Source organism: Elgaria multicarinata, chromosome 3, assembly GCF_023053635.1.
Source record: "Elgaria multicarinata webbii isolate HBS135686 ecotype San Diego chromosome 3, rElgMul1.1.pri, whole genome shotgun sequence".
Lineage (NCBI taxonomy): Eukaryota > Metazoa > Chordata > Lepidosauria > Squamata > Anguidae > Elgaria > Elgaria multicarinata.
In genome coordinates, this window is record NC_086173.1 from 80,661,736 (window position 1) to 80,805,914 (window position 144,179).

General features: G+C 42.5%; 1 protein-coding gene across 4 annotated transcripts; it reads left to right on the forward strand.

The window, feature by feature from the left end:
• Positions 1-18,766: 18,766 nt before the first annotated feature.
• ACSL6 (acyl-CoA synthetase long chain family member 6) lies at positions 18,767-109,469 on the forward strand. Of its 4 annotated transcripts, none has more exons than XM_063120709.1 (21): positions 18,767-18,885; positions 64,574-64,794; positions 69,038-69,152; positions 71,275-71,339; positions 72,207-72,308; positions 72,431-72,530; positions 73,687-73,865; positions 74,657-74,689; positions 76,846-76,897; positions 81,484-81,557; positions 83,792-83,869; positions 85,658-85,792; positions 87,817-87,951; positions 90,988-91,083; positions 92,224-92,296; positions 93,869-93,957; positions 96,496-96,612; positions 98,489-98,632; positions 100,603-100,704; positions 102,766-102,837; positions 107,571-109,469. In XM_063120709.1, exons 1-21 carry the CDS (start codon positions 18,813-18,815, stop codon positions 107,709-107,711), a joined length of 2,196 nt encoding a protein of 731 aa, XP_062976779.1. In that variant the 5' UTR covers positions 18,767-18,812; the 3' UTR covers positions 107,712-109,469. The 4 variants fall into 4 exon arrangements, with proteins under 4 accessions (XP_062976779.1, XP_062976778.1, XP_062976782.1 ...); XM_063120708.1 differs by lacking the exon at positions 83,792-83,869 and adding an exon at positions 83,935-84,012; XM_063120712.1 differs by lacking the exons at positions 18,767-18,885; positions 83,792-83,869 and adding exons at positions 49,449-49,540; positions 83,935-84,012.
• The last annotated feature ends 34,710 nt before the right edge of the window (positions 109,470-144,179 follow it).

The window sequence follows — 144,179 nt, forward strand, 5'->3', positions numbered from 1 at the left end:
CGTAGCCCTGGAAGTGGTGGTGAAGCTGGCTTTCTGGCACTGCAACCTGTTAGGCCTGCGGTTTCATAGCCTGCAAACACCATGTTGGGGACCCCTTCCCAGGCGCCATTGGAGGTGCCATGGTGCCCATGGGTGCCACAGTAGGGACCCCTGTTCTAGGGAGTGTTCACTGTTGTTGCCAAGATTAAGGAAATCATTCTTGGATGTGTCATGTGAAGTTGTCGATCTTATGATATATGATACCATATTCATAAGATAGCTGTCCCCTCTTGTTCCTAGGTGAGGTTTTTTTAAAACATTCCTCACTCCAAATAATTTTGTTGGGAATTCATGATGCTTCTTGAATATAACCCTCTTCTCCATTAGTGCTGCTCAATGCCCAGGATCTTCTCCTACTCTGTGTTGGCTAATCAGAGCAGGGGGGAGGGGGAGACAGGTTCCTATAAATTATAAAACCACTCCCCCTGTGTGCTAATTGCCCACTGCAAATTGCATCCTCAGCAGCAGTGTTGTATTAAAAAACAAAAACGTCTCCAAAAAATAAAAAAAAAGTTCTGAAAGCTACGTAGGATTTCATACAAAACTTCAGAGCAAAAAATAAAAGATTGGCCAGGAACTTGGTCACAGCTTCAGAAACAGTCTATGCTAGGCCAGGAGTCCCAATGTGGCTGGAAGTGTAGAAAGAGAGCAAAGGGGAAAGGTCTTTGTGGACAGAAGATGTTTGAGCAGGCCAGGAAGCAATCTTTCCATATCTCCCTCTCTCACAGCCTCTAGAATCATAGAATAGCAGAGTTGGAAGGGGCCTACAAGGCCATCGAGTCCAACCCCCTGCTCAATGCAGGAATCCACCCTAAAGCATCCCTGACAGATGGTTGTCCAGCTGCCCCTTGAATGCCTCTAGTGTGGGAGAGCCCACAACCTCCCTAGGTAACTGATTCCATTGTCATACTGCTCTAACAGTCAGGAAGTTTTTCTTGATGTCCAGCTGGGATCTGGCTTCCTTTAACTTGAGCCTGTTATTCCGTGTCCTGCACTCTGGGAAAATAGCCTTGCTATTTCCCACACACACACACACACACACACACATTCCACTTCCACTGCCACACGTGCACCTGCTGACCAATCAGGCCCCCATGGCACCATTATGTGAGTAGCCACATCCTCTAGCCATTTTGTGACAGTGTTCACAATACTTTCTCCAATTCCCAAATATGTCTATGGGCCCAAAAGGTTTGGAGACTCCTGCTCGAGGCACTAAAATTGTGTTCGATACCAGGATAGAGCATTTCATGAAAGCCATGCCAGAGGGGACAAGTCAGGGCAAACTTGCGCAATGGAAAAATCAACTCATATAAGACGTGCTCAAAAATGGAGCAGGGGAGAGAGATGACTAGGCTGTTTTACTGTTTATCATCTTATATTCTATTTCTGATTCAGTTCTCCGAATGCCGTTGCCTATATATCCAAAACAGCAATAGTCACGCACAAAAGGGAGATATCAGCAGACATGACGTAAATCACGGATGGTTTAATTGGTTTTCCTGCACATTAGAGAGAAGATTGGACTAGATGTTCCTTGTGGTCCCTTCCAACTCAACAATTCTATGAACTCTAAGATTTGTAAAAGTACCAAAAAAGTAAAAGAAAAAGAAAAAACACTTAGGAAGAAAGAGCACAATGTGAACTGGGCATACCCAGTCCTTATAGAAAGTTGATGGACAGTTGAGTGGTGGGGGTGGCGGGTGGCAGAATGAAAACTGGGTGGGAGGAATAATCTGCTGGAATGGCTAGAAAAGGAAGATAGAGGAAGAGACACACAGATATACCCTCACTCTGTGGCCTAATCTATACCAAGCAGGATATTTCCCTATGAAAGTGGTATGAAAGCAGTATATAAAAGGCAGGAGCCACACCAAACAGGATATAGCACTATGAAAGTGGTATATGGTATGGGTCCATGGTCCCCAACAGTTGCCAGTGCACTTCAGTACCACTATGAAACAGTAGTGTGGCTCCTGCCTCTTATATACTGCTTTCACAGTGAAATATCCTTCTTGGTGTAGATTAGACCTCTCTCACCAGCCGGTGGTTCCCACTCATTCCCCCTTGCTCTCTTGTGGGCTTGCCTCAGTCAGCCTACTGCCTGGGAAGGAAACACACATGTAGAGATGTCACTCGGCATATAAAAGATTCTGAGCCCAGGCTCATAGGATGTAAATCTACCTAACATTTGCATAGGCGATCTCTACATCTGTATGTGCAATTTTTAAAAAAATCACTAGGGTTCGTTTAAATTCCACAGAAGACAAAGCCAGCCCATTAATTTTAGGGCTGTGCATGGACCCCCGCAACCCGCCTTGGCAGCCGATTTGGAGCTTCTAAATGGGGCCCAACTAGCTTTGGCCCAGTTAAGACCCAGTCTAACCCACTTCAGACTCCAGATCCAAAGTGGGATTCGGACATCCAAATCAGCCCCCCCCCAAGCCGAGTCTCCCAAGCTGTCCCTCCCCCTGCCTGCGTGCCCCACCACCAACCTGCCCAGCTGTGCGATCCCCTGCTTCTTACCTGGAGTCTTGGACCTGTCAGAGTCTTCAAGGAAGTCACCATTTACTTTTAATATGGTGAGTCCTCTTCTTCTGGAAATTCAACACTGTGTAAATGGTGGCTTTAAGGCTGCATGAGCATCTCCGATAGATCCATGTCTCCGGGTAAAGAGCAGAGGGGCTCATGCAACTGTCTGGATCAGTCCAAAGAATTTTGGATCAATTCAATATGCTTTGGGCCTATCTGGACTCACTCTGGATCTGGCCCATTTTGGTCTGAATTAGCCCATTTCAGCTCGGAATGCAAATCCGGAGCTGATGCAGTGCACAGCCCTAATAAATTTCTCATACACATAATCTAAAAAAAAAAAAATGCATTCTTCATTTAATTTGCCCCTGCTCTAGATCATTCTGAATCAGTGGTACCTCCTCTTCAATTACAATCAGTTTGCAAATTGTTGCTGCCCCTTGTCCCAGTTTTCTCTCTTTTTCTGCTCTGCCCCCTCCTTTCCACATCTCCTTTCCTCCTGGAGAAAAACTGGCCCTACCTCCTTGCAATTTAGCTTAAGGAATGCTTCCCTTGATGCCAAATGGAAGGATTTTTTCTAAGCTTCATGATCAAGTGATGAGGGAGATTGAGGGGGGCACATCATGCAGGAAAGGGGGGTTAACCATTCCCAACTAGGATCACCCCTGGAAATCTGCCTTACATGCCAAATTAAGCTCCGGATTGTGGGAGGGGGGAATCCCATTTAGTACCAATGGAAGGATTGGGGGAGGGGGAATCCCATTTAGTACCAATGGAAGATTTTTATTTTGAGCTTAATTGGCATGCAGAGGGCAAGGTTTAGGGGGTGTTCCAGCATGCAGGGAGGTGAGGGTTAACCTTGCCCCCTGCCAGGTGCAATCCCCTAAAAATCGCCTCCCTGCATGTCAATTAAGCTAAGAAAGAAATCTTCCATTAACATCAAAGGACAATTAGGCTCCGGGGAACACTTCAGGACCCTAGAAAATAGAGTTGAGGCTGGGGCCCCAGGACACAAGCCTAGCAGGGGGCCCCACACAAAACATTTTGTTGTTGGCTCCCAGTTGTACACGCTAATTGTGATCTTGGTTCTCTGGGTGCCAGTCCGTAAGCAACCAAACCATCAGCAACCGCATGCAAATTAGTGGTCTCGAGGAAACCCCAAGGTGTGCAGAAGTACAAAACACCTTCTACAAAGACAGACACACAGGGAGGGAAGGGAAAGCCCCCAAAGATCCCAAGGAGGGCTGAGCATACACAGGATGCTAACAAACTGGTACTGGTGAGAGACAGAAAATGGGGGCTGGCGGGAATGGAATAAACACTTGTTGGCAAAACAGCATTAGAACGAAACTACAAATCTAGCCAACAATGTTTAAAATATTTTGCAAGGTAGTAAGCACCAGGGCTGATTACTCTTGTGCCTCCAAATACCATCAAGTCCATTAAACAAACAAGACCCTGCAAAACATGTTCCACTACAGGCCATAGAGAGACAGAAAAAAATAGGCAAAAATAGCCTTCAAATCCCTGGAAAAAGATTTTCTGAACACCTGCACATAGCCAAAGAGTGCCCTCTGGAGGCAACTATGTGCCAAGTAAAAGAAAGCTGAGGAGGAAGCTGTCTGTTGGAAACTTTTCACAATTCTTTTCCCAGTGAATGTCCAAAATGATGTGTCACTCAAATCTTTGGGAATCAGCACACGTTTTTATCTGGACCAGATTGGCCAACCAGGCAGCTGGATCTTTAAGGCTGTGATCCTATGCACATTTAGTCTGTTTTTCTAACGTGCATAGGATTGTACCCCCGAAAGCTGTATCAGTCACATATTTTTTGAATGTATAATTAATCTATGGTTATTTGACCTGTGCTACCAATAATAATAATAATAATAATAATAATAATAATAATAATAATAGTCAAAACTCTTCCATCAGAAGAAAAAAGGAATATAAATGTTTACTGAAAATGAAGAAATGCTATTTGTTTGTTTGTTATGAAGACTTCAGTAAATTATAAGGCGGTGTGGAATTTTGCTGTTAAAATCAGAACATCTCTTCACACCCAGACATCACTGTTTATATATGATTCAGGCAGTTTTATGTTCAGTGGTGCAGCTAGGTAATTTTAGACCCTGGATGTGACGGTCTTGGGGGTGGGGTGGGTGGGGGGTGGGAGGGGGCTTTAGATGGCCTTGTGTATATCTTCAGCTGTGAAGTCCACATGAACATTTCTCTTCTCTCTCCTTTTCCAGTGCTATTCCATGCATCACAACCAGTTCTTCATTCCTCATACTACAGCAAAAACAAAGATGTAAAACTGTTTGCCAAACCTGACTAAAAATAATAATAATGATAATAATAATAATAATACCCTGCGCATGCACAGTTTTCCATTTCAAACTCACTTAAATCATAGCACCATTATGATGCAGGAATAAAATGGAATTTGCTTCTGCTGCCCTGATTTATCTCACTCATTTACCTCACTCATTTACCTCATTCTAAGTGCCTTTTTATTAATACAGAAAAGGATAATATACTTTAAAAGTAAAAATTAATAAAATGAGCCTTTGTGGCTGTATACTTGCCCAGCTGCCTGACCCCTGACTAGAAGATGCTTTTCAAACTAAGAAGTAAGAATGCTGTGGCAGCCAGGATCAGTCTTGGTGGGCCCCATGACAGCCCAGGTGCTGAAGCCAGGCCTGTTTGGCACTGCTCAAATCACCTGTCATTCTCCTGGGAGTCATTTGGGCCTGTCCTGGTCTTTGAAGCTCTGGGATCATCCCTGAGGTGCAGCCGTAGCTGCATCATGGTCAATGTTTAAACCTGGTCTGCTCCAGTTCTACCGTCATGGTCTACTCCAATGGGTGCTTCCAGGCTGGGCTTTTATTGTACAATTGCTCTCCCACGAAGACCAATTTTGCTAGGGATCCAAGCAATGACTTCCTCCATTTGTGACCTTCCCATTTCTTCCCCTTCTGGGAGCTGGAAGACCTTTTTTCTATCTGAACATGCATAAGTTTGTGCTTTTAAAGAGGGAAAGGCAAATGGCTGCTAGGAGCTGTCCATCTGGAAGTACCCAGAGACTCCCACACACTTTAGTTGCACTTCTGGTTTCAAACAGTAGGTGTCGCCTTCCTCAAATGTGTGCATTGGAACAAGAACCAAGGAAGAATCCCTGCAAATGAAGCACCATCGAACTATTTTGTCAAATTCCAATGTAATCCTTTTGGGTTTCACTCTCTGAAGCTTGATAGCATGACAAGGGTTCAGATAAACCAGAGTTCCTAAATAAGTGCCTTTTGTCCCACAATAGGGATGATGAGCATAGTTGTGCTTATTGCTGCTATTGTGCAGGAATGCAGAAAAAAAGGCAGAATGTGGTACTGGTTGCAAAATCCTTTAGGTTCTTGGTTTTCATTTAAACGCATGCAGATGCGCACACACAAGGTTCTAGCCATTGGATATTGGTTCCAGAGGCAGCTGAACAAAATGTCCGTGGCTGGTTGTGCGGTGTTGCTTCTGTGCATGATCTAGCTCCATCCGTATCACCACTGAAGTCTAGTAAAACCAGAACAAATCATGAAAATTAGTAAAAGATTGCAGAAGGAATCACTTTGGTGCAAATTTGCTCAATTTGCATAATTTTGATGTCTCTGCTCTTGATGGAGCAGAATTTAGATTGCCTTGGCATTCTGTTTGTTTGTTTTGAGTATACAGTCGAAGATGTGTAGGGTTTTTTTTGCAAGATTAGCTGGGCCAGAATCTGTTGGTGCCATTTCACTGTAAAAAAAAAGAGAGAGAGAGAGAGAAAAGACTGTCAGCTTCATAGGAGCAGCACTAACAGAGCAGCAGATCTAGGCATTGCATAAAAACAGCACAGGCCTATAGCACAGGTTTGCAATCATGGATAAAGAGAAGATACATTAGGGAGGGAGGGAAGAGAAAGTAAAAGGGGAAGGGTGTCAATTGGGATAAGTCAGGATGAAGAAATGTGTTTTAAGGAGACACTAGATTGTAAAAACAGATGAAAGAGTCAAATGATTGGTTTGGGGACAGTTCATTAATTGGGAGATATATGGTAAAGGGACCCAAACAAGCAATATAGGGAGCAATCGAATATTGCTACCTGTGTAGAGCAAAGTCCTGAGAGAAATGTACATGTCTTTGATTTAGCTGGTTGAAGGGTGAGAGAAGGTGATTTTTGCTGATTCCCCTTTTTGTACATACCCACCTGCCCCCCCCCTCACACCCCCATTTGCTCTAGAGGGTTGGGGAAACAGTATGAGAGGTTTTGTGGCAGGTGCTGAAGAAGGATAAATTTGTGAAAATCGCTTCCCTCCCCCTTCTTTTCATGGAAGCCTCTGCTGGATTGAAGAACCTCCCATGAGAACCTCCCAAGCTACAGATATGGAGAAAGAAAAGTAGATATAGAGGAACATTTGAAAAATTTGAAAGACATTTGAAAGTCAGTTCAAGAAGCTTCAAGTGAAGAGGAAAAGTCAGAGGAAGCAAAACTAATTTGATTGAAATAGCATTTGTAGAACACATGCTCAGAGATCAGCAAAAAGGAAAAAGTGGCGACAATACTGTATAATTTTGTATCTCTCACTGAGAGGAGAGGAAAGTCAAAAGAGGCTGATTGAAATTGCAAGCCGGCATTATGGGTAGGTGATTCAACTTGCACCTTTTAAACAGGGGTGAGGAACCTCTTTCAGCCAAGAAGGCCAGATTCAATTTCAGAGACGTTCTTGGGGGCTGCATCTCAGCAGTGGGCGAGTCCAAAGGCAAAAGAGGTGGGACTAAAAATACAAAACATGCCAGCATATTTTAGTGACGTTCTTACTGTCAGTAAACAAGCCTTAGGAGAAGCATTTCAAACTTTTAGAAACACAAGTGCCCCTACTTGTGAGTAAATTCACCGGTAGAAATGCATGCCACTTTCCGTTTTATGCAACAACATTGAAGGCTGAGCTTCTTAATAATATATTGGCTATCCTAGAATGGATGTGGATCCCTAATCTGGGATACCACTAGGATGAAGTACAGATTCTATTGGCTGCTGCTATTCTGTTTTGCCACATATTTTTGGGGAAAAGGAGTTAGTCGATAAAACCCAAATCTGAACATGCTATTACCAGTAAAAGGGGAATTATTATTGTTCAAACCAAAGTCCCATGCATGATGACAGTATTTTTCAAACATTTTACGTGGAGAAATATTTTCAGTAGATGGTGGCCCTGATTTGGGTGTGGGTACCATTTCCTTACCCTGAGAGTTAAGTCCTTCCCTCAGTCCTTTTGCTGCCACTTTTAGCAGTTTGGTGACTATTTGTTCTGGTGGCTCTTTATCTGTCAGGGAGGAATGGGTTTGTAAGGAAAACTCACTATGTGTATTCTTGGCTTTTCTAAGACTACAGTAGCTAATTCCTAAAACCACCCATTTGTCATAAAATGCTCCCTTTATTTCAAATCATCTCCGACTGCATTTCTTAGTGAATCAATATTGTTTCAGCACAAACAGCTGAGAATCCATCTAGTCAAAATGATGCTAAAAATATATTTGAAAAGAGAAAATTCCCAAGTCATCCAATTCCTTATTGGCATTTGTGAAAGATGAGGTTTATCTGAATGTAGCACACAGAATTTAAATTTGCTATAGTGCTTATAGTTCTAATGCTGTACTATAAAATTATTAATCACAAAACATGCAGGTATCTGACATTCTTCTAGGATATCGTATTCACATATGTCACAATGGACTTCATAAATACAAGAAGTATAATTTGTGCCTACAGAGAGTAGTCCAATGCCTCTCTTGTGCAAAAGAGAGAGGGGAGATATTTTTTTTAAAAAGCCAGTTTTTGCTAAATGACAAGTTGCGTCATAATGGTGTCATGTGGCTAACGGTATTTAATAGTGGAATTCTGGGACATGCACCCCATTCTATGAAAAATGGCACATTTGTTGAATTCCAGCTATTTTCAATTTTGCCTTTTCCTTCCCTCAGTAATACAAATTTCTATGAAAAAATGAAAAAATAGAGTATTTGTTGAATCTCAGCTATTCTCTGCCTTTTCTTTCTGTACATAATACAGCTTTATCAACATAAGCAAGTATTTGAAAAACGTTTGCCCCTACCCAAGTCTGGATGAAATCAAGTTGGGTGGCTTAAGATAAAGCCCTTCAAACTCCAAAGTTCATATTAATGATACGGAGTGAAGGATTCATCCTGGGAAATGCTGAGTAGGCATGGGCCTTGCTTTTTGTTAAGAGTACATGCTTAATATATATAAGCTCAAAGTTCAATTCCTTGTGTCCCAAATAAAAAAGAATAAAAGACAGTGGCGATTCAAAAGGCTTCTGCTTGAGAGCTTGGTGTTTTCTGCCACCAGCCAGAGAAGGAAATATTGGGCCAGATGGATCAACGGTATTGCCTCAGCATAAGTGAAACTCCTGGATCAGCCCCTGCAAATGGAGAAATTTCACTCTAATGAAAGTATTGTGAGCCACCGCACTGGACAAACATCTTTGGATCTGATTAGCAAGCCACTTCCTGCAAGAGACAGTGGTTTGTTTAGCTATACAAAAAACAAGTTTAGAGTGAAAGGACAACAAACACAGAGGCTCTTCCCCCCGTAAATGTAAACGGGTTCTTTTCTTTTTACCCAATTTTCCTCCATGGGTGTAAATGAGATCCTAACCAAGGATATAGTTCGCCAAGAGCTAATTTGGAATGAAATAAATAAATAAATCTAAGTTTGACCTCTAAGCCATGGAAGATTATACAGACTTTCCTTTGCCTTAAATGACTGCACAGGATCTATATGAAATGTTACTGGATTAGACAGCTATTCTGTCCTGCTTTGATCTCTCATCTTAATTTGTTTTAAGAACTGCTTGAGAGGGCTACTTATTTCTCCCCCTACTTAATTCAGCCAAGAAGGGGAAAGGGAAGAATCTGATTCCTTCAGTCCAGTGGTATCAAAAAGTTAAAAGTTCCCATCCAATGTCTTGTCTTGCCTTGCCCCAAAATCCGAGCCAGCTAGTTAAGCAGAGTCTAAATACAGAAAACCTTAAACCTAGTGGCTTTTGGCCGCATGTTACCCTGCCCTGCAGGTCTCGGGGGGCACTACAGAAATTGCAATAGTTGTTTTCATTTTGTACTAAGCAGTGATAGATTAGCTAGAAGGCCCAGGCCAAACTGGAGACCCCTGGAGTAAGTGGACTGAGTGCTACAGTATAGCGAGGGAGTTCTCTCCTGCTGGGCCCTGAGCATCTGGGATGGGATAGATTGGGCCTGACTTAGTGATTCAAACCTTAAATGATGGTGTGAAGAGAGTGCTCCCAGTAATTAGGGTCCCTCTTCTCCCCGCATGCTGTGACCCATCCAAAATCCCCTCATATGGCTTTTTTGGTTTGTTTTTTTCCTAAACCTAATTCCCATTCAGGGGGTGGGGGAGGGGGAAGGTGAGTGATTTTCAGAGGGGTCACAGCTGGGGAAAAAAGGATTAAACCCCTCACTATACACTGTAACCCACCTGAAAATGCTCACCTCCACTACTGCACGTGGCAATTGCGCTTTTTTAAAAAAGCTTCCATTGTTTCAGACAGAACAGCGGGGGGAATGGGGTGGCAGAGAGTGAAAGAGAACAAGAAGGGGTTGTCAGAAAAAAAGAGGAGGGGATTACTTTACCCACCACTGCCTCTGGCCCTGCCCACTTTTGGCTTCAAGCCACCCCAGCACACCCACCCCAGGTATAAAGCACCCCCTTCAAAGGTGGAAAATCTCTTTTCAACTCGCTCAGGTCACTAAATCAGCTAGAGTTCAGCTACATGGCTGGAGGATATCTCAGAAGGCTGAAGCTCCTGGCGTGTCTGCATTACTAAGGCCTTGGTAAGATTTGCAGCTGCTTAGGTACGCATCAACATGCATTTGGTACCAAGAGGGGCCATTCAACTGGTTCCTGCTTGACTCTGTTATGTACATCCTGGGAACTTCAAAGTTACAGCACCAACCATGAGCTCTTTAATTCTTGTCACAAGAACTCATCTAACATGAAAGCATATCATTTGTATGATGAGGGAAATTGCATATCCGTACTATTGTAGATATAATGTTTTTGGCATGTTAACAATCGTTAAACTTGCCTTTGATTCTCCTCAGAGATTACCCACAAGGGAATGCACCCCTCAACATGAAAAAAGATGCCCATCCCTGCCATAAATAATCAAAACTATTACACACAAATATGCAATAATCATAGAATCATAGAATCATAGAATAGCAGAGTTGGAAGGGGCCTACAAGGCCATCGAGTCCAACCCCCTGCTCAATGCAGGAATCCACCCTAAAGCATCCCTGACAGATGGTTGTCCAGCTGCCTCTTGAATGCCTCTAGTGTGGGAGAGCCCACAACCTCCCTAGGTAGCTGATTCCACTGTCGCACTGCTCTAACAGTCAGGAAGTTTTTCCTGATGTCCAGCTGGAATCTGGCTTCCTTTAACTTGAGCCCGTTATTCCGTGTCCTGCACTCTGGGAGGATCGAGAAGAGATCCTGGCCCTCCTCTGTGTGACAACCTTTTAAGTATTTGAAGAGTGCTATCATGTCTCCCCTCAATCTTCTCTTCTCCAGGCTAAACATGCCCAGTTCTTTCAGTCTCTCTTCATAGGGCTTTGTTTCTAGACCTCTGATCATCCTCGTTGCCCTCTTCTGAACACGCTCCAGCTTGTCTGCGTCCTTCTTGAATTGTGGAGCCCAGAACTGGACGCAATACTCTAGATGAGGCCTAACCAGGGCCGAATAGAGAGGAACCAGTACCTCACGTGATTTGGAAGCTATACTTCTATTAATGCAGCCCAAAATAGCATTTGCCTTTCTTGCAGCCATATCGCACTGTTGGCTCATATTCAGCTTGTGATCTACAACAATTCCAAGATCTTTCTCATTTGTAGTATTGCTGAGCCAAGTGTCCCCCATCTTGTAACTGTGCATTTGGTTTCTATTCCCTAAATGTAGAACTTGGCATTTATCCCTATTAAATTTCATTCTGTTGTTTTCAGCCCAGCACTCCAGCCTATCAAGATCACTTTGAAGTTTGTTTCTGTCTTCCAGGGTATTAGCTATCCCACCCAATTTGGTGTCATCTGCAAATTTGATCAGCGTTCCCTGCACCTCCTCGTCCAAATCATTAATAAAAATGTTGAAGAGCACTCATCATCATCATCATCTTTTATTTTGCATGAAGGAACCACAGTCCACTCTCACACCACTCAAATTCCTTTGTGTGTGTGTGTGGTTGCAATTAAGAAAAGTGAGCTCCCCTAATGAGGGTCCCTCTAGGGAAGGAAGTAGAAATTCTTCTCAATTAATTCATCTCCTCCACTCCTGTTTTTCTTTGGAATATCTTCTTTTTCCTGCCTAGATCTGATAATGAATATGAGAAAATTGACTCTCTCACAAGTAACTGAGGTAAGGTATATGAAGTCTTTCTAGAAAGCCAATATATAAATGTTAATTGCTCTCCAAAGCCAATATATGAATGCTAAGTGTTGTTATTATTTGAGAGCATTAGCAAACTGAGCTTGAGTGTCTGTTCCAATGTCTCTTCCAGCACCAAGGACAGAGATTCCAGCATTGCTGGATGACGCAAATCCTAGTTCTTCAATATACTTTTGGGATGTGTCATGACCAGGTTAACAATGTACAACTGGATGGTAGTGAACCCCCTAAAAAACACTGAATTAAGACACATTTCTAAAAGTAAGCCTGTCATCCGATTAAACAATTTTAGTTGATCAATTGTTTGCTTTTTTATTTTTGATTAACCGATTACATGTAAATACATTTGCATATTAGCTCGAAAGACATGTGATGTGGAGAGTAATCATATTGTATAGTATTTATATAAAACATTTGTACATCACCGTTCATTTCATAGATTCCAGGGTGGTGAACAGCAAATATCTTATAAAACACTATCATGTTTTTAATTTTTATAGAGATTGATATAATACCATTTTAGTGGCTGTGCATCACACAGAGCAGCTCATAACAACTTAAAACCACAATACAAAAATAAAATCATATGTTTAGTTAAAAAAAAGTGTAATACGGATACTGAGAAAGATGTCATCATGGACTTGCAGCCGCACTGTGATTTCCCCCAGTTTTGTCTGTATTTTTTCACAAGGAAAATCTGGTTCAACAGTGTTTCACAAAGAACCACTGTGATCTCTGTTCTATCACTGAGCTATGGCCTTACCCTGATGTGGATAGGTAGAAGCAGGCCACCATTTCCCTGCTATATAGCAAGTTTGCACAGCACTCTTCTCTGCCTTTTAGAAAGGTTGTCACTTGAGAGGTTTGAGATGGGGGGGGGAGAAAAGAAATCCCCAGCATATGTAGTACAATTCGTAGACCAGTAGGAATTTTGAATATAAGTTGGTGCCTCCCAATGGGAGCAAATTGCTTCCACAAATTGTTTCCTTTTTGGCTTCAGAGTCCTACTGAGAATGCATTAATTTTCATCAACCTGAGTTCTGCCAATCTCATGTTAATAACTCCCTCAAAGTGACTTGTTCCACTAATAATTTCCTAGGGGTCTCTTTCGGCATCTTTCTCATAATCTTATGAAAGACATGCTTAGCAGGTAGAAAACTGGCTGTATCCAGCACCGCAGCCACTTATTTTTCTTCATATTTTTGAAACAAAAGAGTAATGCGGAGAACCTTTTAGACGTTTGTGTGTTTCCAGCGAAGGCAGGCTCGGCCAAGCCAGAAACAGAGCACAATTCAACATGTCTTGGCTCCTTGTTGACAATTAAATTACACTTTAGTCAAACTGTATGAGCCTTCCAAAACGATTTATAGCTATATGTTGGAAGCTTCAAGATTTTCCTTGATGTAAGTAAAGCTAATTCATGACATTATTAATTTCATTTATTACTTTATTGTTATTCACACTGCAATCCTCTACACCAGCCTGCCCGAACTGGTGTCCTTCAGATGTTTTGGACTACAACTCCCAGCATCCTCCAGCCAGACATATGGATAACATTAGGTTGGGGAAGGCTCCTATTCACACTTGCTAGGGAGTAAGAAATAAATGGGACTTCCTTCTGTGTAAATATATATATAGGATTGCAGTGTTAAAATATTAGCCTCTGGACTTGGTAAGAAATCCCACACCATCCTAGCTTTAATTGATTTCCAAAATTTGCTCAAACATCAGGCGCTTTTAAGCAATAATAAGCAATCTAATGGGGAGTATGCACTATTCTCATTAGAGCAGGGGTGCGCTGCTCTAATTACGTTCTTGCCATATATGGTTCACCTTTTGGCAATGACAATTATAGACACACCTCTCCCCCCCCCCAAACTAGATCAGGAAAAGGGGGAGGTTAAAGTGATGAAGCCTCCCTGTTCTCCACACTTGGGTCCTAATCCAGATCACATCTTCTGCACTTACTTTAGAGTAAAAAAGCATGAAAGATGTAGCTGCTAGCTACATCTTCAAAGTAATGTGTACTTTGGCCCTTAGAGAAACATATTCAGAAATATGTTCCCAAAACTGTACCACTTCAGAATGCAGGCAGGAAAGTTCCTCGATGTTAAAAATAACCCCAACCACTTAGAAATTGTGCATTTCGGATAGCTGGGTTAAATACACACATGCACACACACATTGTTGTAATCATATGCCATTTATCTTCTGTGATGGAATTCAAGTCAGTATACATAGAATTCCTATAGTCCCCCATCCACACATTGACCAGAACCAAATCTGCTTAGTTCCAGCAAGATGTCTGTATCACGTACCTTCAAGCTAGTCTTTTGTTGACATGAGTTTTATAAATGCTGTTTTTTAAAAATAATAATAATATGGGGAAGCATTCAAAGATACAGCTTTTCATGTGTTTTGAAGTACTACAGTATGAAAAAGCAGTGATATCTCTGAAGATGGAGTTTGGCTCTAACTCCTCATGTTTTTTAATGGCCCCCCAGAACTGTTGTTTTTAAATGGATACTGTTGTTTTTATACTGTTTTTATGTTTTTAAATTTTGTATACTTTTAATGTTTACTGATTTAACTTTTGTAAACCGCCCAGAGAGCTTCAGCTATGGGGTGGTATATAAATGTAATAAATAAATAAATATGTGCATGATATCTGTTTAACCTTCATAGCACAGAGACCTGTGATACTCTGGCTTGAATAATAATAATGTTGTTCCCCATCCCTAGAGGGTAAGAGCATCTTTTTCCATTCATGACACTAACAATGCCTTTGAGCCTCTCTTGCGCTATTTATGGACACGTATGGGTTTTTTTTTTAAAAAAAAAGCAGGATCAGAAAGCAGAAAAGTTAAATACACATTCTAACCACTATGGATTTTACATATGCATAAAAGATATGAAATAAAAGCAATTTTAGCATCATATGTTACAATATTTATTTATTACACTTGTATCCCACCTTGCCTCCCATGAGCTCAAGGTGGTGTCCGTGGTTCTCCCCCAATTATTATTATTATTTATATAGCGCCATCAATGTACATGGTGCTGTACAGAGTAAAACAATAAAATAGCAAGACCCTGCCGCATAGGCTTACATTCTAATAAAATCATAATAAAACAATAAGGAGGGGAAGAGAATGCAAACAGGCACAGGGTAGGGTAAACAGGCACTGGGTAGGGTAAAACTAACAGTATAAAGTCAGAACAAAATCAAGTTTTAAAAGCTTTAGGAAAAAGAAAAGTTTTTAGCTGAGCTTTAAAAGCTGCGGTTGAACTTGTAGTTCTCAAATGTTCTGGAAGAGCGTTCCAGGCATAAGGGGCAGCAGAAGAAAATGGACGAAGCCGAGCAAGGGAAGTAGAGACCCTTGGGCAGGCAAGAAACATGGCATCAGAGGAGCGAAGAGCACGAGCGGGGCGATAGTGTGAGATGAGAGAGGAGAGATTTTATCTTCACAGCATCCCTGCATGTTAGGTAGAGAGATGGTGGGTAATCCAGTGAGTTTCTGGCTGGCTGGGGATTTTGAACCCAGGTCTCCCTAGTCCTAGTCCTACACACTAGCCAATACATGCATTTATACAAGGAATACATGCATTTATTTTGGAACATGCATATAATGTGGAATTTTACAAATCAGAATTGCAGAACTCCCAGGGATAAAAGAGAACCAGGGGCTACGACAACACCACAGGGATAGTTTCACGACAGGAACATCCCACACGGCAGTTGTCTTCTTTGGTTGCTAGTGCAATCTTGCAATGGCAGGCAACTGTCTTCTCCAGGTGACATCAGTTACACCACTCCTTGTAAGCTTCATTGTGCCTATTCTCTGCAGCTTTCGTTGTGTGCAGTCAAACCTTGAGAAATTAAACCCTAGGAAGTCTTTCACGATTACTAAATATTAATAACCAATAACCCAAGTTTGCTTTCTCCAAATGTGGCCCAAAGAAGAACACAAACAATAAGCTGGATTCCTTTCTCCCTCAACTCCCTTGGTACAATAAATGGGCACATTCCCAGGTTTAGGGCTGCTGACAGGATCTTCTGGACTCGGATGCTAGGGGAATCCCAGATTATGATTCCCGGGCATCCGGAAGCCCTTCTGAGTTGAAGTCCCCATACAATGGGCTCACTTGTAGCCTTGCCCAGGTTGAATCCATGGGTGTAATTAGATAGAAATATCTGGGAATATTCACACTAGCAAAGGATTCTTTCAGCAGGGGTTCAGAACAATAATAGTAATAATGCCTGTGAACATTTGGCAAGTGCTTTCCCATCACCACTTTGGAAGCACAACAAGACCTGACATACATCTGGAGAAGAATGCAAATAAGAAAGGGAAGGAAGCGTACAAACTAGCTCATGCACATACCACTAAACTATGGTTTAACATCATTTGCAAGCCAGACTAGTGACTCTTTGGACCTCACTGAACTTTCATGGCTGAGGGGGGATTTGAACTTGATCTCCAAAGTCCTAGTCTGACATTCTGAGTAATGTGCCACATTGCCTCTCTGAAACATGAAGTTAAATCCTGCTTAGTATGCAGCTATTAAAGCACAGAAGACATGCCAGCAAAAAGGGACAATCCTACATGTGCCAATGGGTACTTTTCAGTTTACAAATTAGACAAAATGGCTAGCATGCAGGTCCTGGATATAAAAACCCAGGTGCGAGGCTGGCCCTCTCATTAAGCAGAGAGAGATGGCTGCCTCAGGCAGCAGGTCCTGGGGGCAGGGAGCAGTGCTGAGATGCTGAAGGACCAAGCTGTGTGCCCTACATCACTTACCGTGCACCCCTAAGCTAGCCTGTTGGTGTCAGTTATGGTTGCGGACGATGTCCTGCCTCCAGTGCTGAAGTAAGATAGAACTGCCAGTCCAGTAGCATGTATATGAAATGGAGGGAGTGGGAAGAAGCCATCTTGTCCTTCACATCGGGCAGCCAAAAGTTTTGAACTGGCCCTGCCCAGGTGTATTCCCCTCCTGGCTACCGCTGCCAAGGTCTGTTGGTTTCCAACTCACCATCTCTTTACAAATAATTTTGGAGGAGCATTCTACCCCTGTGGCTTCAGAACCTGGCCATTCCTCTGTACTATGCTTAGTTTCTCTTGACAGTTCTCATTGAATTGTTATTGCATTTGGTTTGAATTTGAATATTTGAGGTAAGCTGCAGTTTGCTTTATGCAAATGTTTTTTATTACGGGAATAATTTTTGTTTTAAGTGTACACATAAACATGTAAAGTGTGTATGTGACAAATAAATATATCACACGGGTATGTTTGCCAAGGGGACAGGTTTAGCTGACCGTGGCAACAAACCTGGCTTTCAGTGGAGGCTGGTGGCTCACAGTGGGACTGTGAATCCGCTCTGGGTTGCAGTCTGAACTCTAAAGGAACTATCCAAGGTGCTGAACCCAATCCCCAAACTGGTTCCAGCACCTTGGATAGTTCCTTTAGCATTTTGACTGAAGCCCAGAGAGGATTCACAGTCTCAATGAAATTGGTGCCACCAGTCTCCACTGCTGGCTTTATACTCAGGTATTTACAGTTGCAGAAATTATGAACGTTAGAAGAGCTGTGCTAGAATAGACCAAAGGCCACTCCAGCATTCTGTTCCTACAGATGCCAACCAGATGCCCCAATAGGAAGCCCACGAGCAGGACAAGAGGGCAGTAGTACCCTATGTGCCCTGGTAAACTGGTATACAGATCCGATACTGAAAGTGTTCTGACTAATAGCCATTGCTAGCTTTATCTTGCATGAATTTGTCTAATCCCCTTTTAAAGTCGTCCAAGTTGGTAGACATCACTACATCTTTTAGTAGCAATTTCCGTATCTTCACCATGGGTTGTGTGAAGAAGCACTTCCTTGTCAGTCTTGAAACTCCTACCACTGAGCTTCATGAACCCTGGGTTCTAGTATTATGAGAGAGGGAGGGAAATGTTCCTTAGCCAATCTCGGTACACCATGCATAACTTTTATAGACCATATCTAAATTTCATGCAACTATATTTTATACACCCATCTTTTGCTCGCCTTTTTTCTAAGCGAAAATGTCCCAAATGTTGGAAACTCTCCTCATAGGAGAGTCGCACCATTCCCTTGATCCTTTCCCCAGCTCTGCAATATCCTTTTGGAGGTGCAGACCCGTACGCTTAGGCCAGGCATTTGACCCCTGTAAGCTTATACCGAGCTGGGCGCGCCGGCCTACCCTGCTGCGTAGGATCGGGCTGGAAAGCGGCGTCTTCGCTCCGAACGCAGCGGCGGCTCGCCAGGCTGCCCTCTGCGCAACTTGCTCTTGCAGCTGCTCGGCCGCCACGCGTGCCCCGTCCGCCTGCGCCGCGGCCGGCCTTCCGAGAGGCGCGTGTGTCTGCGTTTGTGTGTGTGTGCGCGCGGCGCGGGGGTCGGTGGGTGGGGCCGGGAGTCCTGTTATGTCTGCATGTACGCATGCACAGGGGCGGCACGCGCGCGCCTGGCATCCCCTTCGCCCCGGCCGCAGGCTCGACGCTTCGCCTCCTTTCAGAGGAGCCGGTGCGGCAGCGGTGGGCGGCTAAAAATAGCCGCCTCTGCTGCGGGAGCTACTCGAGTGGCGTCCTTGCGCCTTGGAGCAGGGAGCGCCAGCCAGCCAGTCCGCGCCGCCGAGATGCTGCTGCCGCTGCTACCTCAGTCACTGCAGTGACTTTGCTGCAGTCCCCCCCTCAAGCTGCACTCTCGCTTCAGGCCGCCCATGCTGCAGCCGGCTCCAGCAGGCATGCTCACCTTTTTCCTCGTGTCTGGTGGCTCCATCTGGCTCTTCTTGGGTAAGTCGCCTGCTTCCCTCCCTCCCCGCCCCAAGATGCTGCTCCCCTTCTGTTTCCTGCAAGCCCCCTTTCACGGACCGCGCTTTCCATACCCTTGCTGCATTTCGAGTCTTTTTCTTCCTTCCTTTGTAAATAAAAGCCTTTTAAGAGGTATTATTAATACATGCAAGGGGCTCTTTTCGACATGACCTCAATGCAACCGTCACCCCACTGCCGCCATTTCTGCTCCCTCAGCTTCGCTTGGATCCCCCCCTTTTTTTCTTTTCTTTTCCTGGAATTAGCAAAGGTCGTTTCAGCTACCTTTCAAGAAGAAGCAGGACAGACAGAAAAGAAAGGAAAAGCCAAAGCCAGGGGCTGGGATGTTTTTAAAAGGAGACAGGCATTGTTGATGTGATCTCTCTGCAGTGTTGGGCCGTTTGTAGAGGAATTTTCAAAGCTCTGCACTGCTTTGCGAGGATGTAATAATGCTTTTTAAAATACGGAGAGGCAGACCCTGAAATGAAAAGATTACATAATTTCTCTCCAGCGATTCTGCTGACTTATTCATTTGGACTGTATGCTCCTGATGCTTTGTTCAGCCAAGATACCCTCTCCTTTGATATTAAACTAGGAATGTATATGGTATATATGTGGATGTCGGTGAGGAGGGGGGGGTCTGCTCTGTATTGCTACTGCATGCCATAATGATGGCCAATGATTTAAAGATGATGGGATCAGACAGAGAGGATTACTGGGGCCCTGGAATAGCTGCTGTCCTCTTTGGCGCTTGACAGGTTCGGTTTTAAATGGTGTAATCTGCTGCAACGATTTGAAATGGAACACTTTAGAGGTGGGGGAAGGAAAGGGAAAGGCCCTTATGAAGCTATAAGTACTGCCATTCATTTGTAGGTTTAGAACAACTTTTGGGCAAGGCAGGTAAAGATCTCGGTGAAAAATGTACAAGATGTGTGCTGTGTTAATGAATGGAGAAGCACTTATCATTCACAGGGACTGGGTTCATTTTCTTGCGCTGAAATTAATATTTGACTGCTAATACTAGACTCATGCTCCCTTTGAGACATGTAGGAGGCAACTCCCCACTGGGGACACCCGCTCTCTCGGATGCATGCAAAGCTAGAGAAAGGCTCTGGGTGTGCCGATATACTCTGTGTTGGGTGGTCTTGTCAGAGGTGTGAACCATAGCTATCAAATGCCCTTCATCATGGCAGTCATCCAGTGGCACTACAAAAATATCAAAATAAGTAGGGTGGGGGCAAAAAAGGGTAAAAATAAGGTTTAGAACCACACTTCCTTTAAAAAGAGAGAGAGAGAGAGAGAAAATTGGGGGCTCGTCCATTCCTGTAGCCCTGCCATCTGTCCCGGACATTTTGTTCTTTAATCCTAAGTGTGTGTGTGTGTTGGGGGGGGGGGCTTGCTGTGAGTCCCCCTTATGTTTTAAGCACTTTTCAGGCCACCAGAGACCTATTTACTTTACACATTCCTGTTGTAGTAAAAACAGATTCTATGACTGAACCCTGACAATTGGGCCCTCTTGTGGAGTGGGTGGGGAGCGGACTCCGTTTCAAATGGATGAACTGTTGAAGTGGGAGAAACAGCTGTAAATCCAGTCCAAACAGTCTTACCCTACCCCCTTCACCATCTGTGCAGCGTTCTTTCACTTGGCCTACCTGCATTGGTCACGTCAGGTGGCAGAAGGAGCAGGAGGGCCTAAAGCCATGTGGTAAGGCAGGACAGCTTTAAGAAGAGGATTATTACTGAAAAGAAGTTTTCAGAAGCGCATTATTGCTGTTGTTTCATACAGTATTTCTCAGGAAATAAAATATTTGTTATCATTCCATTTACTATCATAAGGTCATCAGGGATATCCCTCCCAATGCAGGACACTTGAGCTACAAGTTTGAGAACTTGAACCCTACTTCATGACTATGTAATGAGGCAACGGCACCAGCAAGGATGAAATAAAATACAGCCTCCGGATCGAATCATTATTACTTCAAGGGATGGGGCAGATAAGGGTTGCTTATTTATCTAGAGAACTGAGTCTATGATATCAGTATCCCAATGTATTCTGGTTTTATGCATGTGCAGGCACACATCCAGAGATCTAAAACTATCCGATTCTCCTAAAGTAAATGTTTGCTCAGTCATACTAGGCCATTCACAGCCTAGGGCATGTCTAGATGATGCCTTATCCTGAGGATTGCCCCGGGATCATCCCTGTGCATCCACATAATGCACAGGGGATCCTGGGGGCAGGAAGGGATGATCCCTCCATTACCCCGGGATTACCGGGATGGCTTTTAGCCCGATTTTTCCTGTGGTCTCGGGATCATCCTGAGACCGCGGGAGGTATGGGCTGCCATCCTGGTTTCGTCCCAGCTCCTCGCGAGTAAACGCAAAGAGCTGGGAACCAGGCATGGAGTATGGAGCTCTTCAGGAGCACCATGCCCATCGGGGGTGTGGAGGGGAGCAGGGTCGGGGGTTTTAAAATTATTTTTACCTAGTAATTTTTACTGGAGTGCTCGTGCGCTCCAGCTCTTCTGTCGGAAAAAGATGGCCACCGCGACAGGCCCATTTCCTGGGATGTTGCGCGGCCCATGTGGACTGAGGGGGAGGATCTCACTTAGTCAGGCTCTCTTAAGCCCTGCAGGCAGAGTATCAATAATTGATCATCTGTAGTTAAGCAGAGAGCAGTTCTTGGAATCTTTCTTTCTTTTTACATACTTGCATGGACATTTCCCCCTTTTTCTATTTCATGGGTGGCCAACTTGTAGTATAACTGAGCTTGAACTATTTCTGTTTGTATTTTATCTTTTATTTTGTAATTGTTGCTATAGTTTTAAAGATAGGTTTAGATGTATTTTATTTTTTAAGAGCTTGTAAGTCACCTTGAGTCATTTGTTTTAAAATGGAAAGGCAGGACAAAAACAATATTCTTAATAAATAATAGAAGCCATGAATACAAAAGTAGAAGATCCTGTCACCATGGAATAATGTTAGTATTAATCTTGTCTGCCTCCATTTCCAGCACTGGTGTACTGCTTACAGGCTTGCATAATGTATGATTCTCACCCCAACAAAAAACCCGACCTTATTCTGTAGCCTAGCCTTCCCCAATATGGTGCCCTCCAGATGGGGTTGCAGTCCATCACATTTGGAGGCCAAACGTTGGGAACGGCTGCTATAGTCTGTCAAGTGCTTGGCAACCCCTGCCGCCATTTTTCCAGTTCCAAAAAAGGCCACAAAACTTGGTGTTTACACAGCCCGATGAGTGTTCAAGTTGGTGGACCACACATTGTACAGGCCTGAATGAGGTCAAAACTACCTTGAAGCACAGGGCACTACATATATACTGTAGTGTGCACTATTTTTTTAATTTACTTTTTAAATCTATACTACCCTTCGTGCACAAAAATAGGCTTGAAAGTGATATAAAATGTTAAGAGGATTCAACAATATAATACATTAAAATGTCAATGATAAAAATGAGAGGGATAATACAACTCTTCTTCAACCAGCAAAAAACATACCACAGATTAAAATATATAAATAAATAAATAAAAGGGCCAGGGAAATAAAAATGTTCTCACCTGGTGCCTAAAATAATACAACATTGTTTCCAGATGAATATCTCTGCTGTCAGATGTGCTTTAAGGTGGATTCCTGCATTGGGTAGGGGGTTGGACTTGATGGCCTTATAGGTCCCTTCCAACTCTACTATTCTATGATCCCTCAGGAGAGCATTCCAGAGCAGAGTGCCACCACAGAAAAAGCCTCCTCCTTCATAATGCATTTCTCTTACTAAAGGGCTTGTGGGCTTGAGTTGTAGCACACATAACAAAAAGTATAGTCACAGGCCATAGCTAGACCTAAGGTTTATCCCTGGATCGTCCAGGGGTCAAACCTGTTCATCTAGGTGGCACACAGGAGATCCAGTGCTCAGGCAGGGGCGAACCCTGGATGATCCCACAATAAACCTTAGGTCTAGCTGTGGCCACAGTCTGTCCAAAGCAGCTTTGTGCTTAGCAGTGTTTTAAGTTCTAGAACTCTGGTTCTTATAAGCTTTCCTGAACATGAGGGTAAGCCCAAGACATTTTGCTGTCTGAGGCAAAGAGCAAGATAGCACCCATTCCCATTCCATGTCAGCCAGACTGGTTGTTGAATCTTCTTTCATCACTGGTAATGGGACAGTGTCCTCCACTGCACCTAAAGGCAACAGGCTAGCTTAGGAAGTGAAGGGCAAGCTACTTGGCAAACAGCTCCCTTCTCCCTTGTTGCCACCTCCCAGCATCTGCCACCTGAAGCAGCTCCCTCAGGCTGCCTAATGGTAGAGCTGCCCCAGTTAAACATCATGCTATTTGAGCTAGAAGGCCTTTGTCCTAAATCATAGAATCATAGAATAGTAGAGTTGGAAGGGGCCTACAAGGCCATCGAGTCCAACCCCCTGTTCATTGCAGAAATGTTGCACAATACATAGGGCTGCCACCCAAAGAGGCAGTTCTGTCTTCCATTCCCCCCTTCTCCATTAATTCTAGTGCCTTGTATTCTGATGCCATTACATTGTATCTTTCCAGACCCACACCAGGAGTAGCTATATTAAAGGCAGAGAAACACCTAGTCTAATGACATCAGAAGCTAGAGTAGCATTATGTTATGGATGGACAGCCCAGTGTTTCTTACCAAGCCTAGTTCTGCCCACAGATGTGATGAAGCTGGTTATAAATTCCTCTGCGGTAAAAGGAAAGCACTGCACAGATCATCATCTTTATTATTTCGTATACTAGAGCTCTGGAAAATAGATTGTTTTGTGGACTGGCCCTGGCTCAAATTAAGCCCTGGAGTTTAGCTAGAGTGCTGATAACTGGGTCTTTTTTTATGATATCTGAAACTAGCCCCAGAGAGGGGGAAATAAAGCAGTGTTAAGGAGACTACATCTATTAAATATTCCTGTCCCACCTCTTTTCTCCATTTCACTGTTCGTTCTATTGAAGATTTTGTTCTAAAGCTGAAGAACTGAGTGCCCTTGAAAAAGGATAATACAATTTCAGTGGTCCTTTACAGATGTTATAATGAAAGTGAAACAAGAACTGGACATTTGTACTATTCATGTCATGCACATTGACAAAGGGATATCTATTGAGTCTTTACTGGGTTGCAATCCTGTCACTACTTACCTGAGAGTAAGTCAGTGGGACTTACTTCTGGGTAGAGTTGTATTAGGATTGCCCTGTGAAAGGATTGCCGCTAGGTCTACAATCCTAGGTTGTTACCAATACACACAGGTAGATTTTATATACTGCAGTGGATTTTATTTAATTTAAGAGATTTTATAATAATAATAATAATAATAATAATAATAATAATAATAATAATAATAAAAAAAAAAATTATTTCTTACCCGCCTCTCCCTTTGGATCGAGGCGGGGAACAACATTAGAACAGGAATCAATACATCTTAAAAAATCATGATTTAACATTGATCTGGATAGGCCTGCCGGAAAAGGCTAGTCTTTAAAGCTGCCTTAAAATCACACATAGTGTTAATTTTACAAATCTCCTCCGGCAGGCCATTCCACAATCTGGGGGCGACAGAAGAAAAGGTCCTCTGGGAAACTGATGTCAGCCTAGTTTTAGCTGACTGAAGTAAATTCACCCCAGAGGACCTGAGTGTGCGGGGCGGACTATATGGGAGAAGGCGATCCCGCAGGTAACCTGGACCCAAACCATTTAGGGCTTTAAAGGTGATGACCAACACTTTGTACTTTGCCCGGAAACTAATTGGCAGCCAGTGGAATGATTTTAATGTTGGTGTAATGTGGTCACCCCTAGGTGTACCGGTGACCAACCTGGCTGCCATATTTTGAACTAGTTGAAGTTTCCAAACTAGGTACAATGGTAGCCCTATGTAGAGCGCATTGCAGAAGTCAAGCCTTGAGGTTACCAGCGCGTGCACTACTGTCTTTAGGTCTTCTGACTCTAAGAAGGTGCGTAGCTGGCGTATCAGCCGAAGCTGATAGTAGGCACTCCTGGCCGTCGCATCTATCTGGGCTGTCATTTGGAGCGACAGATCCAGGAGCACCCCCAAACTGCAAACACAGTCTTTCGGGGGAGTGTAGCCCCATCCAGAACTGGCTGACACACCTCCAAACCTAGGTCAGAGCCCTTGACAGCAAGCACCTCTGTTTTGTCTGGATTCAGCTTCAGTTTGTTTTTCCTCATCCAGCCCATTACTGCCTCCAAGCATTCATTCAGAGGAGACACACTATCCTTAGCTGACACTGTCGTTGAAGGCATAGAGAAATATATTTGGGTGTCATCAGCATACTGATAGCACCCCGCCACATACCTCCGGATGATCTCTCCCAGCGGTTTCATGTAGATGTTAAACAGCATTGGGGATAGGATGGCACCTTGTGGTACACCATACAACAGCTCCTTTTTTGAGGAGCAACTATCCCCAAGCATCACCATCTGGAATCTACCTGAGAGGTAGGACCGGAACCACTGGAGCACAGTGCCCCGGATTCCCAAACCCCTCAGGCATTCCAGAAGGATACCATGGTCGATGGTATCGAAAGCCGCTGAAAGGTCCAAAAGTACCAGCAGGGACACACTCCCCCTGTCAATGCTCATGCAGAGATCATCCACTAAGGCGACCATAGCTGTCTCAACTCCGTATCCTGCCCTAAAGCCAGTTTGAAATGGGTCTAGAAAATCTGTATCATCCAAGACTGCTTGGAGTTGGAAGGCAACTGCCCTCTCAATCACCTTGCCCAAAAATGGAAGATTTGATACTGGTCTATAATTATTAAGGTCCAGGGGATCCAGGGAGGGCTTTTTGAGAAGCGGCCGTACCACTGCTTCTTTTAAACATGGTGGAAAACTCCCCTCCCTGAGAGATGCATTAACAATATGTTGTAGTTGTAGTCTAACTGCATCTCCTCCCTGGGCGACCACCCAAGAAGGACAGGGATCGAGAGGACACGTTGTCTTCCTTACTCGTCCAAGCAGCTTGTCCACATCATCATCAACTGAAACTGATCCAGTGTAATCCTACTCACGGAGTTGCTGGACACTTCAGCTTCAGCTTCTGTTATAACGACGGCATCTAAATTGGCTCTTATCCGAGAGATTTTATCTGTGAAATGATCATTAAATGCATCACAGCGAACTACCGAAGGCTCTAAAACTGGGTTCAGGGGAGGAGGTGCCTGAGTTAGACCCCTCACCACCCTAAACAGTTCTGCTGGACGTGAATTCGCAGACGCAATGTGGTCAGAGAAGAAAGCTTTCTTCACTGCACGTATTGCCACCCCATAGGAACGAAGAAGTTCTCTATGACGTGCCTTGTCGGATATGAGACGAGTTTTCCTCCATCGGCGCTCCAGTCGTCGACCTTCCCGCTTCAACTTCCTGAGATCTTCTGTGTACCAAGGTGCCCGATTGGAAGCAGGTCGGAGAGGACGTTTGGGGGCAATCGTGTTGATAGCCCTAGTTAGGTCTTGATTCCATCTATTGACCAGGGCTTCAACAGGATCGTCGACAATACCAGCCATAGCACCCTTTCCATTATACATTATACATCTACAATAACTTCACAATAGCAAATTAACAACAATACACAATTAACAGGGGAAATTAACAGTTAATTAGCTCAATTTGATCGGGGGGGGGAGAATTGAATGGCTGCTGCCAGGTGACTGTTGCTGGAAGGGAGCAGGAGGGATGGCTGAGCAGGTGTCTCCTCAGCAGAGCTCCCCCTCTCTGTCTCCTGCAGCCTGGTGGAATGGCTGCTGCCAGGTGACCGTTGCTGGAAGGGGGCAGGAGGGATGGCTGAGCAGGTGTCTCCTCAGCAGAGCTCCCCTTCTCTGTCTCCTGCAGCCTGGTGGAATGGCTGCTGCCAGGTGACCGTTGCTGGAAGGGAGCAGGAGGGATGGCTGAGCAGGTGTCTCCTCAGCAGAGCTCCCCTTCTCTGTCTCCTGCAGCCTGGTGGAATGGCTGCTGCCAGGTGACCATTGCTGGAAGGGAGCAGGAGGGATGGCTGAGCAGGTGTCTCCTCAGCAGAGCTCCCCTTTTCTTATACCACCTTTCAATATACATTCCCACAGCAGTGTATGATGTAAAACTAAAACAATTAAAAACCAAAAGACATGAGAAAAGCAGAGCCAATAAAAATAAAAGCAGAGGATTTAAAATAATAATGTTAGCAGTCTCAGGCCATAGCTAGACCTAAGGTTTATCCCGGGATTGTCCTGGGGTCAACCCTGTTCATGTAAGTGCAACACAGGGCATCCAGGGATCAGGCAGGGATGAATCCGGGATGATCCTGGGATAAACCTTAGGTCTAGCTACGGCCTCAGCTTCCAAAAGCACTTCAGGAGAAGGCCTTAACCTGCTTCTGGAAGGATGATTGATACAGAGCCATATGGACCTTAGGAACATAGGAAGCTGCCTTATATGGAATCAGGTCCATGGTCCATCCAGCCCAGTATTGTCGACACTGACTGGCAGCAGTGGCTCTCCAGGGTTTGAGGCAAGATTCTTTCCTGGTCCTACGTAGAGATGCCAGGGATTGAAATTGGGACCTTCTGCATACAAAGCACTCTACAAGAGGCTGTTACAAAGGTCTGTGGCAACAATAGAAAAATCCCAGCACCTCATGTAGGCCAGTCTGGCCACCACTTAAAAACAATTGAACCATCATAGTGTGTGAACTTAAAAAAAACCCCAAAACAAACCAAAACAAATGTAGCCATCTTGACTATAAGAAAACTTCCAAAAACCATGTTAGTGTAATACCTTTATTAGGGTCAACCAGAAGATAATTAAAATATATAACAGGCACTGTTGACTATTTCCTTGCACACCATTGGTTATTTTTGGTGATTACAGAGTCCCCTGGCAAGAGCGGCCAAAGTGGCAGCTACCACTGTAGTCTAGCTGGCAGGATAGGTTTTTGGCAGCAATGGATGATGGGATACTAGCAGGAGGACTGAGGGGGGAGAAAAAGTGGGGGATATGACAATCAAACACACCAAATCAACAGTGGCCTTAATCTACAGCACGGTTGATTATAACCATGTTGTGTGGAGAGTACCACCTAGATAACTAACAATCATGTTGACTGTTAACACACCATTGAGTATTGTGTTGTCTGAACCTGCTCAGTGTCTGCATGGTCAGAGTCCTAAGATGAAGTGGGGGAGGAGGGATCTGGATCCCTCAGGTTGTTGGGATCAAGAAAGGTAGATATGCTGGAACTTTCATTTTGGAAATATGAAATCAAACTATTGCTCAGATGTGTTTCCATCCTGGGCTAAGCACCCAGGCTGAAATGACATCATGAGTGATGGTTCTGAAATCTGCTGAGAGGTCCAGGGGCACACATCCCCATCTCTCTTCCAATGTAAGTCATCCACCAGGGAAACCAAGGCAGTTTCAGTCCCCAAACCTGGTTGCAAACCAGACTTGAATAGATCAGACTGAAATTTTCCTGTGTCAAAAGGGCAGGCTTGGTGGTTATGTCGATTGTTTTAAAAATGCATGAAGATACATAGAAGTTTCCATTCCAGCCAGAAACATGTATGATGTTTTCCATCAAACATCTAGTTGTTCACAATAATTGTCTTCATTTGGCTAAGTCAGATCTGTTTATTGTTGTACGCTCCTTGACATGAAATGTGCTGTTTACAGGATTGTGTGTGAACTTAAATTTAAAGTTATTAATACAGCATAATACTGTTCTAACTCTGTATTTTAATCTTATATCAATTTTGCTGCGTGGTTTTATCCTGGTTGTGCTTTTTATACTGTATTTTGTATTTGTGCTTTTAACATGTTGGTTGTTTTATTATGGTTTTAATTTTTGTGAACCGCCCAGAGAGCTTCGACTGTTGGGCGGTATAAAAATGTAATAAATAAATAAGAAGTGATACGAGTAAGACTGTGAAGTTCTGGTTTTGCTATAATTAGTCCACATTTTTGAGTATCTTAAAAGCTTGTTGATAGCAGTGGCCCCTTCCTCATTTACAGATGAATTATAGGAATTTAGCATATTTCTGAAAATGGCTTAACATTGAACCTTGATTAATGTTTGTTTCCACTAGAGGGAACTGCTTTCTGTAAATTGGTGCAAGCCTGGACTTCTTTTCTCTCAGCTTTAGTAGACTTTACCTAAAGTGCCTTCTCATTTCCCTGAATGCTGGTTTATTGCCCCAGTGCAATTAAGCTGATATGGTACATATTACAGGGATTCATTGTAGGATAGTTTTTTGTAGGAACGTATTCCCTTGCTGTGAGTCTTAAAATAGTAAAAATAACCGTTATGCTTCCCTGTTACACTTTTTTCTCATTATCGGCTCCTTATCTGCTCTGAAGTTTTCAAGGAATACTGAGACAACAACATTAATAACAGTAATTAAAATAGTAATAGTAATGTAAATACCATAGTAGTAACTCCAACCACTCCTTGTCATGGGTAGAGTAGCACCTTTATTCTCTATCAGAATCACATACATCCAGTTTGAATTACGTCTTCCAAATACCCACATTCCTCTAGAAAGTATGTTATCTGGAAGCCATGAACTTGACCTTGTTACCTGCTTTTTAACTGCAAAGCTTAGAAGGTATTTCCCTCAAAACATATGATTGTTTCTGAAGGTCATTAATACTGCAAGAACAAAATTAATGTTCCATTTATTACCTAAATTCCCACACCTTGCATCTCTAGATGTTCTTGGAAACTGAGCCAGTGTCATGATTAGGCAAAGTGAGTTAGCTGCCATAGGAGGGGGACATTGAGGGGGGGGTAGGGGGCAGCCCCCTCCTGCTGTTTGTTAATTGTTAGTTTAATCCTGCTTTATTAGATTGTAAGCCTATGCAGCAGGGTCTTGCTATTTACTGTGTTATCTGTACAGCACCATGTACATTGATGGTGCTATATAAATAAATAATAATAATAATAATAATAATAATAATAATAATAATAATAATTTTCCACTAAAAATGGCGCTCCAGGTTAGCTCTAAGCTAACCTGCTGACCTCAGGTGTGGTGGATGATCGTGTTGTGTCATCAGTAGTGAAGTTAGATTTCAGAGAAGTTTTCCTGTCATTATTGGTGTTCTCATTGAAAGCCCCTGACAAACTTCTAGGGAGCCCAAAGGTTACCCAGAGAACACAGTTTTAATACCATGTTTAAAGAAACACCTTCGTGCTGGGGGCTAATTTGCGCTTTTCCTTTTCTGGGAACCATTTTCTTTTCTTTGTTTTAACCTTGCAAGCTTTAAGACATTTGCTTCCCTGTTTGCTTGGCTTTCGTAAAGAGCTTCATGTGCGTGGAATTCATGTCAATATGTTTGCTAATCTGCACACTTGCTGTCCCCCACCAACCCTTCTATCATTACTACAGCCAGGCTTGAATAATGAAAATAGAGACACAGCTTAGGAGACAGATGGCAAAACCGAATTAACTGAATATCCACAGAAAGAGTAGCATTGATTTGTACTTATGCCAAAGACAAGGTATTCAGTAGGATCAGTTTTAGCGATTTTATTATTCCTTTCCCCTCAAAACATGCTGAACTCCTAGGGGGGAAATCCTTCTCCACCCCATGCAAATGGCTCCCCGTGCAAATTCCTGAGCAACTACATGAATGTGAAGGAATTTAATTGAAATTGAAAAATAATGTCATTTAAAGCTACACAATAGAAGCCTAAGTGTCTGATTTTTTTAATGCATACTATTTTACTATTTTCATTGATTTACATTCATTTGAGTTGGAAAAGGCTACAGTGGAGCTTTAAATGCTTAGGTAGAAATCCAATGTGGCTAAAATGTTGATGATCTTTGGGACAGTGTGAAAGTGTGTAAATGAGTTCTCTCCCTCAGTCCCCAATTTCCCTGTGTTCGGGGAAAGTACACTTCACTAGGGTAAGGATCCAACCACTTGGTGATTGTGCCTCATTAGGTGAGAGGCGAGGCTGCCAGAGAGCAGTTTGTTTAGATGCACATTAAAGGGGTGTGTTCAGATGATCAAATATTTTAGCCACTTTGGATTTCTACCTAAGCATGTAAAGCTCCCCTTCTGCCTCCCACATGGATTTGCAGCCTTCCAGATTTGTCCATTACTGAAGGCCGAGAGCTGCTCCTCTTAAAAAAAACAAAAATATTTTGTAGACCAGGGGTCCCCATAGTGCCTGTGGACATCTTCAATTGTGCTCATGAATGGCCCCCGAACATGGTAGCCATGGGCTCCCGATTTTTTCCCATTTCATTTATTTAAATATAGGTACATAGATTTGTATGAAATACATTCAACTTTCTAGCAATTATACATAGGCTTCAACAAAAATGGACCAAATATTCAAATAATTATCCATTTGAAAGTGGCATTTGTATGCCACCCATTCACATATTGAAAACCGTGTAAGGTCCTCAATCCATTGCATAATAGGAGGTGAGTGTTTATCCTTCCAATGTTGTAATATTAGATTTTTAGCTGTTGAAGGAGCAGAGAGCATCCATTTACACTGACCATTTGTTAACTTCCATGAAGCAGGTAGATCATTTAAAAGAGTGTGTACATCAGTGAATATTAAAGATTGTTCCAGTACAAAATTTGTCTGTGTAATAACTTCCCTCCACCAAAAGAAGCAACTGCTGGACCTTGCCAAAACATATGTTTAAAAGAAGCATTAGTTGTATTGCACCATCAGCAATTTGCTGAATTAGACAATCCCTTATTAAAGAGATGCTATTGCTGCAGCATCCAATAGACATGAAATAAACAGTTTTGCAGAATAAGATGCAGCCTAAGATCCATAAATGCGACAGGTAGATGCCAAAGCCATGACGTACTGATTAGGCATTTTGTGATGGTGCTCACAGCAGTTTCTCAAATTCCAAAATGTGTCCACAGGTCCAAAAAGGTTGGAGTCCCCTGTTGTAGACCAATAAATTCTGCTTGGCACCGTTTCATGCACTGCATTCTTTCACAGGGAACACAGGGTAAGGCACGCGGAAATAGTTCTTGACACTTTACTTGTATAAGAGTTGGTCTAGAGGCTCTGTATTTTCCATGTCTGTATCATTAACTGGCCGCCATCCTTCAGAGCTTCACAGAGCTGACCACGTGAATCAAACCCATCATATAGTCAGTTTCCTTGCCCCCTGTTCCACATCATTGGTGGCTGCCAGCAGGACAGGCAAATTCATGTAATAGGAGTCACATGTGGACTTCTACCAACATTGCAATCCAGTGCAATGGATTGCAATGCATGTCTACCCAGAAGTAAATCCCATTGAGTTCTAAGAGACAGGTAAGTGGGTATAGGATTCCAGCCTAAAGGAGGCAGGTGGTTGTTTTCTTAGCATGGACTATGGATTACAATCCCAGCTATGGTAAAGTCCATTATCTAAGCCAGCTCTAAAAAGTTATAATTATTAATTTACCAAGAGCGCCATTCTAGCTATGATTTTTTTTTTAACATCCTGCCTGGAAAACTTCAGTGCATTGGAAGTATTTTAGGAATAATCGTAAGAAAGAGTTAGACTGAGGCCACAGCTAGACCTAAGGTTTATCCCTGGATCATCCAGGGGTCAAACCTGTTCATCTAGGTGACGCACAGGGGATCCAGTGTTCAGGTGGGGGCAAACCCTGGATGATCCCAGGATAAACCTTAGGTCTAGCTGTGGCCTGAAACTTTGGCCTGAATTATGTAGGAATTCCATCAGGTACAGTATTGTGAAGCCCAACTAAGGTATCCTCAATAATGCAATGGGTACAATTGGAGCGGGATAGGGATTAATTCCATGTAACATCTCAAAGCCGTTACTGTTGTCATCAGAGACTTATGGCAATATTTGTTGTTCATATTTAGTGATAGGTTAGAATAAAATTGCTTGGAACACAACATAGCTGGACCATGTTGCTCATGTTTGATTGCAAATCTCAGATAGGAAGGCTAAAAATGAACTGAGTTCATTCATGGCTATTTTTGGAATAGTTGTTTTTCACAAGGGGTAGTAACCATAGCAACATAGGAAACTATGGGTAAAATCCAACATAAATCCTACTTAGATTAAATCCATTGAAATGAATGGGACTTTAAATGTATGTGTATATTATATGTTTTTGTGGGTTTTAATTTTTGTATATTGTTTTTAAGTGTCTTAATATTATGTAAATCACCCAGAGAGCTTTGGCTATGGGGTGGTATACAAATAATAATAATAATAATAATAATAATAATAATAATAATAATAATAATAATATAGTTAGTCATGATTGCTTTAAGTCTCATTCATTATAACGGAACTACTGTAACTAGGACTTATGTTGGATTTTACCCTATGGATACTACCTTGTACAAAATCAGCCCATTGGTACATCTAGTCCAATATTGTCAAGACTGAGTGGTGGTGGCTCTCCAGGACTTCCGACAGGATTTTTTCCAGCCCTACTTGGAGATGCCAGGGATTGAACCTGGGACCTTCTGTATGCAAACCATGTGTTCTACCACTGAGTTGCATTTCCTGTGCCCCACCATTAGTGCTACCGACACTGCGTCATTGTAACCAATAGTTGGACAATAAGAAAAGGCAGCAATATGACACTGAAATTTGGTGCCAAGACCAAATTTTGGTGGCAAATCAGTGCTTTGTCTCATTGCCCTAGCAGACGCTAATTATGTTGCATAAGCCTTGCTTTACGCCAGAGCAACAACATTAGCGCTAGTGCTGGGGCACAATTAGATACTACCCAAAGGTTAGTGGGTTCAATATAGTTCCTCCACCAGTATTCTATGGGTGCTCCATGATACCCCCTTAGTGGATGCATAGTACATTTTTTAAACTGAAATGGAAAACTGGTCTTCAAAAACTTATAAGACCTTTAAAACAACATTTACAAATATTGTAAATATTTCTTTACCAATCTAGTTTTTGTTTATGAGATTTTCAGTAATCTAGTAAAAGAGATATCTTTGTGTATACTTTGTGTTATGTCTTTTTAAAATTCTTCTAGGGAATTTTAGGTAAGCTAAGTTTTTTAATTGTACATTGTGGAGTAGAAGATGTAAACTATTCGTTGCATTTCCATAGGCATTAAAGTGTGGAGTTTCATAATTGGCCTTCCTTGTTTGTTTGCTGGTGGGGAAAATAGCTAAAGAAGATCCTGGAACATCCTTGAAGTTAAAACACACACAGCTGAAAACCATGAAGCTCCTGACTGACTGAACGAAAATAACCTCTTCGCTGCACTTGAGTGTAATGCTTAAGTCCTAATTTTATTTTGTTCTGAAAGGATTTTTTGTTGTTCATTGACAGCGGCTTTATTCTGGCAGGATTTTTCAGACAACTATCTGAATAATAATAATAATGTTTAAAAAGATCCTTTCAGTTCACAGGCTGCTGAGGGTGGTGTGATACTGTGATCTGCCAACACCGATTCAGGCTTGTGTTTCATTCAAGGAAGCTATTTGCATATTCTCTGTTCACCCTATTTGCTCAAACACGTCTGAAAAGGCAAAGTTCTCAGCCATTGAGGTTGAAGAACGAGCTGTCTGGTAACTTAGTTGAGCTTTAATGCTTCCCATACTTGTTGCTTGCTTTGAGTGGAGTTCTGAGGTAGCAGGAAAAGTCATCCCATCTCTGAAGAAATTATTTTGAGGGAGAAAGAATGATAAAAAAGGAAAAGAAAGAGCAACATTCAACAGCTGGGAAAAAATAAGACATTTCACTTCTGTTAAATTTAAAGGCCTGTTGATTGGCAATCCATTCAGAGAAACTAAAACTTTGTAGAAAATAAATTTGGCCCCATATTAGAATAGTTTGTGAAGTGCTATTGATTGACAGTAGTAGGTTCAAGATCAATCAAAGGAGATGCTTCTTCACACAATGTAAATTAATGTATAGAATTCACTCAGATGTAATGATGGGCACTAGCTGGTTTTAGACAAATTCATAGTTAGGGCTTGACATTGTTATAACCATAAGCTAAAGAGAACTTCTGTGTACAGAGTTAGCATACCCCTGATTTAGAGATGAGTCATTGTTATTCTATTAACATTTTAGGCACAAGCAGGGACTTTAAGGAGGGCCAAAAAGTTTCCTCAGAGACCCTCCGATACTTTTCTTTTCCACCCCAGCCCACTCCAAAAACCACACCCCATTGACTCATATTGCTGCACTGATTCAGGATCCTGCATTGGCTTGTAAAATCACAGGCAGAAGTCCATTAATCTAGTTCTGCACCATTATTTGCCAGTGCGGCTCATAACAGAATAAGGCTGTGTTGAGAATCCCTGCAATTTGGCCTCCCACTCCCCTGCATCTGCTGTGCTGTAGCCAAGCAAATGTGTCTGACATCCTGAGGGCAAATCGAGCTGTTAGTCTTGGACTAGACAAATAGGTTATCTGAGTTAGCAATCCTGTACCCACTTTCCTGGGAGTAGAGTTCAAACCCCTGCTCAGTGACAGATGGCTGTTGAGTCTCAGATTGAATGCCTCCAGCGACGGAAAGCCCACCATCTCCCTAGACATTTGGCTCCTTTGTCTGACTACACTGACCATTAGGAAGTTTTTTTTCCTGTTTTCAGCCAAGATCTGCCTTCTTGTAACTTAAGTGTTATTTCTTGGATGATAAAGAACAGGTTGCAGCCCTCTTCTCTGTGACAGCGCTTTAGATTCTTGAAGAGTGTTGTCATATCCCTTCTCAGCCTTCTCGAGGCTAAAGAAAACCATTTCCGTTCATCTTTCATTGTAGGACTTGATTTTTAGTCCCCTGATCATCTTTGTAGCTCTTCTCTGAACCTATTCCATTTTATCTGAATCCTTCTTGAAGTTTGGTGTCCAGAACTGGACACAGTATTCAAGCTGAAATCTGACCAGAGTTGAGTGGAACTATCATTTATTATGATTTAGAAATTACACTTCCATTGATGCAACCTAAAATTGCATTTGCCCTTTTTTGCAGCCACATCACATGGTTGAATCATATGCAGCTTGTGGTCATCTCCAACTCCAAGATACTTTTCACAAATGCTATTTTTAAGCCAGGTATCCCCCATCTTATACATGTGCATTTGATTTCTCTTTCATAAATGAAGAACATTTCACTTGTCTCTGTTAAATTTCATTTTGTTGTTTTCTGTCTAGTTTTCTCACCTACCATGATCATTTTGAATTTTGCTTCTGTTTTCAAAGGTATTACCTATCACACCCAATTTTGCACAGATTTGCTTAGCATTCTCACCAAATCATTAATAAAAATATTAAAGTGTACAAAGCTCAGGATTGAACCCTACTTCTCTCCAGTTTGTTGAGAAACCATTGACAAGCCCTCTTTAGGTACAGTTGTCTAGCCAACTCCAGAGTAAGCTCCATTGAGCTCAGTGGGACTCATTTCTGAGTAAACATGTATAAGATTGTACTGTAAGGGCCTTGCTAGACGAGGCCTTGGCGCTCTTTGAGACCCGGTTTCCCTACTGTGCGTCCAGATGATGCACAGGGGAATCCGGGCCCAGGCCGCACTGAGGCCTCCTCTAACGCGCCATAAGCGAAGTCGCTTATGGTGCGCCTTTTTCGCAGCCCTGGCCTGAGGCCGGGGCTGCGGAACATCTAGGAAGGTCCATGGCTTTTTGCGGCTACTCGCTCGCGAGTAGCCGCGAAAAGCCACGGACTTGGCACAGCGCTCATATGAGCGCTGTGCCCATCGCGCCAGGGGGGGTTTGATCCCGGGGGGGGGAAGATGGGGGAGGGAAGGCCGGACCGGCAGGAGAGGGGGATGGCGGAGGGCGACACACGGGAGACGGCGAGGGGATGGCGGAGGGTGACGAGGGGGGCGGAGGGTGACACACGGGAGACAGCGAGGGGATGGCGGAGGGGGACGGCGAGGGAGGGCGAATGGGGGGGCTTAAGTAAAAAAAAAACGTATCTTCTCCGGCGGCTTCGGGCCCCTGCGCGTCGGCCATCTAGGAGGCTGGGCGGCGCACGTTAAAGTTAGCGTGCCGTAGCCCCGCCTCCAGGCCGGCTGAGCCGGCCTGGTCTAGCAAGGCCCTAAGTCATTCAGGAGTGTGAAGTCAACTGATTCCTAATCAAGGTCAGTGCTTCCTGCAGAAGAAAACATTTTAGTCCCTTTTCAAGCAATGCCTGAAATTGTTCATAAAAACCACTCTCCCTTTTGGTTCAGCACTAGCCATAGAAAAGAAGATCAGAAACTGAAAAAGAAACAAACAAAGAAAGGGAAAAATCACAGGCAGGGTAGAGCAGCCTTTCCCAACCTGGTGCATTCCGAATGTGTTGGCCTATAACTCCTGTTGTCCCCAGCCAATAGACAAGTTGGATAGGGATGGTGGGAGTTATAATCCAATACAGATGGGAAGACACCCAGATGGGAGGGGGGTTCTCTAGGGAAAGTACATATTTCAGCATCAGCCCTCTTGTGCACCACAAGCAGTAACACACTGGTATTCCTTGTCTATAATACATTGCTCCATTATCTACAACAATCCTATAAGCCATATGGATGACATAGGTATTTTTTTGGGCCTGGTGTTACCTCTGTGGTGGAGCTCCCTGTGTTAGGTTACATTGCACTGGCTGCGACAGTGGACCGGAGGAGGGCTAATAAACTGAAACACAATCCAGACAAGACTGAGATGCTGCTGGGGGGTGGTTCTTCTGGCCGGATGGTGAGTGTTCAACCTGTTCTGGATGGGGTTGTAGTCCCCCTGAAGGAGCAGGTTCATAGCTTGGGGATTCTCCTAGAACCATCTCTGTCAGTTGAGCCTCAGGTGGCCTCAGTGGCACGGAGTACCTTCTACCAACTCCGTTTGGTGGCCCAGCTATGCCCGTATCTGGACAGGAATAACCTAGCTTCAGTCGTCCATGCTCTGGTAACCTCCATATTAGATTACTGCAATACCCTCTATGTGGGGCAGTCTTTGAAGACAGTTTGGAAGCTGCAGCTTGTGCAAAATGCAGCGGCCAGATTGATAACTGGAACCAGAAGGTCCGAACATATAACATCGATTCTGGCCCTCTTGCATTGGCTGCCTATACATTTCCGAGCCCAATTCAAGGTGCTGGTTTTAACCTACAAAGCCTTACACAGCTTGGGACCACAATACCTGATGGAACACCTCTCCTGACATGAACTTACCAGTACATCTAAGGTCCCGGAGGATGGCAACAAGGAAGAGGGCCTTTTCAGTGGTGGCTGCCCAATTATGGAAAGATCACCCCGATGAGGCTTGCCTGGTGCCAACATTGTTATCTTTTCAGCACCAGGTCAAGACTTTTCTCTTTTCCCAGGCATTTAATAGCATTTAACAACATATGCTAAGTTTGTTTGTTTTTAATGAACCCCAGAACTGTTGTTGTTTAAATAGATACTGTTGTTTTATACTGTTGTTTTTATATTTTTGATGGTTTTAAATTTTGTATACTTTTTAATGTTCATTGTTTTTAACTTTTGTAAACCGCCCAGAGCGCTTCAGCTATGGGGCAGTATATAAATTTATTAAATGATCTGTGAAATTGCAGGTCACATGCATTGTCCAGATCATGCGGTTACTTTCTACTCTTGGGCTGCATCTTTATCAGGGCTATTTATGCTTTTGTGGGAGCCATACCCTTCACTCAGGTGACCTACATCATTAGTACTTTTGCACATCACTAATGCACCATATGAGTCAACCACAGAGCAGCAGATAAGTTCCATAAAGGTAAAATGGAAGTAGAGCCATTGGATCTGTTGCACAAGCAACAAATCCAATAGGACTGAATGCTACCCTTGTATCTTAGGCCAGTGCCATGCCTTACTGGGCTGAGGGAAAAATTGACTGTAGATTGGACACTGATGCAGGAGATTTCCAGGTACCACACAGCGAGGCTGTACAGTCTTGAAAATTACTGTACCTATTAGACTGCAAGCAACAAGGGGAAGATGCAGACACCAGTATACTATTCTATCCTAAAGGCTTTCAATTGTGTAAGGGTAGGATGGTGTGTGTGTGTCATGTAGCCCAAGTATACAGGAAGTGGTGTGAATAGAAGTTGCAGAGGCTTGCTAGCCAGTTTTGTGATGTCAATTCAGATATACCATGACGATCAGGCTGTTAGTAAACAGATTATTTTTGTAATATAATTTTACAAGAGGTATAATACAAGTATTACTCAGAGAGATTTATACCAAGTAATTACAACTACTTTGCCAAGTAATTAAATTTCTCTTAACAGGACTACAAAGAGCTATTAGGAGGACCAATTGAAATTCAGTGTGCTCATTCAAGGATTTTACGTAGGGAATACATGATGGAGTAAAAACCACAGCAAATAACACTGAACTCCAATGCTCGTTTAGTCAATAATCTTTTAAAAGGCATTACTTTTGAAACATGTTGTTATCCTCTTGATTTTAATGCCTCATAATATATTATTGCCTATAGAAACGTTGATATATTTAAGCACCATGGTTGATAGTGCCACCTAAAATGCAGATCGAGGGGAGCATGGGGGTGAAGTTCAACCGCTCCTCCTGCTTGCATTGGATGGCTGTAAGCCTCTGTATTTGGAGGCTTGTGGTTTTAAAGGTTTTTTAAAGGCCTAGCACTACATGAGGGCCAATAAGTTGAAACCTTGACCAACTGGACTTTTGCTGGGCAAGATTACCTAACAAGTACTTGGGCCCTAAGCTGTGAAAGGCAATATCTACACCTGCCTTTTTTCCTGGGATCGTCCAGGATCATCCCTGTGCATCCAAATGACACACAGGGGATCCCGGGAGCAGGCAGGGATGATCCCTCCATTTTCCTGGGATAATCCTTAGGTGTAGAAAGAGACAGTCTTTAAAGGTAGGCACCAATACTCGGAATTAAGGTCAAAAACAGACTGGGAACCAAAATATCAATATTAACCCAGGCTAAATGTGATTCCACTGCTTGAACCCAGAAGTCTGGGAGCTACCTATTGAAATGCAGGTTCTGAGATCTGTTCAAATAGTCCTCCTATACAGTGCATTGCAGCAGTCCAGACTTGAGGTTACCAGAGCATAGATAACCACAATCAGACTCTCTGAGCTGGTTTGCACGATCATGGTGAAACAACCCTCACATAACCTTAAAATAAACCATGTGTTATGTGAGGGCTGTTTATCCCTCACATAAGTTATCCTTGCTGGATTCGCATGACATGACAAGCCATGGCAACCACCCACAACACTTGAATATTTAAAATGGCTACTGGCATATGCTGCAATCCACCGTGACTTAAATAAGCCATGTTGGGCAGCGGTGATTGTGCGAACCCAGTTACTCTGTCCAAGAGGAGCTGCAGTTCATACACTAGCCTGAGAAGGTGAAATGTGCTTTGAGTCAATGAGATTATTTGGCAATTTCAAATTATGAAACTGATTTTTTAGGGAGAGTGTAACTCTACCTAAAACAGGATGAACATTCTCTTTTAGCAAACTGTCCAACAACAGCATCAATTGTTGTCCATTACTGCTCAGAAATACTGCTTTAGCACTTTCAATCCATTACTGATCAGACACTCATTTAGCACTTCCCTCTTCTCACCTGATTGAAATGTAAACTGAGAAATACTGCTGGGTGTGTTATTATAGAATCTTGTGAGACACCATAACGTAAGTGTCATCAAGTTGAGCTGTAATCCACCAACACCACCTTTGGGACAGAAATGTAGGGACAGAACCCTTGACACACTTCATGTAGGGACAGAACCCTTGACACACTGCCTCCATTTCCCGATCTTAAGAGGTATCCAAAAGGATACTGCGATAGATGGTATAAAACATTGGTGACAGTTTTAGGAGCACATTATTTACTTATTTATTTGTTTCATACCCTCCCTTTCTTTTGTAAACTGCCCAGAGAGCTTCAGCTATGGAGTGGTATATAAATGTAATAAAAATAATTATTATAATAATTTGTACCAGAAATGGCACTCAAGGCAGCTTATGTTCACTGAGAAAAACAATACTAAGCAAACACATCAAAACACAATTTAAAAACTAATTAAAAACAACATGGTTGGTTTTGGCTGCCCCCAACATGGTGTCCTCCAGCCAACATGGACAATGTTCGGGGATGATGGAAGCTGTAGTCTAAGACATCTGGAAGGCACCACATTGGGGAAGGCTGATCTAGGAGAACCAATGGTGCTGCACACCTCTGTTGTCTCCCAGCAAAAGTAATCTATTAAGGCAATTTTCATACAGAACCAAGTTAGAAACCAGATTGAAATGGATTCAGATAATTAATCGGCAGTCACCTGCTTGAGCACTTTGGCCCAGGAAAAGTATATCCATGACCGGCTGATCATTGTTACAATCCTCAGAGTCCAGGGAAGTTTTCTTTAGGAGTGGCCTCACAACCACCTCTTTATAAGGCAGGTGGAACCCTCTCCACTCAGAAATGGAGGCATTTCTAATCTCCTGGACTCTGCTCTCCACACAGCGTTTCCCTCCACCTGTCTCTATTGCAGGAAAGGCTTCACCTGCCAAACATCTATGTATATGCTGTTGCAACAGGCATAAGAGCAACGAAACCATAAAAAAGTGGCAAACCTAATGGCTCTTGCCAACCTTTGCATTTTAACAACAGCCTGATCTACAGACACCAGCAGCTGATAATCTTTATCTCTAAGCAGTGAAAATCACAATTGCTAATTTTTCTGCATGTCGAATAGCTGTTAAATGACATGGCCATTTTTGGTGGATCAGTTGGCAACCCTAAATGGAACTTATTAGCTATTGTAATTACAAATTACATTATTAATATGTAACTATTACATGAAAAGCACATGGTGCCTCGGTTATTTCAGGGTTCTGCAGCTGGGAGCATAAGGTATTCTTTCTGGCCATATTCAGCATGCCTTGGGGATAAGGTAACCTGATGCAATGGAGGACAGGCCTCCTTTGAATAGTTGTGCTGAAGTTGGAATTTTGCTGGTGCAGTCCCTCTCTCCGCTGCATGATCTCAATTCTTGTTGGCAGGGATCCTGATATGGGCAGGAACATGAGGTTGCCAATTGGACAGAAAAAAGGCAACAGAAGCAGTTGTGAGGATAAAATGGGGAGAAGTCCACATATACTGCTATATAAATGTAATAAAAACCAATGCATTGGATGAATCAGTTGAGAAGTTTGTAATTCAGGAATCCTTCCATAATTATTATTCCCAAAAATGCTAATAAGAAAATAAAACAAAACATGTCAGTGTTTCACTGAATTGTCTTGGTGGATCGTTCCATGTTTTATGCAGCAGCTAGATCTAAATTTGAAATTTACCCAACATGTAAAACATGCCTTTTCTCTCTCTATTCGCTTCACCTCCACTGCTTAGCATTAATGTTCTAATGAGTGCTTTTTATTTTTCTCACATACTAAATACTTTGCAGAGTGCCTCTGTGTGCTTTGTGTCTGCTGTAATTACCTTCTATTTGCATTTGTGTGGTTTTTTGTTTTGTTTTTGGGGGCTGGGAATAGCAATCCTATTATCTCATCTACTTATCTCATCCAGTGACTAAGGAAGTATGAAAAATGCTTATACAAGAATGAGTCTTTGAAGCCTGACGCACTAAATAGGGCTGTCTTCCTTAACTGAAAAGGTAGGAAAATAATCCAATTCCATTATTAAAGGGCACTATGATACAAAGAACTTGAGGGAATGGTATAGCTGTATTTCTATACAATTATTTAGAGCAGCAGCGTCAAAAGCAAAAATAGCTGTACTGGTAGCTAACCTCCAACAGGTGAAGGCACCTTAAGAAGTGAGCTTATGAATTACAAGGAACTCTTCATCAGGTAGCATGGAAAAGCTTCAGTTTTAACTTTTTTTTAATGCGTAGGGATTTAACTGCAAATCTTTATTAGCAGCTTTAAAAATGCTATGCTTTTATACTAGCTGTTTTTATATGGAAGTTGATGATGAGTTTTGTAAACCGTCCAGACTTTTGTAAACCACCCAGAAAGCTTCGGCTATGGGGTGGTATCTAAATGTAAATAATAATAATTCTGTGTAATGTGGAACTTCGGATATTCTTTTACCAGTACAATGGACACATGAAGAGACACAGGGTTACCACCTCCTGCTTAGCCTTAGGTTTTTGGTGCCACCAAATGTTGTGCAACAGGCAGAAAGTCAACAGGTGTAGCTTCTCCCAGTTTGAAGATTATTTCTTGCGATGTGAGCAGAGGAAGCTGTCGTTAAAGGCACAAAAGCTGTAGCCAATGAAAAGGTTTATTTATTGATAGTATTTATATACTGCTGAATATAATAAAATCTCTCAGCGGTTCACAATATTAAATACAATATTAAAAACACTTCTAACTACAGTGAAAAATCAAGGAGCAGTAAAATGGAATGGCCCAGGGAAACTAATATCTCTATATTTAGCTACTTACTGCTACTTGTTGAAGGGTGGAGCATAAACATATAAAATAAATTAATGGAAGCAAATGGGATCTCAAGTATAGTGACAGTTATGTAGAGAGCCCTGGCACTTTAATACCCACTAACAGGGCTGGACAGAAGGGGGGCAGTTGGCATGGGCCTATGATTTTGAGGGGGCCTACTCAATGGTGCAAAAACGTTTGAATGGATTAGCAGTTTTGAACATTAACATTGACAAGGCAGTTGCTTTATTTTTGTTGTTGATGATGAATTTGCCCAAAGAAAAGCACATAAAGCATTTCTGAATGTGAAGAAGTGATGTCTTATATTCATCTTGAATAAAAGTGCTTGTCATTACCTTTTTTATGAATCGTTCTAGTTCATATGTATTTAGAACTGATTAAAAAATACTTAATGAGCAGTTTGAAATGGGGCCTACATTTCCCATCTGGCCCAGGCCTATTACCAGCTTAGCCTAGCCCAGCCCACTAATCACACATTTGCTTAAGTACTTCCTTGTAATTTGGAAATGAAGGTGGTTGTATCTTTCTAGTTCTAAGTGCTTCCTAGTTTGTAGTGCTAGAGAGGTTGATCCCTAGAGGTACCCAGTAGAAGAGAGGGAGGGAGAAGGAAGTGAAGACCTGTGTGCATTCAGGCCTTGTTTTGGGCTCCTCCTTAGTGGGAAGAAAATACAAAAAGAGTTGGGCATTGTGATTGGCTGCTGTAAGCAGTTTCCTTAGCAACTATCAGTACATACTCTTGGGACATAGGTTCTGATTGGTCCAGGGCAAAAATGCACACATACAAAATAACAACCCTTAAAAACCTAAGCCAGTTGCAGCCATTTGTCTTAGACTTGCACTTGGTGGGGAGTAGAGGGAACTTAGCTGCTGGTTCCTTCATTACTGAGATATGGTCATTTCTGTTCCTGTACAGAATGTGCCTAAGGCTGTTTGAAGTGGCTGTAGGTATTTAGCAAGTAGGAAGAACATTTTAGCACCTGGCTGACAATGCTGTATCAGATGCTTCGGGGTCCCTAAACCACCCTGCAAAGGTAGGGCATGACTTTAACCATTTTCTAGGCATGATGCTGAAGTTTATTTAGGGAAAGCAAATAAGCTGGAGGCTGGACTGGAACTAAGCTGTAAAAGTAACCCAAGATCATGTAAAAATGTTGCCAGTAGGAATTTTTAATAATAAAAAAGCCCCATAAAAATGTTCCGTTTCAATTTTTAAACTGAGCCAGCATTCAACAGAATTTACTCCAAAACTTGTTTACTGAGTGCTAAGGCTCAGACCTGAAAAATGCAATGAGGGGTGCCTTTGAGCCTCTGCAAAGTGTTTTTCTTTTGCCACTGAATATCTAGCAGCAACCCCTATATATGTAAACTTAAGGTTAGGCAACTTAAACTCCAATAACTCTCAGGTTGAACAATTAAGTCCCCTCCTCCTCCCACCCATCCCGCCCCCATATTATTTTATGTGCATGTGTGGCTGTGTTTTGTTTCACATGGGCTTAATAGCCTTTAAAATGACAATACCTGGACACCTGCTGCTATTGAAGGATTGAATTTCTTGATGCTGGAACTCCCTAGGTGGCATGCTGTGTGTGAACAGATGAGCGCAAAGGGCAACACCTTCATTTTTAGAAACAATGAACACTTTATCAAACTGAAAGCTTTTGCTTGTTCAGTGATGACTTGGCTTGATGTAATTTTAATATCCTGCTGCACTGAGCACTTGATGATATAAGATACCCATAGTCAAGGCAGCCTTAGCTCAATGAGGGAGGTGAATAAGATGAAGGGGACCTAGTTAGCTGTCAGATGTACAATTTCTCTTTTAAAATGCAGTGAATTTTTCTCCTGCCAAAACAATCTGATCCTAATGTTTATTTAGAAGTCCTATTGAATTCAGTGTGACTCGGGGGAATCCATTTGGCGTTTATTTCCAAGTGTTTATTTAGGCTTGCAGCCTAAAGATTGTGGTAGAAGCATCATATATGTAGTTTTGCTGCAGGAGAGTTAAATAGTTCCAGTTCCACAATGCTAATTAATCCACTTGAGCTACAAGCTACACTCCCAATCAGTGGACTGCATTATGTGCTTGCCAGAATCTTAGCATAGAGGAAATGCAAGGTTTTCAGCAAATGGCAAGAAAAGTGGCTCTGTGTGGCCAAAGCTCTTCTGGTGTTTTGGCTATGCAGCTGCCAAAGAACTTCAAGCTTTCCTTTCAACCTTGAAGCTGTTGTAAACCGCCCAGAGAGCTTCGGCTTGGGGGCGGTATATAAATGTAATAAAATAATAAATAAATAAATAAATAAATAAATAAGCTGGGATGGGGATTTCCAGGCTACCACCTGGACAATCTCCACCAGATTCCTCAGCTTCAAAGTCAGGAGGATGGTTGGCTGCTCATCATGCTTACCAGAGAAAACATGTTTTCTGAGTAGAAAAGTAGAACTTAGTTTTTTTGTCATCTGAAGTGCATCATCCGCTGTGAGATCCTAGCATCCAAACCAAGGCACAGTTCTGCTGTAAATACACTGACATGCATGAGATCATTGGTGCATACCCAGTAAACATCAAAGTTGACCTGCAGGAACTGGAAGATGTATTTGGTAAATTTCAGTGATCTGATCTCATTTTGGGGTTACCACTAATCCCCTTGCGTGGTTAGATCACTTCTGTGCTGTTTAACTGTGCATCCTGTCATCTTCTGCAAGCTGAGCAGGAAACTGATAGCTGCTCTGTTGGGAAAATTCAAAATAAAATGACCATAGACCATAGAGAATGTCCACAGTAGCAAGAATGGCCACTGCTCTTGACAGAGGACTCTATGGTCACCACCATTCCCCCATTTTCCCACTTTAGATAGATGGGAACCATGATGGATGGTCACTAAGCATCTTGCAGAAGTTGGTCAGTGGGCATGGGTATTCGACCCACTGTGGGGAGGGAATTCTCCCACTATGTGACACACCAACCCACTGTGGATTGTGTTTATAATCCACAGTGGGTTAGCATGTCATCTGAACAGGCCCTAGTTAATTTAAATCTAACCATGATTATTGATAGTATAAACATAAAATACATAAAATAAAATAAACTGAGACGAGAAGGAAATTCACATGGAAATAGTTTGTGAACCGATGGCACGCAATATTATGTCTGCACCAGGTCTGTGAGATAGCCTGTTGTAGATAAAGCTAATCAGGCTCCCCTTCTCTCCTAAGATGCTTGTCTGAACAGCTGATATTTATCAGTACTGTAGAATAAAATTCCCAAAGATCCATTTACATATTTAGCAAAGGGGATTTTTCTTTATTAATTTTCTTCTGCAATTCAAACAGCTCTTGTTATTCAGTTTGATCCATGAATAGCTAGTTGCTGTGGTTACACTTAACATAAATTTATACCAGGAGAAATTTTCCTGCTTTAACCAAGCGGTCGTTCTTTCTCCTGGAAACAAGGGTGAATAGAAAAAAGCAATGCTGATAATGCAATTTGGGACAAGGATTTGGGCAGGGGGGAAGAGAAGTTATATTTCACAACAGTTTTATTTCCTGAGTTTCAAACATTCAGTTCAAGATTTGTTCAACTGAGAACTAGTATAGCAGAGAATCAGGCTTGAATTGAAACCTTCTTTAACAGATCTCTAGGCCTGTGGCCAGTTTAACAGATTGAGCACTTTTGATTTCCTGAAGAGAGAGAGAGAGTGCGTGCATTTGTATTGTAGAGCTCCATCCGACGAGCGTTTTATTACACTATCGTTACTGGGCACTCATGGATTTTTCGTAGGTCCCTCACATGATGTCGTCTGCCTCCCCCGCCCCTTCTAGTCTTCCTTGCGCAACAAAATAAACCCAGGAAAAATCCGGAACATTTTTAAAACCGGAACTTGCTGCTCTCTCCTGCTGTGTGTGGGAGAAGCAACGTGATTACAACGCCCAACTGAATGGGCCTCATGCTCGTTGTTTACTTCCTGTTTTCAAACAGGAAGTAACTGAGTGACGAAACCAGGAGCGGAGAAGCGATGGTAGCACGCTTTTTCCCCCAGGTGTGATGGAGTTTGTAATGTACTTGACTTGAGATGCAAATTGTGCAGGTCTGAGGTACACTTTTCTATGTTTGCAAGTCTAAGGTACAGTTTTCTAGCTTTTTGTTTCAGAAGAAATAAGGATACTATTCATCTGTACATTCTTACCATGTTACCACTTTCTACAGAAATATCTTTGTAAAGAGTTTATATCACAAATCATAATGATAGTGGTTGCCTAAACTGAACAACCTTTGATCTGCCCAGCAAAATGCAGCTTATCTATGAAGTGCCTAATACTCCTGCTTCATGGTTTTGCATGCCCCAGCAGGAAGGCAACACATTCAAAGGTTTGTTGGTGTAGTTGCACAGAACACAAAGGAAGCCATGCTGCCCATGAGGAAAATTCCAAAATCCATAATAAAGCGATAACTTTAATAGCTCTCACACACAGATCTTATATTTTTAAAAATGGGGGAATCTAACATTGTTTCATTTGGATGTTCATCCCAGCAGTCCTAGGGCCAGTCCAGGTGCAATATGGAACCATCACATCATCAGGTAGAGGGTGCTGTGAATGCCTGCAACCTCCTCCCATATTTCATCTTAAAACTGACTGTGCAGACTTCATCATTAAATCATCCTTTTTCCCACCCTCCTGTTTCCCCATACCTGTTTTTGTAACAACTTGCCTGATGAGATCTCAAAACCTTGCGCATTTTTTGTGACCTTTCAGTTGGCCTAATAAAGCTGTTACCTTAATATGGATTTTCATATATAGTTGATGACGACAGCCCAGCATGCCTGTCAGTAGCTCAACTGGTAGAGCAGAGAACCAGAGTATGAATTTGAAGGTATCCTTAGACCACTGGTTCAACTCTGGCTCAAAGTAGCTTCTTCCCCTTGGGATGCCCGTGCTTTCCGTATTGAGGCTCCCAGGTTCTTTAGTAGTAAGAATTTCGGATTGCTGGTCATGGGAAAGACTTCTGCCTAAGGCAGGATTGGGGGCCCTTTTTTCAGTCAAGGGCTGCATTCCCTCGGGATTAACCTAATTAAGCTAACCCATGCTGGTAGTGGGCAGGGCCACTACAAAAGTGGGCGTGGACAGTTTTGAATTAACAGCTGGATTTTATCTTTTTTTAAAAATGGAGGATCAACAATTGTCTGGTGTTTTCTTCTTCCCTAGTGGAAGAAGAAACCATCACATCACCTGGTGAAGCCTCATTTGAATCCAAATCCTCCTCCTCCATATCATATTAAGACTCTGACTGTGCAGACATCCTGGCTACAACATCAGTTAGTCTTCCCCCATTCCACAACAACCAGCTTTTTGTAACATTGTTCCTGACAAAGAGATCTGGAGATCTCCAAAGCTTGCAGATTGTTTGTGATCTTTGAATTGGCCTAATAAAAGTATTATACTATATAGTCTTTGGAACTTTTTTACTGGCCTCCACTTCTTTGTCTTTAACAACAGCTTCATCTGCATACACTGCAAGTAATATTCTTCATGCTGGGAGAAGCTGCACCTGTGCAGAACACCTAAGGGTCAAGGGGAGAGCAAGAGGTGGTAACCCTGTATATTTTTATGTGCCCATTCTACAAGTAAAGGAATATAGGAAGTTTCAGGTTACACAGAGCTCTTCAACAATGTCAATATAAAACCAGCTAGTATAAAAGCATAGAGCTTTTAAAGATGCTAATAAACAGTTGCAGTTAAATAACTAAAAGTAATTCTATATTTTTATAAACATAATATCATTAACAGAGTGCTTTAACTTGGCCTAATAAAGGTATTACACTGTATGGATTTTGGTACATTTCTTAAATTGGCTGAAAATTCAGGAAGTTATTGGGAACCTTCTGTGTGCTGCCGAGAGTTTGCTTGTGGTGAGGATTCACCTTGTATTTACAGAAGGTAGTGGTGAAGTCAGAGATCTCAGGACATCTCTTCCAAGGGAGAACTGTATATATAAAGAAGCAATCCTATCAGCGTTTCGGGAACTGGGAGAGGGAGGAGCCTCCAGTGTTCTTTTGAATCTTAGTAACGGTGGAGTGATGTTGCAGTCTTGGAGCACTTGCTTGTCCAGAACTGCGTTTCCCTTGCTGCTGCTGTTGCTATGTTATGGGAATGAGGAAGAGTAGCTCTGAGTCAAAGGATATGTTTGGGTGTGGGAATCTTAGACGACCTGTTTGGACCAAGTAAGTAACTGCATTTTGGTGGGTTCATCTTCTACAAATATCAGGCTTCAGCAAAGAAACTCTTGCACATGAGTGGCAAAGCCACTGCACTGCAAAAAACATTGCCTCCGTCATTAAGAGGTGGGGGCTGGGGGCGAGAAAGAAGGAAAAATCCTTTTTGTTTTTCCCCCAGGGATAAACTTTGGATCACAGAAACGTTGTTAATCCTTAGGAGTAACTGGTACACAAATCTTGCCTCTAAATGTGCCCAGTGTTAGTATTGAGCACAGTGTGCCAGGGACACACATTGCAATAAAGCACTTGGGAGGATGGGAATCTTTCTGTTGGGTGGTATTTAGCGTAGAAAGCACTGGAGGTCTGTTGAAGTAGTATGATCTTCCACATATTGGCTGTTCAGTGTACCTTGGTAAGGAGGAGAATAGAATCTGTAGATGAAGATCCTGAGATTTGCAAGCATTAAAAGTAAGTGTCCTTTAATAAATGACTTTACATATTTTTTGCTAATTTAACAGGATGCAAACAAATAACTGTATGGCATTTGCCCCACTTTTGGAAAATGTTGTGTCAAACGAATGAAAAAGAACCCAGGACATCTCTTTCCCAGCCACATGCTGGTAGAGCTGGATCAGTATAACAATAACTCAAGGGAGAGAGGCTGAGAGCAGACTCAATTTATAACAATAGAGCAGAGCAAATAATCATACAAGCAATGCAAGCAGCAGCAGCAACACAGTTCCTTTGTCATAATAGCTATTGCTGCTATTTGGATTTTTCCTAACAGAGCAACGCAGGGGGCTGATTTGTTGTGTGTTTATTTGTGTGTGCTTGTGTGGATATGCATGCCTCCATGTAGTCGCCTTAGAAGTGTTGAAGATGTCTCGTACCAAGTGGCAGTGATGTTGCAAGTAACCCAGTATTTTGCTAATTGCCTGTCTATTCTTAATTCGGAGTAGTGTCAGGCTGCAGCCTTTAAGGATTTGAAAAGCATGTGTTGTAGCTGAATATTTCAGCAAGCAGAGGGCTTCTGGCCTTGACCACTTAGTTTTAGACATTTTGGAGGCAATAAACACTTTTTTCCCTAAGTTCCATTCTATTCAAACACGATTGAACTGATGGCATTGTAGACTGGGGCAGCTTTTTCATGTTTATGCCACCATTGGACTTTGACTTTGTATGGCTCTTCTATAACGCACAATGAAGCTAGAGTTGGGAATCTTTCACAGCATAGAGGATTATTATTTTTAAAGAAGACTTTAGCCTTAGGGAGCATCTTTCTAAATAAGATGTTAGTTACAGTTGCTAGCTGAGCATTGCCCTGATAAACACTGATTAACAATGGAAAAAAAGTTGGTGTCAGTGTTATTTTTTCTATAGGTAGCAGCAGATGTAATGTTGGAGGTTCATTTAGCATGAAAACTCTTTTTCAGTTTCCTCCATTGTAGGAGCTCTTTAAAATGACAGTGGATACTGCAAATTTGAGGAGGGCGTTTTTTGAAATGATAGTTTCATGCTAATAGATTTTTGCATCAACATTTGCTTAGCATAAAAGGTCATCAGACTCTCTGATTTTGTTTGCAGTTGTTTCCCAACTCTGTTGGTTTGTTGTCAATACAAAGGGAAGATGGGTGCATTTACATGACAGACTGCTGCACCCAGGGTTCCCCTGATAGCGTTTTATGAGAGCCGATGGCTTGGCTGCACTGCTAGATAAAAACTGCTTCCCAGCCATTGTCTCCTTGATTGGTCTTTGAATTACAGGCTGCTTCTGGAGCCAGCAGAGACTGCTCCCTGCCCCCACTCCCCATAGCTTTTATTGAACTTCCCTGCCTGCTTTGTCCTAGGACAGATAGGAGAATCATCACTGGTGGTGCTAGTAGATTGTTGGCGCATTATATATCCATGGGCAAACTTGCTGAATGTGAAACAGAACCTAAGGGCATCATTCAACCAAAGTTAAGTACTTCTAGGTATCATTAATTTCCATGCAAGAAGTTTCAATACATGTTTGTGGCTCTCATTGAAACATACAGGATTTAAAGGGGGTCAGTTTTGGCTGCAGCGTTTCCCAAGACTGCCATCTAAATTTGGAAGTTACATCTGCTGAAGTCAATGCGAACAGGTTTAGAATTAGGATGCAAGTTTTAATGGTGGCACTCTGTGTGAGCTTTGAAACATTTGTACTATGTCCTTTGCTTTATAGGGTGTTGTTGTCCAGCCCAATCCAATGTTTGGTTGAAGATCATAGAATCATAGAATAGTAGAGTTGGAAGGGGCCTATAAGGCCATCGAGTTCAACCGCCTGCTCAATGCAGGAATCCACATTGTTTTCAGTATGACCTGCTTCTGCTAAATATGCTTAGGACTGTGGTTTTCATTTTCAACAAAAAGACCATTCTAAATTATAGTAATTGTAACCGTATGGAAGAACTAGAAGACAGCTGCCATGTGGTAATGTGCCAGAAGCACCCAACCTTTATGGGTTGATGGGCGTACTTAGAATTTTGAGAGTGTTGTAGGCATCCTCTCAGGTGGATGTTTTGTGATTGGCCCTGCCCATCATGACAGACATTTTGTTAAATGGGTGGTCAATCACAAAACACCAATTTCCTTCCTGGTAAAATAAAAGTAACTTTTACAAAGACAAGGAAGAGGTGGGGTCTGAGTTCAAAACAAAATGTTACTTTTCAGCCCCATTTCGTAGAAGGTGAACTGTTGAGCCCAGAATCAAGTAACTGGCCAAGCAGCAGAGAACGGAGAAAAAGTGCTGCCCAAGCCCCAAATGCCAAATTACATATTTGCCCCCACAAAGCACAATAAAATGCACATTTCACAGAAGACAAATTGGTGATACTCAAAGAAACCCCTCCAGGGCCCTAAGCAACACATACACAGACCCCAGACATGCAAAACACACACACAAAAGCCACCACCAGCAGGGACTGCAGTCACCCACCTTTTTATTTTCTTTGTAGGCCTCAAGAACCCAAGTAGGGAATAAAGATGGCACTGGAGACTGGCGTTCTGCTTTGCAGCATGCCAGCCTCCCATTTAAAAAAACGTTTTCAACTTTTTTTTAAAAAAAAAAAATCCCTAAGTATCAAGAGGGGCAGGAAACCTGGCAGATGTCAAAGAAGGTGTCCATGGGCACAATGTTGGGGACTCCAGCAATATGTTATGTAACAATAGAATAATAAATTACAGTGCGTATTACAAGCTAATGCCCTGCAGCCATGTTTTGAATTTACAAGCAGCCAACAGTTGGCAACCTGGGTGCAGAAAGTCCTGGGAACAACTGTTGGGCTTGGGGAACATGATATTGTGGTGATTGTGGTCCCAAAAGCTGCTAGGGGATTTCTGATACCTCATGGCCTTTGCCTTGTTGGCGACATCATGGTTCCATCTTGTCTCTCTCTACCCCCACCCCCGGCTATTTAGTATCTACATGAAACTGCTGGGAGATGTCATACAGATCTTAGGCTGTGGTGTCACTTATGAGTCGCTTTACCTATTTTCCATTTACAAGCCCCAGGGAGGCTTTTGAACAGCTTGGGGATAGTTTTAGGAAGGTTTGATTTGCTTTAAAACAAATTGATTTATATCGCTTCTCTGAAGGACTCAATTTTAGTGATTTAAATCACAGTCTAAATCACTAGTGAGAAAGGTTCTATTTAATCCTCATTTTTAGTAGAAGTACATTATTGTTTAATATAACCTTAATACATATCCAGAGATGTAGGTTTCATTAGAAGGTAGGTACACATTGAGCAATTATTCTGAATTGCTCCCATGCTAGGTATTTCCCTTCTACAGTGGAGGATGTATGCAGCAGAAGTTTGCTCAAGAATCAGGACTGCATGAATGTGTTCTGTTCACTTTTGGTTTCACTTTCTATTTCCCTCCCCCATCTCTTGCATTTATATTCAGACTCCTCCTTCTCCATAGCCTCAAATTCTTGACCTTCCCCATCTTTGCAAGGCAGAGAGAGAGAGGGAGAGCATGCATTTCTGTACACCACATGTAGAGCAGAATAGGGCTAATCATGTTATCACCATCTCCGTAAACTGCTGTTAATATAATATAAAGGCAGCAGCAGACCATTATATTATGTTATAACAGAGCGGTTCGGGAGGTGGAAAATGTAATAACTTTTAAACACCTCCTAAAAACATATCTTTTTAAACAAGCCCTCCCTGGACTGTAATTTATTCTGGTTTTATGTGATTTTGAAGTTTTAATCTGAATTTTATGGTTTTTGTTGTAAACTGCCCAGAGAGCTTAGGCTGTTGGGCAGTAATAAATAAATAAAAAAGAGACCCCATTTGGGAATATTTTGTTTCTGTATTAGCTGTATTAAATTTTTTTTTTTTTTTAGAGAACTTCACATTTATCCAAAAACATTCGAAAATCCATGTGCAGGTTTTGTTAATGTTGTTTGTGTATTCTTCTGGTTAGTTTTCTTCTTCAACAATCTTCGTACAATTTAAAAGCCTGTTCAGTGGTAGAATATAATTAGAAGTTCTGCAATTAGGATTCATTATGATATCTTTGACCTAGGCTCTTTTTTACGAAGTGTTTTAAGAAAATTTCAAAATCAGATTTAAATAAAAAAATACGATTTATATTTTAAAAATTTATTTAAATTCTAAAAAAAATCTCAGTGACATTTACATTGCCATATATCAGATCTTCACTTCAGCGGTTCATATGTGTCAAAGGTTCAAGACATTCTACAACTCAAAACTTTAAATGTGTAATTTTAGTATTAGAAACTGGAATGTGATACATAATATCAAGACTGCATTAGTCCTACCTAGGAAAAACATCCCAATAGCATCACACAGCAAATATGGCTGAAATAAAGTAAAATGTAGGCCATGGCTAGACCAGGCCTATATCCCGGGATTATCCCTATGCATCCAAATGACACACAGGGGATCCCAGGAGGAGGCAGGGATGACCCCTTCATTTGCCTAGGATAATCCTCAATTCTAGCTAAGGCCGTACTCTCTGAAAATTAGCAAGTAATAACATATGATCCTCCTTTGTCAGTGCATTCCTAAACATGGTTATTTGAGAAGTAAATCCCATAGTATCCAATGGGACTTGCTTCCAGGTAGGTGTGCATAGGATTAGTAAAGCCAAAGATCACTAACTTACAACATGGATGCTTCTTAGAGCACATTATTTCCTAACTTTAACAATCCTATGAACCTGATTTGTCTGTTTTCCTGTTGGCTATTTCAGATTGTGTCTTTAATATGACCTGGAAGAGGAAATTAACAGAATAATATGATAACCTGTTCTTTATTTCAAATACCAAGAAACAGAAGACTGTTTTGTGATGCAGACACATAGCTCCAACTTAATCTAAACAATTTGATGGTTTTATTCATTGATTTTGAAATCATGACAAGTATACTGAAGCAGCAAAAGGATAAAGGGATAGACTTTCTGGAGCATAACCTCTATGTGCTGTTTAAGAGCATGTGTTGTTTAATAGCATTAGCAATAGCTGTAATGCTTTGCTAAGATGTAGTTGCTAATGCAAGTACACTTAATTGATATATAAAATATCTATGGCAAAACTACTAGCATTAATAAATAGACTGATACTTACAGCCATAAATGATCAGTTCACCTGATATTTATTTTGGTTGGCTGCTGTCCTAAATGTAATTGAACCAGAAACATTAGTGAGAAATTGCTGCAGCAAGTATACTTTAAATTCCTTGGGTTAATTGATAATTGTGTCAGGATCAGGCCTGTTTTTCCTAGTGTGGGGGACTGGGTTTCAGAGCCTGTATCGGATTTAGAGGCTGAAGAAGAAGTACACAAGCCAAGACCGGAATCGGGGGAGGGAAATTCTCCAAGACTCCAGGAGACAAGGAGGAATCTTCCTAGGAGCTTATTAGACTGGACACCCAGGCTCAGAGATCATCCTCCATGCCCCTGGGAACTCAGTTGTTGTTGAGAGGGGGAGGGAACAGTGGAGGTGATAGATCCCAGAGTCTGCTGCAGGTCAAGCAGGTGGAGTTGAGAGGAGGTGGGAGGCAGTCTGTTAGGTTAGCCACTCACCAGAGGTTTCAGCTTGAAGACCCTCCCTGAAGGAGGGATTCAGTAAAGGCCTGTTGGGCACTGCAGGGAAACAGTCCATTAAGTTAATAGGCACTGCCTTGTTTTGTAAGGCTAATTAAAATTAGAAGATAGCTCCTAGCATTCACACTTCCTTCAGGTGTGAAGAGATGTCTATTTACTGAATAAAGCTTTGAGGATTGCACAGCAGACCTCTTTATTGCTTCCATCATGGCGGGAGGCTTGGCATCATGACAGATTGCTTTATTATGGGTTACATATTTAAACATTAGTCTAATAAGTGACTCCATTTTAAGTTATTTTATTTTAGATCTTATAGAAGACATGCTTTATTCAATATAGAGCTCCATGAAAGCCATGAAATCACCACGTTGTTCTGCTTTGTGTTCAGTGTTAGTAATAATAGTTTCAGTAATATCTACAGAAACTTCTCTTTTATATGAGCAATACATATCTAGGCTTGATAAACCAAGAGTTTTGCTTTCTCCTTGGAGTTTCCAACGGGGTTGCTGTCAAGCCAGCAAAACAATATGACTGGTGGGATGTGTTTTAAGCTTGGTGTATCACAAGTAGGGTTGTGATGAATAATCCTACTTGCGTATCACAAATTCAGAAATAATGATGATAATTTAAATAGAAATGTAGATGAAAATTCAGAAATAATGATGATAACTTAAATAGAAATATAGTACATCTCACCATAGTGTGGAAGACTGTGACCAGGTCACCTGTATGCCTTGCTCAATCTGCTGTCCAGGTACCATTGTTGGGCAACTTCAATGCTCAGTTCTTTCTTCGGTTGGTTCTTTAACTTTATATTGGATGTGAGGATGCCTTCAGAATAGAGGATAGTCTTTCATATAAAGGACTGCCATCTGTAAAGGAGAACACATGGTCACCCAATTACAGTTGTGCGGGCCTGATATAAAAAGGAATAGCTCACTACTTCACAAAATGAAGAACCATAAAGTGGACATATGACCCAATTACCACTAGATTAGCGGTGCATTTTCCCCTGTATCAAACTGCATGCCTGAACTATCAAAACCTACTACCTGATGCATTTCCACTGATGTGTTTTTTCCAGAAAATTTTGAATTGGACATTAGGCTAATTTGCATAGAGCCATTTGTGCAGGAAAATTCTCAGTTTGCATAGGAAGTTTTTTTGGATGCCCTAAAGAGTAATTGAAATTAGTATGTTTATTTTACTTGTATTTAGTAAACAGCAAAGTACCCCATGTTAATTTTTGTCCTAATACACCCCAAGTATTTGATATGAAATACTTAAAGCACATAATCTAAAAAGCATGTACTTCTCTTACATTGCTAAAACATCATAAAAACACAAATGTACTGAAAACAGTTGACACACTAATACATTTTAGCAATCCATGTCAACCACTGAACATTTCAACAAAGTTCAGTTCACTTTGACAGGGTTGTTGGGATATCTTAAGTTCTGCTGTCGCTACCTATTAGTTTTATTTCACACTGGAACATATACTTATTTCGATGACATCTGTGTATTCTCTCAAATGTTTCCTCAGGGTAATCACCTGTAAAACATAAATTACAACTTCGAAAGTGCCATGTTTGCCTAATATTGTATTTACAATTTGCTCCATTCATTGTTCCTAATAAACTTAAGTAATGGACCATTTAGAAGTTTGATCACATCATAACACATTTCAGAATGCTTTTGTTGTTTTCAAGTAAGCGTCTTCTCATCACAGTTGTAACAGATATCCTGAAAGTGTGATCACAAGATGTATCCTACACAGTGTTTCTCAAAAGCATCACTGTGGGTGCCTCTGAATGCAAGGGGATGCTGTCAAGCTACCACTTTGTTCAGCCAAACAGGGAAAGGTTTTGAATATGGAAGGGAGTAACACACAGCCAAACTGCCTGAGGGTGCATGGCTGCCTGCACTGGCTACAAATGGATCTGCTGCCAAAGGAAGGGAAATATTGGAAGGAGATTGAAAGAGGATAAGAACGGGTGGTGGTTGCACTAGGCAGCAGTAGCGACTTGAGGGGGAAACCCCTCTGCAGGAGCACATGAAGCAAAGAAACAAAAGAGACCATGGACAGCAGAGATGCATGAAAAGGAGAGAAGGGATGAAGTATTTGTGTGAAGCAGGACACACAAAAGGAGGCATTGGAAGTTGAAGCACAATTAAAAGGATTCATTGGGATGGAGGGGAGATTTCTTTGGTTTTGCAGTGATGCTGGCTTTTGCACAACATACTGTGCTAAAGTCCACGATGAAACTGTAGAAGGATACCGCTTCACCATGACCTTTCTTAACATGCTAAGCTCCTCAGATATGCTAGGATTATTCAAGCAAACAGATAGGGAGGGCTTTTAACCTTTACTGCTGCAAAAACATTTTATATTTCAAAACCCACCATGGCTGGGTGGTGGTTTTGAATCATTTTGTTTTTTAAACACCAATCCTACTCCTGTAGAGTTTCACAGTTAGCAAGTCAACTTCATATTCGTGCTGTGCCGCCATTTAGTTTTCTCTATGGAGATTGCTCCCCCTCTACAGCACAAGGGAAGGCATTTCATTTTTGTAAAGGTGCAAATAGGCCTTTCAACCCATATGCAGCAATGCTGTCCCCACTGGACGCAAGGCTTTACTTCTACTTAGCTTCTCCAGCTACTAAAGCAGGATTGGGAATAGAGCCAGCAGAGTAAGGATGAAAATTACTGCTTCCATGTGATAATGTAGCTGTCTGGAAAAGTGCCTCATCCTCCTTGTCCCCACCCTTCCCTGAAATGGCCAAAGTACACCTTTTGATCCTAGAAGGGGGGTTGCAATATGGAAAACATTCCTTCACGCCACCTAAACAAATAAAGAAAAAATGCTGTTGCGCTCATGTCCTGCTTGTGGATTTCCTGTGTGCAGCTGGTTGGCCACTGTGGGAAAAGAATGCTGGACCAGATGGACCCTTGGCCTGATCCAATCCTATGACTGGATTTCAGCTGAATTGGGCATTTTCCCTAATGGGGCAAATAGCTTGTGGGGGGCATCAGCATGGGGTGAAAAGGTTAACCCCCCTCCTCTTTTCATGCTACTCCACTACCATAGCAGCTGCTTTTTTAAGGGGGGAAAGTCCAGAGTTTTAACTAGGAGCTTTCACATCAAGTGTAAGTAGGCTTGTTTTCTACCACCACCACCCGGGTCTGGTGCCCAGTGTAGCAGAAGAGAACAGAAAACTAACTCCCTTTTTGTGTGTAGCTAGAGGAGAGGAAATGTGCTGTTCCTGTCTTCAGGATAGTTTCTTGCCAAACCATGGATCTACTAGGCCCCCGTCTTTATGGGGGCACTTTGGTGCCACGAGGCACCTTGCACCAGCACTTGCTTTTTTTCCTGGCATCTGCACGGGAAGGAAGGCAAATGTGAATTTTTCGGCCCCATGTAGGGTGACCATATTTTGGAAACCAAAAAGGAGGACAATATGGCTGCCCTCAGGAGGCGCGGCCACCCAAACATGTCCGGCCCCCAAGGGGCGTGGCCTTGGTCAGCATCCATTATCATCATCATCACCATTACCAGCATCACCATCATTAGCAGCAGCAGCATTATCAATAGCAGCAGCAGCATCCATTTATTATCAGCAGCAGCAGCAGCATTAGCAGCAGCATTATCAATATCCATTATTATCATCATCACCACTATTAGCAGCCGCTGTCCTCCCAGTACCTCCGCTGCCGCCCTCTGCTGCCACCTGGGTGGTCTGGGCCAGTGACAGACCAGGCAGCGGGACCTGAGGCACGAAGGAGGACTAGCCCTTCTGCTGCGCTGATGCAATCGCATCTGTGCAGCAAAAGGCTGAAATCGGCCCGGGGGAGGGGGGAGGAGCTGGAGAACACGTCCCAGTACTTGTGCGTCAGCGCAGCAGTTCGCTCCCTGCCCTGGTGGGGAGCAAACACGAAGTCCTACTCCTTGGGTCTCGTCGCATGCCCCAGCCGGCCCAGGCCCAGCAGAAGGGCTAGCTCAGCCCTGGGGGAGGCTGGGGCTGGGAAACGCCATCCCGGAAGTCCCGGGATGCGTCCAACAGCTCCTCCTCTCAGGGCCGATATCAGCCTTCTGGTGAGCAGACGCGATCACATCAGTGCAGCAGAGGGGCTAGTCCTCCTTTACGCCTCGGGTCCCGCTGCCTGGTCTGTCGCCACCGCTGTCCTCCTGTTACCTCCGCTGCCGCCGCTGTCCTCCTAGGTTGTCTGGTCCACCTCTAGTCCGCCCCTGCCACCACCTGGATGCTGAAGCAGAGCTGCCTTCCTACCATGCGGCTGGCTGCTCTGCTTCTGCCAAGATCAGCCAGCATCCGTGGGTTTTGGCACGAAAATTGTGCGAGATCTCGGCTGCTGGCTGGGTCTCTCCAGAGTTCTGGTGAGACTTCCCAGCCAGCAGCCGAGATCTCGCGCGATTCTCGTGAGAGTTCCGGCTTGGAATGAAGATGGCTGCTGCCGCCGCCAACCAGGAAAACCAACTAGGCCGTAAGTTGAGGTTTCAGTTGCCGCGGGCCCAGTAACCCCGGTACTTTGGGCCCCAACTCAGGTTCCTAAAGTCCTTTTGATCTCCCTAGAGGTTTTTGGAGTTCCCTAGTGGGTATGGTCAGGCTAGCCCCATGCCTGGAAAAGTAAAAACAAAAACGGGGGGCAGGAGAGGAGCAGGACCATTCCTCCCCACCCTTTTTCTTTTCTTTTTTAATTTTATAATCTGTATCTGTGGAGCTCCACAGATATAGGTAATAAAATAAAAAGGGGGGAGGAACAGCCCATTTCTCTCCTCCCCCCACCTGGTTCTTATTTTTTTTTTACTTGTCCAGAGGTGTGGGGCCAACCATGGTGACCAATCAGGGGGCGCTGTGGGCTCTGCTGCCAAAAAAGTCGGGGTAAGTGTCTGACTTTTTTGGAGAGGAGTTTTCAGGGTTTGCCCCCGGATGGCTTCGTTGGTGGCTACATCATGTAGATGACGTGCCGCAACTGTGAAGCAGCCCTGGGGCAAACCTTTCATGTAGATGTGCCCTAGGACTCGATTGAGAAAGCTTTCTTTTTCTGTTAACAATTTATTGTATGTGAGGGGGTAGCCATGTTAATGTTTTGCAACAAAACCAACAAAGAGTCTTTTGGCACCTTATTATGGTCTAAATTTCTGTGGGTTATAGCGCACTTCATCAGACACACAAATTGTTACTCTGAGTTCCAAGTATGTATACAAACATGAGGTGGGGGCGGTAACTTTAAATGGTGAGATTAGCAGAAGCTTTAAAGTTACATGCATGGCATCTCCCAATTTTTTAAAAAAGGATTAGGTAGCAGTTGATGGGGAAGGCACGTGAGCTGCCTCCAGTCAGACAATACTGGACTAGGATGATCAAGGGTCTGACTCAGTATAAGGCAGCTTCCCATATAGCCCCCCTGCATATTCATTTAGACATAGAAATATACATCTAAACAGGGCTAGAGTGTGGGAGCTACAAGGTCACACATGAGCTGTCATTACATCAACATAGCTGGGTTTATACCACCCCCCTCTTGCTTACCACTCGTCGTACTTCTGTTTTGTATAATGCGGAGCTTATGCAGTGGGAGCTATTGGCTATAAAGGCTCAGTAGTGACGTCAATTAAAGGCTGGCTGAAGTTCAAAATAATGCAACAAACAAGAAAACTCATTCCCACAGAAGGGAATTAATTGTCATACTCTTAGGGCTTACACTCACATCCTGAAGCAATCAATAAAGTATAACTCATGGCTCAGCAATAAATCTACAGCAACTAATTAAAGATGCATTTCCTGAGTATAATATAATCCATAGACTTCATAGTGTCACTATCTCTACTTTGATAAAATAGGAATCATAGTGTGTCCGAATCTGTGCCAATAAATGGTACTGGGTCACTGTTAAAATTGAGACAGGTCATTTGGTCTCTTCTTATTGTGCTTCAAATCGCACAGGTATTGGCTTGGATCCTAGGATAAGTGAATGGAAGGAAGTTCAGAAAAGTTTCTAGCCACCCCCTTTAATCCTGCTTGTGCTCTCACAAGCATCTTGAACGTGCCTCCTGAACAATGTGGCACAGATCCGCCTAATTTGGAGCAATTCCTCCCTCCCCCAGCAGCCTCCCATGCTGCACTCCATGTTGTTCAGGAGGCATCCCCGACTCTGAAGAGGCCTTGCAGGTGACTGCAAGGGGGAGGAAGGGAGGGGGAAACTTTCCTTCCCCAAACTTCCTTCCATTCACTTATTTTAGCATCCAAGCTGTTATGCCGCAAGTTTGCTCTTTCAGATCCAAATAATCAAATTTCAAATCCAAATGCTGTCCCATGGCTGTTGCCCTATGAGGCCATATATCTTTTAAAAATCCACTCATTGTGCAATTGGATAACTGACCAAATATAAAAATATTTGAATGCATTCCTTTGCTCCTTTTCACCCATGCTTGTGGTGTTTAACTCCTCTCCATTTTGCTCTGGAGGTTAGTAGCTGTGATAGGTTATTGACGTGTACCCTTCTTGACCCCAGTCAGATATATAACTAATATAGAACTTATTTTTAGGGTGGCTTATAAATACAGATAATACATATTATGTCCCCTCTTAACCCTAATCTCCAGTTCCAAACACATGGCAAGAGTATTGGACATCTAGTCAGTTCCCCAAACATATTCTGTATCTTATTTCATTTTCTTTCAGATATTTAATCTTTCCAAATAGCTGTTTTCATTCAGTCATTTTTAATGGAAAAGGAGAATCAAGTACAGACAAAGCTAGAGCGGCTGCAATGTGAACTCTTACTGTCTGTTTACTTTCCTCTCCTTGCATGTTAGCTGCACAGTTGGTGCATGGTGTGGATATCATTGTTATACGCACTGATCTTTCTGTTCTATTGGCTGCCATTCTGTTCCTCCCTTTTAGACCAATCCTAACCTGGGGAAGATGGGAGTTATGATGGTTCTCTTTGCAGCTAATTCTAGCAATACCATTAATTCCAGTCCTGCCACTATTACCAGCCCAAACCTATGGTTAAATCCAAAGAAAATGCTGTCACCTACAATAGTAGCAACATGGTTATTGTTTACAGGTTTTCTTTACATCCAAGCACGGCTCTGGAAGTTTGGGTAATGTGGAAAATAACTGAAGTGACACAATGCAGACACAATTGCTACCTCGTGCACTATGGGAGGAGGGCCTGCAGTGCTTATGCTTACCCTGCCTTCAGGAACAACCTACACTGCACCTCAAAATGCTATCTACCAAGTAGACTGAACTCCTGACTTCTGGGCTGGATTATTTACAAATCATTACACAGAGGAATGAAGCCAAAGAGCTTGGAAAATCTCCAGACATACAAAACGGAGCATTGTCTTTCTGCTTAATAATAGACAGAGAATATAAATGCACCCTCTCGTCAAAGATATGCAAGACTCCTTGTGGCTGTCCAGCACCTCACATCGTTATCTCTGTTTCATCCCTTAAAATGGAACCAGTGAGCTGCTGGAGAAATTTATCAGTTCTCAAACAGAGTATTTACCAGACAAGAAGATGAGAACGGAGGAAGCTTGCGTCCTGGGCTGTAAAATGTCATAACACAGGATGGATCTCTCTGTGTTTCTGTTGGGTGCCTTATACTTGTGCATCCTCTGAGTAATGTCCTGCCATCCTACCTTACTTATTTTGTACAATAAATTTACTGTGCTGATAGAAACTGCGTATCATATAGCCGCCTAGTAAACTGTCAACCTGTGTTTTCTAGGATCTGAGTAATGGCTGCCTTTAACCTAAAGTCACCTCAGTTTTGCTTTATACTAGCATATTATTCACTTTGCTAAAGAAAACTATAAACATCCCATATTTTTATGCCTGTGGACAAGAAATGAAGCTAGAGCTTTATTAACATTTCTTTCTTATAAATACTTAAGGAGTGCTCACAGTGGAGCCAAATAAACAAGCAGAATTACCACCAACTAGAATTTTTAAGTAACCACAAAGATACACTTGAAAAAGCAAAAATGAAAGTGCCTGGTCTTTTAGCTATGGTCTAGTTTTTCTAAGATACTGCATTCATAACTATGAAATTTGCTATCTTTCACAGAAACAATATCTGCTTTCTTGTTGAATGTGTTATTATGGCATGTTGCCATATGATTGTCACTAAGGCTTAATGATATTTAAAATGAAAATCATCAAGTAATATCAAATGAAACATGAAATTTCTGTTTTTGGAGGCCGCTGTTCAATGGGCCTGACAGGGTTTTTCTTTTCTTTTAATAAGGTTGTGTTGTCAAAATGGAGGCATTAGTAGCCTTGAGCTGGTTTCTATATTACTTTCACCACAAGGATTGACATTTCAGTGGCAAATGTTCCATCTCACCATACCTTTGGAAATATTGTGAAGCAGAAAGCTCCTTCCCCACTCACCCTGCCGGCCCTACTATTGGTAATACACTCACTTGACCAGTGGTCTTCAACTGGTCCAGACCCATGACCCACCTCAGACTCCCAACTTGCAACATGGGACCCATTTTCACAATTGTCCAACATGGTGGCAACGTCTTTGCTGTGATCCATCTGGTCTGTTCTTGCGACCCAGATTTAGTTCTTGACCCACTGGTTGGAAATCACTGCACTAGATGATAGCCCAACTTGCACAGGAAGTTTTGTTTCAAGGCACAACCACAGTAGTTGGTAAACTTATCAGAGGGATCAGTATCCCTATAGTGGAAGTAATGTATAGATTGCCTCCTCCAATTCTGTTTCACTGTTTCTAATTTAACTCTCAGTTGCTATGGACTTTTATATATTGTACTAAGATTTATTGCTCTGGGGTGGTGTCTTGCTTACAAGTGAATGTAATGGTACAGTCTGTGTTCCCCTGTCTTTAGACCTTGTCAAGCTCATTTATTATTTCTCTATTGGGTTTTCCAGAGGTTGCCATTTCAATCTTTGAAAAGATGCAAGCACAAGAGATCCTAAGGAACCTGCGACTTCCAGAGTTTGATGACTTCAGCCAGTTCTTCCGAAGTTTGCCGGCTACCACCTTGGTAGGCATCGGTGCCTTTGCAGCAGTCGTTGCATACTGGCTGGCTAGCCGGCCCAAAGCAGTGAAACCACCATGTGACCTCCTGATGCAATCAGAAGAAGTTGAGGTGAGGTCCATGCTCTTTATGAACACTAATCATTTTTGTTATGCTTTCTTCAATAGTAGACAATGCATTTCTTATTGCATTGATCTTTTCCAGTATTCATAGGCAACCATCCAAAAATTACAACTGATTGTTAACATAATGGCTTGCCTGAAATGATTTTGTTTTTTCTCTGGACACTAATGGTGAAAGACAGGCTATTTTCCAAAGCTCAGAGTTGGTATTTCAGTACATGAATCTTACTGAAAGATTTTGTGGTATTTTATAGCTCACAATGTGAAAGGATACATTAATCTCTTAGAGAACAGTCCCCCAGCCCCTAGACAGAGTCCTGGGGGAGCGGGGGGAGAATAGGATACTTTGGAATCCTGGATCTGAGGTTGGAGTCAGTGCTCCAACCTCGGACCCAGGAGTCTGAGCTCCCCACCCCTCCCTGCCCTCTCACAGCTGGCAAGGAGAGAACTACACCGGCTGCCTCTCTGAGGTCGCAAAGGGGACGTGTCAGTGGATGGAGAGGGGACTGAGAAATCAGGGATACGAGCTTCCCCAAACTTCCCCAGCCTCCTTCCCTCCCCGACCCCCATCCAGCTAAAATGCAGAGGGGGGCAGCATGGAGGCAAAAATCCCTTCCGTGCTTTTCCTGGTCTGCATAGGAGCCCCGTCAGCCTCCTAGGATTGCACCCTTAAGAGATGACTGGATATTCTTACTATATACTGACACAACAAGATATCCAGAGGATAGGTGGAAGCTGAAGCTGAGGTGGAGAAAATGCAAACTTTTGATACTTTGTTTGGTGATGGGTGGGGATTCAAACCTGGCACAATGTGCCTAGAGTCATATACTGCAAGGGAATGGGTTCCCTGTTTCTCTGTTCAGATATGAATTAAGACAGAATGCTCAACCTATCTATAAAGGACTGCCCCCTGTACCCCTCATCATTTGCCTATTAGTAGCAACCATATAATATTTATTTATGTGGTAAAAACACCTTAGTAAAAATAATAATGGAATATTTTAAATGGTTTGATATTTTATTTTTAAATAAAGAATCATAACTTTTTGTACAGTCCCTCACAGTTTTGAATTATACATACATATATATTGGAACTGAAGATTAATGACGTTTATACAATGTTGGTTTTCTGAATAACATAAATGATGCAATAAAATCTCCTTGTGTCTGTTCTTGTTTGTAACATTCTTTTAATCCTTGGAGTCGTATTTGTAAAAGCATAGGCCAAGTGAACTAATTATACTATTGAGAATCCCTTTATGGTACTCAAAAACCTTCATTATGAATTTATTTTAAATGTATATACAAAACTTCCCCTGAGGGAATGGTGTACTTCCATCCCTGATAGTGCTTTGGGGGTTACTTAGTGTTATTCAAATATATCATTTTAAGATGAACCAAAGCAAACTTCTTGGGCATGGTGAGTCTTTGAAGTGATCATAGCTCATAGACTTACATTAGGCTTCATGCTGAGTCAGAAAGAGTATTTATTCTATAATACCTTAGGCACTTTTCTTTACCAAGAGAAAATTTTCTCTTTACCAAGAGAAAATGTTGTGAACCGCCCAGAGAGCTCCGGCTATTGGGCGGTATAGAAATGTAATAAATAAATAAATAATAAATAAATAAATAAATAAATACCAAGCATCCACACAGCTAGCCTAAAAAGACCAACCAGAGGGAAGAGTTCAAGAAGAAAATACCGAAGAATAAAAGTGCACACAGAGGAATATTTTAAGAAGAAATTATCTCTGAAATAAGATACCTAGGCCCTTTCTACATCTCAGGGTTATCCCAGGAAAATGGAGGGATCATCCCTGCCTGCTCCCTGGATCCCCTGTGTGGCATTTGGATGCACAGGAACAATCCCGGGACGATCCTGGGATATAGGGCTGGTGTAGACATGCCCCTAGTTTATTTATGTCCACTAAAACATGAATTGATTGACCACTGTGAGAACAGAATGCTGGACTAGATAGGCCTTTAGTCTGATCCAGTAAGGCTTTTCTCATGTTCTTACAAGGATCTGCTACACCAAAATGGGCACGTCCTTCAACTAACCTTGAGAAGCAGGATCATATATTTTTAAAAATATCCAAGCTGCTCAGTTGGATTTATGAACATGGTCAGCCCAGTCCAATTATTAAAATCACACAACTCCCACAAAATCTGAAATACCTGTATTTAACAGCTCTCCTCTCCCATTCTGCCATGTTCATCTACCACTTCATTCCTAAACTGCACCTTCCATTGCTGGGACCTTTGCTTGTTGCTCATGTAATTCTGTTGACAGTTTTTAGTTTCTTGTGTCCCTTCTATCTTTGGCAATTGATCTCTCCCATAAGAATTGCAGTAGGAGAATCCAATTCACAGCCACTCACTTGGCACCTTTTCTTATGCTCTTCATATTGAATAATTTTTGAGAAATGAATTCGGCTGTGGCTGTGACTTCAGCAATAATTCAGGCACTGTTCACTTCAGTAGGGTGCACTTCATCTTAACATACTGCTTTTATTTGATTAAGATTTGTATCATTCTTGTAGTCCAAAGGATTATCAGAATAGCATACAAATGAATTAAATCCGTGCAATAAAAAAAGTATTCATCACAGCTCACGAAAACCCACATTAACTAAAGATAATTATTAGCTGCTTATTTTAACTGGCAAATGCCTAAACTGTCGAATCTTTACCAGCTTTTTAAAAAATCAGTAGAAAATGAGCCTGGCAGGCTTCCTTGGCAGGTCACCAATTGTTGAAGGAGGCAGTCACTGAGAAGGCCCTATTTCTGGTAGGTACTCACTGTTCAGAAGGTGAGACCACTTTGAATGGGCTTCCTTGGAAGATCTTAGAGAATGTGATGCTATATATGAATGTTGACATGCCCAGTTGCTTCCATGGAACATATGTGGAATTGTATATACCCAGCTTCTTCTCCTTTGTTTGTTTACATAAATTCATTAACATAAGTGGGATCACTCAAAGGTAAAATATTGAGCAGGTGTCTGTTTTTAGGAGTTTCAGGTGAAGGAAAGCATGTACAAAGATTTACCTTGAAAGCTAAATATTTTGGCATAATTATATGATAATTGCTTACTAAAGGTTTCTATTTATACACAAGATTACAGAATATTTCAAACCTGCAGTTTAACAGTATTGATTTTTCTGATCACTTTGTTTTGTACCTTGTGCTTTCAAAATATTTTCATTGCTGGCTGCAGAGAAACGCTCCCTATGGACACTGGTATGGAATTGAATGTATATTTCATGAGTTTTGCTGCATCATTCATGTTATCCTCAAAGCAAGTCAATGGTGGAGGGGAGAAATTGTTCTCTACACAGCTGCATACTTTAACCTTCTGTTATTTTTTCTTTCTGGCCCTGATAATGTCTCTTTATATAGTTGAACATTTGCACAAGATGAATTCTGTGGACCTATTATCAGCATTCTAGACCATTAAATTTTAATGGTCTACTTCTTTTATAAATCAAAGATTAGCCTACTTTTTTCTGAACGTTCCTATTGTACAGAACATAAAAATAGACAATGAGACTGGATTATTCTTTATTTTTAAGTTGGGGAGAGACTGGTTTGGTTTAAATAAATCAAAGTAGAATAGGGACTGATCTGCGTAATAACTTCTTGTACATATTTACCAAATGAAATGAGGAGGGTCAGACACTTGTTGAGGCACCTGTATCCCATGTATATTCGAAGTTTGTAAATGAATGGAGTATTGTGAATCAGGGGAGGTGACCAGTGTATTTTAAGGTGCCATTTTATTGCAGGTCCTCCTTTTGGATTGACTGTGCCAGTTGTTGATATGAAGACAAGAACTTTGGTTAACAAACTATAGCTGGTTGTTTACATAATGCCTTCAGGCAAAGTAGCACATTACAGATCCATATAAACACAAAGTCAGGTCCTTTCCCCCAAAGGAGTTCACAATCTACATTTTGGTAGTGGTACAGACATGAAAGGGTTGGGGAAGACCAGGGTAACTGGGGATGAATCTGAGCAAGTGAATTTGCATCTAGTTAGGCTTCATTTCTGTGTGTGTGAGGACTCAGGAGTCTTTACAATAACTTTATTATATTGCCATTGAGTTTGAAGCTTAATGGCTTTTATAACTGAAAAACTGTAATGAGGCTCCAAGGGCCCATGTCCAATGTAGAGTCCTTCCCACCCAAATGGGTGATCTCCCCTTGATGTCTGTGTTTGTTTCACTGTAGGGCTGGGATGGTGCACGGAGATCTGTAATAGGTGACCGCTCACAGCTGCTAACTCACTACTATGATGATGCAAGGACAATGTATGAGGTTTTTAGAAGGGGTTTTAATATATCTGGTAAGTCTTTGAAAGTGTTAATGTCTCATAGCATCTTGTTAATCTTCACTGCATATATCCCCTCCCCCCACCAGCTCCACATAGGTTGTTGCCTCATTTTCTATAAGAGGACATTGTGGGCTCATTGCCAAAAGTGGCTGTAGTTGGTTGGTGGCTCTTTTGTGCAGTGAACTCAGTTGACCATGATTGGGCCGGTCCCGCGTTCACTTTGGGAGACAATTCCAGGAAAATGCAATGGGCTGAAGGTAGTTGGGTGCTGGTTTTGTTTTTCTGATTATTGTGTTCTGTTTTTATGATTGTTTTAACTGTTTATTTTAATTTTGGTTTTATGACTGCTAGCCGCCTTGAGTACCTTTTCTTGTGGAAAGGTAGGGTATAAATCAAGCAAATAAATAGTTTCGTATCTAGAAGACTGTGTTTTATTGCCACAGAAGGATAAAAGTCCATGGAATACATTGAGAAATATTTAGGAAGTAACCCTCTCTTATGTCCACAGTCTTATATTATTGTTATTACTATTATTTATTATTAACATTTCTTAGGGCACAATCCTATGGACGTTTAGACAGAAGAAAGTCCTGCAAGTCCCAGCAGGGCTGGCTGGGGAATGCTGGGATTTGTAAGACTTTTTTCCTGCCTAAACATGCATAGGATTGTACCCTTAGATGCCTTTTTCAAAAAAGACTCAATGTGACTTACAACAAAACTAAAATAAACAACACTGTAGATAGCACTGCCTCCACACTTATCTTCTTTACAGCCGCAGCTCTAGCAGTCCTCTTACAGTTAATTACAAAATTTATACCCGGCCCAATAAGAAAAGTTTCTCTGGGCAATCCAATAGAGGGTGGGGACATAAGAGAAAAACCGGTAGCAAAAATAAAACGAATATAACTAACTCAAGGCATCATCAAAAGCTGCAGCTCTATTGAAGGGATTTTTCTTGAGCCTTGTAACTTTATTTAGTATATGGGGTGGGGGTATAAGGACTTGTTAGCATAGCATAGGGAAAGAAGCTTTTGTGGGGGAAAGGAGAAGCTTGAGCAGTATTTTTAGAAATGGCATATGCTGGCGGTTTGGGGGGTGGGACAGCTGGAAAGGGCTTGTGGGGGACACCAGTGGCCCAGGGCTAGGATTACATTGCAGTAGTCTTTGCCCTGGATGTACCAAGTACCTTACCTGTTGCTCCAAACCACACTTCTTCTAATTGCCTCCCCCATCTTACCCTGGAACCTCTGTCTTTGCCTTGGAAGCTCTGTCTCTTAATGACAGATGTTTGTGGGCTTACTGCAGTGGTGAGGAAAAAACACTCTATACAAACTATTCAAACATTGACCCTGGTATTAAAAACAGGTAATGTGCTATAATGAAATGTGTATGAAATATGAAAATTGGTTCAAACTACTCTTAACAGCTCCTAGCAGTGTAAACTAGATCTCCTTTTTATCAGCCCTTTCTTGAACCTATAAACCAGGGTAACACCTGAATGAAAAATATCTAGATTATAGCAAGTTATAATAGTTCTAACAACTTTTGGGGTACACTAGATATTAAAATTGCATCTTGTATGCTTCTCTGTTCCTGCATAAAGCAGGAAGCCAATATTATAAAGGCTGCATAGAGGTTATATTTGTCTCCCATTCCTCCAGAAAACAAATACAATGTTATTGTTACATTTATTTATTTATTTATTTTGTCTTTCTTAAGCTTCATTTTACTTATACCAAAGACAAACCAAGCCAATGGGAGATAGCATTTAGAGTGGAAGTACTGATTTGATAACGATGTTGCATCCTAGAGAAAAGGTCTGTTAATAAGGCAGTAGATGTGCTTAATGTCAGTCACCTTCTCATTTTTTAAATTAACACGCCAAATGGTCTTTGATGGTGCTTCTAGAATACAACATTCCATTAGGCAAGATAGCTTCCCTTTGCATTTGATAGTCCTCTGTATGAACGCTTGGATCGGTAACACTGCACGTTGACCTTGAAAAGTGACAATGGTTTATTTTTAAGCATACTGTTCTGTTGAGGAGCACTCAGGGCACCAGGAAATGCATTATTAACCATCTTTTGGAAAAGGATTATAGTACTTACAGCTTCTGTCATCTGTATTTCTTTAGAAAATGGTCCCTGCTTAGGATTCAGAAGACCCAAACAGCCTTACCAGTGGTTGTCCTATAAGGAGGTAAGGTCCATGTTGTTTTTCTTAATGACCAAAAAACCATTGGAAGAGGGTTTTGCAATAATTGTTCTAATGTAACCTTCCCCCAACCCAGGACCCTTCAGATATGTTGGACCACAACTCCCATCATCCCCTGCGCAGGGCACTAGGTCAGGGGAGGTTGTTCTAGCAGAATGTACAGTGCAAGGGCTGTTTGTGTACCTCCCACCACATGCACAATCCACATGAAGGAAGCCCAAGTTCTTCACTCAGAATGAATTCTACAAATTGGGCAAATCTGCATCCATTTTCTTGTTTTATATTATGGTTTTGCTTCTTGACCCAGGCCCTGTGATACAGTGCAGGTTGCTACTCTCTGCTACCACTGCTGAGCAGAATCTCAGAAGGAGAGGAGGGTCCATACCCTACTGACCACTGCCAGGAGGAGTGGAAAAAGATGCTCTCATAGCCTTTACTGTGTTTAACATCACTGATTCATGCCAGTGCAGAGTACTAAAGAGTACAGCGCAGAGTACTGTTTGAACAGGGACCACTGTCTACTTCTTCTCTTGCAAGTGAGAATAGCTGAGTGCATTATTGCATGGTCCACTTCTGTTTAATTCAACTTTTTGAAGAATTTGGAATTCTTTTGACAAAGGCAGAGAGGGGGAGAAAAAAGAAGTTGGAAGGCTGTAGTGTTATATCCAATGCAGATCCTTTGAAATGAATGGGACTAAAGTTAGACTAATATTGGATGCAGCCCATGGTAATTACCGGTACGTGGTGGCAGAACTACCATAATAGGATGTAGCTTCATATTGAGCAGGCCTGGATTTGCCTCAGGATAATGTGTAAAATGGCCCTGTTTAAAATGTTTTCTTTCACTTTGAGGTTGCTGAAAGAGCAGAAGCATTGGGATCAGGCTTACTCCAGAAAGGATGCAAACCGTCAACAAGTCAGTTTATTGGGGTCTTTGCACAAAACCGGCCAGAGGTGAGATTTAAGAAAACTGGAGTCTTTCATGTTTTATTCATATTTAAGAGAGAGAAAAACATCCATGTTTTATTCATATTTATTGCAAATTGTAACTTATACCTTTCATCATCTCCTTCCAGTGGATCATTTCTGAGCTGGCTTGTTATACCTATTCCATGGTTGTGGTTCCTCTGTATGATACGTTAGGCCCTGGAGCCATTCGTTATATTATCAACACAGGTAAAAAGAAAAGAAAAAGTAGCTTCATTTGAGTAAATAGCTTCTTAGAATGCTATTTTTTGTTATGTAGAACAGCCACTTTGGCTGTTCAAAAGAAGGTCTATTTCAGAAATGAGGGTTACTTCAATTTTGAATCCCTACTTCTAGACAATCCCCACCTCTAGTAAAATGTTAGAAGAGAGAACCAATACATTTTGATCAAACAGGTGGTTACAGAGGGCCATTTTACCACTTAACTGCATCTGTACCTGAAACTCCCCAGGGCAGTTTCATTGTCTGAATGAGTGTAGTGTAGTTTCTCAAGCCAAAATCTGGATAGATAACATTTGATATTTGACAGATACTTAAAGTGCTAATATTGAAAAAGATTTTAAGATGCTTTTTCAGTTACTAACTATAACTTTTGAGGTAACACACACATTCAGAATCTCAACAGGGAAATCAGACCTAAACTGTCAAATTCATACCTCAGAATCCGCCTCAGACAATATCCAAGATAGAAATATTAAAAAGTAAAGTCTAGCCATAGCTCTGTTGTGGTTTTTGGAGTTTCAGAGTAACACTTGATCATTCCTCTAATCATCCCCTGGCAATATGGTACCAGAATAGCTTACATTTTCATTTTACATTTTGGCTCTTTGCTGTCAACAGTCATTTTTCATCAGATAAGACCAGTTTTTCTTCTTTTTATAAATGATAAAGCAATTGAAGGCTGTAAACCAGCATTTCTGAAGGGAAACCCTCATGAAGAGTAGTGTTATTTTTATTTTATTTTGAGTTTTTTTATTTCTCTTTAACTAAAGATCCCAAAATACGACATTCATAAAGTACAGCAATTCTACTCTAAACATTTCAAATTAAAAATGAAAACCATAAAACAATGGACCAATACGGAGAGTCAGTGAGAGAGAGGAAGAAGAGGAGAGCAGGTTAAAAACCAGAATTTAAAAATTCTAAAGTCTGCGTACACAAAAGGGGAAAAAAAGATTGCTGTGGTGGGAGAAGTGCGCAGGATTAAAATTGAGTAATTAGTATTCATTCCTGTATCTCTTTGTACAATTATTACACAAATGTCAATGGAGGATTATGATTTATTTAAAAGAGAACTGTGTTGGTATTTTACTATAATTGTCTAAAACATCTTCTTCTTTTTTAGCTGATATTTCTATAGTAGTTTGTGATAAACCTGAAAAAGCCAGAGTCCTTTTAGAGCATGTAGAGAAAAAAGAAACTCCAGGCTTGAAATCTATTATTTTGATGGACCCTTTTGAGAAAGACCTCAAAGAAAGAGGACAAAAGTGTGGAGTTCATATCCAGGCTATGCAGGAAGTAGAGGTGAGGTTGTTTGCTTTATTTTATCTTATGCTATAACTTTTATGAAATTAAGCAACATTTGCAAAAAAAAATAAGAACAAATTAGTGTGGGTATAATTTTTCTTCATATTCTTTAACACTTTCCCCCCTAAAAGACAAGTGAAATCTAGCACAAGTAGTATAAAATATAGAGTCATAGAATCATAGAATAGTAGAGTTGGAAGAAGGGGCCTACAAGGCCATCGAGTCCAACCCTCTGCTCAATGCAGGAATCCACCTTAAAGCATCCCTGACAGATGGTTGTCCAGCTGCCTCTTGAAGGCCTCTAGTGTGGGAGAGCACACCACCTCCCTAGGTCATTGGTTCCATTGTTGTACTGTTCTAAAAGCTAGGAAGTTTTTCCTGATGTCCAGCCGGAATCTGGCTTCCTGTAACTTGAGCCCATTATTCCGTGTCCTGCATTCTAGGATGTTTGAGAAGAGCTCCTGGCCTTCCTCTGTATAAATGGTTCTACCAAGCCAACAATGGGCAATCAAACATGGCTAACAATAGAAGTAAAGTAATAATAACAGGTGATAACTTTAATTTCTAAACTTCTCATTGCAAAAACTGCTTTAAAATTCTTTTATTTATCCTCATTTGATATTATAACATGATATAAGCAAAAAAGAGACACATTGCAGAAAAGCGTCTGCAGAGAGGATCGTTTCAGATGATTTGAGCAAGAGAACCAAGCCACACATAACACAGGGACGGGACCATGGCTAACTTACAAATTATTAAATGGTTATATTTTTATTAAATTATTTCAGGACTGTGGTCGAGAATGCTGGCATGTCCCCGTGGTGAGTATCACCTGCCCTTTTCCACCCCTTTGTATTCGCTGAGAAAAAAAGTGGGCACAATCTACCATTAATGTTGTCTGTTTGAAATTAATGACAGCTGCCCAAGAGGTCCTTGTGCGTGTACCGTTTCCTTTAAGGGAAGTTGTGGACTGTCCCCAAAGTTAAGAAAATTGACATTTTTGAATCGCTCATAATACAAGTTACTTTTGTATAGCATAAGTGATCATAATGCAACATAGCGTATATCAGAAGTTGTGCATGGGTGTTTGTGCACCTGGGCGCCTTAGTCTGTTTGTTTTCGGAATATTTTAAATTAATGGACAAAGCACGAGAGAGTTAAAATGGGAGCAAAATGGTGGGGTGGGGAATAAGAGGAAGTCTGGTTTTGAGCAGGAGGTAAGGTATTTGGTAAATCCAGGGTCAAATTAAACCTTCCTTACTTCAGTAAAGTGTATTTACTTTGGTGTAAGCATATGCATCCATGATTTGGTTCAGGACCATGATACTCCAGGAGGGGGAATTTAAGCTTCCCTCTTTCCTGTTTTCATCCTAAAATGCCACTCACCACCCACCCTGCATGTGGAGTTGAAAAAGAAAAAAAATGTTACATTTCTTTTTTTAACCCCAGTAGGGTGGGTGGGTGGCATTTTGTGATCATAATGGGAGGGGGAAGCTTAAATCCCACACTCCCAGAGCACCAAATCGGGGCTGTGAGTACTTAAACTGAAGTAAATCACCCAAAATTTTTACCACAAAGTGTCCTTTTCCATTGTAAGTACAGCGGGTAGAAGAAATGGAGTACTTAGCCCTTCCCCTGGGGAGAAGCATGCAGAATCAACTAGAGTACTGGAGGATGGAGTGAAATTTAGTTAATTAGATTTCCATACTGCCCAATAGTCAAAGCTATTGATAAGGGTTCTCAGTTTGCCAGACTTGCAAGAATCCTCATTTGCATACAAGAATCATCAATATGAGGTATAAAACCTTTGGCACACTCGGGACAAAAATAAACGAAGAATAATTCTTTGATGTTACAGAAGGCTGAAAAGTAGCAGTCCCTAACATGGCTGATGAGTCTTAAGCAAAAGGGGGGGGGGGTGTGTGAGAGAGAGAGATAGTGCTGAAGAAAGGCTGTGTTTCTTTGCTCTTATGATCTTGTTGCTCAACCAGAGGTTACTTTCTGTGCAAATGTTGAGGCTCTGAGATGAGAATTCCAAAGTGATAACTTCGAAATAACCAGAGCTATGGATATGAGTGACTGCTCTGCTTCATCTAAAAGCAGCTCCAGAGCAACTGCTCAGCTTCATCTAAAATAGCCTCTATTGTTGGGGACTTTGCATACAGATGGGAGTGATAAAATGAACCATTGTGACCTTGAAATTCCGAAGAACCTATTTTAATTTTTTCACATAGATTATCAGCTGAGAAATACAGCAAAAAACATGGACTCTGAGTAAATGACTGTGCTGGGAATCTAGTGCCTGGCCAATATTAGCCCTGTTCAGAAGTCACCTTTACACTTTGGTCCAAAACATGAGGAGGGAGCGGGATCATGCTGATTAGCTCCACCCCCAGGTCATGTGCACCAAATAACCGTGCCCCCTGGTATCCGTGTGTACAGCGTGGAGACCTGAAGCAAGGGTGTCTTGGCACGTACAGCTGTATGTGTGAAGGCTCCTTTCCTGCAGAAGTCTACATTGTATATGTGGACAGCAGGGGGCAAGTCTACTGGGTGTATGAAATGCCGAGAAAAGGGGTAGTCGGTGAAGCTCTGCTCCCTCCTTGTATGGAGTCATGAGGTTGACTTCTGAATAAGGTTATTGTTAAAATTCAAATAGTTGTAACAACGCTTCTTTGAGGCTGGGATTTACATTCATTGGGGAATAACATCAGTTAAACTAACAGCACAATCTGTACATCTTTACTCAGAAGTAAGTCCTGCTGTGTCCAGTGGGGTTTAACCTAGGATGATAAAACCATTCACACAAAAATATCTTCACATATTTGGAGCAAAATCTTAGGAAAAATGAAGAATCAGCACTAGACATGGTTACACACTATGGAAGAGCATTAAGATTTCTTGCAAACCTGCATTAGAAAGTTAAAAACAGTGTACAAATGAATGAAGATATTAATTTGTCTTATGATTTTTCTAGCCTCCTCGACCAGAAGATCTATCGATTGTCTGTTTTACTAGTGGCACTACAGGTAATGTTTACCACTTTTGTAAGTTTCTTGGACCTTGCAATGTACAATGCTGACATGGCACAGAAATACCATTTAATTCCATTAAAATAATATGTAAATAGATAGTAAATATATGTATTTGGAAGCTATAGTGTATACATGTTTTTTTTTACATATTTCATATGTACCAGAAAGCGTGCAAAAGCATAATGATATAGAAATTAAGAACTGTGGTCCACAGTTATATATAAAAATATAGACAACTGATGTGTCAGTTACTTACATTTATTGATGGTGCTATATAAATAAATAAATAATAATAATAATAATAATAATAATAATTTATTCACTATATTTTGAAAAATAATAGAGATATTTATAATGAATACTCTGGGAACATCATTAGTTTAGTTTAAATCAAATGTGTGGAATGTCTGGTTATTTTTAAGGCAGCATCCCTGCTGACAACAAAAAGTTGTTTTTTAAGCTTCTCACTTAAAATGATCACTGATTTATAATTGCGAAGCAGTTTCAAAAGTCAACTGGTATTTTGTAGTCTGATTGTTTCAACCAGGTAATCCAATCGCCTCCCACCTTTCCAGCCCAGTAGAATGAGTACTACAATTGTATGGTCCAACAAAGATAACTACCATTTCACATTGTCATAATTCAGTGCCTTAAGCACCAAGATATTTTTAAAGAGCCACAGCTATAGACCTGGTTCTCATGTAACGGCAATCACATCAGTCCGTTGGTTTCTGTTCACCACTCTGCCTCAAAGATCATCTTCTTAGCTCGCCGCTCCGACTATGTTACTCCGCTTCTGAAATCTCTTCATTGGCTTCCAGTTCACTTCAGAATCCAATATAAACTTCTCCTGTTAACCTTCAAAGCTTTTCACGGTCTAGCTCCTTCCTATCTCTCCTCTCTCATCTCACACTATTGCCCCGCTCGTGCTCTTCGCTCCTCTGATGCCATGTTTCTCGCCTGCCCAAGGGCCTCTACTTCCCTTGCTCGGCTTCGTCCATTTTCGTCTGCTGCCCCTTACGCCTGGAACTCTCTTCCAGAACATTTGAGAACTACAAGTTCAACCACAGCTTTTAAAGCTCAACTAAAAACTTTTCTTTTTCCTAAAGCTTTTAAAACTTGATGTTGTGCAGACTTCTACTGTTACTTTCTACTGTTAGTTTTTCCCTACCCTGTGCCTGCTTACCCTACCCTGTACCTGTTTGCATTCTCTTCCCCTCCTTATTGTTTTACTATGATTTTATTAGATTGTAAGCCTATGCGGCAGGGTCTTGCTATTTACTGTTTTACTCTGTACAGCACCATGTACATTGATGGTGCTATATAAATAAATAAATAAATAATAATAATAATAATAATAATAATAATAATAATAATAATAAATTCATGTATTATTTAACACACAAATTGGCAAAATCTAGTGGGAGTGAGAAACCATGCTGCCTCCAGCACATTTGTTACTTCCTCTTTCAATTAAAAAGCTACAATTGCCCCGTATGTAGGTTGTTCACGTGACATCTGAACCCCGACATTCTGGGTTGTTTAGGGCTTAAACAACCCAGAGTTAACCAACAAATCGCTCATCCCCAAGAACCCATAGGTGGTTGTGATATGCAGACCAGAATAATGGGCTCAAGTTACAGGAAGCCAGATTCTGGCTAGACATCAAGAAAAACTTCCTGACTGTTAGAGCAGTGCGACAATGGAAACAATAACATAGGGAAGTGGTGGGCTCTCCCACACTAGAGGCATTCAAGAGGCAGCTGGACAGCCATCTTTCAGGTATGCTTTAAGGTGGATTCCTGCATTGAGCAGGGGGTTGGACTCAGTGGCCTTATAGATCCCTTCCAATTCTATTATTCTATGATTCTATGAAATCTTGGCAACTATATTACCTCCACCCCAATCATAGTCTCTGATGATGTTCCTAGTTCACAAGTATCATGAAGTAATGGTAGGACCACTGAGATGACATTATTTAATTTGCTCCATACTCTTTCCCACACCAAGTTCAGAAGCATGTTGCATCCTAGGTTAATAGCCTAATGATCAGGAAGCTTCCATATACAACCACTAGGAAACAGACTTCTAAGGAGAAGAATTTGAGTCCTACTGTGGTACCAATGTTTACCACAGTCATTGTTTATAGTACTGAACATAAAAGGCCTATGACTGTTTCATTTAGTCTTTCTTAAAATAGCTAACAAATGGAGATAGCCCCCTACACCCAAACAACATCCCAGAGTACCTCACGTCAGATGTCTTCCTAATGTAAGGAGACACAACAACCTACTAGACTGTCTTAGGGATGTTGACAAAGCAAAGACTTTTGTATAAAACATACATTCTGATGAAAACAGCATAATAATGATTGTTTCAATAACGGTGGTAGGTGTTCCTCATTATATTGAATGTAGAGTAAAAATCTACTGGAGGAGAATGGATATCTCCAAATGATTAAATAAGAAATTGTTCTCTCATTTCCATAATGCTAATTCTGGCTGGATACTGAATTGACATCAGCAATTCCACCAAGATGACAAAGGATAAAGTCACATGGTATTTAGTGGCAATAGGGTACAGTTACTCTTCATCTAATCATGGTAAGACCTCCCCGCCCCCATCTCCACCTTCCTTCCAAAAGTACCTCTTCTAGAAAGGAGTCATATACAGAGTGGATCCAATACCTGTAAATTGTTGAGACTGATGAAGCTAGCATTTTCTTGTTCTTTTTGGTAAGGCAGGAAGAATCACACAGATAATTTTTACATCTTTATTTGATGCTGTCTTCATTAAGCTGCAAGTCTAACAAAAATATTATATATACACTACACAGTGCGATGTAGTGGTTAGGGTGTTGGACTGGGACTCTGGAGATCTGGGTTCTAGTTTCAACTCAGTAGTGAAGCTCACTGGGTGACTTTGGGACAGTCACTGACTCTCAGCCTAACCTACCTCACAGGGTTGTTGTGGGGATAAAATGGAGGGAGGGATATCATGAACCCCCTTGGGCTCCTTGGAGGAAAAGATAGGATATAAATGTAACAAAATAATAATAAAAATAAATTATTGGCAACACATCCGGATAATTTTTAGGAGTTTCACAAAATATTGCAACAGTTGCTAGTGATAAGGGGGATCGGTTATCTTCATGATGTTTAACTTTAGTTTAGAACTTTCTATTTTGTGTATTAAATACGTTTTTTTTAATTTAAAATATTCCTAGGGTTAGATCCAGGATTTGTCTTGAACATGACTCTGCTCATGGGAAATGCCTCTGCCCTATTTTTGCCCTCTAGATGTGTTGGACTACAACTCCCATAATCCTCAGCCAGCATGGTCCAATACATCTGGAAGGGCCTAGATGGGGGAGGCTGCAATAGCATGCAGTTCACTCACAAATACAGATTTTCAACACTCCTCCATTATTTCTTCTCCACAATCTACCTGCCATCTTAAGTTCTGACTTTTGGATGTGTTCCATACTCCCTGGTCTGTATTAATAAATTATGCATCTGGGGAAACAGTCCTTTTGTCTGTTGTGACCAATCTTACAACCTCTTGGGGTCTGAGCCCATTCTATTCACTTAATCTTGAGTTAGTTGCAGCAAAAATGTATTGGTGGAGGTTATGAAAAAGAGGAAGCTCAACACCTCTCAATTGATGGCTTATTCTTTCAAATAGTATTATTTCCCATTTGGAGAAAGAATCCTTTATTGGGGGAGGGGGAAGCATTTATATTCCATGTTTGCACATCCTCCCATGAAACATTCCCTTTTGTTTTAAATAAAATTATGGCAGCCAGTTTAAACAGCAGTTGGGTACTATCCGTAGCACCAGACATAGTCCAGATCAAAGTCTGTGTTAAGCATGACTGCAGTAATGCTTTGAGTTATGCATAAAGCTGTAACACAAATCAACTTCTGAAAGCATATAAAAGCTGCTTTTCAAGACAGTCTAGGAACAAGCATTTTGATTTAGGGTGTGCTTTCATTGTAGTTGCTGGAGACTTCACAATGAGCCTCCTCAAAGGAAAGCCTTATTGTGCCATGTTTCAAAGCCAAGTAGAAACGTTTTCCACAATGTATGAAGAGTACCAAGTTTTTGCTGTTCCCTGAAGGTGCTTTTTGTGGTTTACTTGAAGGGCTTTTTTTTAACCCAACTTTTCAGTGAGATTATTTCCATGAAAGCATTTGACATTGTTAAGTACTAAACAAGCCTGTTGCAAATCTACATCGTTTCACGGATCATTACATACTAGCTAATCAGGAGGTATTTCCTGAGAGAGTCCAGTGTTGTTGCTGTCTTCTGCACTGAAATTATTATATTCTAAATAGAGCCCAACATTTATGTACATGCCAGGCATGCAGAATATCTATATATTATAATGGAAATTCTGTTTAACTATAGAAATATTGGTGTGAGATTTCAAGTGTTGGTGACAGCCCAGGGTTTTGTTTCTGGGCTTGTACTATGTCATAGTCTTGAAAAGAAAATAGAAACGGGTTTCCATGGACATAGCTTTAGAAACTCTGAAGTGTTTCTTTTATATATTTTGTTCTTCTTCTTCCATCCTTCAGGTAACCCTAAAGGTGCTATGCTGACGCATGGGAATGTGGTCGCTGATTTTTCAGGTTTTTTGAAAGTGACAGAGGTGAATAATTTATTTATTTATTTGTATGCCAAACATTGCCAGCAGAATGAGCTGTATAAATTAATTTGATGTGGAAACACAGTATATAAAACTGCCTCTTCTAGGGATCAGCCTCATCCCAGTGAATCTGGAGATGCTTTGGCTGCCATTTTCAGTCGGAGCAGTATTGAGCCTTTTCTGTAGGATATAGGAACCTCCTGATAAACCAAAATAATTCAAGTCCTCCTTCACAGCAGCACTAGCATATGATGGTCAAGTTGCTGAAGATATATAATTCTCTACTCAGAAAGGATTTTAGAATTTCATTACTGTCCCATAAAAGGATGACATTCCAATTTGAAGCTAATGGGCTGGATCCAGATTTTGTCATGCTTCGAGTAGACCCACTGAAATCAATGGGGGCAAGTTAAGAATAAACTCCCATTGATTTCATGGAGGATTACTCTAAGCACAACTAAGTCTGGATCCAACCCAATATCAGAAACATTTTGGAAAGAAGAAACAAATTAGGTTTGAGACCACAGGTCCTTCAGCTTCAAAATCAGAAATTAGTGCTGTTTATCTAAAATAGGTTAGGCAGCTTTGAATGCTACTCTTCCTACCACATCAACTCCATCATCTGCAAGACTGGGGATGGCTCTTTCCCCATTTTCCCCTGTGTACTTCAGATGAAGTGTGTCACATGGAAGTATGTATAAATGATCATACATTTGAATTATTATTCACAGACGCTTACATGGATAATGTCCTCATATTACCTAAAATACGAAGGAAATGTAACTGTCAAATGGAAATATTTCTGTTTCATTGTTTCTCTTGGTTTTTATCTGAAAATATATAAGGCTTTGGGAAGTTGCAGGAGAAAATAGAATCAATATTTTTTTATGTAAACAGGGCAAAATTATAAATCCGACTCATCAAGGGATTGCCCAAACCCATTTGTTTTATCCATGCTTACCTACATCAGGAAAGGATCAGATTGTTAATGAAAATTTGGTGCAATGAGGAACATTCTCTGTCTCGGGGTTAATGAGTCCAGAAGAAAATCACTTTATAGTCCTGTTCTTAAACCACTAAAGAGGAATAAAAGCCCTGTGTCTTTAACAGCTGCCTGATAAACAGAATTGAATTGATTTAAATTTACATAATCACATTGTTTGCATACCCCCATCCCCAAAGAAACACCCACTATGTTCTGCTCAGGAAGCTTTCTCATACCACTGAGTTAAATTGACCATTGGTCAATTTAACTCAATATCACCAGATAACCTGGTGCCCTCAAGATGTTTTCGAGTATAACTCCTATAATCCCCAACTAACATGACCAGTGGTCAGAGACTATGGGAGTTGTAGCCCAAAACAACTGGAGAGCACCAAGGTTGCCTCCCCCTGCTCTACACTAACTAGCAGTAGCTCTCCAGGGCTTCGGACAAGAGTCTTTTCCATCCCTATCTGGATATGCCCAGGACTGAATGTTTTGCATATCCAGAGGCTCTTTTTCAAGGCTTATGAACCCTGTTAGGAGGGTGCCAAGCAAGCTAGTAACACAATGGTCTAATCTTAAAATCTTGATCTTCTGAATGCCTGCTTATGCTGGAACGAGTGCTTAGAAACAAGGTTTTAATCATTTGCGACAGGAAAGGGCTGCAGCTCACTGGTGGAGCTTTGCATGCCATGGTCCCAGGTTCAGTTCCTGGCATCTCCAGGTAAGGCTGGCGAAGACTTCTGTCTGAGCCGCTGACAGTCAGTGGAGACCAATGGCCTGACTCAATATATGGCAGCTTCCTGTGTTCCTTATCTGTGTGGATGTTAGCACTTGGCTGTGTTGGTTAGTAACTCCTTCAATGAAGAGATGTGCCTTACTTCAGAATATCTCAGGGCTGACAGAAATGGCAAGGATAGTCAACCGAGTGTTCTCTGGGTGTACGTTTGGGTCTGGCACTTTGGTGGAAGGCCATGTTCACTGCCCATCTCTCAGAACACGCATGCTCTGTTCAGTGGAGAGAGCTCCACTGAATACATCCCTGTGTTCTTCACCACTCCTGCTAACATAGTTCCATTAGTGTTGTGGCCTAACACATTACTTCAAACACTGTTCTCTTTTCTCGCTTAATAAACTTTACTCCCTTTGCTCCTCTTAGTGCCATTTTTCTTTTTATTGTTTTATGACTTTCTTGTTGTGTCTTCCTGTCAGTGTTTCTTTCCTTTCTGTCTCCCATGCCCTTCATCTGCAGAAAGTGATCTTTCCGAAACAGGACGATGTGCTCATCTCCTTCCTGCCTTTGGCTCACATGTTTGAAAGAGTGATACAGGTAAGAAACCTGTCTAGACTGACCCGAGCCTTGCGGGGCTCCTTGTTGTGTTTTGTTTTTTCCAGAGTCAGTGGTCTCCTACATATGAGGATGTACACATTTCCTATTTGCCTTTAGCACACATGTTTGAGAGAATGGTACAGGTAAGGTCTTAGAGTCAGCGGAAGTCAACTTTCCCCCCTCTGATAAATAAATCTATAAATAAACTGTAGGCTGATTCAGATGTAATGCTAAACCATAGTTTACCATTAGATGAATGATCCAAGCCTTGTTCCGCATTCACACACTTCCCCCCTCTACCCTCTGTTGAAGCTGTGAGAAGGCGATAGAAAGTTTCTGCTTCTGTTTGAGGTCTTGCCGTGTTGTCCAAACCTGGAGAAACTGTGATTAATCTTAATAAAGATTGGTGGAAATAAGCCAACTTCAACCCATAGTTTATGAAGCTGGCTTGTTTTCACTAACCCATAGTTATGGTTAACCACAATTTAGGGTTTGGAGAATACGATGAACTTCAGTTTATCTAAAATTAAAACATAAGCTTTGGATCTTCTTGTGGCTTTGTTGGAAAAGAGGAGGAGGGGGGTATGCAATTCCAGGGGGGAGGCTATGCTATTTTTGTGAACCGCCCAGGGAGCTTCGGCTATTGAGTGGTATTAAAAAGCAATAAGTAAATAAATAAATAAATAAATTCTCCGTAGTCTAACCACGATTTAGCATTACATCCAAATGCTGCCAATGAGTCCATTGTAAAACCAAAATCACTTGAACTCCAAAAGGATGATGGGACATAAGAATTTCAAGCGGATGGTCCATTCTTAATATTGAAACAAGGTACCTAGCTGGCAGATACTGTCTTTCCAAGCCACTACAGCCACTGCCAACTTGCACCAGCTCCTGCATGGCCCATAAGAGGTCACAGAATTGGATATACCTGCCCTAAAACTAGTGCTGAAACTTCTAGTGGAATTATACAGCAGAATAATGCCTGAATTTTATGAATTATAACTCCCTAAATTTTAGGACTCCAGGTAGTTCTCATGTTGTGCATACCGTATGGAATATGGCCAAGGCTGTTGGAACAGGCTTGTCCATGAAATGCTGCTTGGGCATGTAATTTAGGGTATCACATAAATTACCCACAGATTAGTCAAATAATATTGGAATGGCACACACACAGCTTTTCATCTGAAATAGAATTACAGATTTGACAATACTACTTGGATTATTATTATTATTATTATTATTATTATTATTATTTTATTGTTACTATTTAAAATTCCTTTCCATTTTATTTCAAGAAATTATATCCTGGAGGCCTGCTTCCCCCCTTCCCCAGTGGTTAGCACAGGAAACTGCCCTATAGACAGCCTACTTGAAAATAATGCCAGTAAAGCATATTGGTCTGGATCCAGAAATTAGGTCTGTGTGGATGTATGCCAGGTACTTTTCCTTCTAATGGACTTGTTGCATAAGACATTTTGCTGGATGTGCAAGCAGCCCCAACTGGGCATGCACACGAATTAATATAATTTGTGAACTATGCAGTGGACGATAAAGACAGTACCAATTAACACAACCATAAGGGCGGTTTTTGCAGCAGTCCCTACAAATGCATACTTTGGGAAGGACAGGAGGAAATCGTGTGAACTGACCATTAGTGTTACCCAAATCAAAAAGAGCCTTTCATAAACACCAAAATCCTTAAGAAAGCATCCTTTAAAATGGGCAAGAGGATTAGTGGTTCAGCTAAGGAAATTAATTGTTTTCCTTTGCTTTCCCCAATCACAGTCCGTAGTGTATTGCCACGGGGGCCGAATTGGGTTCTTCCAAGGGGACATTCGCCTGTTGTCTGATGATATGAAAGCTCTGCGTCCAACCATCTTTCCTGTTGTGCCAAGACTGCTGAACAGGATGTATGACAAGGTAAGCTTAACGTTCATAGCAGTGATTAATAGAATCAATGGTGGTTTCCAAGCTTATTAACCTACAACTCTGTTGGACTTCTTGGATAATTCTTTCTGCTTTTTAAGTTCCTTGGCCGCTGCACTTTGCCATAAGCTAGCAATAACCTACTTGTTCAGAGTGTCCCACATCTGAAATGCAAAAGAAATGGGTGGAAATGTAGCTAATTTTCATATCCTTGTTCCATGTAGACAATATAACATATACTTTCTGTTAGCAAAGGTGATGCCAAACTATATCTGGTGTTTGGAAATTGATTGCTCAAACGTGAAATTATGAGGCTTGGCTGTAGAAAACTCTGGACATGGGTTCAGGAATCATGAGAGGACACCCCCCCCTCCATGAATCATTATAAAAAGGGACCCTGGACTGAATCATCTGCCAAGTAGGGGTGGGTGAAATCACCCCCACGTGCCTTGGCGGACGCTTGCCGCTCCTGTCCTCCCCCACTCGTCGGGCTGCATGCACCTCTTCTGAGGCTCGAATTGGCCGAGCAAAAGCTTGGCAGCTGCCAATTACTCTGGGGGCCTCACAGGTGCTTGAGCAGGGTCCATGCTTGCCCCAAGAGTGCCTGACTGGATCTGGGGGAGATGGACTCCTGGACCCAGTCAGGTGCTCACGACATCCCTATTGTCAAGGCAGAATTGATCAAGCCTCAGGTGCACATGTGTGGTAGAATATGTGGTAAAATGGTTGTCTTAAGTTTATCCTGTTCTGGATTTCCAGGTCTGTGCTTGTGCCTTGTTTGTAGGAGAGCTGTGAACTAGGTAGGGTGATGTCCTCATGGTGTCCCAGCTGTCACTGTTTATTGATTGGTGCTTTCCATGCACGTGGAGGCCTTGGCGAGTGACATTGTGAAAGGTGCTTGGTGACATAAATGCCTGAGATGCTTTGGAAATGTGTGTTAGTATTGCTATGTTATCTTTTTATTCTAAGTATATTGTGTTGTTGACTCCAGGCTGGGAGGCTCATTTGTTTGGGTGTGTGTGTGTGTGTGTGTGTGTGTGTGTGTGTGTGTGTGTTAGTTAAAGTATTTTATACTTCTCCTTAACTAAGAAGGCTCCTGGAGCAGCTTAACAGTCAGCTAAACAAGACAGTCCCTACCAGCAGGCTTACAATCTAAAAAGACTACCCTCAAAGAAAAAGGGAAGGGCAGAGGAAGTAATGAAGTATTTTGTAACAGCTGGTGGGATATCCCTGCTTTCCCTCTCATTTCCCTCAGTACAACCTGAAGAATGGCTGTTCCTGGTGACAGTTGAGGGAGGAAGAGCCTTTATGAGGGAGGAATTTCAGCAAGGCTGGTGAAATGGCCCTAATTCCCCTCTCATAACTGTATTACTTTAGGTTCTTAGCATAGCAAGAACACAGGATTGGCAATACTGGGTTGTTTACTTGAGTAGGAAAAAGAACATGTGAATTGCTGTAATCTAATGTGAATGAAGTCTGACTTCTACTTAATGTTTTTTTGTATGTGGAACTGTTTATAAAATAGCTTTTGATGAATATTAGTTTGGTTTGACTGGGAAATTTGGCAGAATTGTCGCTAAAGAAAACATTAATGAAAATAATGACTAGCCACAATTAGCTCATTAAAGAGCTGGGAACTTATTCTTTGCAGCTACCAGATGTTTTTATTCTGTTGCCACAATATCCCAAAGAATTCTGTATAGCTGTGCCAAGCTAATTACACAATAGGAGCCCTCAGGGTACCTTAATCTCTCAATATTTTTCAATGGTTTTGTTTTCTTAGCTCCTTTTCCTTTAGGAGAGAACAAAAGAGAAAGCATAATTCAAAATGAATTGCATCAGAAGAGCTTTTGTTAACTTTTAGCAGTGGCGTAGTTATGATTAATTCAAACAGTTAGTTATACTGCTGGATCTGTGGAGTCATATCTGCATTTGCCAGTGATAAATTTGGTCCTTCATCCTTTGTCATCCATGTAATCTTTCCATTCTGCCCCTTCCCTGCCTTTCTATATTCTTAGATTTTCAGCCAAGCAGACACCCCACTGAAACGCTGGCTTCTGGAATTTGCTGCCAAGCGTAAGAAAGCAGAAGTCCAAAGTGGGATCATTAGGAATGACAGTCTGTGGGATAAATTGTTCTTTAACAAAATACAGGTAAGGATCTGGGCGGGGGGGAAACGGTTCTTGTATTAATAACTCATGATAGAAATGAAACTGACTTTGTTATTCTGTGATTCTATGACAAAGAGTAGTTTAGGTTTAGAGCCTTCCCCCTTTGGCTCATGTTGGATTGGGATGGAGAAATTGGGAAATGGCTAGGCTAAATTCTGAACCAATCTAATTTTCCCTCAGGAAGCCTCTGAAAGCTGCTTTCAAAGGCTAGCGGGAGAGGGGGGATTACAGATGGAGGTTCCATGTGCATGGGATGGGCTTTTTCCCAGCAGTAGTTTTTACAAGGGAGGCCTTTCAATGCAGCCCTCTGCAAACATAAGAAGAGCCCTGCTGGATCAGACCAAGGGTCCATCTAGTCCAGCACTCTGTTCACACAGTGGCCAACCAGCCATTGGCCAGGGATGAACATGCAGGACATGGTGCAACAGCACCCTCCTGCTATGTTCAGCACTCTCATCTATTACATGTCAAGTAAAATATTGCTTAAGGTGACAACTAAAGTGTCATGAGTATTTTGCCATTTATTGACCATTTTGTTTTTATACAAACTCACAACAACCTGAGCTGTGAAGCTCACAAAAATGTTCCCATCAATGTGACTAACCCAGAAAATTATCAAAATAATAAAAAACAGAGACTCCAAACAGGTGCCATTCTTATGGAATCCCTACTCTCTTATCATGAACATCCCAATAGCAAGCCATGCTGACTTTCCAGTTGGTTTGTGTGCACACACATTTCTAGAATGGATGTGAGTTTCATTGGCAAGAATCCATAGATGGTTAAATTAAATGACTATTGGTTACTTCTGCTGCTGCAATTCCATGATTGCTCCTCAAATAACAACGAAGGAATGACAATAAAGGCTATTTAAAGCCGATTAAAGTTAGCCAACTTTGATGGGACTTCCAATCAGACTAGTTACAAAGATTGTTCCTGTCTTTTCGTGGCTCCATGACTGTCATCAGATAGGTTTTTTTAAAAAAATCCTCTCTCGCCTGCTTAGATGAAATTTCCAATCCATCAAATGCTGCTCAACCTATGCAATATCCAATAATTTCCAAGAAACTTGCATGAAAGCAAAGTTTGGTGAATATACAAGGGAGCCAGTGTGGTGTAGTGGCTAAAGTGTTGGACTGAGAGTCGGGAGATCCAGGTTCTAGTCCCCACTTGGCCATGGAAACCCACTGGGTGACTTTGGGCCAGTCACAGACTCTCAGCCCCACCCACCTCACAGGGTTGCTGTTGTGAGGAGGATTATGTACACCACCTTGGGTTCCTTGGAGGAAAAAAGGCAGGATATAAATGCAATAATAAATAAATAAATAAAATTAAATAAATAAATAAATAATATATAATAATTGAGTGTAGATAAAATAAGAGAATGAAGAAGAGTTTTACTGTAACTTCAGAAAGAAAATAAGTCATTTAGAAATAATGTTGAGAATAGCATGATTAAGGAGGATCTGATTCTGCAACAATAAAAACTGTAAAAAAAAACCGCACCCAAATCCCAACTATGTCTGGTAGCAGAAAGAGAAACACAACCAGGAGTCAATTAAATGAAAAGAAACAAAAAAGAACCTGAAGGGGAAAAGTTTTTTAAAATGGACATCTTAGAGAAAATCAACTTTAAAAATAGAGAAGTCGTCAAAGAACAAACAAAAGCAAGATAGTCGGAGAGATTAGCAATTAAAGATGGGTAAGATCTGGAACTAAAAAATATAATTATTTATCAAGATATAAGTGGTAATTAATACCGAAAGAACATGTAAGACTTCCAAGTGACAACAAAGTGTAAATCTAAGGGATCACAACAGAGTAACTAAGGGGGCACAAACAGACTGAGGAAATGAAGCCAAGAAAGACCCATTAATAGAAACTCAGTAGGAATGGCCGGGCAGATCAGGAGCAAGATCCTCTTCAAAGTCTATCAAAAGTGCCCACAGACATTAATTAAGGCTTTACTCATTAACTTTTGCTCCAACCAATTGTGTTTCCCTCTAGAAAATGGTAATTGAGAATTAGAAGCAAGGTACTGAGCATACAATTTATTTGACACAAGAAAAGGGATAAACAGAATGGCTTATGGCATGCAATCCCAACTGATTTTGTGAAAGGTCTCCCACAGTAAAATAATTTTAGACTATCAGCAACACTTCTGCTTTAATTTATGTTCAGCTGGATGGCACAGAGTGACATGTCACTTTTATTTTTAGCCAGGGAAATCAGTTGTTCCTATAATTCATGAACTGCTGCTCACCCTCACTCTGTAACTGGCAAGAATAGATATTGAACTGTTCCAAGCAGGACATGGATTCAGAATTTAACGAGGGTATCTTTGGCCACCTTCTGAATGTATTTTCTGGTTCTGACCTGGAAAATGAAAGTCAAGGTGCTTACAGTAAAACATATTGGTATATTAATAGAATGTGTGACAAAAAATATCAGCAGGGGCTCCTCAAAGCAGCTGAACAAATTGGAGGATTTCTATAGGTAGCTATGTAAGTCTCTAGTTATTTAGGCATAATAGTTCAAAACTGGCATCTTACCTTGGGCTTGAAAATAAACAGATGACTAGCATAGTTAACTGCAGAATGGAATCCCAACAACTGGAAACCTGCTGTGGCAGGATGGATACTTCTTATTCCCACCCATCCAACCCACCATGTTGCTCCTGGTAGATCTTTCAACTATTGTAGATGTGCCAGTAAGGTGGGGATTGATGTGTCATTCCCCCATTATAATTATTGTTAAAAAAATTATGTGTGTAGCAAGGACAGAGGTATTAGTGACTCTTCCTAGGGAGAAGAGTGATTTTTTATATTGTGGGGGAGGGCAGAGATTTAGAAATAGAGGAATGAATGATAGGGTTAAAGTAGAGTCCATGTTTTTGAATCTCCTTTGGATGCAATGGGTAGGCTGGTCTTCGTGTAATCTCAGACAAGCCTAAACCTGCTGTGCTGATCTGTACAATACAGGATGACTTCATTATGCTGTATTTCAAAATTCTAACAGGCGAGCCTTGGTGGTTGTGTTAGGATGATTGTAACAGGAGCTGCTCCTGCTTCTCCCGCTGTCCTGGGTTTCCTTCGAGCAGCCCTAGGATGTCAGGTATGTTGCAGCTATGCAGTTACTCAGATGCAAAAAAAAAATCTGTCTAAAAGTTCTGCTGCTTAGAGAACAACAGGTTGTTAAATATCTATCTAACAATTCTATAAGAACAAGACACCTACACAATCAAAATGGGCTTTATTTATTTATTTACAACATTTATATACTGCTTGACATCTAGACAGATTCCAGAGTCTGGAACAATAAAAGATAAGAAGATAAAAATAAAACTCCATATTAAAAATTGTTATTTTTAAAAACAGAATACCACTAAAGACTGTGGCATATTAAAGCTCTACTATACATACTAGACCTTATTAGATATTAATATTAAAACTTCTGATATGCATATCAGAACTCTGTTTTTGTGAACCGCCCAGAGAGCTTCGGCTATTGGGCGGTATAAAAACCTAATAAATAAATAAATAAATAAATAAATAAACTCTATAAAGAGGTATTTTGTTTAAAACTATCAGTCCCTTTTAAATGTAATATCCTAATGGCAAGAACCAAATCTGAATTTGTGCCTGGATATTAACCAAGTTGGCATGGAGAGGGTCATTATAGGCCAATCGGGCCAAATTATTAATGCCTCTCACTCATGACTTTGGGGTGGGGAGGAATTCCTAACAGATCAGTGCACTTGTATTCCCAAGATGGCGCCATCCAAGAGCCACCATTCTAAGTAATAGCGTGAATATATCCAAACTCCTTAATTCTGTCAGGAATCAGGAAGTCAAGCTGGCAAAGGCATTGAATCAGAATGGTCCAAGGATTCCCTCTGCTTTGGCAACAGCCTCCCTAGGCTCGGCAGTGACCTGTAGTACCAGCCTAGACTAATGGCATCATTGGGAAATGCCAGTAATTCTAGTCACAGCCAGCCCCCATTGTTCTTCCTGACCAGGGGTACAGAATCTGAAAATGTGCCCTCACCGCCCACATCTTCCCAAGGAGATTGCACGAAGGAGGAAATTCTTCTTCATCTCTAATGTCAGGAATCAGAAGTTCAATTTGTACAAAACTGTAATGTATAAATAATTATATAAATGTGCCTCCTAAACACAATGCTTCAAAGAAAAAGACTTTATTGCTTGTTTCACTTTCTAGACTTCAAATAAAACACTAAAATTAATTTTACAGGTTTACGAAGGCTATGGTCAAACAGAGTGCACGGCTGGTTGTACCTTTACTACTCCAGGAGACTGGACGTCAGGTACTAGATAGGAGATCTAATTCCAGTTTAAAGTAGAAATTAATTTGGTCATGTAAGCTTGAAAGCAGGCCACAATTGGCTAAGATGTCATGTATGTGCATGCAGGAGAATTGCATGTGCAATCACAGTGCATACTTTGTTGTCTTTGGCTAGAGATGTAAAATTTCTGGAAATTGTGAGATCATGGGGCAGGGGAAACCATTCCCTCCCGTTTTCGGAAAATAGAAAAATAAGTAATACTTACTTTTTAGTGCTTTTTACAGATCTAAAGTCACTTTGTTGCTTTAAGACAGCCTTCCCCAACCTGGTGCCCTCCAGATATTTTGGATTTCAGCTCCCATCAGCCTCAGAAAGCATGGCCAGTGCTTGGGAATACTGGGTACTGTAGTCCAAAACATCAGGAGAGCATCAGGATGAGAAGGGCTGCTTTAAGAACATAAAGCAGCCTTTCTGTTCCTGAAGTTATTTTATATATAACTTACAGTAGTTTGCTTATAAAATTATCAGTTTATTATAAAATGTTTAAAAGTAAATTCAATTAATACATTTGTAATTATTGTCTGAATAGATTAGAACTATATGAAATGACTGCCAGAGCATTAGAAATACAGACTCTATAAAACAAAACTCAAACCATCAAGAATGCACATTTATTGTCAGGAATGCACAATGGTGACTTTCTACATGTTGGGAAACTGAGCATAAATGTCTATCAGTAAAATATACTTTAGGACAATAATTTTAATAAGGAATGAAAGAAATAACTATGCTGGGAATCTTACAGAGAGGATTAAAAAACATTTTTCTACAATAGCTTCATTATTTCCAGACATTTTACATCTCTAGTTTATTTATTTATTGCATTTATATCCCACCTTTTCTCCTCCAAGGAACCCAAGACAGCATACATAATCTTCCTCTCCATTTTATCCTCACAACAACAACACTGTGTCCTACGTAAAAGTGTCCTTATTGCATATTTTTTAGAAATCATTTTGTGGGCGGGTGGGGGGGGAGTAAAAGCTGGGTAAGAATGTATAAATACTGTGCCTTAAATTCTGAAAGAAAATAATTCATAATCCAAAGCTGTTTCCAATGTTTTTGGGGAAACTCCAAAACAGTCCTCAGGGGGCAGGAGGGGGATTCCCCCCCCCCTAATTTTTCTGGGCCTTCACATCTCTATCTTTGGCTCAGCAGTTTTCCTTGCCAAAGAGGTAAGCAACTTTTCAAAACAATCACTAGTTTGTCTTTTCTGCAGTGGGAACCTCAGCTGTGACAATGTCAATGAAAGCTCAGTCCAAGTTTTTTTTTTTTTTTTTTTGGATCCCAGTTTAAGTACTTACAATAAATTATGCCCCATGGGATTGTCCTGAGGGAAGGCCTCCTTCCTCCACTCTTTTCACTGCAGGGAACATTAATTTTGCAATTTCTTTTTCACTAGCTTAGCAATAAAACATGCATATTACTACTTCAGCAATGTTGAAATAGTTATGTAATAATAATCTGCTGAGTTCATATTACTTTTTTTAACACTTAAAAAAAAAGACAAAAATCTTTCAATGTAATTTGCAGGTCATGTTGGAGCACCTTTGCCCTGTAATTTAATTAAGCTGGTGGATGTTGAAGAACTGAATTACTTTTCTTCCAAAGGAGAAGGAGAGGTAACATATTATTATACTCATTGCTGTTTCATCTGTAGTTTTAAAAACCCTATGAACCATTTCTTAGGGGCAAGATCTGTGTCTCACCTACATGAGGTAAGATGGACAGCAAAGTTGGTTGCTCCAAGGCATGACTAGAACTAGCTCTGATAATCAAGAAGTAAGGCAAGTCGGCAAGTCAACCATTGCATCTCATTCTTTTGAGTACTGGTGGCCCAACTCCAATGCTTGATAGTGGCAAGAATTATTATTATTATTTATTTATATAGCACCATCAATGTACATGAAGCGAGAGGATCTGGGTGGAAGGGGCATGGATTGCTTCATGGCACACTTATGGTGCAATCCTGTGGTCCCCGAGTAGGTATCCCAGGGTCCATAGAATGGTGCAGATCTCCCCCTCTGCCTCTACCCTCGCAAGCTCTCCCCTTGATGGCACAGAAACTTCCATTGCCCTTGTTGCTTCACCATTGATGCTTTAACAGCAGTACTATCAAAATGTCCCTGAATCTAGTGTACTGAAATTCTCTCCAGCCATTCCCCACCTTCCACGCTGCCAGTGGAAATCCAAGGCTGGCCTTAGATTTGGTGTTCTTCTGCCATGGATTCTCCCTCCCCTGCCCTCTTTGCATTGCTCTGTTAGTAGCTTTTTAGGATCAAAAGTCAGACGAAACCAGGCACAACTCTACACACAGACCTGGTTCACACAATCACAGACGGGAAATAAGCCCCCGTGCCAGGGGAATTGAAAGACCATAGTTTGGTATTTGAACAAAAGAGTGTAATGGGTCAAAATGATTGCTTGACGTTCCTTAATAGTGAATGTCTCTTTATGAGAGCTAATTTTAAAAAGATGCTACCAAGATTGCTCTTGAATGTTCTGAATGAGAAATGTAACACACCTTTCCTATTCCCACTCAACAATCCCAACTAGGAATGATATAAGTAAGATGTGTGTTTCCGGGGGGCGGAAGAGAGAGAAAGAAGAGACTTCAGTTTTGGAGAAATAGATAGGAGTGGGCAGAAAGTAAAACTCCAGATGTTTTGGACTTCAGCTCACAACATTCCTAACTATTAGCCATGCTGTCAGGGGCTACTGGGCATTGAAGTCCAAAACATACCTCTTGCACACTCCTGCTGGAAGTCACAGCATTTGGGAATGAAGCAGGGCACATTTCTCTGGAGAGCTGAGGTAGGAGCAATGGACTTGTCTTTTTGGAGTATCAAACTGTCTGTCTCCACCTATGCACAATTCACATCTTACAAAATGCCTTAAGTCACCAATGATCCCTCCTGAAACCAAAAATGTGTAAAAACCCCCCACACACACACACACATAGAACTTCTCACCCCTGAAGGAAGTGAGATGCATGTGACAGTAACTGAGTTCACCAAACATGATAACACACACTCAGGTGTTAAGTATGGTTTGAGTGTGGGTTGTCACTGAACCATGGATTGTTGTTGAAACATGGGTTATCGTGTTGTCTAAACCCAGCTGTGATTACAAATGGTTAACCACGAACAACCACAATTCACAATCCAACAACACTTTGAGTTTTTATTCTTTTTTGATGCTTCTGAATAGTGCAAATAAGTTCCTCCCTTCACTTAGTATTACTTTATCCCCAGCCCTTTACAGCTGTATGTAAATTAGCCTATATGCAGTCTTGCCTTGTTAATTCCGTTGTATGTTACTTACTCCACTTCAGAGATCCTTTTGAAGGGCTGAAACATACAAGGAAATTGACAACTGAATCTGTGATCTTGCACACTTGCAAAAGACCAGAAGGGGGGAAATAACCCCATTTGCACAATTCTGAGGCACTGTTGTTGTTTGCCAGGATGAGGAGACAAGATGGTTTGTGCTGCAAAGGACACTGGGATATGTGGAGGGAGCAGGCTGGAGGACCAAGGGGAAAACAAGCCATGCCAAACTGCCTCATGCTCAATTGTCTGTAGGGGGTAACATGGGTTAGTGAGTGAACAACCAACCCACAGTAGCCTATCCTCCAGATGGCTTAGCGTTACATGTGAACCAGTCCAGTATGTTGTGTTGACTCAAGTTACTATGGAACACTGCAGTTTAGTAGAGTATGACACTGTCAGAATGACATTGCTCAGGAGACAGTCCAGGCCGCTCTTAGAATAGAGTCCTCACAGGTAACAGTTATGCTTCTGGAACCCAAGTTCAACCCCCTCCCCAAGCTGTGTGCCTGTGAAAGTCTTCCCTGCTGCACTACAGCTGTGTCAGTGCTGTATAGTGCTGCTAGCCTTGGGAGGGTAATGGGAGCCAAGAAAGCCAGCCAGCCAGCCCTCAGTCTCCTTTTAAATAGTTACATTCAAGGACAAGTGTTTATAAAATAAAGGTTTCTTGTGTGTAAATAATATTGTCCTGCCCCAACCTCCAGGGTGAAGGTCTTGATGATACTTAATGTACCTTTTCATCATTTCTGTGAAATCATGATAGATTAGCATAAGCCTATTGAAACTGAACTTCACCCCCAAAGTTTACCAACAATTTGATCTCCCTTGCAGATCTGCGTGAAAGGTCCAAATGTTTTCAAGGGTTATCTGAAAGATGGAGAGAGAACCACTGAAGCATTAGACAAGGAGGGCTGGCTCCATACGGGGGATGTTGGAAAGTGGTTACCGGTACGTCCAGAGCTGCTAACTTTGCATGTAAGAGGGACCATAATAAGACTGCAGTGGACAAGCTGCATCTTTGCACAGAACAGTCCCATGTACTTTATTGGGACTTCGAAGGAGTCACTGAGTTGGACATTGATGTTCATGTAAGTTCATGAGTACAGTGGCAGACTAATGCTTGGCTCCAGCATCTTCATTGCACCAGAGAAAGGATACCGCTGGCAGAATGTGACTTCTGCTTCCTCTCCCCTGTAACCTCCCTGACACATCCCCTAAATCTGGAGTCTTGGGAGACCCTCCGAAGGAGATGTGGTGGGTGCATGGAGGGAGGAGGAGAGGATACAGAAGACCATCCCACCTGCGGTATCCTTCCACTGGCAGAAAAGAGATACTGGATCCAACCTTAAATGTATAGGTGGTGCGATACTGAAATCTAATAAGAGTCTGTGTGGTGTGGTTGACTTAGGATGATCACAGTGAAGGAAGCAACTATCGTGGCTGCTCCCCCAACGTGTGTTGTGCATGTGATTGGGTTGCCGTCTTGTCTGAGTGCAGGGGGTGATTGTACCCACCCTACAACCACTACTGCACATCATAGGTTGAAGGGTGGGTACAACCCCCTCCCCACACCACCCATGCTGCAGCGCAGGGAATAATGAAAATGGCAGTTGCATGCAGATCACACATGGGAGTGGGAGAGCAGCCACGATGGTTGCTTCCCCCATTGTGATCATACGAACCCAGACAGCATATTAGACGTGGATTAGGGAGATCTGGCTTCAAACCTCCAAGTTCAAAGTTACTGGTTGACTTTGGACCAGTCACTATTTTTCAGGCTAAACTGCCTCACAGGGTTGGTGTAAACTCATTGGAGGAAAGACAATGACATAAATATGATTAAGCAAAATAATTTCTAGAGTGGTGATCCTAAACACACTTACAAGAGAGTAAGGCCACAGCTAGACCTAAGGTTTATCCTGGGATCATCCAGGGTTCGCCCCTGCCTGAGCACTGGATCCCCTGTGTGTCACCTAGATGAACAGGTTTGATCCCTGGACAATCCAGGGATAAACCTTAGGTCTAGCTATGGCCTAAGTCTCACTGAACATAGTTGGATTTTCTTCCCTGTAAGCAAATATAGAGTTGTGTTGAAGATCAGAAGCCATCTTCTTCTTGTCAGCTTTAAGAGTCAACAGAGGCATGTCCTTAGCTTCTCTTGCTAATTCCAAAATTTGAATTCTGCTCCACCTGCTCAGGAGGGCTACAGCACACTATTATTTATTTATTTATTTATTGCATTTCTACATTGCCCGATAGCTGAAGCTGTCTGTCCGGTTCACAAAAAAATCAAAACCATAAGTACAATTTAAATTATAAAACTTAAACCACAATGTAAAAGCACAGTATAAAAGTAAAATATCAAAGTAAAACCAGAATAAAACCAAGCAGCAATACAAAGATTTAAAATACAGATTTAAAACAGGGATGTTAAAAGACTAAGATGTTAAAAAATTCAAATACTGAGAAAATAAGAAGGACTTCACCTGGCGTCGAAAAGAGTATAACATAGGTGCCAGGCGAACCTCTCTAGGAAGCTCATTCCAGAGCTGGGGTGCCACAGCAGGGAAGGCCCTTCTGCTGGTAGCCACCTGCCTCACTTCCTTTGGCAGGGGGCTCAAAGAGAAGGACCCCCGAAGATGATCTTAGGGTCTGGGTAGGTACATCTGGGAGGAAGCACGCCTTCCGATAACCTGGCCACAAGCCGTTTATGACTTTAAATGTGAATACTAGCACTTTGAATCTGGCCCAGACCTGGACTGGCAGCCAGTGAAGTTAAGTTGCCCTATAATTTTTCAAAGATTGTTGTTGTTTTTACTCACAGAATGGCACGTTAAAAATCATTGACCGAAAGAAGCATATATTTAAGTTGGCTCAGGGAGAATACATCGCACCAGAAAAAATTGAGAATATCTACATTCGTAGTGAGCCTGTCTCCCAGATATATGTGCATGGAGATAGCTTACAGGTAACACTATTCATTTCATATTCCTTGAAATTTGGTCAATTTTTTATGATTATCTTGTAATTTGAATGCCTCAAACATACCTTCCTTGGAGTTCTATTTAAGAAAAAGCCAGGTATTATCTTCATTTCATTTAAGGACTGAGTTTGCTTCCAATGCTGTACTACTTCCATAACAGGATTTTGCACAGTTGTTTACATGTCTGAAGGGAAGTGGAGACATAATTGTTTTGCTTTGTCTTCCATGCATATGAAATACGGGTACAGCACACATGGATTTGTAATTTCAGTATAATGTTCAGTATAATGTGCACAATGGATATAGACTGATGGTAAACTGATCTGCTTGGCAGGTATGTTCATTTGCTAGACATGGGTTTTAATAAAAGGATCACTGCATTAGCTTGCTGGAGCCTGAGGCATGAACCATTCTGTGATACACAGCAAGCTATCTGGAGTAGGGCACATTGTTAATTACAGACTCGATTCATATGTAAAGGCCAACTATGGGTTAATTAATTAAGCCATAGTTGGTTGGGGCCACTAGTGAGTGGCTGCCTCCCACCTGCCCACTTGCTATTTCTGCTTTGTATTCAGTTTAGAAAACAACTCTGCTTGATGTACAAACCCATAGCTCTGGATTGTTGACGCGAAATGATCTAGAGTCTTAACCCAGCAACAAACTATGGGCTAAAACTCTGAGTTGTTTCCTCCTCAACAACCCGGAGTCATGCTTACTTTTGTGTTGTTCTAACAATCCATGGGTTATCATTGCATGCAAACCAGATCTATCAACAAGCATATCCAGAGATGCCGCTAGGTCATTTTAGACCCTGGATGTAATGGTCTTATGGGAACCCCCTTTAGATGGCCTTGTGTATAACTTCAGCTGTGAAGCCCACAATGAACATTTCTCTTGTCCCTCCTTCCCCACTGCAATTCCATGCTTTACAACTGATTCTATATTTCTATACGTTAGAACAAAAAATGATAAACTGTTTGCCAATCCTGATTTTTTTAAAAAATACTACTACTACTATGAGCATACGCAGTTTTCCATTTCAGTCTCACTTAAATCATAGCACTATCATGACTACAGGTATAAAATAAATTTGCCTCTGCTGCCTTGATACTAAAGTTTAATTGGGAAAAAGCACCATTTTGTTGTAGATAACAATAATATATTTTAAAAGTAAAAATAATAAGATGAGCAATTGTGACCATATACATGCCTAGCTGCCCCCTGATTATGAGAGGGTTTTAAGAAGAAGAAGAAGAAGAAGAAGAAGAAGAAGAAGAAGAAGAAGAAGAAGAAGAAGAAGAAGAAGAAGTAGTAGTAGTAGTAGTAGTAGTAGTAAAATAATTCTGTGGCAAGGCAACCAAGGTCAGTCCTGCTGGGCTCCAGCATGCCCATGCCTGCCCAGGTACTGCTAGGTAGTCACATCCTTGGCTGTGAGGCTCTGGACTTCATCTGTGAGATGTAGCCCTTACTGCTCCAATGTGCATATCCTGTCATGGCAGCATAGATACATAAGCAAAGTGTGTATGCAGAGTCAAACAGTGTGCGTGCACACACACACACACACACAGATTTTGTCACTGTCTGAAACCAGTCTCCTATTGAGTGTTGGAATAATCATCTATATAAATAAATAAATTGCAAAACCATTTGTATGGAAGCTGTTATCAAAAGTTAACAGAACAGCACATGGTCCTCTGCCTTTCTCTCAATCTCCTCCCTGCCCAGATCCACATATATAAATGTTCATACACACACACATACACACACACACAATGTCATTTCTGGCTTTTCTGATAAGCAGAAGCTGCCATAACAGGTTTGGAAAATGGGAGCAGAGGGCAAAGAAGTTTGACGACCCTCCTCTTTACAAGCAGATAAAATAAAGTACAAGGGCTTGAGCTGATTGTGCTGTGTCATGAATGTGACTCCCAATTTTATATCTCTTCTTGCAGGCCTTCCTGGTGGGGATTGTTGTACCTGATGCTGAAGTCATGCCAGGCTGGGCCAAGAAAAAGGGCTTTGATGAAACTTTTGCAGAGCTTTGTAAAAATGTGGTATGTTCTTTGTGCACACCCTCATGTGCATTATAAGCATGCAAGAGTGACACTGGTTTGACAAACTTGTTATAGATGGATAGATAGATAGATAGATAGATAGATAGATAGATAAGTCAGAATTTGCCCATGTACTGAAAGAACCTTCTGGCTGAATTCTCAAGCAGCCAGTAATAAAGGCAATGATGCCTTTATGATATGATTAAGTGCCGGACTGTATCTTCCGTAGGAAGTGTTTAACTAATGTGCTTAGAACTGACCATGTCTCCTTGTGAGAAAAAGTAGCAATGGGGTGGGAGGGCTAATCTGAGCCAGATCCGCAGCCTGTTGGAAGAGGCATAACTATGTGCCATTTTCCTGCCCCAAATAACTCCCAATACTGATATTTGCCCCCAAAGGTGCTATTTACAAATAGTGCGGGGGTGATTTTTAGTGGAAAAATGGGGCGGAGGGAATGATTGGGCTCATTCACGACAACCTACTTTTAAAAAAAGGGGGGGTTGTGACATACAAACTGGCTCATGATTATTTATAAGCACATAGCATGTTGTTTGGCCCTGCATGGATAGGTGTCTGCTGTGTTAGAGGCTGTAACACCTATTAGGAAGATTTCACTAGATAAGCACAGTTGTGCATAATGAGAGTAGCTAGCATAGTGTCTCCCCCCCTTTTTTCATCAGTATTGTTCCATTACTACAATGGGATATCTCTTGTTCATTTTGTTCTTTGTTTGGGTTGGAAATTTCAGAGCTGATGCCAAATTGTGAGATTTCTCTGCCAGTGCCTTAACTAGAGAAAAATGGCAAAAATGTTCCCAGGAGAAGACAGCCAAATTGCTAAAGAGAATTATTATTATTATTATTATTATTATTATTATTATTATTATTTTTATTTATTTATTTATTTATTTATTTATTTATATAGCACCATCAATGTACATGGTGCTGAGAAGCTTTTAATATCCTTTATGGATGTTCCAACACTTCGGCTCCACATCAGTGGAAGTTGTAGGTGGCCACAACTTGTTGGTAGAACACATGCGAAAGGTCCCAGGTTCAATTATAGTGCCTGACATCATGGAGAGCCGCTCTCAGTCAGTGGAGACAATACACAAGTTGCCTGACTCGTGACAAGGCAGCATCCCATGTTCCGAGGTGCCAGCAGTGAAGTAGAATTAGGATTGTGGCAGTAACTAGATTTGTGTTCCCCATCCAGGTGTGCCAAAGCCTGACAGGGCCAATGCCACTTGTGGTATGGGATGGAAGCTGGCATATCAGCAATAGTGAACCTATATCCTGCCGACAACCAGTTCCACATCATTGGGATGTAGGAGACATTAATTCAGATGCTTGATCAAGGAAGTAGATTTTAAGCACTTTGTAAAAGGATTGTAAACTCAGAGTAGGGGAAACACTGTGCACATTGATGGCATTACATAAACAATAAGTAACGTTGAAATTGGCATAGCTGTAGTTGTAATGACAATGCAACTACTGCTTTCCATGGAATGGAAGTCACCCATCATTTCAGAACCTGGATTTTAAAATACATTTTTTCCGTTTCTGAGCCCCTTTGTACTTTTTAAAATCTCCAAAAAGGGAAGAAGGAGCTTTAGGATGCTGAGAAACAGAATAGCAAAATAAGAATTTGAGCCTCTGTCCTGCCAACCTATGTATTCTTACTTGGAAAATATAAACCAAGAAGACTTTTCAGACCCTTTGTGTGCAGAGACTAACAGGGTCAGAATGTTAGGGTGGAGAGCCATTTCCCTGTGCATGCTGTTGATCCACCTGAAAAGTCAATCAGGAGCAACAGCCCATCAGAGGCTGAGCCAGAGCCAATGGTGGGTGGAGCTAGAACCAAAAGTGGGCTGTGTTTTCATTGTTCCAGAACCCTTTCTCTCTCTGTTCCACCTCATCGTTTCTGTCTCTCCCTCTCTTGCACATGCATAAACACATATGAAACAGACAAGTATTTGAATTTTATTTAAAAGGATTATTTTCTTGTTGCTAAATAGAACTTCCTGCTTGTAAATAGATGCATTCATGTATTCTTATTTAGGAGCTGAAAAAAGCAATAATGGAAGATATGGTGCAGTTAGGGAAAGAGAGTGGACTACATTCATTTGAACAGGTAAAACCTGAATGCTAATAGCTTTGATGATTGTTAGGATCAGTTGAGCCTCTTTAAGATGACTAGGTATGGATTTGGGCATGCATTATATAAAAGCCCAAATGCCTCACTATGCTTTGTGGCTCAGTCAGTTCACTTGTATTTTGATATGTGTTAAAAAAAATCTCTGTTTAAGAATGTATGATATGTATTTTTGCAGAAAGTCATGATAGATAAGGTGATAAAACATTTACAATAGATAGGATGATAAAACATTTGAAATGCTATTCCACCCAACCTGAGAGCAGTCCTAGAAAGTCAACAGAGGCCCTTAATTACCATTCTTATAACTGACCTGGAAAATACAGCTGTTCTATTTGTTCCCCGCGCATAGCCTAATCTCCTCCTGACGTGTGCATAGATATTTTTGCAACAGACCTGCAAACCTCAAATAGGGGAAGTTTGCAAATAGACAACCGTATGTCATTTACTTTATTCCCCCCCCCACACACACACACACCGATTGACGTGCACACAAACACACAGCGAAGTACATATTAAAACATCCTTTAGAAAGTATAATCTAAAACGCTGTATTGTGATTTTGTTCATTTAAAAGCACAAGTGTTTTAAGTAACATTCAAATTATTACTTACATTTCTTAGCATCTTTGTATTTTTGATAGATTTTGAAGCATAAGAAAGCATAATAAATGCACCCTAGAAACTCTTACAAAGCTGATTTTGGATAAATAGTTTCCCTGCTTTTTCAAAAGTTTTGCCTTGAGGAAATATGGGCAACTCACTGTCTTCTTGCTTGGCTTCTACTTGCTGAAACCTTCATGTAACTCAATATACAAATCCACCAATTCAGCTAATATCTAGCCTTGCATGCCCAACAGTTTCTGCAAGCACCAGCTGAGTTGAGCAGAATTGCCTTGAGTGACATTTTTGGGTTCAAAGGCGAGGTACAAATAAAATAAATCAATAAAATGAATAAATTAATTGTCCTTGGGTTTAGGGGGAGATCTACCACTCCTCCCAGTAGCATTTGAGCACTGTGTAGATAATAAACAGCAACATTAAAAAAGGTAAAAATCACAAGGAGGAAGCACTCTTCAGTACAAAGATTATACTAAGGGCAAGGCTTGCCACCGATAGAGCCGGTCCACATGAAACACAGCTTATATTGCCCATGGTGCATGCCGATTGTATGCTGGCTGATTTTTCCTATTTTTCCTTGCTGCCACGGCTTGCAATGGCTTAGCTTGTTTTGGTGGGATGTGGCAACAAACCTCAAATAACCCAACAGCAGCCTATAGGTTGTTCAAGGATTGCTGCCCCCTCAAACAAGCCTTGCTTCTCAGGTTCAGACTATACAGCAAACCGCACCAGCGAGGATAATTAGAGAAACCTGGTTGGCATGCACGCCGGGGTTAACAAAGCACTATGGCATTATTAACCACACTGTGATCCTGTGAATCAGGTCATAGCCTCATAGGAAAACTTGTAAGTACCAGTCTTTTCATCGTGTTTCCTAAACATGCTATTTTTTATGTAGCTTGAAGCAGTCATTCTGGATTCTCTTAGAACAGGGGTAGGCAACATGCTGCCCAAAAACCCAGTTGCTTGCCACCAGATTTTGGCAGCAAATTGCTATGATCTTAATGATATAGGGCGGGATACAAATGTTTTAAATAAATAAATAAATAAATACTTAAAACTGCCAGCTAAATGTGTACATTTTAAGCCTCTGTGGCAGTTTGCAACGTAGCTGTGCAAGAGTGTGGCTGTGGCAGGAGGGGTGGGGGAAGCCAGGAGCGGCAAGTGGCCTTCAGACTCTCCAACACTGCCTACGCCTGAGTCTTGATTTAGAGTGGAGATATAGAACCCTTTTTTTGGTCCAGCAGCTGGAATGACCCCCCTGAACCAAACCAGTAGGCCAGACAATGTCAAAGGGGGATGGGCCACCCCAAAGCCCTTCCCTTTGACATCACCTGGCCTCAGCCCACCCAGTGGTTCCTGCAAGCACCAGTCAAGTTAGGCATGGCTGGTGTCAAAAGTAGGCATGGTCAGGCACCTGCCAAGGGACAAGAGCTCCTCCTCCTCACAATTGCAACCTGCTTGTTCACCTACCTCTCACTCCAGGCCAGAAGATGGTGGTGGTGAAAAAGAGGAGCTGTAGATACCACTGCCTGTCAAGCAGGCAAGTGGCAGCAATGATGATATATGGAATGAGAAGCAATAGTAGATGGTGACAATGGTGGTGAAACTTACTGAAGGAGGGCTCACATGGAGGGTGACTTGGCCAAGGACCATCAAAAGCCTGGAGCCGACACTGATACTGGGCACCGCTTTTGTGTGCTGGGCACTGTCCCGATTGGGGTGGTGAGTGGCATGTGTAGGGGAAGTATTCAGCTGGCATTTGGAGGAAGCACTCCTGCAAGTACCGGCTAAGTGAGTATTAAGACTTTACTTGCACAGACACACTTAGGTCTCTGCTGATGTTGTAGTCACTGAAGGGGAAAGCATGAGAATACTGGAAAGCATCCAAAATAAATCCAAGGAGAAAGAGCAAGTCCCAAAATGCCCCCCAAAATAGTTTTATTCTTTAAGAAGCCCAATGCGTCCTAGCCCCATATATTATTTGTGGCCTTCCTCAGGGGAATTTTTAAAAAGCCTTCAAAAACTCTCTCAGGACTTGGCAGAAATGTGTTGGGCTTCTTAAAGATTAATAGCACTTTTTCAGCATTTTGAGACTAGGGGCCTTGCTAGACGAGGCCTTAGCGCGCTGTGAGGCCCGGTTTCCCTGCTGTGCGTCCAGACGCACTGAAGCCTCCTTTAATGCGCCATAAGCAAAGTCGCTTATGGTGCGCCTTTTCCACAGCCCCGGCCTCAGGCCGGGGCTGCGGAACGTCTAGCAAGGTCCATGGCTTTTTGCGGCTCACTTACTCGCGAGTAGCCGGGAAAAGCCATGGACTGGGCACAGCGCTGAGCGCTGTGCCCATCGGGCCGGGGGGGGGAGATGGGGGGAAAGGCCGGACCGGCAGGAGAGGGGGACGGCGGAGGGTGACACAGGGGATGGCGAGGGAGGGCGGAGGGCGACATGGGACGGCGAGGGAGGGCGGAGGGCGACACGGGACGGGGAGGGAGGGTGGGGAAAGAGTGAACAGGAGGCATGGGAGGGGATCAGGAGCGGATGGGGGGGCTTAATTAAAAGAAAACCCACCTACCTTGTCCGGAGTCTTTGGGGTGCACGTGGCCCCTTTAACAACAACAAAAATGGCCGACGCTACAGGGCTTCCGCAGTCCCTGCGCATCGGCCGTCTAGGTGGTGGGGCGGCGTGCGCTAAAGTTAGCGCATCGTCGCCCCGCCTCCCTGCCGGCTTATCCGGCAGGGTCTAGCAAGGCCCTAGCTCTCTCTTCTTGGATGTAGTCACTGAAGTGCCAATCTGCCTTCTTACAGCTGGAATGGTACCACCATGTTACTTTTGACCCAGCCATGTTTACTACCTGCAATGCTAGATGTGCACAGAACACACCCAAAAGCTGTGAACACAGCATTGTACCCAATACCTCTTTTGAACATCCCTGATAATCAAATGCCCATTTAGTCATTTTGATCTGTTGCAGTCTCCTATGCGGCATGCAGGTTTTTATATTTCAAGAGTAACATATCATTAGTTTTAAAATACGCTGTCTGCTCAGCTAGCATCTGAATTTTAGACTTCTCAGCATTAAGAAGAAAAATATTAAGGCATCACAGACTGGGGGAGTATCAGAAAATTGAAATTCCAAACACCCTGAGGCATGGTTTGGCACTACCAATTTGTCAGTCTTGCAATCTTTTATTTGACCTATCAAAGATGTAGAAACCAAAAAGTAATCTAAACTAAAGCAATTATGATAAACCAGTAAAATGGAAAAAAAAACCACCACTCTATCAGCAGGCTGCAAAATTCTCCCAAGCATCAGTTAAACCATATTCCGTCATGTAAGCCTGGAGTGCCAGTCTCACAGCTGTTTGAGTCAGCAGAGGAAAATACCCTCTTCATTAAATTACTGGGAAGTGCCAAAGGTAGTAAAGTATTTCAGTATTTAAAAAAACAAATATTTTCCTCTGCCAGTATTTCTGTGGTTTCTGCAGAAGGTGAGGAAATCTGTTTGCTTTAATTGTGTCTTTGTTTTAGAACAATTGAGTCTTTTGATATTTGTTTTTGAGTCTGTAACTAAATGCCAAGTGATAACAAGAGCCAGGTTATTCGCAGCAGTGTGTTCCTGGCTTTATTGTTCAGGCATTCAGAGTAATTACTTGAAGTCCTCTGCATCAGAGGAGATACATTTTGAAAAAACACATGGCACAATCTGATGCATGTATACTCAACAGCAACCTTGGCAGGATCTACACTACTGCTTTATAACAGTTTATAACAGTCGTGACAACTGTTCAGGCCCAGGACACATTCCATAGACAGTTTTCAAACTGTTTTCAATGTGTTATATGCTGCTTGGTGTAGATCTGGCCCTTCGCTAGTTAAATGGACCCCACTCCCAAGAAAATGAGCGTAGGATTGCAGCCTACATTTGTTCACTTTTAGACAACTAGTGAGCAAATAAAAACTTGCAAAACGTTGTAATGTGTTATACTTGGATTGTTGCATGCCTAGAATTCTCACAAGGAATGCAGCTAGCCATTCCGTTTTAGTTAACAATTTAGTCTTTTTAAAATAAATAAATTGTGGTTTTCATTTTCAGGTTAAAGGTGTTTACATCCACTCTGAAATGTTCTCTGTACAAAATGGCTTGTTGACGCCTACACTAAAAGCTAGAAGACCAGAGCTGAGAGAATACTTCAAGAAACAGATAGAAGAGCTTTATTCAAGCATCTCCATCTGACAACACAGGAAGGTTCTTCAGAATAATGTACTCTGTAGCAATATTAGGATAATACTGAAAAGTGAACAGGATGCAGTTGAAATGAATAAGCACCTGACCTTCCACATGAGCCTTCTGTTGTCTGAAGACACTGTCACTGAGTAATTTCTTTCCCATCTAGTTCTAGTTCTTGTTGTAATGGATGCTCTCGAACAGGGGTGGGGAAAGTGTGGGCCTCCAGATATTGTTGGACTGCCTTTCCCATCAGGCCTATCCAGCATAGCTAATCGTGAGAGACGATGGCAGTTGCAGTCCAACAACATCTAAAAGGCACATATTCCCTGCCCCTGCCTTAGAAGATTGCTTAAAACATACTGGGCTACCATTAAGCTGTTTTAAATTCCACTCCTTCCAAAAGTATTTTATTTTTACCTGCAAAAACCCCTTCGTAAACACGAAGGAAAAGTAGTTTGGATCTGCCCATTTTGTGTGACACTGCTCTAATCCTAGATGTTTAAGTTATGGGATTTTAGTAGGATTACCAGATATTTCTGTGGATGGGTACTATTAAGTACTCTTTAGGAGCAAGAAGTTCTTTCATACCTTCCTTAGTATGGTACAGCCTCCTCTTCCAGCTGCTGTTCAGTGGGCATATAGCCAAGAATTCCTCACTACAACTGAGCTCTTAAAAGTACTTCGATATCTCTACTCAGGGAGATATCTGTCAAAGGCTAGTGGTCTACCTCAAATGTTGTTTGATGCCCAAAGCCACAAATAAATCGGTTACCCTGATCTAGAACTTAAAACTGGATTTGATTAATTGTTCTTTAGATGGAAGCTCTTACGCTCTGCAAGACAAAAACTGCAACAGCCCTCAATTTATTTGTGTAATTAATTCACCCAAAAGAACAGGAGTAGGTAGATTTTGGATTTCATATGTACTAGTGGCATATGCTGGATGAATACTAACCTCTAATCGTTGGAAATGTTCTAGACCTTGAAATGGTTTGTAGTCCTTCTGTCTAGAATGACGAGCACTTTCTTAAGGGCCATGCCGAAGGTTTCTGAAATGAGGAATACTGTAGATCAAGGTGGGTGGGTGGGATCTGTGGCTGCACCTTTTAAAGCATTTGATGGCCTTTTTGTTTTGCCAGCTCCCCAGTAGAAACTGAAAGGACAGTTGGTGTAAACAATACTGCATAAATTTACGACTTCCACTCTCCTCACTGTGGATCTTCCAGTCAGATTAACCAAAGCATGGAGTTTTGAGCCCCAGATTTATCTCTGTGCCACTTTATAGCACACTTCAGGAGGACCGAACATTCAGCCGGCATCAGATAATTTAAAGAGGATGCTGAGTCTCAACCTACGGATGATTAGCTGGATGCATCATCACATTTCAAGATGTTTGAGGCTAGAGGGCACTCTCCTCCACTTCAGGATTGTGCTCCTTATAGCTCCAGCCAGAGTGGCATTATCTGTTGCTGCTTTACTCCCACTCCCAGCTTGTTCTTACCACCAGGCTTATGTCCAGTCCAAATTCCTGTTTCTTATTCTTTCCAATTACAAGCACTCCAAGACTAGGCCCCTTTGAATAAATCACACTGAACGCTTTCCACACTTGATGGCTGTTTTGCAAAAGGCTACCTTGGCTGAATCGAAGATGCAAAGGCAAGAAGGAGGCCTGGCCCATATCTGTGTGAACAGAATGCTGGAGGAAATGGACACTTGGTCTGATCCAGCATGGCCATTCTTAGGTTCTTAAGGCCTCGCTTCTATCTCCCAACATCAGAACGCATTGTCTGAAATCATTCAGGGTTTTAGCAGAGAAACTTAACACTCCTGAGAACCTGCCCACGTCTTCATGTGGTCCTCAGGAATGACCATGTAGATTAGCCTTCCCCAAACTGGTACCCACCAGATGTTTTAGACTTCCACTCCCATGGTTAGGAATGCTGGGGGTTGTCATCCAAAACATCTGGGTGGGACTCAGTTGGAAAAGGCTGATGTAGATGTAATATAGTCATTGCTTGTTCCGAAATAGTTTGAATCAAGGCCTGCATATAGGTGATGCAATTATTCCTCAGTGCTGGAGATCAAGTGAATATCTGTGCTAAAATGCCACACCTGTATCAGCCTAGCCACAGAACTGAATCCACAGATACGAGTTTATGCCTTCTTCCACAAGCCTAGTTCAGATTCTCTGAAATCATCCATGCACAGCGCCTTGCATAGAAAAGTAGTTCATGACCATGTTAACAGGTGCTGTTTCTCATGCAGATTTGCATGAGTCAAGCACCTGGAAGCTGTCCCACCACGCTTTATGTACACTAATGTAAGGAAGTGTTGCCTGTCTGACGTTGCTCATACATTACTTATTCCAAATACTTATCCCTATTCAACGGATAGGGAAGATATAGGAATGTATCATATGCATATTCTTTCTAACTAGATGGATGTATTGTCCCACAGCTATAACCACTGGAGAAAATTGGCACATACATTAAACGTGGTCCATATGATTTTGTCAGTGCAGAGTTGGCACCAGTTGGGACTGGCCTGAAGGCTCTGTCATAGTCTCGTTTACTTAGAATTGAATTTCAAGTTAGATATTTTAAAAACTTTACTTTTATTTAAAGCAGTATATTAAGGACATCTTGGGTGTGATCCACCCAAAATTAAGCACCTTAAATTTTGATTTTAATTAGAGAATTAAGCATGTTCTTAAATCTTTCTCATTAAAATTGAGAGGACTTTAAATGCTTAACATTGACTGGATCATGCCAATTTTTCCAAATAGCAAGTATTTTGTTTGGTTGTACATTCCCCCGCCCCCAATTAATTGCAGTTATTGGATGTAGCAATCCTTTGGCCCCTGGACGGTGTCTGAGGGGCTGTAGGAAAGTGGAGATTTCCCCGAAGACAGAGAACTGCCCACTCCCATCCACTCACAGCCAGAGCTGGAAGAACTGCATTGGCTACCCTCCAAGGTCAGAAAAGTGTTTCGGTGTGTGAGAAGGGGAAGACTGGGGAGGCCGAAACATGACCTATACTGAGGCCTCTCCAGCCCCTCCTCTCCCCTACTGAAGTGCTATCACTACATGGGCAAAAAAAAGCCTGTCTAGCAAAAAAAAAAAAAAAACCACCCACTCAGGGCAGGAGAGTGGGGAGGCAAAGGTTGATGCTGTTTTCCCACCCGGTATTGGATGATCACAAGCCTCTAAGTTTGGGGGCTTCCGATCATCGAGGGCACAATCAATAGGTCCTAAACTGCTGTAAGGAAAACCTCAATAAAACTTCTTAATCTCGTGACTGAGTTGCGAATGCTATTCTGTCCACACAAACTCACATTAGGTCTTGTTGTTTGAAGCATAAAAAGGACAGCTTGGCCTCTACATCCATGTTAAACTTTGAAAGGCGCATGCCACTGTGCTTAGGCAAATGGGCGTCACACCTTGCCTCTACTGTAATCTGAAATAGATTTCTGTCTCTGGATTCTGAAAGTAATTGGGATTAAGTATCGTTCAACTTTATGTATCCTTTATATATTGTGACAGTAGCATGGAAGCCATTTACTCATGGCTTTATGCCACAATGTTACTCTTACATTTACCTGACCACGCTCTTGATCACAGCTGGCCAACAAGTGCATTGGAAGGCCACATGTTGTACTCTGCATGCATGGGGCAGTCTCTGTGCTAGTGCAATGATGTTGCGCTAGCGGAAATCAGCTTCTTAACTATGCTCTAGAGGAGAATCTAACTAAAGTTACATTTGCGGAACGAAAGAATTTGTTGAAGCTCAGTGCTAGCAATATTTGAATTTGTGGAATGACACTATTGGAGGCTTCCCATTGTCTTGTGTTTTTAAACATGATGGCAACATAGGTCAAAGCCATAATTCTAAATAAATATGGATCCCACTGTGCAGTCATAAAACATGAAGAGCATCTTACTAAGTAAACTCGCATAGCTTGAACTGTTGGTGCATCAAACAAATGGATATGAATTGCTAACCCAGTTAAGTACCTGGATTTAAATAAATTGTACTATCTGTATCATCAGATAATATACATACTTGCACTAGTGTAACATGAGAGAGTATGATGTTGCACAAGTCTGAAGGCTTCTACTTATGGGGGAAATATTTTGGATCAGAATGTTGGTACTACTGCTAAAAACCCAGCTCTAAAAGATGCTAATATGTGTTTGTGATACAATACATCATCAACATATGCACCCAGCACAACAGCAGAAGCTATGAGATTATGCCAGCAGGCATGATCCACATACCAGTCAACTAAAAAACAGGGCCCATAACTGTTGTGAAATTCTGTTCACAAGGAAGTCAGTAATACTTGCTCAGTAGAGCCAGCATTTCATATATACTTTCATTCATAATCCAAATGACATCGAAAAATAATAGGTTAAGTTGGCATCAAAATCACTGGAATTAGACTTGATTCAAAGTCAGCATTAACTTTTTAGAATCTCACAGAGAGGCACTCTCATTACACATCCATTATTAGAAATCCGTTCCTCATGTACTACTTGTGTCAAGATCCAACTAGTAGATGAAGCTGCTCTGGAACTGCATTTCATTCTTTATTACAGCAGAATGATCAGGCTTACTTGGCTCCTTCCTCCAGAAGCCCATGAAGCATCATAGTTCTGCTGCTGAGTTTTAGATCTTGATGGGACAACATTTAGCAAGCTGCTCCTATAATCTAACTGAAGAATTTTGCAGTATTTCAAGATAAAATCCATGGAGTCCTTAAGGTATTATAAGAGGATTTATTTGGGAGCTGATTTGTACATGCATGTTCATCTTCGCTTGATGACTTGCAGTTGTATATGTGTACTGTGTCCACTGGGAAAGACTACTGTTTGAGGTAACTTAAGGCAATATGAAAATTCTGTGGCTAGTGTTTGATCTGTGATATCTATTTGCCACATGCATGTACAGTCCCATTGAGTGATGAACATGCATGTGTGAATCTGCCATAGGACTAAACCAGGGTCCATCTAAGTAAATTGCAAGATTATGGAGACCTGTCTAAAACAATAAAATTCAATTATTCCTACAGATGTAGAGAATGTTACACAGTTTTTGCATATGTACTGCTAAAACAATAGTTTTTCCCATACAATGTCAAAAAACACAACTAAGTTAAATGATAAAACAAAAAAATATTGGACCTAATCATATTTGAAAAAATAAACCTGCATTTAGACATGAATTGTCAGGCTATTCTCCATGAAAGAGAGACAGGAATTCCTTTAAAAATATTTTTGCAGTGCATGATTGGTAATGATCACAGTAAAATCCTGTTTCTTTGGATTTGATTGTTACTGCATATATCAGAAAATAGCTTCTGTCTCTTCTAACTGTTTTCTTGGAATGAAACAAATTAACTTGAAGTGGTAATCTTTGGTTTTCCATGTGTGAAAAGCACAAGCCAGTGATCTATGTGTAAATAAACTTCTATGAAATGAATGTAAACTTTAAAAGAATATACTATTTTTGCATGAAATCTGACAACTTAAAAAAGATGTGCTGATGTCTCACTAAAAACTATGGAAAATATTTTATTTAGGGATGGCTACTACTGTAGTTGTACATTGTTTTCTCCTCTTTTGTATAATGTAAATGAGCCTGTGCTAAAAACAGAATTTTGTAGAATTCACTTGAATGAGGGCTGGGACAGCCAACATACTAATACTACATAAGCACTAGCCTAACCTAGTGTGTCAGTGCCTCAATTTGAAGTCCTGACACAATGGAGCTGGAATAGGAATGTTGTGAAATTTTCAACATTCCTCCCCCCTGAACTAGAGTACCCACCACCACTGCTGCTGTTGGAGAATTTATCCTGACCACTCTTTTCCCAAAGGAGTTCCTGTACCATTATTGCTGCTGGTCTGCAAAAATAACATGAAATTGATAAGGGAGTTGTCAGTTTGGGTCTGAAAAATATGCCAGTATTTAATTTTTTGTCCCATAAAAAGTGGTGTTTACTATATAGATGAGAAGCTGAACATGCCAAAATGTACCATTTTAAAGCTTTTTTAAAAAAAATCTTTTTCTTTCAAAAAGCAACATTATTAAGGTTTTGGCCTTGACTATCCAACTATGGTTTCAAAACAAAAAATTGATTTCATATCGATCTGTATGATTGATACCCCCCTTGTCAATTTCATCTCTCTTTGCCTTGAATGTGTAAGCATGACCTGCTGAAATTTTAACTCCAGGAACTCCATAGCAAAGGGAAGTTATTTTAGGAGGAGGTCATGGTGGTAGGGTGGCCAGGTAATGAAGGTGGGGTTACACATCATCACCAAGCACATCCCATGCCATACTTTGAGACCAGGTAAGACAACAGGGCTACATCAGTTCACACTTGGAAGGACTGCAACGCTCATTGCAAGGGAACCTCCAAAAATGGCTACAACTGCCACTTGGGAAAGCATGAAAATGAATGGTAGGAGAGAAACAAAATCAAATCTCAGGAACAAAGTTGGTCAGCTCATGGGCGTCCATGCTAGAGAAAAGGGCTAGTGTGGAATCATGTACTGATTATTATTTCTGCAGTTCAATGGAAGGAACTTGCTCGTTACCGCTGCAGTCCTCTACTGTTGATAGCTAAATAACTACTGTCAAAGAGAAACATTGTTGGGTGGGCCACTGAGCATAGTCTGTTTTCCTAATTATACCACTTTAATTAAGCTCCACACAGTAGAGTGAAACGAGAGTAGGGCAGAACAAAAGCAGCTCCTGCCAAAGTCAGGTATGCAGAGGCTTTATCCAGCAGATCCAGGGCCACCTCTGGAACACTCTGTTTTGGCCTCTACACCAGCAGTATATCAAATCCATGGAGCTTTCTGTGGGCCTCTGGTGAACCATCCTGCCAGCAGAGGGGAATGTCCTCCCCATCCAAAGGCCCAGCAGCAGGCCTTTGCCTGCACTCAGGATTGCTCTCTTAAGTAACTAAATCCAGTTATAAAATAGTTCTATATTGTTTTTAAACGCAAAAGTTCAATTTATCACAATAGGAGCTGGTTTGGGCCTCTTGAGTAAAAGCTATTTTAAAAAAATATTCCATGGATTTACTTACAAATACATTTTTTGGTTTTTTTATTATTGAAGTGCATATGGGGATAAAGTTTAATTATTAAGGTTGCAACTTATGCCCCACAGAACTTGGAGGGGCTTACTTCTGAATAAACATCTGTAAGATCACACTGTTAGACTGTGAACTTGATTGGTGATGAGAAGTTAAGCAATAAATAGCCCATTTTTAGAGTGTCCAGTTGCAAAGTGTAATAGGGATTCTCTCCCTTTAGCACTGTTGTAAAAGAGGAAATGTCAGTAAATACAACTGTCCTTAATTCTACATGAGAAGTTGAACATGCCAAAATGTCATCTTCTGCAGAAACATCAAAAAGGTACAGGAGCCCTCTGCCCTTTTGCGTCCAGTCACACTTATCTGCCTTAGACCAAAAGCTTTTCATCTCCAGGAAAGAAAAATATGTCCGCCACAATCATTCTTCCCATTCAGGATTTTTTGGTGAGACAACAGCACTTCTGGGCAACTTTCACTACCTTTCTGTCATGCAATAGAACAATGTACCTGCATTCAAATAAGAGTAACACAGCAAAGTTGCAAGCAAAACAACCATTTTTCCCTACATACTGCTTATTCTATTTTCAACTAAAGAAGAGTGAAGGGATTAAAATACAATGACCTATACATATGTGTTTAAAAAGATCTTAATTGTAATTAAAGAACTTTTTCAGTTTTGGAATATCCGCATGTATATCTAAAAAATACAAAGAGGCAAACGTGGAATTTTTGTTTTGTAAAGAATTGAACGACTCAAGTTTCTCAAACTTGTTAATATTCCTCTTGACTGACAAATAAAATATTTTATAAAATCCTGTTTTATTCCAATATTCTGTCTATGTGATCAATAACTAGTCATTCAGAAAGGAGTGCCTATACTAAGCCATGTTGATTCTGTGTTTTTTTTAATAACCAAAGATATATTGGAATCAGGTACATTTCAGAAAACGTCAATGAACTTACTGACTACAATGCCTTTGAAGATGAAGACAGTTATTTAGGAACTCTTTGTAACGGTTTGAATGTATTATAAAATTAGCAGCAGGAACAGCAAAGGATAAAATAGGAGAATGACCATGTAAGCCGCCCTGGGTTCCTTGCAAGAGGAGAAAAGGCGGGATATAAATGTAATAATAAATAATAAAATAAAATGTATGAGGTTGTTTAACTAGGAATGCTCAGTATATTTTTTCCAGATGCGTTTGAAACAATAAAATTGAGAATTATCAGCTTATTCTTCCACTTTGTGTATGAGTGTACAGTCTTCAACTGACAGAGAGTCCCACATTTTTGACATGGTTTAACACCAAAGGGCCAACTAGAAAGGAGAGAAGAACTCTGGTACTGAGTAATAATGGTACAAACCTATAGTGTAGCTAAACGTGTTTTGGAGTAAAAACTCATCCTTCAGGTATTTGAGAGAAAAATGCACTTGTGCAGAGAACAGAGCTAGGGCTATCATTAAGCAGAGTGAGGGGCTCCTCAGGTGGCAGAGGCTGGGGAGCAGCATGCAGCTGCAAAAGGTTGGAAAACAGCTGTTTGCTTAACACAACCTTCCTTGTATCCCCTAAGCTAGCTTGCTCCCCTCAGGCGAAGTGAAGGATTCTGTCCCATCAGCAGTGTTGAAGTAACATTCAGCTGCTACTTTTGTACATGGAATGGGAGGTCATATTGTCCTTTGCCGCAGGCACCAAAATGTCTTAGGCAGACTTAGGCTCCTTTAGTTTCTTAAGTGTTGTTGTTGTTGTTGTTGTTGTTGTTGTTGTTGTTGTTATCTCATCTCTCTTTTCTTGCTTGTGGCGGTTCTTCTGGACGGACATAACAGGCTTTGCCAAGTCATGCTGTCTTTTACAGATTCAGAAATCTCCTGACTATTGAGCATGTTTTAAATATGACTGCTTTCTGGATGTTGGTGCGGATGCATTTTGGTAGGTCTGGTTTCTGTATAATTTTTTTTATTTATGTGATGCCAGTGACTGATGTGACTAATGGAATAATTGTGACCTTTTCCTGTTGCCATAGTTCTTTAACTTCAATAGCCAGTGGTATATATTTTCCTCTCTTTTCCTCTTCCTTTTCTACAACAGGTAGTGCTATGTCGATGAGGTAAGTGTTTTTCTTTTTTGTCCATAACTTCTGTCTCTTACGTCTGCTCAGTTGTAAGGTATTGTCTTGTCTGTACGAATTGTTCTGTCCCAGTATATTTTATGACCTGCATTTTCCAAGATTATTCATAGTGAGTGTGGTGAGTATGGTGCAGGTTGTTTGATGAGGTTGAATTTGATGGCCAGTTGTTGATGAATTGTTTTTGCAGCTGTATTGTGTCTGTCCCCTGCCAGAATTTTACATCCTCCAGCTACATGGTCTATTGTTTCTTGGAATTAATGACATTTCCTACATAAATCTGTTGTTACTCTGTTATCTTTTATCATATATTTTTGGTACTTCTTGGTTGCTATAACTTGATCCTGTATGGCTGTTAGGAACCCTTCTGTTTCAGGAATCAGCTTGCCCTCCCTAAGCCAGTCGTATGATTGTTCTTTGTTTATTTGTGGGTTCTGCATTGCGTCGTAGTGCTTCCCATGTAGTGCTTTTTGTTACCATTTTTCTTTTTTCTCTGCGAGTATGAGTGGTCATGTTTGGTCTTTGTTTTGTAGTCCTAGGTTGAGTGGGTTTTGTTTTTTTTATTTGCTTTTACTATGGATTCATGAATGGAGGGTGTTTTTAGTGTGAAAGAATTCTCTGAGTGGTTTAATCTGTTTAGCATGAATTGTGTCAATGTCCAGCAGACCTCTTCCTCCTCCTTTCCTGCTGATTGTTATTCTTTCAGTGCATGAATTGGGATAGAGCATGCGGTGTTTTGTGAGTTCAGTGTGATTGAGTCTGTTTATTTCTCCAAGTTTGTTTGCATTTTTCTCTCAATCTTCTGAAACACTTTTACTCCAAAATGCATAGAGTTACATTAAGGGCACAACCTTATGCATGTTTAGATAGGAAAAAGTCCTACAACTCCCACCATTCCCCAGCTGGCCATACTACAGCATGCTGGGAGGTTACCCCCCCCCCCCCCGTTTAAATGTGCATAAGGTTGTACCCAAAGGATTCTTCCATTATTCAGGTGTCATCTTCTACTTTTCTGGTTTGCCTATTTGAGGTGCTGTTTTTTTCCTATTAACACCAAAGGCCAAAGGGCTTCAGCGATTTTAAGGGTGCAGCGTTCAAGAAGCCTGATCTTTATCTATCAGACTTCCAGTGGTGTAATACAGCCAGAGAAATGAATGTCTAAATCATTTCTGGATCAATAATGAAACGGAGAGGGTGGGCTCAAAGGCTCCTATGGAGAAAATCTTATGCAAAATTCACCATCGCAATATATATTCCTGTTTGTATTAGATATGTCTTATACTATGTTTTTATGTAGCTACATGTTTGGAAATATCACTGTACCACTCATCCCAGGCTGCCGTCTTGTAGAAAACAGGCACAGCATTGCATGTTGGAATGCCCCCCGCCTCCCACAGCGAAAACTGCCTTTGGAAAGCTAGCATGCAAGCGAAAAGAATTCTAGGGAAGTCTTTTCCCTGGTGTGCTAGTTGCTGTATGTGTGCACACATGTGCTTGGCTGTAAGGAGTTTTGAGAGAGAAAGGATGTTCAAGTATTCAGTCGGTATGCATTCTGAAGTGGTACAGTCCTAGGAGCACAGGAACCAATTTCTTTTACTGTGTGAATTTATCTTCATTCACATAAATATGTCAATAACCGCCAAACAATATAATGTTCAATGATATATTTTTTAAAACACACACACCATGCTGACGCCTTAATGGATGTGCCCAGTGATCAGTAATGATGTTATTTGCCACCACAACTTACCTTCCATGAACCCAGATGTTTCCTTGGTTTTTCAGACTCTAACCCAGATGGGGAAGAAGGAGTGCCTAGGATCAGCAAAGATGACCATGTTGTCCTGGTCCTGTGCTGCCTTATGAAGCACCTGAACCTCACTATTTTACTAGAACAGGGATAAACAACTTGTGTTCCCCTCATATTTTTTCACGTTCAACTCCCATAATCCCTCTCCCTTAGTTACGCTGGCTAGGCCCGATGGAAGATGTAGGCCAAAACATCCAATGGAGCATGCGTGAAATAACTTTGCCAGTAGTTGCTGCAATGGACTTCAAAGGAGAAGGGGGAAAATAATTGCTGCTCAGAACTACCAAACTGATCAAGGATTGCCTGTACTGAGACGTGTCTCAAGAATTTTGTTCTTTGTGAGTGGCCTTAAATAAATGGGCACATAAATTATTGTCAAAGTGGAATCATACAGCTGCTTGGTTTGCGATTTAAATTATTATTCTTCAAAATAAAATTTAAAATAAGTGCATGTCAGTCCCACTGGCCAGAACCATGGACCAGGTGAGATTATCTTTCTTCAGCATGACTATGCTGTGAAACTGGAAGCACTATTTTCAACAGGTAGTGCAGAACGCCACCTACTGATCACAATAAGCTTCAAAGAACATCCCTGTACACTGACCAACAGAATTCAAACCCAAGTGAACATTTCATATTGCAATCCTTATCCAGCGTTTTCCTTTAAACCCAGCCTAGTGCTTGATATTTATGCCAACGAAGAACTACTAGAATAGCCACAAACATACTGCTTTCATTTGCACCTCTTCAAATATAAAAATTGATGACCCAAAAAACTATGCCTATTAAAAAAACCCAAGACAACTACCTTGTACAATTAAGCTATCAGAAATCATGAAATCAAACCCAAAGGTATACCCCTATCTTTCGAAAATGTGGACAGACAGGATGTGTGTGTGTGTGTGTGTGTGTGTGTGTGTGAGAGAGAGAGAGAGAGAGAGAGAGAGAGAGAGAGAGAGAGAGACTTGTGTGGAACTTCAGTCTTATACGTGTCTACTCAACCATAAGCCCCACTGAGTTCACTGAGGCTTCCAGGTAAGCGAAAGTACTAGGATTACAACTTTAGCCATGCAGAAGAAGCTGAGTAGACCGTCCTGCCAATTGCAAAGCACAACTTAACCCGTCACTATCCTCTCCCTCCTCTGGCTCCATTAAGTACCCTGATTGAAGAAGCACCTTGCGCAGAGGTTCCTTGCTGCTCGGGTGTAGTAGAATAATCAATGGATGCTGGTGGCTTCGATGTTAGTGAGGTGGTGAATTCGCTCCAGATTTCAGTCAGAACTCTGGGTTTCAATCAGAATGGGTTCAGCACCTTGGATAGCTCGTTTAGAATTCTGACTGTTTCTGACTGAAACCGGAGGCGGATTCATTGCCCCATCAGAGTCACCAGCCTCCACTGAGAATAATGTAGCAGAATATAGGGACGGTGTAAAAGCCGGAATGGAACGGAACAGGCCGGAACGACCCCATTATATTAAAAAACCATACTAAAAACAGTGACATGTGTTAGCAACACTTAGGAACAATATTTTAGGACTAAAACTATGCCAATATTATATCACTATTAACCCCAGAACTCCCAAAACAACGTCCGGAACAGAATGGGATGGCCGGAACGGCCACTACTGAACGAGCGATATCAACCAAACTCACCAGTCATGCATAACTCCATGGCATGGATGCAATAAGCCACAAAAGGTGCAAAGAAACTGCGTTCTGATAACCGTTCTGCGCAAAGCGCATATTGCGCCGAACGGACAGGGACAGCAGCTTCCAAGTGAAGTATGTTAATCAAACTCACCAGACACACATTACTAGGTGAGCCTGATGTAATAAGCTCCAAAAATTGCCCCCAAACCAGGTTCAGATACCTGTTCCGGCCAAAAACGTGTATTGCGCAAAACAGGCCGTAACAGCAGCTTCCCAATGAGATAAGTGAACCAAACTCACCAGATGCACATGTCATGGTGGGACAAATATAGAAAGCTCCAAAAGTTGCCCCGAAACCACGTTCAGATACCCGTTCCGGCCAAAAACGCGTATTGCGCAAAACAGGCCGTAACGGCAGCTTCCCAGTGAGATAAGTGAACCAAACTCACCAGATGCACATAACTAGGTGGGACAAATACAGAAAGCTCCAAAAGTTTTCTATATTTGTCCCACTTTGTCATGTGCATCTGGTGAGTTTGGTTCACTTATCTCATTGGGAAGCTGCGGTCACGGCCCGTTTTGCGCAATATGAGTTTTTGCCCGGAACATGTATCTGAATATGGTTTCGGGGCAACTTTTGGAGCTTTCTATATTTGTCCCACCTAGTTATCTGCATCTGGTGAGTTTGATTGACTTTTTTGCCCAGAACGGATACCTGAACGTGGTTTCGGGGCAACTTTTGGAGCTTTCTATATTTGTCCCACCTAGTTATGTGCGTCTGATGAGTTTGATTCACTTATGTCATTGGGAAGCTGCCATTACAGCCCATTTTGGGCAATACACGTTTTTGCCCGGAAAGGGTATCTGAACGTGGTTTTGGGGCAACTTTTGGAGCTTTCTATATTTGTCTCACCTAGTTATGTGCATCTGGTGAGTTTGGTTCACTTATCTCATTGGGAAGCTGCCGTTACGGCCCATTTTGTGCAATACGCATTTTTGCCCGAAACGGGTATCTGAACGTGGTTTGGGGCCAATTTTTGGCGCTTTGGATGTGTTCTTTGGATGTGTTCTTTCCCTATTAACAGCTGCTACAAAAGCCCTTGGAAATATAAAAGGTCTCTCTGAGCAGTCATGTTCTTCATCAAACTGGATTTGGTCAAAAGTTGACATACTTCTAAATATGAAAGCCAAAAAGAACCACTTTGTACAGGCTTTTCCCATGCACCAAGGACACTGGCATGGTGAGGAGGGTGAAGGCTGTAAGAACCATAAAAACCCAAAACACACACACACAGTGTTATTATTTATCATAATTTATTTATTAATTGTTATTGCTTAATCTACCGATAATTGAAGAGGGTATTTTTGCAAGTAAAAGGGTTGTTCGGGTTAATTCACTCGCACTTATTGAAAGTCAGGTAGGTGCAGGAAATGCATGTAGGTCCATGGCAAGTGAGCAACTTGAGGGACCTCTCTGGTGATTGGCAACTGACAAAGACTGTGGGACCTATTGGAAGAAAACACACTACTTTTTGGGCTAAGTCAACACAACTGCTCAGAGTTTTGGGGGCCCAAAACTAAGGAAGGCCTCCCCCTATACACCTACAAAACTGAGGCTGTGGTGGAAGGGAGTGCCAAACCTGATTCAGCACAAGAGCCCAAATTAAAATTCAGAGCAGCTCTTGGAAGCCAGGTTCCAGAAGTGAGTGGGGTTGAAGGAAAAAAGCAGATGTTTATTTCTTTCTTCATTTTATTTAAAACATTTATTGGCCACATTTCAGGACAAGAGACCCCAGACAGAGGCTTACAATAATAAAATACACATTTTCATTGGAGAACTGAATTAAGCAATTGAAAACGAAGGCTTCCCTGCTCTCCCCTTGATGGGCCATCTGGCCAGTAAAGTGTGAAGTCCGGCAATAAGGGGTCCCCTCCCCTTGAAGGCAGTGCTTTCCTTTCACATCTTTACAGCAGAATTTCCAGGCATCCCTTCTTCGGCAGCTGCATTCCCTTTCCATTCAATCCATCCAGCAAGTGGAAAGCAGAGAAATGGCCAGGGAAGTCTTCATCCAGGACAGCCAGGAGGGCCTTGATTTCAAAAGTGTAGCAGACAATCAACCTGGCATAGAGGAGTGAAAATTTACAATCAACAAACAAGAAGGAAATAAAACACAAAAACAAGTGCAATCAAAGCCAGTGTAATATGTTTAGAGCGTTGGACTGACCTACCTTGTAGGTTTGTTTCGAGGATGAGATGGAAAGGAAGATGACGATGTAAGATGCCTCGCATTCCGTGGAAGTGTTAAAAATCAAAGCCCACCACATGAAGGGGAGACAGGGGAGGGGAGAATGGGCCCTAAAGAGTGAAGGGCGGCAAGAAACAGTGCTCTCCCTTTGAAGGGGTCTCTGGCCACTGAAGTGTGCAGATGGGCAATAAAACAGTGATCTCTATATAAAAAGGAATCTGGCCAGTAAAGTGTGAAGCCTGTCAATAAGCACTTCTCTCCCCTTGAAGGGAAGACTGGCTAGTAAAGTGTGGTGTCCTGCAATAAGCACTTCTCTCCCCTTGAAGGGAAGACTGGCTGGTAAAGTGTGGTGTCCTGCAATAAGCACTTCTCTCCCCTTGAAGGGAAGTCTCTACAGAAAAGTGTGGTGTCCTGCAATAAGCACTTCTCTCCCCTTGAAGGGAAGACTGGCTGGTAAAGTGTGGTGTCCTGCAATAAGCACTTCTCTCCCCTTGAAGGGAAGTCTCTACAGAAAAGTGTGGTGTCCTGCAAAAAACAATTCTCTCCCCTTGAAGGGAAGACTGGCTAGTAAAGTGTGGTGTCCTGCAGTAAGCACTTCTCTCCCCTTGAAGGGAAGACTGGCTAGTAAAGTGTGGTGTCCTGCAAAAAACAATTCTCTCCCCATGAAGGGAAGACTGGCTAGTAAAGTGTGGTGTCCTGCAGTAAGCACTTCTCTCCCCTTGAAGGGAAGACTGGCTAGTAAAGTGTGGTGTCCTGCAATAAGCACTTCTCTCCCCTTGAAGGGAAGACTGGCTAGTAAAGTGTGGTATCCTGTAGTAAGCACTTCTGTCCACCTGAAGGGAAGACTGGCTAGTAAAGTGTGGTGTCCTGCAATAAGCACTTCTCTCCCCTTGAAGGGAAGACTGGCTGGTAAAGTGTGGTGTCCTGTAGTAAGCACTTCTCTCCCCTTGAAGGGAAGACTGGCTAGTAAAGTGTGGTGTCCTGTAGTAAGCACTTCTCTCCCCTTGAAGGGAAGACTGGCGGGTAAAGTGTGGTGTCCTGCAATAAGCACTTCTCTCCCCTTGAAGGGAAGACTGGCTAGTAAAGTGTGGTGTCCTGAAATAAATCATCTCTCTCCCCTTGAAGGGAAGACTGGCTAGTAAAGTGTCGTGTCTTGCAATAAGCACTTCTCTCCCCTTGAAGGGAAGACTGGCTAGTAAAGTGTGGTGTCCTGTAGTAAGCACTTCTCTCCCCTTGAAGGAAAGACTAGCTAGTAAAGTGTGGTGTCCTGTAGTAAGAACTTCTGTCCACCTGAAGGGAAGACTGGCTAGTAAAGTGTGGTGTCCTGCAGTAAGCACTTCTCTCCCCTTGAAGGGAAGACTGGCTAGTAAAGTGTGGTGTCCTGCAAAAAACAATTCTCTCCCCATGAAGGGAAGACTGGCTAGTAAAGTGTGGTGTCCTGCAGTAAGCACTTCTCTCCCCTTGAAGGGAAGACTGGCTAGTAAAGTGTGGTGTCCTGCAATAAGCACTTCTCTCCCCTTGAAGGGAAGACTGGCTAGTAAAGTGTGGTGTCCTGTAGTAAGCACTTCTGTCCACCTGAAGGGAAGACTGGCTAGTAAAGTGTGGTGTCCTGCAATAAGCACTTCTCTCCCCTTGAAGGGAAGACTGGCTGGTAAAGTGTGGTATCCTGTAGTAAGCACTTCTCTCCCCTTGAAGGGAAGACTGGCTAGTAAAGTGTGGTGTCCTGTAGTAAGCACTTCTCTCCCCTTGAAGGGAAGACTGGCGGGTAAAGTGTGGTGTCCTGCAATAAGCACTTCTCTCCCCTTGAAGGGAAGACTGGCTAGTAAAGTGTGGTGTCCTGAAATAAATCATCTCTCTCCCCTTGAAGGGAAGACTGGCTAGTAAAGTGTCGTGTCTTGCAATAAGCACTTCTCTCCCCTTGAAGGGAAGACTGGCTAGTAAAGTGTGGTGTCCTGTAGTAAGCACTTCTGTCCACCTGAAGGGAAGACTGGCTAGTAAAGTGTGGTGTCCTGCAGTAAGCAGTTCTCTCCCCTTGAAGGGAAGACTGGCTAGTAAAGTGTGGTGTCCTGCAAAAAACAATTCTCTCCCCATGAAGGGAAGACTGGCTAGTAAAGTGTGGTGTCCTGCAGTAAGCACTTCTCTCCCCTTGAAGGGAAGACTGGCTAGTAAAGTGTGGTGTCCTGCAATAAGCACTTCTCTCCCCTTGAAGGGAAGACTGGCTAGTAAAGTGTGGTGTCCTGTAGTAAGCACTTCTGTCCACCTGAAGGGAAGACTGGCTAGTAAAGTGTGGTGTCCTGCAATAAGCACTTCTCTCCCCTTGAAGGGAAGACTGGCTGGTAAAGTGTGGTGTCCTGTAGTAAGCACTTCTCTCCCCTTGAAGGGAAGACTGGCTAGTAAAGTGTGGTGTCCTGTAGTAAGCACTTCTCTCCCCTTGAAGGGAAGACTGGCGGGTAAAGTGTGGTGTCCTGCAATAAGCACTTCTCTCCCCTTGAAGGGAAGACTGGCTAGTAAAGTGTGGTGTCCTGAAATAAATCATCTCTCTCCCCTTGAAGGGAAGACTGGCTAGTAAAGTGTCGTGTCTTGCAATAAGCACTTCTCTCCCCTTGAAGGGAAGACTGGCTAGTAAAGTGTGGTGTCCTGTAGTAAGCACTTCTCTCCCCTTGAAGGAAAGACTGGCTAGTAAAGTGTGGTGTCCTGTAGTAAGAACTTCTGTCCACCTGAAGGGAAGACTGGCTAGTAAAGTGTGGTGTCCTGCAGTAAGCACTTCTCTCCCCTTGAAGGGAAGACTGGCTAGTAAAGTGTGGTGTCCTGCAAAAAACAATTCTCTCCCCATGAAGGGAAGACTGGCTAGTAAAGTGTGGTGTCCTGCAGTAAGCACTTCTCTCCCCTTGAAGGGAAGACTGGCTAGTAAAGTGTGGTGTCCTGCAGTAAGCACTTCTCTCCCCTTGAAGGGAAGACTGGCTAGTAAAGTGTGGTGTCCTGTAGTAAGCACTTCTGTCCACCTGAAGGGAAGACTGGCTAGTAAAGTGTGGTGTCCTGTAGTAAGCACTTCTCTCCCCTTGAAGGGAAGACTGGCTAGTAAAGTGTGGTGTCCTGTAGTAAGCACTTCTCTCCCCTTGAAGGGAAGACTGGCGGGTAAAGTGTGGTGTCCTGTAGTAAGCACTTCTCTCCCCTTGAAGGGAAGACTGGCGGGTAAAGTGTGGTGTCCTGCAATAAGCACTTCTCTCCCCTTGAAGGGAAGACTGGCTAGTAAAGTGTGGTGTCCTGAAATAAATCATCTCTCTCCCCTTGAAGGGAAGACTGGCTAGTAAAGTGTCGTGTCTTGCAATAAGCACTTCTCTCCCCTTGAAGGGAAGACTGGCTAGTAAAGTGTGGTGTCCTGTAGTAAGCACTTCTCTCCCCTTGAAGGAAAGACTGGCTAGTAAAGTGTGGTGTCCTGTAGTAAGAACTTCTGTCCACCTGAAGGGAAGACTGGCTAGTAAAGTGTGGTGTCCTGCAGTAAGCAGTTCTCTCCCCTTGAAGGGAAGACTGGCTAGTAAAGTGTGGTGTCCTGCAAAAAACAATTCTCTCCCCATGAAGGGAAGACTGGCTAGTAAAGTGTGGTGTCCTGCAGTAAGCACTTCTCTCCCCTTGAAGGGAAGACTGGCTAGTAAAGTGTGGTGTCCTGCAATAAGCACTTCTCTCCCCTTGAAGGGAAGACTGGCTAGTAAAGTGTGGTGTCCTGTAGTAAGCACTTCTGTCCACCTGAAGGGAAGACTGGCTAGTAAAGTGTGGTGTCCTGCAATAAGCACTTCTCTCCCCTTGAAGGGAAGACTGGCTGGTAAAGTGTGGTGTCCTGTAGTAAGCACTTCTCTCCCCTTGAAGGGAAGACTGGCTAGTAAAGTGTGGTGTCCTGTAGTAAGCACTTCTCTCCCCTTGAAGGGAAGACTGGCGGGTAAAGTGTGGTGTCCTGCAATAAGCACTTCTCTCCCCTTGAAGGGAAGACTGGCTAGTAAAGTGTGGTGTCCTGAAATAAATCATCTCTCTCCCCTTGAAGGGAAGACTGGCTAGTAAAGTGTCGTGTCTTGCAATAAGCACTTCTCTCCCCTTGAAGGGAAGACTGGCTAGTAAAGTGTGGTGTCCTGTAGTAAGCACTTCTCTCCCCTTGAAGGAAAGACTGGCTAGTAAAGTGTGGTGTCCTGTAGTAAGAACTTCTGTCCACCTGAAGGGAAGACTGGCTAGTAAAGTGTGGTGTCCTGCAGTAAGCACTTCTCTCCCCTTGAAGGGAAGACTGGCTAGTAAAGTGTGGTGTCCTGCAAAAAACAATTCTCTCCCCATGAAGGGAAGACTGGCTAGTAAAGTGTGGTGTCCTGCAGTAAGCACTTCTCTCCCCTTGAAGGGAAGACTGGCTAGTAAAGTGTGGTGTCCTGTAGTAAGCACTTCTGTCCACCTGAAGGGAAGACTGGCTAGTAAAGTGTGGTGTCCTGCAATAAGCACTTCTCTCCCCTTGAAGGGAAGACTGGCTGGTAAAGTGTGGTGTCCTGTAGTAAGCACTTCTCTCCCCTTGAAGGGAAGACTGGCTAGTAAAGTGTGGTGTCCTGTAGTAAGCACTTCTCTCCCCTTGAAGGGAAGACTGGCGAGTAAAGTGTGGTGTCCTGTAGTAAGCACTTCTCTCCCCTTGAAGGGAAGACTGGCGGGTAAAGTGTGGTGTCCTGCAATAAGCACTTCTCTCCCCTTGAAGGGAAGACTGGCTAGTAAAGTGTGGTGTCCTGAAATAAATCATCTCTCTCCCCTTGAAGGGAAGACTGGCTAGTAAAGTGTCGTGTCTTGCAATAAGCACTTCTCTCCCCTTGAAGGGAAGACTGGCTAGTAAAGTGTGGTGTCCTGTAGTAAGCACTTCTCTCCCCTTGAAGGAAAGACTGGCTAGTAAAGTGTGGTGTCCTGTAGTAAGAACTTCTGTCCACCTGAAGGGAAGACTGGCTAGTAAAGTGTGGTGTCCTGCAATAAGCACTTCTCTTCCCTTGAAGGGAAGACTGGCCAGTAAGGGTTGGAGGCCTGAACTAAGCAATTCTCTCCCCTTGAAGGGAAGACTGGCTGGTAAAGTTTGGTGGCCTGCAATGAGCACTTCTCTCCCCTTGAAGGGAAGACTGGCTGGTAAAGTTTGGTGGCCTGCAATGAGCACTTCTCTCCCCTTGAAGGGAAGACTGGCTAGTAAAGTGTGGTGTCCTGCAAAAAACAATTCTCTCCCCTTGAAGGGAAGACTGGCTAGTAAAGTGTGGTGTCCTGCAATAAGCACTTCTCTCCCCTTGAAGGGAAGACTGGCTAGTAAAGTGTGGTGTCCTGTAGTAAGCACTTCTCTCCCCTTGAAGGGAAGACGGGCTGGTAAAGTGTGGTGTCCTGTAGTAAGCACTTCTCTCCCCTTGAAGGGAAGACTGGCTGGTAAAGTGTGGTGTCCTGCAATAAGCACTTCTCTCCCCTTGAAGGGAAGACTGGCTAGTAAAGTGTGGTGTCCTGAAATAAATCATCTCTCTCCCCTTGAAGGGAAGACTGGCTAGTAAAGTGTCGTGTCTTGCAATAAGCACTTCTCTCCCCTTGAAGGGAAGACTGGCTAGTAAAGTGTGGTGTCCTGTAGTAAGCACTTCTCTCCCCTTGAAGGGAAGACTGGCTGGTAAAGTGTGGTGTCCTGCAATAAGCACTTCTCTCCCCTTGAAGGGAAGACTGGCTAGTAAAGTGTGGTGTCCTGTAGTAAGCACTTCTGTCCACCTGAAGGGAAGACTGGCTAGTAAAGTGTGGTGTCCTGCAATAAGCACTTCTCTCCCCTTGAAGGGAAGACTGGCTGGTAAAGTGTGGTGTCCTGTAGTAAGCACTTCTCTCCCCTTGAAGGGAAGACTGGCTAGTAAAGTGTGGTGTCCTGCAATAAGCACTTCTCTCCCCTTGAAGGGAAGACTGGCTAGTAAAGTGTGGTGTCCTGCAATAAGCACTTCTCTCCCCTTGAAGGGAAGACTGGCTAGTAAAGTGTGGTGTCCTGAAATAAATCATCTCTCTCCCCTTGAAGGGAAGACTGGCTAGTAAAGTGTCGTGTCTTGCAATAAGCACTTCTCTCCCCTTGAAGGGAAGACTGGCTAGTAAAGTGTGGTGTCCTGTAGTAAGCACTTCTCTCCCCTTGAAGGAAAGACTAGCTAGTAAAGTGTGGTGTCCTGTAGTAAGAACTTCTGTCCACCTGAAGGGAAGACTGGCTAGTAAAGTGTGGTGTCCTGCAGTAAGCACTTCTCTCCCCTTGAAGGGAAGACTGGCTAGTAAAGTGTGGTGTCCTGCAAAAAACAATTCTCTCCCCATGAAGGGAAGACTGGCTAGTAAAGTGTGGTGTCCTGCAGTAAGCACTTCTCTCCCCTTGAAGGGAAGACTGGCTAGTAAAGTGTGGTGTCCTGCAATAAGCACTTCTCTCCCCTTGAAGGGAAGACTGGCTAGTAAAGTGTGGTGTCCTGTAGTAAGCACTTCTGTCCACCTGAAGGGAAGACTGGCTAGTAAAGTGTGGTGTCCTGCAATAAGCACTTCTCTCCCCTTGAAGGGAAGACTGGCTGGTAAAGTGTGGTATCCTGTAGTAAGCACTTCTCTCCCCTTGAAGGGAAGACTGGCTAGTAAAGTGTGGTGTCCTGTAGTAAGCACTTCTCTCCCCTTGAAGGGAAGACTGGCGGGTAAAGTGTGGTGTCCTGCAATAAGCACTTCTCTCCCCTTGAAGGGAAGACTGGCTAGTAAAGTGTGGTGTCCTGAAATAAATCATCTCTCTCCCCTTGAAGGGAAGACTGGCTAGTAAAGTGTCGTGTCTTGCAATAAGCACTTCTCTCCCCTTGAAGGGAAGACTGGCTAGTAAAGTGTGGTGTCCTGTAGTAAGCACTTCTCTCCCCTTGAAGGAAAGACTGGCTAGTAAAGTGTGGTGTCCTGTAGTAAGAACTTCTGTCCACCTGAAGGGAAGACTGGCTAGTAAAGTGTGGTGTCCTGCAGTAAGCAGTTCTCTCCCCTTGAAGGGAAGACTGGCTAGTAAAGTGTGGTGTCCTGCAAAAAACAATTCTCTCCCCATGAAGGGAAGACTGGCTAGTAAAGTGTGGTGTCCTGCAGTAAGCACTTCTCTCCCCTTGAAGGGAAGACTGGCTAGTAAAGTGTGGTGTCCTGCAATAAGCACTTCTCTCCCCTTGAAGGGAAGACTGGCTAGTAAAGTGTGGTGTCCTGTAGTAAGCACTTCTGTCCACCTGAAGGGAAGACTGGCTAGTAAAGTGTGGTGTCCTGCAATAAGCACTTCTCTCCCCTTGAAGGGAAGACTGGCTGGTAAAGTGTGGTGTCCTGTAGTAAGCACTTCTCTCCCCTTGAAGGGAAGACTGGCTAGTAAAGTGTGGTGTCCTGTAGTAAGCACTTCTCTCCCCTTGAAGGGAAGACTGGCGGGTAAAGTGTGGTGTCCTGCAATAAGCACTTCTCTCCCCTTGAAGGGAAGACTGGCTAGTAAAGTGTGGTGTCCTGAAATAAATCATCTCTCTCCCCTTGAAGGGAAGACTGGCTAGTAAAGTGTCGTGTCTTGCAATAAGCACTTCTCTCCCCTTGAAGGGAAGACAGGCTAGTAAAGTGTGGTGTCCTGTAGTAAGCACTTCTCTCCCCTTGAAGGAAAGACTGGCTAGTAAAGTGTGGTGTCCTGTAGTAAGAACTTCTGTCCACCTGAAGGGAAGACTGGCTAGTAAAGTGTGGTGTCCTGCAGTAAGCACTTCTCTCCCCTTGAAGGGAAGACTGGCTAGTAAAGTGTGGTGTCCTGCAAAAAACAATTCTCTCCCCATGAAGGGAAGACTGGCTAGTAAAGTGTGGTGTCCTGCAGTAAGCACTTCTCTCCCCTTGAAGGGAAGACTGGCTAGTAAAGTGTGGTGTCCTGTAGTAAGCACTTCTGTCCACCTGAAGGGAAGACTGGCTAGTAAAGTGTGGTGTCCTGCAATAAGCACTTCTCTCCCCTTGAAGGGAAGACTGGCTGGTAAAGTGTGGTGTCCTGTAGTAAGCACTTCTCTCCCCTTGAAGGGAAGACTGGCTAGTAAAGTGTGGTGTCCTGTAGTAAGCACTTCTCTCCCCTTGAAGGGAAGACTGGCGGGTAAAGTGTGGTGTCCTGTAGTAAGCACTTCTCTCCCCTTGAAGGGAAGACTGGCGGGTAAAGTGTGGTGTCCTGCAATAAGCACTTCTCTCCCCTTGAAGGGAAGACTGGCTAGTAAAGTGTGGTGTCCTGAAATAAATCATCTCTCTCCCCTTGAAGGGAAGACTGGCTAGTAAAGTGTCGTGTCTTGCAATAAGCACTTCTCTCCCCTTGAAGGGAAGACTGGCTAGTAAAGTGTGGTGTCCTGTAGTAAGCACTTCTCTCCCCTTGAAGGAAAGACTGGCTAGTAAAGTGTGGTGTCCTGTAGTAAGAACTTCTGTCCACCTGAAGGGAAGACTGGCTAGTAAAGTGTGGTGTCCTGCAATAAGCACTTCTCTTCCCTTGAAGGGAAGACTGGCCAGTAAGGGTTGGTGGCCTGAACTAAGCAATTCTCTCCCCTTGAAGGGAAGACTGGCTGGTAAAGTTTGGTGGCCTGCAATGAGCACTTCTCTCCCCTTGAAGGGAAGACTGGCTGGTAAAGTTTGGTGGCCTGCAATGAGCACTTCTCTCCCCTTGAAGGGAAGACTGGCTAGTAAAGTGTGGTGTCCTGCAAAAAACAATTCTCTCCCCTTGAAGGGAAGTCTGGCTAGTAAAGTGTGGTGTCCTGCAATAAGCACATCTCTCCCCTTGAAGGGAAGACTGGCTAGTAAAGTGTGGTGTCCTGTAGTAAGCACTTCTCTCCCCTTGAAGGGAAGACGGGCTGGTAAAGTGTGGTGTCCTGTAGTAAGCACTTCTCTCCCCTTGAAGGGAAGACTGGCTGGTAAAGTGTGGTGTCCTGCAATAAGCACTTCTCTCCCCTTGAAGGGAAGACTGGCTAGTAAAGTGTGGTGTCCTGAAATAAATCATCTCTCTCCCCTTGAAGGGAAGACTGGCTAGTAAAGTGTCGTGTCTTGCAATAAGCACTTCTCTCCCCTTGAAGGGAAGACTGGCTAGTAAAGTGTGGTGTCCTGTAGTAAGCACTTCTCTCCCCTTGAAGGGAAGACTGGCTGGTAAAGTGTGGTGTCCTGTAGTAAGCACTTCTCTCCCCTTGAAGGGAAGACTGGCTGGTAAAGTGTGGTGTCCTGCAATAAGCACTTCTCTCCCCTTGAAGGGAAGACTGGCTAGTAAAGTGTGGTGTCCTGAAATAAATCATCTCTCTCCCCTTGAAGGGAAGACTGGCTGGTAAAGTGTCGTGTCTTCAATAAGCACTTCTCTCCCCTTGAAGGGAAGACTGGCTAGTAAAGTGTGGTGTCCTGTAGTAAGCACTTCTCTCCCCTTGAAGGGAAGACTGGCTAGTAAAGTGTGTTGTCCTGCAATAATCACTTCTCTCCCATTGAAAGGAAGACTGGCTAGTAAAGTGTGGTGTCCTGCAAAAAACAATTCTCTCCCCTTGAAGGGAAGACTGGCTAGTAAAGTGTGGTGTCCTGCAATAAACACTTCTTTCCCCTTGAAGGGAAGACTGGCTAGTAAAGTGTGTTGTCCTGCAATAAGCACTTCTCTCCCCTTGAAGGGAAGACTGGCTAGTAAAGTGTGGTGTCCTGCAATAAGCACTTCTCTCCCCTTGAAGGGAAGACTGGCGGGTAAAGTGTGGTGTCCTGTAGTAAGCACTTCTTTCCCCTTGAAGGGAAGACTGGCTAGTAAAGTGTGTTGTCCTGCAATAAGCACTTCTCTCCCCTTGAAGGGAAGACTGGCTAGTAAAGTGTGGTGTCCTGCAATAAGCACTTCTCTCCCCTTGAAGGGAAGACTGGCTAGTAAAGTGTGGTGTCCTGCAATAAGCACGTCTCTCCCCTTGAAGGGAAGACTGGCTAGTAAAGTGTGGTGTCCTGCAATAAGCACTTCTCTCCCCTTGAAGGGAAGACTGGCTAGTAAAGTGTGGTGTCCTGAAATAAATCATCTCTCTCCCCTTGAAGGGAAGACTGGCTAGTAAAGTGTCGTGTCTTGCAATAAGCACTTCTCTCCCCTTGAAGGGAAGACTGGCTAGTAAAGTGTGGTGTCCTGTAGTAAGCACTTCTCTCCCCTTGAAGGGAAGACTGGCTGGTAAAGTGTGGTGTCCTGTAGTAAGCACTTCTCTCCCCTTGAAGGGAAGACTGGATGGTAAAGTGTGGTGTCCTGCAATAAGCACTTCTCTCCCCTTGAAGGGAAGACTGGCTAGTAAAGTGTGGTGTCCTGAAATAAATCATCTCTCTCCCCTTGAAGGGAAGACTGGCTGGTAAAGTGTCGTGTCTTCAATAAGCACTTCTCTCCCCTTGAAGGGAAGACTGGCTAGTAAAGTGTGGTGTCCTGTAGTAAGCACTTCTCTCCCCTTGAAGGGAAGACTGGCTAGTAAAGTGTGTTGTCCTGCAATAATCACTTCTCTCCCATTGAAAGGAAGACTGGCTAGTAAAGTGTGGTGTCCTGCAAAAAACAATTCTCTCCCCTTGAAGGGAAGACTGGCTAGTAAAGTGTGGTGTCCTGCAATAAACACTTCTTTCCCCTTGAAGGGAAGACTGGCTAGTAAAGTGTGTTGTCCTGCAATAAGCACTTCTCTCCCCTTGAAGGGAAGACTGGCTAGTAAAGTGTGGTGTCCTGCAATAAGCACTTCTCTCCCCTTGAAGGGAAGACTGGCGGGTAAAGTGTGGTGTCCTGTAGTAAGCACTTCTTTCCCCTTGAAGGGAAGACTGGCTAGTAAAGTGTGTTGTCCTGCAATAAGCACTTCTCTCCCCTTGAAGGGAAGACTGGCTAGTAAAGTGTGGTGTCCTGCAATAAGCACTTCTCTCCCCTTGAAGGGAAGACTGGCTAGTAAAGTGTGGTGTCCTGCAATAAGCACGTCTCTCCCCTTGAAGGGAAGACTGGCTAGTAAAGTGTGGTGTCCTGCAATAAGCACTTCTCTCCCCTTGAAGGGAAGACTGGCTAGTAAAGTGTGGTGTCCTGCAATAAGCACTTCTCTCCCCTTGAAGGAAAGACTGGCTAGTAAAGTGTGGTGTCCTGCAAAAAACAATTCTCTCCCCTTGAAGGGAGACTGGCTAGTAAAGTGTGGTGCCCTGCAATAAGCACTTCTCTCCCCTTGAAGGGAAGACTGGCCAGTAAAGTGTGAAGGCTGGCAATAATAGGTCCCCTCCCTCTGAAGGCAGTGCTTTCCTCTTTCTTCTTTACAGCAGAACTTCAGGCATCCCTTCTTCGGCACCTGCATTCACTTTCTATTCAATCCATCCAGCAAGTGGACAGCAGAGAAATGGCCAGGGAAGTCTTGGTCCTTGATTTCAGAGGTGCAGCAGACCTTCATCCTGGGACAGAGGAGTGAAAATCTACATTTTATTTTTTAATTTATTGCACTTATATACCGCTCTCATAGCAAGGGCTCTCTGGGCTGTTTACAGAAATTCTAAAATTAAGGTAAAAACGAGTATACAAAATTTAATTTCTAAAACACAGAACATAAAGAATTAAAAACAATAAATCAACAAATGAAAGGGAAACAAAGCACAAAAACAAGTGCAATCAAAGCCAGTGTAATATATTGCTTAGAGAGTTGGACTGACTTACCTCGAAGGATTTTTTTTGAGGATAAGATGGAGAGGAAGACGACGATGTAAGATGCCTCGCTTTCCTTGAATGTGTTAAAAAGCAAAGCCCACCCCATGAAGGGGAGTGAGGGGGGGGACATTGGCCAGTAAAGAGTGGTGTCCCACAATAAGCACTTCTCTCCCCTTGAAGGAAGACTGGCTAGTAAAGTGTGGTGTCCTGCAATAAGCACTTCTCTCCCCTTGAAGGAAGACTTGCTAGTAAAGTGTGGTGTCCTGCAATAAGCACTTCTCTCCCCTTGAAGGAAGACTGGCTAGTAAAGTGTGGTGTCCTGCAAAAAACAATTCTCTCCCCTTGAAGGGAAGACTGGCTAGTAAAGTGTGCTGTCCTGCAATAAGCACTTCTCTCCCCTTGAAGGGAAGACTGGCTAGTAAAGTGTGGTATCCTGCAAAAAACAATTCTCTCCCCTTGAAGGGAAGACTGCCTAGTAAAGTGTGGTGTCCTGCAATAAGCACTTCTCTCCCCTTGAAGGAAAGACTGGCTAGTAAAGTGTGGTGTCTTTTAGTAAGCACTTCTGTCCACCTGAAGGGAAGACAGGCTAGTAAAGTGTGGTGTCCTGTAGTAAGCACTTCTGTCCACCTGAAGGGAAGACTGGATAGGGAAGTGTGGTGTCCTGCAATAAGCACTTCTCTCCCTTTGAAGGGAAGACTGGCTGGTAAAGTGTGGTATCCTGCAATAAGCACTTCTCTCCCCTTGAAGGTAAGACTGGCTAGTAAAATGTGGTGTCCTGCAAAAAACAATTCTTTCCCCTTGAAGGGAAGACTGGCTAGTAAAGTGTGGTGTCCTGCAATAAGCACTTCTCTCCCCTTGAAGGGAAGACTGGCTAGTAAACTGTGTTGTCCTGCAATGAGCACTTCTCTCCCCTTGAAGGTAAGACTGGCTAGTAAAGTGTGGTGTCCTGCAAAAAACAATTCTCTCCCCTTGAAGGGAAGACTGGCTAGTAAAGTGTGGTGTCCTGCAATAAGCACTTCTCTCCGCTTGAAGGGAAGACTGGCTAGTAAAGTGTGCTGTCCTGCAATAAGCACTTCTCTCCCCTTGAAGGGAAGACTGGCTAGTAAAGTGTGGTGTCCTGCAATAAGCACTTCTGTCCACCTGAAGGGAAGACTGGATAGGAAAGTGTAGTGTCCTGCAATAAGCACTTCTGTCCACCTGAAGGGAAGACAGGCTAGTAAAGTGTGGTGTTCTGTAGTAAGCACTTCTGTCCACCTGAAGGGAAGAATGGCTGGTAAAGTGTGGTATCCTGCAATAAGCACTTCTCTCCCCTTGAAGGTAAGACTGGCTAGTAAAGTGTGGTGTCCTGCAAAAAACAATTCTTTCCCCTTGAAGGGAAGACTGGCTAGTAAAGTGTGGTGTCCTGCAATAAGCACTTCTCTCCCCTTGAAGGGAAGACTGGCTAGTAAACTGTGTTGTCCTGCAATGAGCACTTCTCTCCCCTTGAAGGTAAGACTGGCTAGTAAAGCGTGGTGTCCTGCAAAAAACAATTCTCTCCCCTTGAAGGGAAGACTGGCTAGTAAAGTGTGGTGTCCTGCAATAAGCACTTCTCTCCCCTTGAAGGGAAGACTGGCTAGTAAAGTGTGGTGTCCTGCAATAAGCACTTCTCTCCCCTTGAAGGGAAGACTGGCTAGTAAAGTGTGGTGTCCTGCAATAAGCACTTCTCTCCCCTTGAAGGGAAGACTGGCTGATAAAGTGTGGTGTCCTGTAGTAAGCACTTCTCTCCCCTTGAAGGGAAGACTGGCTAGTAAAGTGCGGTGTCCTGTAGTAAGCACTTCTCTCCCCTTGAAGGGAAGACTGGCGGGTAAAGTGTGGTGTCCTGCAATAAGCACTTCTCTCTCCTTGAAGGGAAGACTGGCTAGTAAAGTGTGGTGTCCTGAAATAAATCATCTTTCTCCCCTTGAAGGGAAGACTGGCTAGTAAAGTGTCGTGTCTTGCAATAAGCACTTCTCTCCCCTTGAAGGGAAGATTGGCTAGTAAAGTGTGGTGTCCTGTAGTAAGCACTTCTCTCCCCTTGAAGGAAAGACTGGCTAGTAAAGTGTGGTATCCTGTAGTAAGAACTTCTGTCCACCTGAAGGGAAGACTGGCTAGTAAAGTGTGGTGTCCTGCAATAAGCACTTCTCTTCCCTTGAAGGGAAGACTGGCCAGTAAGGGTTGGTGGCCTGAACTAAGCAATTCTCTCCCCTTGAAGGGAAGACTGGCTAGTAAAGTGTGGTGTCCTGTAGTAAGCACTTCTCTCCCCTTGAAGGGAAGACTGGCTAGTAAAGTGTGGTGTCCTGCAATAAGCACTTCTCTCCCCTTGAAGGGAAGACTGGCTAGTAAAGTGTGGTGTCCTGCAAAAAACAAATTCTCTCCCCTTGAAGGGAAGACTGGCTAGTAAAGTGTGGTGTCCTGCAATAAGCACTTCTCTCCCCTTGAAGGGAAGACTGGCTAGTAAAGTGTGGTGTCCTGTAGTAAGCACTTCTCTCCCCTTGAAGGGAAGACTGGCTGGTAAAGTGTGGTGTCCTGTAGTAAGCACTTCTCTCCCCTTGAAGGGAAGACTGGCTAGTAAAGTGTGGTGTCCTGCAAAAAACAATTCTCTCCCCTTGAAGGGAAGACTGGCTAGTAAAGTGTGTTGTCCTGCAATAAGCACTTCTCTCCCCTTGAAGGGAAGACTGGCTAGTAAAGTGTGGTGTCCTGTAGTAAGCACTTCTCTCCCCTTGAAGGGAAGACTGGCTGGTAAAGTGTGGTGTCCTGTAGTAAGCACTTCTCTCCCCTTGAAGGGAAGACTGGCTGGTAAAGTGTGTTGTCCTGCAATAAGCACTTCTCTCCCCTTGAAGGGAAGACTGGCTAGTAAAGTGTGGTGTCCTGAAATAAATCATCTCTCTCCCCTTGAAGGGAAGACTGGCTAGTAAAGTGTCGTGTCTTGCAATAAGCACTTCTCTCCCCTTGAAGGGAAGACTGGCTAGTAAAGTGTGGTGTCCTGTAGTAAGCACTTCTCTCCCCTTGAAGGGAAGACTGGCTGGTAAAGTGTGGTGTCCTGTAGTAAGCACTTCTCTCCCCTTGAAGGGAAGACTGGCTGGTAAAGTGTGGTGTCCTGCAATAAGCACTTCTCTCCCCTTGAAGGGAAGACTGGCTAGTAAAGTGTGGTGTCCTGAAATAAATCATCTCTCTCCCCTTGAAGGGAAGACTGGCCAGTAAAGTGTCGTGTCTTGCAATAAGCACTTCTCTCCCCTTGAAGGGAAGACTGGCTAGTAAAGTTTGGTGTCCTGTAGTAAGCACTTCTCTCCCATTGAAGGGAAGACTGGCTAGTAAAGTGTGTTGTCCTGCAATAATCACTTCTCTCCCATTGAAAGGAAGACTGGCTAGTAAAGTGTGGTGTCCTGCAAAAAACAATTCTCTCCCCTTGAAGGGAAGACTGGCTAGTAAAGTGTGGTGTCCTGCAATAAGCACTTCTTTCCCCTTGAAGGGAAGACTGGCTAGTAAAGTGTGTTGTCCTGCAATAAGCACTTCTCTCCCCTTGAAGGGAAGACTGGCTAGTAAAGTGTGGTGTCCTGCAATAAGCACTTCTCTCCCCTTGAAGGGAAGACTGGCTAGTAAAGTGTGGTGTCCTGTAGTAAGCACTTCTCTCCCCTTGAAGGGAAGACTGGCTAGTAAAGTGTGTTGTCCTGCAATAAGCACTTCTCTCCCCTTGAAGGGAAGACTGGCTAGTAAAGTGTGGTGTCCTGAAATAAATCATCTCTCTCCCCTTGAAGGGAAGACTGGCTGGTAAAGTGTGGTGTCCTGCAAAAAACAAGTCTTTCCCCTTGAAGGGAAGACTGGCTAGTAAACTGTGTTGTCCTGCAATGAGCACTTCTCTCCCCTTGAAGGTAAGACTGGCTAGTAAAGCGTGGTGTCCTGCAAAAAACAATTCTCTCCCCTTGAAGGGAAGACTGGCTAGTAAAGTGTGGTGTCCTGCAATAAGCACTTCTCTCCCCTTGAAGGGAAGACTGGCTAGTAAAGTGTGGTGTCCTGCAATAAGCACTTCTCTCCCCTTGAAGGGAAGACTGGCTAGTAAAGTGTGGTGTCCTGCAATAAGCACTTCTCTCCCCTTGAAGGGAAGACTGGCTGATAAAGTGTGGTGTCCTGTAGTAAGCACTTCTCTACCCTTGAAGGGAAGACTGGCTAGTAAAGTGCGGTGTCCTGTAGTAAGCACTTCTCTCCCCTTGAAGGGAAGACTGGCGGGTAAAGTGTGGTGTCCTGCAATAAGCACTTCTCTCTCCTTGAAGGGAAGACTGGCTAGTAAAGTGTGGTGTCCTGAAATAAATCATCTCTCTCCCCTTGAAGGGAAGACTGGCTAGTAAAGTGTCGTGTCTTGCAATAAGCACTTCTCTCCCCTTGAAGGGAAGATTGGCTAGTAAAGTGTGGTGTCCTGTAGTAAGCACTTCTCTCCCCTTGAAGGAAAGACTGGCTAGTAAAGTGTGGTATCCTGTAGTAAGAACTTCTGTCCACCTGAAGGGAAGACTGGCTAGTAAAGTGTGGTGTCCTGCAATAAGCACTTCTCTTCCCTTGAAGGGAAGACTGGCCAGTAAGGGTTGGTGGCCTGAACTAAGCAATTCTCTCCCCTTGAAGGGAAGACTGGCTAGTAAAGTGTGGTGTCCTGTAGTAAGCACTTCTCTCCCCTTGAAGGGAAGACTGGCTAGTAAAGTGTGGTGTCCTGCAATAAGCACTTCTCTCCCCTTGAAGGGAAGACTGGCTAGTAAAGTGTGGTGTCCTGCAAAAAACAAATTCTCTCCCCTTGAAGGGAAGACTGGCTAGTAAAGTGTGGTGTCCTGCAATAAGCACTTCTCTCCCCTTGAAGGGAAGACTGGCTAGTAAAGTGTGGTGTCCTGTAGTAAGCACTTCTCTCCCTTTGAAGGGAAGACTGGCTAGTAAAGTGTGTTGTCCTGCAATAATCACTTCTCTCCCATTGAAAGGAAGACTGGCTAGTAAAGTGTGGTGTCCTGCAAAAAACAATTCTCTCCCCTTGAAGGGAAGACTGGCTAGTAAAGTGTGGTGTCCTGCAATAAGCACTTCTTTCCCCTTGAAGGGAAGACTGGCTAGTAAAGTGTGTTGTCCTGCAATAAGCACTTCTCTCCCCTTGAAGGGAAGACTGGCTAGTAAAGTGTGGTGTCCTGCAATAAGCACTTCTCTCCCCTTGAAGGGAAGACTGGCTAGTAAAGTGTGGTGTCCTGTAGTAAGCACTTCTCTCCCCTTGAAGGGAAGACTGGCTAGTAAAGTGTGTTGTCCTGCAATAAGCACTTCTCTCCCCTTGAAGGGAAGACTGGCTAGTAAAGTGTGGTGTCCTGAAATAAATCATCTCTCTCCCCTTGAAGGGAAGACTGGCTGGTAAAGTGTGGTGTCCTGCAAAAAACAAGTCTTTCCCCTTGAAGGGAAGACTGGCTAGTAAACTGTGTTGTCCTGCAATGAGCACTTCTCTCCCCTTGAAGGTAAGACTGGCTAGTAAAGCGTGGTGTCCTGCAAAAAACAATTCTCTCCCCTTGAAGGGAAGACTGGCTAGTAAAGTGTGGTGTCCTGCAATAAGCACTTCTCTCCCCTTGAAGGGAAGACTGGCTAGTAAAGTGTGGTGTCCTGCAATAAGCACTTCTCTCCCCTTGAAGGGAAGACTGGCTAGTAAAGTGTGGTGTCCTGCAATAAGCACTTCTCTCCCCTTGAAGGGAAGACTGGCTGATAAAGTGTGGTGTCCTGTAGTAAGCACTTCTCTACCCTTGAAGGGAAGACTGGCTAGTAAAGTGCGGTGTCCTGTAGTAAGCACTTCTCTCCCCTTGAAGGGAAGACTGGCGGGTAAAGTGTGGTGTCCTGCAATAAGCACTTCTCTCTCCTTGAAGGGAAGACTGGCTAGTAAAGTGTGGTGTCCTGAAATAAATCATCTCTCTCCCCTTGAAGGGAAGACTGGCTAGTAAAGTGTCGTGTCTTGCAATAAGCACTTCTCTCCCCTTGAAGGGAAGATTGGCTAGTAAAGTGTGGTGTCCTGTAGTAAGCACTTCTCTCCCCTTGAAGGAAAGACTGGCTAGTAAAGTGTGGTATCCTGTAGTAAGAACTTCTGTCCACCTGAAGGGAAGACTGGCTAGTAAAGTGTGGTGTCCTGCAATAAGCACTTCTCTTCCCTTGAAGGGAAGACTGGCCAGTAAGGGTTGGTGGCCTGAACTAAGCAATTCTCTCCCCTTGAAGGGAAGACTGGCTAGTAAAGTGTGGTGTCCTGTAGTAAGCACTTCTCTCCCCTTGAAGGGAAGACTGGCTAGTAAAGTGTGGTGTCCTGCAATAAGCACTTCTCTCCCCTTGAAGGGAAGACTGGCTAGTAAAGTGTGGTGTCCTGCAAAAAACAAATTCTCTCCCCTTGAAGGGAAGACTGGCTAGTAAAGTGTGGTGTCCTGCAATAAGCACTTCTCTCCCCTTGAAGGGAAGACTGGCTAGTAAAGTGTGGTGTCCTGTAGTAAGCACTTCTCTCCCCTTGAAGGGAAGACTGGCTGGTAAAGTGTGGTGTCCTGTAGTAAGCACTTCTCTCCCCTTGAAGGGAAGACTGGCTAGTAAAGTGTGGTGTCCTGCAAAAAACAATTCTCTCCCCTTGAAGGGAAGACTGGCTAGTAAAGTGTGTTGTCCTGCAATAAGCACTTCTCTCCCCTTGAAGGGAAGACTGGCTAGTAAAGTGTGGTGTCCTGTAGTAAGCACTTCTCTCCCCTTGAAGGGAAGACTGGCTGGTAAAGTGTGGTGTCCTGTAGTAAGCACTTCTCTCCCCTTGAAGGGAAGACTGGCTGGTAAAGTGTGTTGTCCTGCAATAAGCACTTCTCTCCCCTTGAAGGGAAGACTGGCTAGTAAAGTGTCGTGTCTTGCAATAAGCACTTCTCTCCCCTTGAAGGGAAGACTGGCTAGTAAAGTGTGATGTCCTGTAGTAAGCACTTCTCTCCCCTTGAAGGGAAGACTGGCTGGTAAAGTGTGGTGTCCTGCAATAAGCACTTCTCTCCCCTTGAAGGGAAGACTGGCTAGTAAAGTGTGGTGTCCTGAAATAAATCATCTCCCTCCCCTTGAAGGGAAGACTGGCCAGTAAAGTGTCGTGTCTTGCAATAAGCACTTCTCTCCCCTTGAAGGGAAAACTGGCTAGTAAAGTGTGGTGTCCTGTAGTAAGCACTTCTCTCCCATTGAAGGGAAGACTGGCTAGTAAAGTGTGTTGTCCTGCAATAATCACTTCTCTCCCATTGAAAGGAAGACTGGCTAGTAAAGTGTGGTGTCCTGCAAAAAACAATTCTCTCCCCTTGAAGGGAAGACTGGCTAGTAAAGTGTGGTGTCCTGCAATAAGCACTTTTTCCCCTTGAAGGGAAGACTGGCTAGTAAAGTGTGTTGTCCTGCAATAAGCACTTCTCTCCCCTTGAAGGGAAGACTGGCTAGTAAAGTGTGGTGTCCTGCAATAAGCACTTCTCTCCCCTTGAAGGGAAGACTGGCTAGTAAAGTGTGGTGTCCTGTAGTAAGCACTTCTCTCCCCTTGAAGGGAAGACTGGCTAGTAAAGTGTGTTGTCCTGCAATAAGCACTTCTCTCCCCTTGAAGGGAAGACTGGCTAGTAAAGTGTGGTGTCCTGCAATAAGCACTTCTCTCCCCTTGAAGGGAAGACTGGCTAGTAAAGTGTGGTGTCCTGCAATAAGCACGTCTCTCCCCTTGAAGGGAAGACTGGCTAGTAAAGTGTGGTGTCCTGCAATAAGCACTTCTCTCCCCTTGAAGGAAAGACTGGCTAGTAAAGTGTGGTGTCCTGCAATAAGCACTTCTCTCCCCTTGAAGGAAAGACTGGCTAGTAAAGTGTGGTGTCCTGCAAAAAACAATTCTCTCCCCTTGAAGGGAAGACTGGCTAGTAAAGTGTGGTGCCCTGCAATAAGCACTTCTCTCCCCTTGAAGGGAAGACTGGCTAGTGAAGTGTGTTGTCCTGCAATAAGCACTTCTCTCCCATTGAAGGGAAGACTGGCTAGTAAAGTGTGGTGTCCTGCAAAAAACAATTCTCTCCCCTTGAAGGGAAGACTGGCTAGTAAAGTGTGGTGTCCTGCAATAAGCACTTCTTTCCCCTTGAAGGGAAGACTGGCTAGTAAAGTGTGTTGTCCTGCAATAAGCACTTCTCTCCCCTTGAAGGGAAGACTGGCTAGTAAAGTGTGGTGTCCTGCAATAAGCACTTCTCTCCCCTTGAAGGGAAGACTGGCTAGTAAAATGTGGTGTCATGTAGTAAGCACTTCTTTCCCCTTGAAGGGAAGACTGGCTAGTAAAGTGTGTTGTCCTGCAATAAGCACTTCTCTCCCCTTGAAGGGAAGACTGGCTAGTAAAGTGTGGTGTCCTGCAATAAGCACGTCTCTCCCCTTGAAGGGAAGACTGGCTAGTAAAGTGTGGTGTCCTGCAATAAGCACTTCTCTCCCCTTGAAGGGAAGACTGGCTAGTAAAGTGTGGTGTCCTGCAAAAAACAATTCTCTCCCCTTGAAGGGAAGACTGGCTAGTAAAGTGTGGTGTCCTGCAAAAAACAATACTCTCCCCTTTAAGGGAAGACTGGCAAGTAAAGTGTGGTGCCCTGCAATAAGCACTTCTCTCCCCTTGAAGGGAAGACTGGCTAGTAAAGTGTGGTGTCCTGTAGTAAGCACTTCTCTCCCCTTGAAGGAAAGACTGGCTAGTAAAGTGTGGTGTCCTTTAGTAAGCACTTCTCTCTGCTTGAAGGAAAGACTGGCTAGTAAAGTGTGGTGTCCTTTAGTAAGCACTTCTGTCCACCTGAAGGAAAGACTGGATAGTAAAGTGTGGTGTACTGCAATAAGCACTTCTCTCCCCTTGAAGGGAAGACTGGCTGGTAAAGTGTGGTGTCCTGCAATAAGCACTTCTCTCCCCTTGAAGGGAAGACTGGCTGGTAAAGTGTGGTGTCCTGCAATAAGCACTTTTCTCCCCTTGAAGGGAAGTCTCTACAGAAAAGTGTGGTGTCCTGCAAAAAACAATTCTCTCCCCTTGAAGGGAAGACTGGCTAATAAAGTGTGGTGTCCTGCAGTAAGCACTTCTCTCCCCTTGAAGGGAAGACTGGCTAGTAAAGTGTGGTGTCCTGCAAAAAACAATTCTCTCCCCATGAAGGGAAGACTGGCTAGTAAAGTGTGGTGTCCTGCAGTAAGCACTTCTCTCCCCTTGAAGGGAAGACTGGCTAGTAAAGTGTGGTGTCCTGCAATAAGCACTTCTCTCCCCTTGAAGGGAAGACTGGCTAGTAAAGTGTGGTGTCCTGTAGTAAGCACTTCTGTCCACCTGAAGGGAAGACTGGCTAGTAAAGTGTGGTGTCCTGCAATAAGCACTTCTCTCCCCTTGAAGGGAAGACTGGCTGGTAAAGTGTGGTGTCCTGTAGTAAGCACTTCTCTCCCCTTGAAGGGAAGACTGGCTAGTAAAGTGTGGTGTCCTGTAGTAAGCACTTCTCTCCCCTTGAAGGGAAGACTGGCGGGTAAAGTGTGGTGTCCTGCAATAAGCACTTCTCTCCCCTTGAAGGGAAGACTGGCTAGTAAAGTGTGGTGTCCTGAAATAAATCATCTCTCTCCCCTTGAAGGGAAGACTGGCTAGTAAAGTGTCGTGTCTTGCAATAAGCACTTCTCTCCCCTTGAAGGGAAGACTGGCTAGTAAAGTGTGGAGTCCTGTAGTAAGCACTTCTCTCCCCTTGAAGGAAAGACTAGCTAGTAAAGTGTGGTGTCCTGTAGTAAGAACTTCTGTCCACCTGAAGGGAAGACTGGCTAGTAAAGTGTGGTGTCCTGCAGTAAGCACTTCTCTCCCCTTGAAGGGAAGACTGGCTAGTAAAGTGTGGTGTCCTGCAAAAAACAATTCTCTCCCCATGAAGGGAAGACTGGCTAGTAAAGTGTGGTG

Excerpts from the sequence above, each read along its gene's own strand:
- ACSL6 (XM_063120709.1), top strand. The coding sequence starts at position 18,813 with ATGCTGCAGCCGGCTCCAGCAGGCATGCTCACCTTTTTCCTCGTGTCT. Across the intron at positions 71,340-72,206 it reads AGTGGTTGTCCTATAAGGAG|GTTGCTGAAAGAGCAGAAGC; the intron begins GTAAGGTCCATG and ends TTTCACTTTGAG. Across the intron at positions 91,084-92,223 it reads GAGCAGCCCTAGGATGTCAG|GTTTACGAAGGCTATGGTCA; the intron begins GTATGTTGCAGC and ends TTAATTTTACAG.